Source organism: Spermophilus citellus (assembly GCF_964194105.1).
Source record: "Spermophilus citellus genome assembly, chromosome: 7".
NCBI lineage: Eukaryota > Metazoa > Chordata > Mammalia > Rodentia > Sciuridae > Spermophilus > Spermophilus citellus.
Window position 1 is genome coordinate 106319599 of NC_138188.1, and position 144179 is coordinate 106463777.

At 40.0% G+C, this 144179-nt stretch overlaps 1 protein-coding gene across 4 annotated transcripts; it reads left to right on the forward strand.

The window, feature by feature from the left end:
- Positions 1-19684: 19684 nt before the first annotated feature.
- On the forward strand, positions 19685-89117 carry CD86 (CD86 molecule). Of its 4 annotated transcripts, none has more exons than XM_081302058.1 (7): positions 19685-19814; positions 57956-58005; positions 71734-72069; positions 74322-74624; positions 77273-77431; positions 85622-85658; positions 87121-89117. In XM_081302058.1, exons 1-7 carry the CDS (start codon positions 19801-19803, stop codon positions 87218-87220), a joined length of 999 nt encoding a protein of 332 aa, XP_081158184.1. In that variant the 5' UTR covers positions 19685-19800; the 3' UTR covers positions 87221-89117. The 4 variants fall into 4 exon arrangements, with proteins under 4 accessions (XP_081158184.1, XP_081158185.1, XP_081158182.1 ...); XM_081302059.1 differs by having other exon boundaries at positions 19692-19811; XM_081302056.1 differs by lacking the exon at positions 19685-19814 and adding an exon at positions 36982-37367.
- Positions 89118-144179: the final 55062 nt, after the last annotated feature.

Genomic DNA, 144179 nt, shown 5'->3' on the forward strand with positions numbered 1-144179 from the left:
GCTATGAGCGTCCTATTAAGGAATTTGGAGCCCGACCCCACAGTATGTAGATCGTAGCCAACTTTTTCTTCTATCAGACGCAGTGTCTCTGATTTGATATCTAGCTCCTTGATCCATTTTGAGTCAACTTTTGTGCATGGCTAGAGAAAGGGATTCAGTTTCATTTTGTTGTATATGGATTTCCAATTTTCCCAGCACCATTTGTTGAAGATGCTATCCTTCCTCCATTGCATGCTTTTAGCCCCTTTATCAAATATAAGAAAGTTGTAATTTTGTGGATTGGTTTCTGTGTCCTCTATTCTGTACCATTGGTCCACCTGCCTGTTTTGGTACCAGTACCATGCTGTTTTTGTTACTATTGCTTTGTAGTACAGTTTGAACTCTGGTATCACTATACCTCCAGATTCACACTTCCTGCTTAGAATTGCTTTTGCTATTCTGGGTCTTTTGTTTTTCCATATGAATTTCATGATTGCTTTATCTATTTCTACAAGAAATGCCGTTGGGATTTTAATTGGCATCGCATTAAACCTGTAGAGAACTTTGGGTAATATCACCATTTTGATAATGTTAGTTCTGCCTATCCATGAACAGGGTACATTTTTCCATCTTCTAAGATCTTCTTCTATCTCTCTCTTTAGGGTTCTGTAGTTTTCATTGTATAAATCTTTCACCTCTTTTGTTAGGTTGATTCCCAAGTATTTTATTTTCTTTGAGGATACTGTGAATGGAATGGTTTTTCTCATTTCCATTTCAGAAGTTTTGTTGCTGATATACAGGAATGCCTTTGATTTATGCATGTTGATTTTATATCCTGCCACTTTGCTGAATTCATTTATTAACTCTAGCAGTTTCTTTGTAGAGCCTTTTGGGTCTGTTAAATATATTATCATATCATCCGCAAATAGCGATAATTTAAGTTCTTCTTTTCCTATTTTTATGCCTTTAATTTCTTTTGTCTGTCTAATTGCTCTGGCTAGTATTTCAAGAACTAAATTGAATAGAAGTGGTGATAGAGGGCATCCCTGCCTTGTTCCAGATTTTAGAGGGAATGCCTTCAGTTTTTCTCCAGTTAGGATGATGCTAGCCTGAGGTTTAGCATATATAGCTTTTACAATGTTGAGGTAAGTTCCTGTTATCCCTAGTTTTTCTAGTGTCTTGAACATAAAGGGATGCTGTACTTTGTCAAATGCTTTTTCTGCATCTATCGAGATGATCATATGGTTCTTGTCTTTAAGTCTATTGATGTGGTGAATAGTATTTATTGATTTCTGTATATTGAACCAGCCTTGCATCCCAGGGATGAATCCTACTTGATCATGGTGCACAATTTTTTTGATATGCTTTTGTATTCGATTCGCCAGGATTTTATTGAGAATTTTTGCATCCAAATTCATTAGAGATATTGGTCTGTAGTTTTCTTTCTTTGAAGTGTCTTTGTCTGGTTTCAGGATCAGGGTGATGTTGGCCTCATAGAATGAATTTGGAAGAGCTCCTTCTTTTTCTATTTCTTGAAATAGCTTGAAAAGTATTGGTATTAATTCTTCTTTGAAGGTTTTGTAAAACTCCGCTGTATACCCATCCAGTCCAGGGCTTTTTTTAGTTGGTAGTCTTTTGATGGCTTCTTCAATTTCTTCCTTTGTTATTGGTCTGTTTAAATTGTGTGTGTCTTCCTGACTCAATCTGGGCAGATTGTATGACTTAAGAAATTTATCGATATCTTCACTATCTTCTATTTTATTGGAATATAGGGTTTCAAAATACTTTCTAATTATCTTCTGTATTTCTATAGTGTCTGTTGTGATATTGCCTTTTTCATCCCGTATGTTAGTAATTTGAGTTCTCTCTCTTCTCTTCATTAGCATGGCTAAGGGCCTGTCGATCTTATTTATTTTTTCAAAGAACCAACTTTTAGTTTTATCAATTTTTTCAATTTTTTTTTGTTTCAATTTCATTGATTTCTGCTCTAATTTTAATTATTTCTTGTCTTCTACTACTTTTGCTGTTGCTCTGATCTTCCTTTTCTAGGTTTTTGAGGTGTAGTGTGAGTTCATTTATTTGTTGTTTTTTTTCTTTTTTTGAGGAAAGAACTCCAAGAAATGAATTTCCCTCTTAAAACTGCTTTCATTGTGTCCCATAGATTCCGATATGTTGTGTCTGTATTTTCATTTGTCTCTAAGAATTTTTTTTATCTCCTCTTTTATGTCTTCTGTAACCCATTTATCATTCAGTAACATATTGTTCATTTTCCATGTGATGTAGGATTTTTCCTTCCTTCTTTTATCATTGATTTCCAGTTTCATTCCATTATGATCAGATATGGTGCATGGTATTATCTCCATGCCTTTATATTTACTAAGAGTTGCCCTATGGCATAATATATGGTCTATCTTTGAGTAGGATCCATGTGCTGCTGAGAAGAACGTGTATCCACTTGATGATGGTTGATATATTCTATATATGTCAGTTAAGTCTAGGTTATTGATTGTGCTATTGAGTTGTATAGTTTCTTTATTCAGCTTTTGTCTAGAGGATCTGTCTAATGGTGAGAGCGGTATGTTGAAGTCACCCATAATTATTGTGTTGTAGTCTATTTGACTCTTGAACTTGAGGAGCGTTTGTTTCATGAACGTTGCAGCTCCATTGTTTGGTGCATACAAATTGATAATTGTTATGTCTTGTTGGTGGATGGTTCCTTTTAAAGTGTCCTTCTTTATCCCTTTTGATTAACTTAGGTTTGAAGTTGATTTTATTTGATATGAGTATGGCCACTCCTGCTTGCTTCCGAGGGCCACGTGAGTGGTATGATTTTTCCCAACCTTTTACCTTCAGCCTGTGTATGTCTTTTCCTATCATATGAGTCTCCTGAAGGCAGCATATTGTTGGATTTGTTTTTTTGATCCAGGTTACTAGCCTATGTCTCTTGATTGGTGAGTTTAGGCCATTAACATTTAAGGTTACAATTGAAATATGATTTGTACTTCCAGTCATGTTTATTTATTTATTTATTTTAGTTTGGCTAGTTTTTACTTTTTGGTTATTTTCCTCCCCCTTTACTGAGATACCTCCTGCTGTTAGTTTTGGGCACTATTTTTCAATTCCTCTTCTTGTAGTATTTTGCTCAAAATGCTTTGCAGTGCTGGTTTTCTGGCTGCGAATTCTTTTAGTTTTTATTTATCGTGAAAGATTTTAATTGCATTGTCAAATCTGAAGCTTAATTTTGCTGGATACAGTATTCTTGGTTGGAATCCATTATTTTTCAGCATTTGAAATACATTGTTCCAGGATCTTCTCGCTTTCAAAGTCTATGATGAAAAATCAGTCGTTAACCTAATTGGTTTACCCCTGAATGTAATCTGCCTCCTTTCTCTCGTAGCTTTTAATATTCTCTCCTTGTTCTGTATGTTGGCTATCTTTATAATTATATGTCTCGGAGTTGGTCTATTACGGTTTTGAATGTTTGGAGTCCTGTAGGCTTCCAGGATTTGGCAATCCATTCCATCTTTCATCTCTGGGAAGTTTTCTAGAATTATTTCATTTAATATGTTCTCCATTCCTTTGGTTTGAATCTCTATGCCTTCTTCTATCCCTATGACTCTCAAATTTGGTTTTTTTATGACATCCCATATCTCTTGAATAGATTGCTCGTGGGATTTAAGCATCTTTTCTGTGTTGACTATATTCTTTTCAAGTTGATAAACTTTGTCTTCATTATCTGATGTTCTGACTTCTACTTGATCTAGTCTATTTGTAATATTCTCGTTTGAATTTTTAATTTGGTTTATAGTTTCCTGCATTTCTAGGATTACTGTTTGATTTTTTTAAAGATCTCTATCTCCTGGTAAAGCTCATTCTTTGCCATTTGAATTTGTTTGTTTAATTCATTTTCAAAATATACTTTTATTGCTTGGACTTGCTGTCTCATGTCTTCTCTAATATTCCTTTCCATCTGAGTTAGGTATGCCTTGAGTTCTCTCCCTATCCATGTTTCTGATGCTTCTAGGTCCTCCTCTAGATTTAAGTTGTCCTGCATTGTTTGTACTCCTTTTTTCCCTTGTTTTTTCATGATGTTCACGCTGCTTTCCAGCTCTATTTGATTCTGTGTTTCTGCTCTCTTCTATAAATTTGTTTTGGTTTTGTATATCTCTGTTGTCTCTCCTTTGTGTTGGTAGACTATGCCTGCTAAAGTGGATTCTGCTGGGAAGGAATTCCGACGGCCAAGCTCCAGTGACGTCACCTCTCTGCTATGGCGGGCCCCAGGCTCCTTGCCGGGGTGTCCAAATGGGGGGGTGGGACTGGACTGTCTCTAGTTGGTTTCAGCTCCTGGACGCTGGCGGCCGGGCGGTCTCCAGCTGCCCAGTCGTGCAGACAGCGGGTGGGCTGTCGCCGGTGGGCGATCTCTAGCCATCCAGTTGCGTGGTCGGTCACCGGAAGGCGTGCGGTATCCAGCCGCCCAGTCGCAGGGGCAGTGGGCCAGCTTTCGCTGGTGGGCAGGCAATCTCTAGCCACCCAGTCGCACAGGCAGCGGGTGGAGTTTCGCTGGTGGGCGTGCGGTCTCCAGCCGCCCAGTCGCGACGGCCTGGCCTCTAGCCCCCTGGTTTCTCCTGCTAGTCCTGGTTTCTCCTGCTAGACCAGATTTCCCCTGAGTGATGCCTCTCCGCAGTTCAAACTGTACTCTGGGCCTGCCGTTTGTTGGGCGTGGAGGGTAGCTATTGAGAACCCCCGGCACTCTATTGTTTTGATTTTTTCCGCTTGCCCCTCCCCCCGCTCTGGCAATACAGGTTTCGTTTTCCCCCCGCTGATGAGAGGGGGAGTTGAAGGTCGGGTGTCTCTAGTTTTCCCCGTGTCTTTATGCAGGCTTGCTCTGATAATCCGTCCTCCGAGAACCTAGGAGAGATTTTATGCTAATTCCCCGCTGTATGGGAGATGAGCTGAGTAACACACACCTGTTTTATTGTTGCAATCTATCGGAGAGTGGTGGTGGTTACTTCAGCTTTCCAAGGTGGTGGCCACTGGTTTCCTTGGTGGAGTTTCCGTTGTGGAGGATAGAACTGTACCGCTTCCTTCCCCGTCTGAGATCCCGAACTCAGCCCGGGGCCCCGTGAGGGCTCAGGCAGCAGGATTCCACAGAATACGCAGCCACGTTTCTCCCTGCTTGCTGGTCACTTCTCAGCGGCTCCCGGCCGTCTGTAGCCGCGGGGCAGGCCGCGCGGATCAGTCAGCCCGGATCTCCGGTCGCACAGTTGGCTCGTGTTTGAGACTCAATTACTGGACCTCGGTGCTGGAAATCCTTCCTCTAGGTTTCGGTGCACCCCCATTTTGCTGTAAGTTCCTAACAAGATAGTTTTTTGTCGTTCTAACTCATTATTCACCCGCGCAGTGGTGCGGTACATGGGGTGTGATGCACTCTATTCACGGCCATCTTCCTCCAAGAACAATTTTAAAAAGGAAAAGTTTATTTAGGAGCTCATGGTTTCAGAGGACTTAATCCATAGATGGCCAACTGCATTCCTTGGGACTCAAGGTGAGGCAGAACACCATGGCAGAAGGATGTGGCAGAAGAAAGAAGCTGGGAAGGTGGCAATAGGAAGCAGAGAGAGATTCCACTAGCCAGATACAGAATATATGCCTCAAAGGCCTGCTCCCAAAGACCCAGCTCCTCCCACCACTCCCCACCACCAAGTCAATCCCCATCAGGGGATTAATGAACTGATTAGGTTAAACCTTTTATACCCTAATCATTTCACCTTCAAACTTTCCTGCATTGTCTCACTCATGAGCTTTTAGGGAAGACCTACTATCTAAACCATATCAGCCAGTAACAATAATCAGCTAGAAAAATCTTAATATATTGCTGAAGATTGAGTGTGGGCTAGTGCTATATAATAAACTCTTTGGAGTTCACACCTCCTTGCAGAGTTTTTCTGGAAGAATCCTACCAAGAACTCACAAGGGAAGTTGGAAGAAATCCTGATAAAGTCTTTCTCACCACCCAGAAAATTTTCTTGGTTTGATGAGAGGCATAGCAATAAACCACCAAACCCGCCCACACTTACCTACCCTATTCCCCCATAGAATGGAATGCTTATTCCACAAGGACAATGGAAACAAAAATCATATCCTTAGGGCATTTGTCCAAACCCAGTCACTAGGGGAGGAAAAGAGGGGACTATGCTTACCCCTGGGAGAAAGGCAGGAATAAGTTCCAGGCTTAGCACTAAACATGGAAGAGGAACAGGAACACTAATGAAGGCTTCCAAGAAGTGGGTTCATGGTGTCTGATTAAAATGGAAACCTAACCAGAACATCAGTGAACCTCCCCACCCTATCAGAAACACTCCAATACGCTGTGACTATAGCATGATAGATGACTAGAGGTGTCTGGTGCACTTCCCTCTACAAAAAAAAATGAACCCCAACAAAGAAAAAAACAACTCTTATTCTAACAGTATTTGAGGTAGAGCACCAAGTACAGTAGAGATGTGGAGAGACTCTGTGTGCTTAGTTCCGTCTTTGTAAGGCACATCTCCATGCTCTGCAGCATCTCTGAAATTCAGTAGGGAGAATTGCGAGAGATTCCTTCAGGGGAGCAGTACAAAGGGAAGATTTTAAAACAAAGCAGGGATATACATAATCAAGTGGGAAGCAGACACTCAGAGGAACACTCTGGCAAACACCTCATCCTCCAACACAGGTATCACTGGGGAAATCTGAAGCCTGTGGTGCACTGAGGTTGACCGTGGCGATGACGAATTTCAAATCCAACTCAACTTCCAACCAAATTAATGGAAATTCCTGTATCTACTAAGGACCTCTCAGGAAAGATATACTCCTCTCGAAGCATAAAATATTTTTGCCTCAGCACTTAGTACCTGATTCAACCCTTCTGACTTGTAACAACAACAACAACAAAATGAGGTCTATAACATGGCAAAAAAAAAAAAAAAAACAACCCACAAAATTCTGACAAAACCAAACATTTATCAGAAGCAGACACATGTATGACAAAGATTTTGGAATTATCTGACAGGGAACTTAAATTATAATTAATATGTTAAAGGATGTAATGGAAAGGATAGACAGCAGGCAACTCTAAGAGGTAATTTCAGCAGAAAAATGTGAACTCTTACAATGACTCAAATGGAAATAGCTGTAGCTTGGATTTTGAATGTCCTGCAAAGGTCCATGTGTTGAAGGCTTGAACTGGAATCTCAGAAACTAGATAAAGATAAAAAAAAAGAAAAGTTATATTTCTAATAAGACTGTCAGAGTTTAAGAGGGGTTGGGAAAAATTACATGAAAAATGTCCACAATTTTACAACAAAATATATAAAAATATCCAATTTTCAAAAAATTGTCTCAAATGATAACCTACTCAGAACAGAAAACATAAAAGTTCACATCTTACAACACAGAAGGAGGATGGCAAAGTTGGAGGCTAGCACTACCCAACTTCAAGATTTACCATAAAACTACGGTAATCCAGATAATGTGGTGTTGGTAAAAGAATAGGCAAATAGATCATGAAACAGAATAGAAAGCCCATAAACAGACCCACAGAAATATAGTTGACTGGTTTTTGACACAGGAGAAAGTGAAATACCAGAGAGAAAAGATTGTCTTTTCAAAAACAATACTGTAACAACTGAAAATACACATTCACAAAATTAATTTAGATACAGACTTCATGCCTTTCATAAGAATTGCCTCATACTCAAAATGGATCATAGACCTCAATGTAAAATGCAAGACTTCTAGAAGATACAAGAGAAAATCTGCATGGTCTTGGGCTTGTTGAGAAATGTTTAGGTACAACACCCCAGGAAAAATCCACCAAAGAAAGAATCAATGAGCTGTACTTTATTAAAATAAAAATTTAAAAACCCTCTGCTCTATGAAAGACATTGTAAAGATAATGAAAAGAGAAGCTACAGACTAGGAGAGTATATATGTGCAAAAGGTGAATTTCACAAAGTACTGTTGTGCAGAATATGTGAACAACTCCTAGAATACAAGAAGAAAACGAAATGGGCCAAAGATCTGTCAATGTTTGCTTTACATATTTAGGTGCTCTAATGTTGGATGCATACAAATTTATAATTGTTTTAATCTTTATAATAATAAAACTGACCCTTTTATCATTATAAAATGTTTTCTTTGTTTCCTTTGACAGTTTTTGTCTTAACGTCTGCTAGGCCTGAATGTCCCTTCAAATATATGTGTTCAAAAGTAATCTTCACTGTGGTAGGTGAGTGTCTTATAAAAGGGATGGAAGGAAACACCTTGGGCCCTTTTTATTGTTTTACTCTTCAGCCACATGAGGACACAGTGTTTCCTCCCCCTTTTGTCCCTTTTCCACCCTTTGTCTGCATTCCATCAAGCTATGGCAAGAAGACCTTCAGATGATACCAAATGCTTACACCTTGATCCTGGGCTTTCTGATCTCCAGCAATCTCCAGAATCAATTTCTGTTCCTTATAAATTACTCAGACTCAGGAAGTTTATTATCACAGCACAAATGGCCAAACACAGAGTCTATTTTATCTGTTATACCTACGGCCATTTGTTATACCTATGGTTTCTCCTTTGGTTATCATTTACATGGAATATATTTTCCATACTTTCAGCCTGTTTATCCTTAAATCTAAAATTATTACAGACAGCATATAGCTGGATTACGTTTTTGTAATCCCTCACTCTATGTCCTTTATTTAAGCAGTTTAATCACAATCCTCCTGCCTCAGCCTCTCCAGCTGCTGGGATCATATGCGTGCACCACCATGCTTGGCTCTTTATTTTCTTTGGTGTGTCTTCAGGTATATATATATATATATATATTTTCTAACTTTTGCTGAAATTCTCATTTGGTTTATGCACATTTTTCCTGAAATCACTGCATACCATTATGATAGTTATTTTGAAATCATTGTTAGCTAATCTATATACCTCTGTTTTTTAGGGTCAGTTTCTGGAAATTTATTTTGTTCCATTGATTTGACCATTTTCCTTATTTATACATATTTCTTATAGCTCTGTTTTTATCTGTACATTTGAAAAAACAACCACATCTCTAATCTTTACTGACTGGCCTCGTATAGGTAAAGACTTTTACCTATCAGCCTGGCAAAAGATTGGTGGTGAGAGCAGGGACTTGGGGCAGGGGAGGTCTTTAAACCCTTCCTGTGGACATGTCTTCCCTCGACTCATGCAGATGACTTCATAATTAAAAGGATTTGCTGTTTTTCTTTCTCAGTAACTCACTGTTTGCTATGCTGTGTGTCCTCTGATACAGTAACACGCGGTCCATCTTTTCTGTTCTTATAAGCTCTCAGTTATCTAGAGTATGGTACACCCATCTTGGATTACAGAGAAACCAGTTCCTTGATCAGCCCCTTGAAAAACCAGAATGTTGGAGACATACCCGACTCTTGCCTTCTGAGAGAGAGGCCACCAAGCTATATTGTACCACAGGTCCTTTAAAGAAGCATAACACTCAGCCCTTCCCTTCAGGGGCCCCCAGGTATCTAGAGTATGCTAGGTCCTGCCAGTGCACCAAGACACCCAAAGAAACCAAACCTTTGAGCATCCCTTTATCCCCCCGAAAATCTGGAATACTGGATGCACACTCCAATCTTCCCTTCCCCTTGAGGGAAAGGCCACTGGGCTCTACCTGCCTGTGTGTGTATACCAAGGGCCCTCTAGGTCAGTGGCACGTCACCCGGCTCTCCGCTCCAGTGGCCCCTACGCCAAGTCCCAGCACAATCTGAGACAGACAAGACAGAAGCAAGTACCTCAGGCCGCTCTCCCAACGAGTCAGGACTTTGGCTGTGAGGTCCTGTCTTCTTTCTTCCCTCAGGGAGAAGCCAGGAACTAGGAGTTTTCTCCTAACTGTGTGGTGCTGTGCTGAGGGGAAGGACCATGTGCTCTCAAGTTCCCTGCTGGCTTTGATGAGTTGGTTTTGTGCTCACATGGCGTGAAGGAGCCTCTGAACTGCCTTCTGGATTTCTCACAGAGAGTTTATCTTGTGTATTATCGAGTCGGTGTCTCCGTGGGAGGGTGGAAGGACTGGGGTTTCCTATTCTACCATCTTGCTGACGTTTACTGTGGTTATGATTTGCATTTCCCTGATGACTAGTGGTTACAAAGGTATTTTGTGTGCTTATTGGCCATTTATATATCTCCCTTGGAGAAATCGCTATTCAAGTCCTTTGCCCCTTTTTATGCTGGGTTTTTGTTTTTATTGTTGTTGTTGATTTGTAGGAGTTTTTTATATATTTTGGATATCAATCCCTAAACAGGTGTAGTTTTAAGCAAAGACGTTTTGGGATACTTTGTTATGGATGACAAATGAATATTAAAAAAAATTATTAATAACAATTGTTCGCAATATAAAAATACTAAAAACTATACATTGTGTGACATTGAGGAGATAATTTTACTGCAGTGTATCTGCTTGGTGGATTATTAGTATATTATTACATGGCTACCCAAAATTTTATAATATGAGAAAAATGCTTATGCTATCTTAAGTAAAAAGTAGACTATACATTGATACTAAGAAACTGAAGAAAAATTCCATAGTTTTAATATTTATGACAAATTGAATTTATATGGATTCATGTTTGTTTTGTTTTTGTTATAGTATCTATTGCTTTAAATATTTCTATATTTGTATTTACTTATTACTATGTTTATATTTATTAGTTATAAATATTTTAAATATTAATATATTTATATTCCTGCTTTGCAATAGTTTGAAAGGTATACAATCCATTTTTAACTGTGTTTTTAATCTTAAAATATTTAAAAAATATGCTTGAATGTAAATGAAATTATCAAAGTTAATTGCTTCTTCTCTTGGGATGGCCCACTCCCCATCCCCCATTCCCAGAGCATATTTTCATTTCATTAAATAAATCTTATATTCTTTTTCTAAAAAGAAGGAAGAAGTCAAAGTTAACACAATAATTGCTCCATCTTTTAATTCGAAGATTAACAATCCATTAACTTTACTTCTTTGCTCCAGTTAGCCATGATATCATATTATTATTAAAAATAGTATAGATCATTTACTTCTTTTTTTTATTGGTTGTTCAAAACATTACATAGTTCTTGATATATCATATTTCATACTTTGATTCAAGTGGGTTATGAACTCCCATTTTTACCCCGTGTACAGATTGCAGAGTCACATCAGTTACACTTCCACTGATTTACATATTGACATACTCATGTCTGTTGTATTCTGCTGCCTTTCCTATCCTCTACTATCCCCCCTCCCCTCCCCTCCCCTCCCCTCTTCTCTCTCTACCCCCTCTACTGTAATTCATTTCTCCCCCTTGTATTATTTTTCCCTTTCCCCTCACTTCCTCTTGTATGTAATTTTGTATAACCCTAAGGGTCTCCTTCCATTTCCAAGCAATTTCCCTTCTCTCTCCCTGTCCCTCCCACCTCTCATTCCTGTTTAATGTTAGTCATCTTCTCATGCTCTTCTTCCCTACTCTGTTCTTAGTTACTCTCCTTATATCAAAGAAGACATTTGGTATTTGTTTTTTAGGGATTGGCTAGCTTCACTTAGCATAATCTGCTCTAATGCCATCCATTTCCCTCCAAATTCTATAATTTTGTCATTTTTTAATGCAGAGTAATACTCCATTGTGTATAAATGCCACTTTTTTTTTATCCATTCGTCTATTGAAGGGCATCTAGGTTGCTTCCACAGTCTTGCTATTGTGAATTGTACTGCTATGAACATCGATGTAGCAGTGCCCCTGTAGCATGCTCTTTTTAGGTCTTTAGGGAATAGACCCAGAAGGGGAATAGCTGGATCAAATGGAGGTTCCATTCCAGCTTTCCAAGAAATCTCCATACTGCTTTCAAAATTGGTTGCACCAATTTGCAGTCCCACCAACAATGTACAAGTGTACCCTTTTCCCCACATCCTCGCCAGCACTTGTTGTTGTTTGACTTCATAATGGCTGCCAATCTTACTGGAGTGAGATGATATCTTAGGGTGGTTTTGATTTGCATTTCTCTGACTGCTAGCGATGGTGAGCATTTTTTCATGTACTTGTTGATTGATTGTATGTCCTCCTCTGAGAAATGTCTGTTTAGGTCCTTGGCCCATTTGTTGATTGGGTTATTTGTTATCTTATTGTCTAATTTTTTGAGTTCTTTATATACTCTGGATATTAGGGCTCTATCTGAAGTGTGAGGAGTAAAGATTTGTTCCCATGATGTAGGCTCCCTATTTACCTCTCTTATTGTTTCTTTTGCTGAGAAAAAACTTTTTAGTTTGAGCAAGTCCCATTTGTTGATTCTAGATATTAATTCTTGTGCTATGGGTGTCCTATTAAGGAATTTGGAGCCCGACCCCACAGTATGTAGGTCGTAGCCAACTTTTTCTTCTATCAGATGCCTTGTCTCTGGTTTGATATCAAGCTCCTTGATCCATTTTGAGTTAACTTTTGTGCATGGCGAGAGAAAGGGATTCAGTTTCATTTTGTTGCATATGGATTTCCAGTTTTCCCAGCACCATTTGTTGAAGATGCTATCCTTCCTCCATTGCATGCTTTTAGCCCCTTTATCAAATATAAGAAAGTTGTAGTTTTGTGGGTTGGTTTCTGTGTTGTCTATTCTGTACCATTGGTCCACCCGCCTGTTTTGGTACCAATACCATGCTGTTTTTGTTACTATTGCTCTGTAGTACAGTTTGAACTCTGGTATCGCTATACCTCCAGATTCACACTTCCTGCTTAGCATTGTTTTTGCTATTCTGGGTCTTTTATTTTTCCATATGAATTTCATGATTGCTTTCTCTATTTCTACAAGAAATGCCATTGGGATTTTGATTGGCATTGCATTAAACCTATAGAGAACTTTTGGTAATATCACCATTTTGATGATGTTAGTTCTGCCTATCCATGAACAGGGTATATTCTTCCATCTTCTAAGATCTTCTTCAATTTCTCTCTTTAGGGTTCTGTAGTTTTCATTGTATAAGTGTTTTACCTCTTTTGTTAGGTTGATTCCCAAGTATTCTATTATTTTTGAGGATATTGTGAATGGAGTGGTTGTCCTCATTTCCATTTCAGAGGGTTTGTCGCTGATATACAGGAATGCCTTTGATTTATGCGTGTTGATTTTATATCCTGCCACTTTGCTGAATTCATTTATTAGCTCTAATAGTTTCTTTGTAGACCCTTTTGGGTCTGCTAGGTATAGAATCATGTCATCTGCAACTAGTGATAATTTAAGTTCTTCTTTTCCTATTTTTATGCCTTTAATTTCTTTCGTCTGTCTAATTGCTCTGGCCAGTGTTTCGAGAACTATGTTGAACAGAAGTGGTGAGAGAGGGCATCCCTGTCTTGTTCCAGATTTTAGAGGGAATGCCTTCAATTTTTCTCCATTCAGAATGATGCTAGCCTGGGGCTTAGCGTAGATTGCTTTTACAATGTTGAGGTATGTTCCTGTTATCCCTATTTTTTCAAGAGTTTTGAACAAAAAGGGATGCTGTACTTTGTCGAATGCTTTTTCCGCATCTATCGAGATGATCATATGGTTCTTATTTTTAAGTCTATTGATGTGGTGAATAACATTTATTGATTTCCGTATATTGAACCAGCCTTGCATCCCAGGGATGAATCCTACTTGATCATGGTGTATAATTTTTTTGATATGATTTTGTATCCGATTCACCAGAATTTTATTGAGGATTTTTGCGTCTAGGTTCATTAGAGATATAGGTCTGTAGTTTTCTTTCTTTGAAGTGTCTTTGTCTGGTTTAGGAATCAGGGTGATGTTGGCCTCGTAGAATGAATTTGGAAGTTCTCCCTCTTTTTCTATTTCCTGAAATAGCTTGAAAAGTATTGGTATTAGTTCCTCTTTAAAGATTTTGTAAAACTCTGCTGTATACCCATCCGGTCCTGGGCTTTTCTTAGTTGGTAATCTTTTGATGGTTTCTTCTATTTCCTCAATTGATATTGGTCTGTTTAGGTTGTCTATATCCTCCTGTCTCAATCTGGGCAGATCATATGACTTAAGAAATTTATCGATGCCTTCACTATCTTCTATTTTATTGGAGTATAAGGATTCAAAATAATTTCTGATTATCTTCTGTATTTCTGAAGTGTCTGTTGTGATATTGCCTTTTTCATCCTGTATGCTAGTAATTTGAGTTCTCTCTCTTCTTCTCTTCGTTAGCATGGCTAAGGGTCTGTCGATCTTATTTATTTTTTCAAAGAACCAACTTTTAGTTTTATCAATTTTTTCAATTGTTTCTTTTGTTTCGATTTCATTAATTTCAGCTCTGATTTTAATTATTTCTTGCCTTCTACTTCTTTTGCTGTTATTTTGCTCTTCTTTTTCTAGGATTTTGAGATGAAGTATGAGATTATTTATTTGTTGTTTTTTTCTTTTTTTAAGGAATGAACTCCATGCAATGAATTTTCCTCTTAGAACTGCTTTTAATGTGTCCCATAGATTCCGATATGTTGTGTCTGTGTTTTCATTTATCTCTAAGAATTTTTTAATTTCCTCCTTAATGTCTTCTATAACCCATTGATCATTCAGTAACCTATTGTTCATTCTCCAAGTGATGCATGATTTTTCCTTCCTTCTTTTATCGTTGATTTTCAGTTTCATTCCATTATGGTCAGATAAGATGCATGGTATTATCTCTACTCCTTTATATTGTCTAAGAGTTGCCCTGTGACATAATATATGATCTATTTTTGAGACGGATCCATGTGCTGCTGAGAAAAAAAGTGTAACTGCTTGATGTTGGGTGGTATATTCTATATATGTCAATTAAGTCTAGGTTGTTAATTGTGTTATTGAGTTCTATAGTTTCCTTATTCAACTTTTGTTTGGAAGATCTGTCCAGTGGTGAGAGAGGTGTGTTGAAGTCTCCCATGATTATTGTATGGTGGTCTATTAGACTCTTGAACTTGAGAAGAGTTTGTTTGATGAACATAGCTGCACCATTGTTTGGGGCATATATATTTATGATTGTTATGTCTTGTTGGTGTATGGTTCCCTTGAGCAGTATGCAGTGTCCCTCTTTATCCCTTTTGATTAACTTTGGCTTGAAATCTATTTTATTTGATATGAGTATGGACACTCCTGCTTGTTTCCGAAGTCCATATGCATGATATGGTTTTTCCCAACCTTTCACCTTCAGTCTATGTATGTCTTTTCCTATCAAATGCGTCTCCTGTAGGCAGCATATTGTTGGGTCATGTTTTGTGATCCATTCTACTAGCCTGTGTCTCTTAATTGGTGAGAGCCAATTAAGAGCCATTAACATTTAGGGTTATTATTGAGATATGGGTTATCCTTCCAGCCATATTTGTTTATTTATGTTACTAAACCTGATTTGTTTTCCTCTTTGATTATTTTCCCCCCTTTACTGTCCTACCTCCCACTGTTGGTTTTCATTGTTATTTTCCATTTCCTCTTCCTGTAATGTTTTGCAGAGGATTTTTTGGAGAGATGGTTTTCTAGCTGCAAATTCTTTTAACTTTTGTTTATCATGGAAGGTTTTAATTTCATCTTCCATCCTGAAGCTTAATTTCGCTGGATACACGATTCTTGGTTGGAACCCATTTTCTTTCAGTGTTTGAAATATGTTATTCCAGGATCTTCTAGCTTTCAAAGTCTGTGTTGAGAGATCAGCTGTTATCCTGATTGGTTTACCCCTAAATGTAATCTGCTTCCTTTCTCTTGTAGCTTTTAAAATTCTCTCCTTATTCTGTATGTTGGGCATCTTCATTATAATGTGTCTAGGTGTGGATCTCTTATGATTATGCACATTCGGCATCCTGTAGGCTTCTAGGATTTGGGATTCTGTCTCGTTCTTCAAGTCTGGGAAGTTTTCTCGAATTATTTCATTGAATAGATTGCTCATTCCTTTGGTTTGGAGCTCTGTGCCTTTCTGTATCCCAATGACTCTTAAGTTTGGTCTTTTAATGTTATCCCATATTTCTTGGATGTTCTGCTCATGGTTTCTTAACAGTCTTGCTGAGCTGTCTATGTTCTTTTCAAGTTGAAATACTTTGTCTTCATTGTCTGATGTTCTATCTTCTAAGTGTTCTACTCTGCTGGTAGTATTCTCAATTGAGTTTTTAAGTTGGTTTATTGCTTCCTGCCTTTCTAGGATTTCTGTTTGTTTGTTTTTTATAACCTCTATCTCCCTGTATAGTTGATCTTTTGCTTCCTGGATTTGTTTATGTATTTCATTGTTGAAGAGATCTTTCATTGTCTGATTTTGCTGTCTAATGTCTTCCTTGAGACTCCAGATCATCTGAAGCATGTATCTCCTGAATTCTTTATCTGACATTCCATCTGCTGCAGATATTACCTCTTCTAACTTTGAGTTGACCTGCATTGCTTGTGGTCCTTTCTTTCCTTGTCTCTTCATACTGTTCGCGTTTCTTTCTGCTTACTGAGACTGTTGTGTTGTTGAATTTTCCCCCTATATATTTGTATTACTCTTGTATAGTTGCAAAGTCTCCCACGCAGGTGCGGGCAGGGGCTCTGCTCCTCCTCCAATTGGGGCACTGTGCCTACCACATCGGCAGGCCACTGGGCCTGTTCTGCTAGTTGGTAGCAGGTGCGCCTACCTTGGAGGCGCGTGGGGCGGCTCTGCCACTCCAGGTTGCTGGGCCTGACCTGCTGGTGGGTTGCAGGTCCGGCTACCTTGCAGGCGCGGGGGGAGGGTGCACACCTATTTGTATTTAGACAGTTACGCGAAATGGAGGACGTAATGCTTGGGATGAATGTTGGGGGTAAGGGGAAGGTAGGTGTTCTTGAAAAGAAAAAGGAGAGGGAGATAGATAGCATAGAGGAGAATGGAAAGAGCAGTAAAACTTGGAAGGGGAGAGAAAAAATTAAAATGAAATAGGAAATAAAATTAGGTCTTAGAGATCCATTTTCTTCTCTTCCCGTAGGCAAAGCTGTGCCCTCCGGGCTGAGTTTTGCCCTCAATGTGTCAACAGCAATCCCTGTAAGGCGGTTCCTGGGAGTCTCTCAATCCTGTTGGTCCAGAGCTGTTGCACTTCTACGGCCCCTCCTCCCCTTCCTCCTGCCAGCCAGCCAGGTCCTGCTCACCGGAGGCAGTTCCCCAAGGATTTGGTTACACTTTCAGCCCCATCGAGTGCTCTATTTCCCTAACTACTGAGCACTCTCGCTGTCATTCATCTAAGCCCCAGTGCTGTGGAGTTGTGGTCTGGGGGTCAATTGTTTAATTTTTCCAGACCCCTTTGGTGGGCACACCTTCGGAATCTGGCAGCTAAGACCATTGGTGTCGCTGCTGGTGGTAATAGGAATTGGGGGTCGAGGATCCCCTCTACTTCCCTCAGCCCCTACAGTCACAACCACACTGCTGGCGGTAGGAGGAGTTGGGGGTCTGGAGTGTCCTCTGTTTCCCTCCACCCCTACCGTCACATCCTCTCAGTTCGCAGTTGGGGGATTTGGGGGTGGGGAGTCTTCTCTGCTTCCCTCTGCCCCTACAGTCACGCCCTCATCACTGGCAGTAGGGGGAGTTGGGGGTCGAGAGTCCTTTGGCCCTTACGGTCACCCCACGGAGAGATTTTGAAGTTTCCCGGTTGTTTGTATCTGGTGTGGGTGGGAGTCACACACCTGCTAAAGTAGATTCCGCTGGGAAGGAATCTCTTTGGCCGAACTTTGGTGACTTCCCCTCTCTGCTGTGGCGGGCCCCTGGCTCCTTGCCGGAGTGTCCGAAGGGAGGGGTGGAACTGGCTTGTCTCTGGTCTGACACAATCTCTGGTTTTAGTTCCCAGTTCGCTATTTCGTAAAGGGTTGGTTAGATTCCCTTCACGCTGCCTGGGGGGGGGGAGCCGTTCGCCGGGTGGGCAGGGCTGTTAGTAGAGCCGGGAGGGCACGGGCTGTCTGCTGGGCCAGGCGGGGACACTTCTCGCTGCGCCGGGCCGCTGGGGGCTGCCTGTAGAGCCGGGCAGCTGCGGCCGCGTGGCTAAGATCCAGGCGGGCGGGGTGGCCGTTCGCTGAGCGAGAGCGGGGCCTCCCGGGACGGCGGAATGGCGGGTGCCGTCTGCGGGTTCGGGCGGGCCGCGCTGCTCGGGGCCGCCGGCCGCTTTCTGTAGCGGCTGGTGGCCGAGGGATTGTACCTCTGCACCCGCCGGGGGGCCGCCTGTAGAGCCGGGCAGCTGCTGCCGCGTGGCTACAAGCCTGGCGGCCGTTTGCAGAGCGAGAGCAGGGCCTCCCCGGGACGGCGGGATGGCGGGTGCCGTCTGCGGGTTCGGGCGGGTCGCCGGCCGCTTGCAGAAGCGGCAGGTGGCTCCGGGACTGGACCTCCGCGCCCGCGTGGCCAGCCAAGATCCACTTGTCTGGGACAAACTGACACTTCTAATAAACCTACCAATTCCCGGCAGGTTCCCTCTTAACGGAATTTTGCTAGAAGTTCCTCAGTAGGTAGACTGCCGCTGTTCCAATGGGTCTTTCTGATCCCGTTAATGTGGAGACATTGGAATTGCTGCTTCCTCGCGGCGGCCATGTTGGATCCCCCGATCATTTACTTCTAATAATTTTTCTTACTTGCATTTTGAATCAAATTTATAACAATTATCTAATCTTATCTCTTTATATTTAACTGCCTTTAAAGCTCAGCATTGGTTTTTATCAGCCATGCCTTCTCTAAAACCCTTAGGCTTTTAGTTTTGATTCATTTCTTACTATTCTGCAAAACATCTTTAAGTAATTGATTTCGGAAGAGTATCTTGGCTGTGGAATTTTTGTTGTTTTCTTATCTACTTGGTAGTATATTTCTGTTGATTTCACAAATAACTGGCATCTTATTTAGGATGGAAATATTAACCTAAAAATCTCTAAGGTATTGTTCTACCATTTTCTGAGATTGAGAAAAAGGCCACATCAGGTTTTTGGGGGGGGGTTTTAGCTTTCTTTCTCTCTCTTTGGAATTTAAAGTGTTCTCACTGATTTGTCTGGATAAGAATCCATTTCACAAACTTTGCTTTTATGTACTAAAATTTCAGTTTCTAAATGATGTCCCATTTAGTTCATATGAGGAAATTTCTTCTACTATAGTTTCTGCTTGACGAATTCTGTGTTGCTACATCTAATTAATTTTCTAACGCTGCTTTTTATCAGGCTTCTAATCCAGAATATTCTTCCTCATCAAGGTAATCTTTGGCCAGGGTAGGTCTGAGCTAAGAGAAGTAGTCATTTGTGTTTGCCCTCCTTGGTTGTACAACCCTTGCAGGAGGACATCTCTCCTCATCCCAGGCTCAGTATGTCCTCCCTCATCTTAAGGATGGAAATAGACAAGGGGAGGCTACTTACACCCATCCACACTCAGTTCATCACAGTTTTAATCATTTTACCAAAACTTGTCTTTTTACTTTACCTAGCAGGTGCAAAGACTTCCCCCCCCCCTTTTTCAATTTAATTTCTCAGTTTTTTAAGGGATTTTCAAGAGTGGGGATTTGGGGTCAGCCTCATCTTAACATCATGTCTGGAACCCCAAAATTGCTGAATTATTTTATAAAAATATATTTAGACCTAGGTCAATGAAATTTTTTTAAAAAGTAAGGAAAGGGTTAAATATCTTCCTCAAGTGTGGGCAAAGACTGAAAAGAGGAACAGTTCCTCTTAAAGAAAGTTAACAGGCTATATGATCATTGCCGAGGAAGCCTCGCACAGTCGTGGAAGGGCTGCTATTCTTATGCTAGAACTCAGAGCAGCACAGCCAGACAAACAAGTGGGCTCCTTTCCAGAACTTGGGACACAGCAGAAGCAGTCAAGATGGATCCCAGGTGGTAAGTGTGATCGAGCTTACCCTTTGCAGGGCCTTTGAGGGTTATGACCTCAGTAAAAGGCTGAGGTTGAGAACGGGACTCTGACAACCACGCTTCCTGCCTGAGAATGCTAATATGTATTCAGGGCATGTCTAGTTAAAGGCCCAAAGTGAAAATTCCTGGGTGGGAGAGCAGCATATAATGTGAAAAGTTAGCTAAAGCCCACAGAAATCATTCTCTCTCCTTCTTGGAGCCTCTGCTCTAGGTTGATTCTTTTTTTCCCTTTTTTTCTTCAAGAGATCTTTGCCACATGAAGGTGAAAATTATTGAGATGCCAAAAACAGTTTATTGGCAGTTTTTTTTTAAATGATGAATTTTGGTCTTGTAAATTGTTTTACAAATATTGATTGTTTACAGACCTTGTTTTTAAGTCCAGAATGAGGAAAATTTTAAATGTCTACACAAATATGACAAATGAGAAGGAAATGTTTTTGGTACATAATAGTCAGTTTGGCCTAAGAGTGGAGGGCTCACATGGAGAAGGTAAAAGGAGAGAAGCCAAAGAAAAGGAAGGAGAAGAAGAGGTATCCTGGGTCCTAAGTATCTGTGGGCTCCCCGTTCATGGAGTCAACCACCGAAGATGGGTATTGTAGTTAGACCCATGATGGTCGTGTCTGTACTAAACATGTATAGACTTTTTCTTTCTTGTCATTATTCCCTAAATAATGCAGTATAACAATTATTTACATAGTATTTGTGGTATAGTAGGTATTTTAAGTAATACTGGGGTGATTTAAAGTATATGAGAGGATGTTCATGAGTTATATGAAAATACTATGCCATTTCACATAAGAAACTTGAGTATTCAAGATTTTGGCATTCATAGAAGTCCTGGAACCAACCTCCACGGATACCAAGGGACGACTGTATAAGGAGAAAATACAAAATTCAGTTAATGAGTCACAATCAGGCCATGGGAGATCGGGAGATTCTGGGGAAGGTGGGGTAGTGGAAGGAAGCTGAGTAGTTCAATTAGTTGTCATGTATGGAATATGAAAGATGTGCTGTATACTTTACTAGTGCTGTTTCACTCAATTTTAATCTCCACGATGGCTTTTGGACAGATACTATTATTGTGCTGTTTTATAGATGAACTAAGAGTGGCTTAAAGAGGCTAAATAATTCACCCAGGGTCACACTGCTCCTAAGGGGTAGAGAGGAGGTCTTTCTTGCCAGCCTTGCTGAGCACCACAGGGCTTCTCCACGTTGCTACAGGTTCCTTTCCCATGGCAGGGACTCCCTGGTAGAAGTCATACCTCCCCTTCCTTTGTATGGTGGCGGCTCCAATCAGTCATTATTTGTTACTATTCTTCTTTGAAAGTCTGTCATTTACCCAACACTTACTGGTTTAGGAAATAGCCTTGCTGTATTTTTGTTGTTTTTTTTTTTTAATCAGAAGACTAGAATTTCATTTTCAAGCAAAGATTGCTTTTCTCTCTAGTGAAATCTTGAAATTTTATAGGCGCCCATAAAAAATTCAGAACTTAGAATCTTTGTGGAGCGACAGGAATGATGTTGCTTAATCCTAGCACTGCCCACAGAGGCTTATAGGAAAACAGGCCATTGTTTATCTGGTTATTGTTAAGATTCTCTTTGTTTCAGTACCTGAAAATTGGTTACAAACCAACAAGTAGCCAATAAACAACCGTTAAGCCTTATCAGAAATAAAAGGAATACAAATTAAAACAGCAAAAGATCTTTTTTTTTCTTCTTTATCAAAGTGGTAAATATTAAAAAAAAAAAAAAAAAAGCAAGAATCCATGCTGGGGCTGGGGCTGGGGCCGGGGCTCAGTGGTAAAGCTCTTGCCTAGCATTTGTAAGGCACTGGGTTCAATCCTTAGCACCACATAAAACTAAATAGACAAACTAAAGGTATTGTGTCCATCTACAACTAAAAATACTTTAAAAAAAAAGAATCCTCCATGTTGCTGAGGAGAGAGGAATATTTATACTCTTATTACCAACTGAAGTTTATATAATCTTACTGAGCAATAATCTAGTGAAATATATCAAAATCCTTTAAAAAATGTATATATTCTTTAACCAAACACTTCCCCTTTGGAGAACTTATGCTAAGGATTTAATAATATGTGTCTGTAGAATTTTAGTGACATATTTTTTTTTTGGCCATTGTTTCTAATAGGGAAAATCTTTGAAACAACTTACATATCTAAACATAGGTAGTTAGAACATCCATATGGAACATCATGGAATCATTAAAACCCTGTACAGAACACTTTATAAAGTGTTAGCTTAAGGGGAAAATAAGCAGAATGTATAGTGATACACACAATGTTACTCAGAAATACAGATGGATTTATTTTCTACTGTGTGCTTTTGAACTTGAAGGTTTTTAGGCAGAAAAATAAAATTAGATTTTCTTTTTAAAAAGAAACCAAGCTAATATGATTTTTATTTACAACTATTTAGCAGTATATGATCACTCATAATCTGTGGGATTCCACTGTAAGGCTTTAGACCTTTGTGTTTAACTTTTTTCATGTCTTGACTCCTCTTCAAAAATATGCTCACTCCAACCTTAACTCCTTCAGTTCTTTTAGGCCTATTTTGATAGCACATTATACTTGGAAGAGGATAGAGCACTCATTTCCTTATTTTACAGATGTGATTGTCTGGTGGTTAAGTGACCATGCTTTGGAAAGACTGCTGGGGCTTGCAAACCAGCTCCCTTGCTTTCTAGTTGTGTGGCCTTGTAGAAATTGCTCAACCATTGTAATGCTCAGTTTCTTGTCTCTAAAATGAAGATATAATTAATATGTCAGGTGGTGGTTGTGAGATTTTAATGTGATAATCCATATACTGATCTTAGAACTAGGTTCTGATAAACACTCAGTAACTATTGTTATTAATTATTTTTATTATTGTTGTTGTAAGGATTAAGAAACAGAAAGGAAGTGATTTGTCCAAGATTGCACAAATACTTAATGGCATTTCTAGGACTAGGATGCAGAAAGTTTCTTTACCAGCAAAAGTGTTCAGTATTGTCTGAGCCTGTCAGGGCAATCCCAAGCTGGGTTCTCAGGGGACGACCTGAAACAGGTAGTGCTCAAGAATAAGGACAGCCTCCAGGGAGTAACTTTGATCACTACGGGAAGCTACATATTGGGAAGAAGGATGAAGTGAAAGAAGTCAAAGCCAAGTTGGGTGCAGGGACAAACGTGGAGCAAAGAGTATAAGAGAGGACATGACTCAGAGACCAGTTATGGTGGCATCAGAGAGGAGAGGACTCATTTAAAAGATATTCAAACACTAGACTTGACAGGATTTGTTTTTAACACATTTGGAGACTTGTGGGAGCAAGAAGTGCCCAGAAGTATTCTTCATAAAATGGAAGACATAGGAAGTGGAGTGGGTTTGGGGCAAAGGAAGAGAGAGGACAGAGGGTGTGTCCATTTTCTAACATGTGGAATTTAAGATGTCTGTAGAGCAACTGAATGGAGGTATCCAAGTAGAAAGGAGATATTCAGGTGCCGAGTTCAAGAAAAAAAATACAGACTAGGGTAGACATGAAGAGTCTTCAGTGTAAGTCCAGTTTATAGTTTAGATTATTGTGAGGATGACTTCCCCAGGGAGAGGGATGGTGAAATAAGAAGCCAAGATGGAAACTGGAAAATCTTGACAATTAAGGAGAGAGATGAGGCAGAAGAGCCTAGAGTGGAACTCAAGGAGGGGCTAGGGAGACTGGAGAAAACCAGGGGAAAAGTGGTATTATGGAAACCAAGGGAGGATAAGGATGCAGGAAAGAAGAGGACGTATCCATGGGAAGACAAAGCAGATTTACCAAAATTCTGCATTGAGCACATGAGATACGACATGAAAGGTGACTCTAGTAGCTCTGTGCTAATGGTTGAATTGTGACCCACCTCCAAAAGTTATCTGTTGAAATCCTAACCTCTAGTACCTCAGAATGTGATCATTTTTGGGTGGGGTGTTTACAGAGATAATCAAGTCAAAATGAGGTTGTCAGGGTGGGTCTTACTCCTGGATGACTGGTATGCTTAAAAGAAGGGGAAATTTGGACAAAGAAATATACATAGAGGGAAGATAAGATGGCCGCCTACAAACCAAGGAGAGAGGCCGGGAACAGATTATTCCCTCACAGCCTTCAGAAAAAAACAACAGAGCGGGTCCCCCCATTTGGTACTTCTGGCTTCCAGGGGAGGAAAAAAAAATCTACTGTTTAAGCCATTCCGTTTGTGGTACTTTGTTACCATAGCCAGAGCAAATTAATGCACTTGGTGAGAAAAATACAGCCAGAGAAACTGGATAAACACATCAGAGAGGTGGGAGGGGAACAAAGAAATGAAAAGAATCAGTTTATTTACCTAAATTAACAGGACAAACATGTTTCACCAAGTGGAGGGTAGTCACAGTGTCAAATTCTGCAGAAAGGTGAAGTAGGGAGAAGGACTGAAAATGTCAGTCCAGGGTCCCTCAGTGACCTTTGTGGCACTTCCAGTTGAGTGAGGGAGTGAACTTTAAAGAGCTGAGAACACGGAGACAGCTCAGAGGGACCACGCCCGCCCGCAAGCAAAAATCTTGGTGGATAAATGGGGCCTGTTCCCTGGCGCCAACTCCTCTCTGCTGTTCACTACGAGCTGTGGGGAAATAACCTAGAGTCAGAGCAGACTCTAGAATCTTCTGTCCTGGAATCTTCTTAGTTTAAAAGCTCAGCAAAGGAGAGAAAACTCATCACTTCTTTCTACCCAAAACAGCTTGGAAAGGATTTCAAGAACAAAAGGATTTTTGCAGCTGTCATTTGACATGTTGTGTTTTGGTCCTGACCGAGATTCCTTTCCATATCTTTAGGTCATAGCAAAGCTGTTATTTGAGGTCTCTCAGAGATGAAGATTTTGGTATAAAGAAGAAAACAAGCCCAAGTAGAATTTTATAATCACTTATAATTTATGTCAACCATCAAGAAAACACATAGAGTACAATTGGAGTAAAGAAGTGTTAAAACGTTTTCTTAGAAAGCTTTGAGTCAGAATAAATCTAAAATTTGCTTTCTGAAATATCAGGGAAATGATAAGACAAACAGCCCAAATTTTTCATCTCTATAATATTGGGGACCAAATTAATAAGACTTATTGTACTAAACAATCTGATAAAAATAAAAATGGATGAACATTTAGTTAAACTAATTGATCAATGCCAGTCAGAAACTGGGAAAACTGGATAAAACTGAAATATTCAACTACACAAACTAATTCATCATCACCCCTATCTTACAAGTATTTTCAACCAACTAAACAAAAATATCTGATGAACTTGCTGATCTTTAAAGCACTGTGGTGAATATAGATGAAATAGCTGATGTTATTTTTATAGTCTTATTGGGAATAGAAACCAACAATTATGAAATGACAAAAGAAATTCAGTTTTAGTAATAGTTCAGTGATTTTTAACAAAGAATTATAAATTACAAAAAAGTTCATTTTCCCTAAATATTAAAGAAATGCTAATGTGAACACCAATGAGATACTTTCATTTATCAAATTAAACAGTAAAACAATCCAAATTAAAATGTGGGCAAAAGATATGTTTCCAAAGGCATTTCTTCAAAGAGGATATGCAAATGGAAAATTACCACATTCACAGATGGTCAACGTCATTTACTATTATGGAAATAAAAATTAAAAGCATGCAAGATGTCAACATAGTTAAAATAATAAAAAGATAGCAATAACACTAATGCTGGCAGAATGCAGAAGAAATAGATTATGCATATATCACCGCTGGGAATGTGCAGTGTTATACCCACTCTGGAAAACAACACTGTGTTACAAAAGAAAACATGCACTTACCATATGACCCTGCAATTACGTTTTTAAGCATTTTCCCAGAGAAATGAACATGTATGTTCACACAAAAACTGGTACATGAATATTCATACCATTTTTTATTTATAGTAGTCAAAAACTGAAAAATGAAATGTCTTTCAGTGTGAATATTTAAACTATAGCACATACATACAATGAATACCAAGTAATGAAAAGAAGAGTACTATTTATATACACAAAAACTTGAATGAGTCTCCAAGGGATCATGTTAAACAAAAATGCCAATCCCCCATGGTTACATACTGCTTGATTTCATTTATATGACATTATTGAAATATAAAAACATACTATAGAGACAGAAGATTGGAAGTTGCCTTGGTTAGAGGATAGTAGGGACAGTAGGGGTATATGGCTATAAAAAGACAGTGCAAGAAAATCTTGGGGGTGTGGCACAGCTCTGTACCTCGATAGTGGCAGTCATTACATATGATAGAATTGCATAAAACTACACACACACACACACACACACACACACACACAAGTGCATGTAAAACTGGCAAAACCTGGTTAAGCTCTGTGGATTATATCAATATCAATTTCCTGTTTTTTGACATCCTATAAGCTGCTGCCATTGGAGGAACTGGGAAGGGTACTCAAGACTTCCCTATACATTTTTTTTAACTTCCTTTGAATATATAATTATTAAAAATTTTAAAAATGTAAAAATACTTTAGAAAATCCAAATGCTCATCTTTATTCAATATTAGAGACATGCCAATTGAAACATCAATAGGATATTTCATTTATCAAATTAGCAATCACAGATTTGGGCTGTGGGTGGGTAGAGGTATTGATTCTAATGAGTAAATTATAAAAGGTAATTTGATATACTATGGGTTGTGGGGATATGAATGGGTATAACCTCTGTGGTGTGCAATTTGTTGACTTATTTCTGAAGTCTTAAGATGCTTACACCAGAGACACTCATTCTGGGAATTGCTTATTTCTCTCTGTTTTAGGGAATTTTCTTTTCAGTTCATTTAGCACCTTTGTTCCAGGCACCACGCTGCACAATAGAAAGACTTCAGAGATGAGTAAACAAATCTGTCCTCCTGAAGCTCTCTTTAGTGGTAAACATATCAATGCAATACTTCTTTATTACAGTGAACTGTGCGTGCTTTCATGGGCACGTAAATGTAGCTGTTTCTGCTTGTTTGCAGGTCATATCGTGTCTTAGATAAATGCACAGGATTAAAGGCTATTGATGTCACATAATCAGCAGTTAATACACAGTTCTCTACTTATATACTAAGGTTGCCATTTTGGCAGAAGCATCAAACTCCCTGAACTTCAATGTCGTTCTCTGTAAAATGAGGGTACTAGTACTTAACCAATGCCATGAGGGGTGTAAGAATTTATATGGATGTAAAGTCTTGTGCAAATAAAACATTTTAGGACTCACGCTTTTTTTCTTTAAAATCTATCATTTCTTATGTTTTAAATTGAGTCTTAAATTTCTTTAGCTCTGCCTTTTCTGATCAATTCTAACTAATAAAACCTTACCTATAATCTACAGAATGCTATAATTGACCTCCTACTTATTGATAAGAGAAGGGCAGGCTAAATGCAGATGAATAAGGTGAAAGCCAAACAACAAAGCCACCTGAACTGTATTTTATGTAAGATGGGGTACCAAAAACATTAAAACAAAATCCTGCACTGTAATTGGGTATATGGGGTTTGGAAAACTATAAAAATTCATAAAAATTGTCTATTTTAACTTTTTGAACTTCAAATATTTATGCCTGCTTGCCGCAGTCTTGGCTGGGCACAGAATCACGAGCCACCACAGCTTTGTAGATTCAAACAGCAATTCTTTATTCCTGAACTCACACCGGCCTCCACACACGCTCTGGGGCAATCCCAGTTCTGCTGCCACCCAATTCACCTACTCCACGAGCTTTCTTCTCCAAAATACTCTCTGAATCTCACGAGAACTCAAAGGGAGCTCAGGTAGCAGGAACGCCCTATTTCCAGCAGCAATAATCCTCAACATCCAACTTCCCTAAAACCCAAGGTCTTAAACTGGGAACGCCCTAAACCCAAGGACCGGGATACTATACTTCCTCAAACTGCAGGATACACCCTAATCCTGGATCCACCCTGGTCATTGAGCAGGGTCACCTTTCTCAAACACACATGCAAGGTCACAGCAAATTTCCAAGGCAAGTCCATTTAACATAGGGTACGCTGGCAAGGAAATATCGATGCGTCATTCCTACTTGGCAATGGCCCTCAGCACCTGCTTCTAATGGGTAAAGACTTTTTTGTATCTTTACTCAGCTTGGCTGACTGTTCAAATATGTACTTCTAATTTTAGTAGATATAAAATTGCCATTTTTCTTTATTCTACAAAATGTTTATATATCTTTCCTTAATAATTTCACTACTATGGATCTAGCTCATCAAATAATAAAAGGTATTGAAACAAAGGTATGCACAAAAATGCTTACTACAGGGTCTGGGATTGTAGCTCAGTGGTAGAACACTTGCCTTGTATATGTGAGGCACTGGGTTTAATCCTCTGCACCACATAAAAATAAAGTAAAGGTATTGTGACCACCCATTATATATATATATATATATATATATATATATATATATATATATATATATATATAAATGCTTGCTACAGCATTATTTAGTATAAGGAAAATAAGCATCAACCTAAATTTTTAATCATAGGTAGATGGTTAAGTAAATTAAAAATGAAGTTTTAAGTGGCTTTGTAAAAACAAAAGACAACATAAGATTATGGAATTATAAAGAAAATATACAAAAACAAGATAGCAAGCAAATATGTCAGAACAGGTTGGTGGGATTATAAAAATGGGGTTCTTTGATAGGTGAGCATACATTGCCCTGCTAACATGGATGAAATCAAGGCAGAGAGCAATCTCGTGGTAGCCTCTAAGCCAGGAGCGGCCAACATAGACTCTCAGAGAACGGAAGTGAGTGACATCGGTCTGTGGTTTCTGCCTGGTCCCATGACGTATAGACAGTGGAAGTGTTCCACACTGCCAGTGAGGCCCCTCCCCAGGCTGCTGGTCATCACACTGTTGCCCTCTATGTAAGGATGTGAGTCTGGACAGCTTAGCTTTATTTTCCAAGAGAAGTCAGAAAGGTAAACTTCTTTAAACATATATTTTTTTAAAAATCCCTAATTTTTATATAATGGCTTGATGTCCTAGAAGGGGCTGGTTTGCTCTAGTCCTTCTGTCAGTGCAACAGAGGGTCAAAAGAGAGTGAGGTAACTGTGGATGGACTAACTTAGAAATATATTATATTGGGGCCCAGGCGATAGTGAGTCAGAACTAGAAAGGAAGAGGCTATGACTATATGCTCATTAATTTATTCAGTTTAATGTTGGGAAAATGAAGATGAATCAGATAGAAATTCTATATAGAAGCTACAGCAGGGAAGAAGTAGCTGACATTTCTTACCATCTGGCAGGAATTATGGTCCGTGATATTGCATCATTTAGTCTTCACAACTGCGGGAGGTAGGTACTATTATTGTCTCTGAGTTTCCTCAAGTGAAAACTGAGTCACATAGCTGATAACAGAGCCAGGATTCCAAACTCCAATCTAATTCCAAACCGAGGCTCTGAATAACCATGCTATCTATATACTATGGGAGATCAGGGGAGCGAGCAATTGTATCTAGCAGCAGGAAAGATTTGTGGGTGAAGAGATTAGAAGTTTGAGAGAGATGTGTTGGGTCAGGGTCCAAAATAAGCTCTGGTAACCGAAGGACAAAGGCCAGTTCCAGGGAGGGAGCCAGTAGTCTTGAGCAGGAACAAAACCTGGAGCAGAGGTTGAACGTTTTTAGTAAACTAAAAGTGTCCACGGAGAGTAGTCAAATAAAACAAAAGCCTTGACATATTTAGTTGCCAATATTTCAAAAATCTAGAGAATTCACACAATCTTGGATATCTAGAGATATCCTCTGGAGAACCAGAACACTGGGTAACAGGGCCCTCATTCTCATATGATAATAATTAGTGAACCTGGCAGAAGCTGCCTAACTTCTAGTAGGGAATAAACTCTCCTCTTCCCCTATGGCTGGCTTCGCTCCTTTAGATGACCTGCTTGGATTCCACAGGACCTGAGTCTCGAAAGTGAGGCAGCAACAGGTGAGAAGGAATCACCAGTGAACTAGGCAGGGGAGTGCTGGAGTCCAGAGTGGAGGTGATGAGAAAGTCTGGACCTGGCCAGCTGCCTCCCTGAAGAAGTCAGTAGGTGAAGGATGGAAGGTGAAGGACATGGAGAGGCGAGACAGCAGGGAGTTGGAAGGTTCTGGAGGGCCTTGAGGAAAATATTTTCTTAGATGAAAGGAACTCTGGACAGGTTATTCATTTCTCTGAGCCTTGGTTTCTTTGGCTATTAACAAGTTGAATGGTTCCAAACTTTCAGAGGGTAAGGATTAAGTGACAAATGGAGGGATATCAAGCACATGCCCAGAGTAGAATGGAGCACATGATGATGTGATGGTCAGGACATGTCATCCCTGCATCCTTAAAGTAACCACATGGGGGAAATATTATTTTCCCCATTGAAAAAGAAATAAGGAAATTGATGTTCAGAGAGGTTTAGCAATATGAGGTCGAACAATTAGTAAAAGGCAGGGCGAAGACACTTACTCAGTATACCAAACCATTCATCAGTCAGGTGAAAAAAAAGTACGGTGACATCTATCTGACATTCTCACGTAGAAGTTAAAACAGATTCAGCTCTATATCTTCTTAAGCTTGACCTCACTAACTGTATGATTTTGAGCAAGTGGCCTAACCTAACCTTCCTGAAACTCAGTTTCCTCATCTGTAAAACTTTTTACATTGATCACTAAGATTAAATGAAGTAATGCATTTGTAATAGCCACAGTGCAGTAGTAGAGGGCCCACCTTGTAGCAATCTGTTTAGAGATATTGGTTTCAAAAGGTGCAGAGCCCCACTCTGGATCTGTTACTATGTCAGGTCCTAGGAAAGCAAAGGGGAATGAAATGTGCTTCCCGTCCTTGTGGACATCTGAACAGGACAGCCATCTGAGCAGTGAAATCTTAACAGAACAAGGAAACTGTTTTTAAATGGAAGAATAAACAGGGTAGTTTGGGAGTGAGGAAGAGGTAGACAGGGTGAAAAAGAGGAGGGAAGAGTGGCAGGGAAGGCTTTACTGTGGCAGAGTCTGAATCTCGAAGAGTACAGATTTGCAGTTGAGAAGGCAAGGAAGGAGATTCAGGCAGAAGGAACACGTGTGCCAAGGTGAAAGAGTCAAAAAGTTTTCAAAGATCCCTGGGAGGCAGGGTGGAGGTCAGGAATAGTGACCAGCCAGAGGGTGATCAGCGTAAGGTATGTGGGCTGGGTGATAAAAACAGAAGAGAAGGGGCTGGGGTTGTGGCTCAGTGGTAGAGCGCTTGCCTAACACGTACAAGGTGCTGGGTTTGATCTTCAGCACCACCTAAAAATAAATAAGATAAAGATATTGTGTCCAATTACAACTAAAAAATAAATATAAAAAAAAACAGAAGATAAAAGTTAGATTCAAGTTGTGAAGGGCCTGGTGACCACTAAATTGTGGGGAGCAAGGAGTGGGTCTTTAGAGCAAGGAAGTTTCATAACCACACTCTTTTCAGAGAAAGATAATGAACTTCGATTCCCCCACCTCTCCCCTTAGTGCGTGTTATCATCCACCTATCAGAGAGAACATTCGGACTGGTGAATCTCCACATCACGTACAACCACAAGAATGGGATCCTAATTAGAATAAGTTATACTCCATGTATGTGTAATATATCAAAATACACACTACTGTCGTGTATATCCAAAAAGAACAAGTAATTAATTTAAAAAAGGAAAGATAATTAAGGAACCAGAGGGAGGCTGTTGAATAGTGAAGGTGAGAGGTGATTAAGACACCAAAAGTGGCTGCCAAGGACTTGGAAGTGTGTATTGAGGGAGAAAGGCAAAGCAAGGGTGTCATGAACACCATTCAGAGTGTGAAAATGGCCTGAGCCCTTCTTCCAGAGACCACAGTCATCCCACGGGACCAAAACAAAAACACAGAAAACCTCTTTTAAAAATAATCTCTTTTGTTTGCATGCAAATGGCCCATGCACAGTGAAAGCGCAACTGAAATGCAATATTTCATCTCCAATTTATGAAACACGAAGATCAAATTGGTTTATGAGTGCTGCCCTTCTTAAAAATTCCAACAGCTCCCAAGAAAACTAGTCAAACAATGCAGGGCTTATATAAGAATGTTTCAGCCTTAAATAAGATTTTAGTAAAGCTCAAATTGAAGCACTTTTCCAAAGTCAGGAACAGGAAGAGCACCATCTCGTTTTACTGGAAAAATTTCTTTCAAGGAGCAGCACCTCTCTGTGGTAGATCCTTAGAATCTTCCTTAAAGGAACGGGAAGGAGAGGAAGGGAATAGCAAAAATTATACCTTAATGATTTTGCACCACCAACTTGAGAACTGCAGATCCAGGTGGATGAATGCACATTTCAGGGGTCCACAATTCTTAGGTATGTTGCTTCTGAGTCAAAGATGCCACAGGAAAGTGAGTCTCTGAGTGTGCGAGCCCCAACACCTGTTGTGAAATAGAAGCTGTAAAAAAAATCATCTTTTTTTTCTTTTTTAAAAATAAGCTTAGTCATATTGGTGTGTTCTGTATAACCTTGATCTGTTTTATTTTACTTTGCTGTGCACATTATATTGATACTCTTACATAAATATTTTGCATAAGGTGCTTTCACAGATCTCATGCTTCCCTAAATTTGAAATATGCTGCTATTTGTTAAAATGTGTTAGTTTTGTTATGTCTGAGATTGCCTCCTCTGCACACAGAGGGAAAAAAGGTATGGACTTAACTCTTCTAGCAACTTTTACATTTAAGATATTACCTCATTTTATTTCTTCTAAATGAGAGTATAAAGGAAATGACAGTTTCTCGGAATATGTAAGTGCATATCCCTTAAACCAACAGGCCACTTTAGAGTCAGGGCTCTAGCCTTTTGAATTTGGCTTTCAGGTTCCCAAGTCTCCCTGCAGATTAAAAGGAGAGCAAACTTGGAATCAGATTTTATTTTGAGTTCTGAAAAGTGACATTGTAGATGTTGGTAGTCAGTTGATGGGTATCATTTTTAAACCTGCTGCACGTATATTTCATTTGTCTTGGGAAGATTTTACATATTTTATTTGTAAAATAATAGGCCATATTTCATGTAAACTATCAGAGGAAATACTGAGATTGTAAGATTGTAAACTCCTACTGAAGAGCTAGCACAGTAATTTCCCCTGCTGGTACCAGGTATTGAGCCCAAGGCCTCACACATGCTGGGCTAGTGCTCCACCACAAATTACACCCCAGTCCTAACAGCTAGAATATAGAATTGTTAATTGCAGGGGAAGTGAAGGATGACTTAGTCCATCCTCGGCCCAATCAGTTCTCTCTACTGTGCTATCTGTGACCATTTCAAATATGAAATGAAGAAGAAACTGATACTTCCTGGAGAAGCCTGTTCCTGAGCCAGAGGTCCTCCAGAAACTTTTCTTAGTTGTGAACTACATGACATAGTTAGAATCTACCTCATACTCTTAAGATGACTGGTTACTCAAACATAAGAACATCATACCTAACTGAAGTGGCATATATTGAAAATCCCTTGGTGGCCAGTACCCTGACCTAATGAGATGGATCTCCTGTCCTCGACTACAGGAGGGCAGAGATCCCTCTTCTTTAGCTAATCCTGGATCCCTCTCTGGGGCCTATATTCAGTCAGGGCTTACTAAGCATTTGTTACATGAATGAAGACAGATTAAAAAGTAGAAATTTTAAATGGTGCAATGATCCATGGATTTTAAGTATATTTTTGGAAGATGGGAAATATTACTGAGATACAGACATGGGTAATAACAAAGAGGGACCATAAAATATGTGTCTTTATGTGTCACTAGAGTTTAGAGTTATTACCAGTTCCCACGCAGCCCTGGCACCTGACCCCTCTCCTCTCATGAGGTGTTGGGATACACGGCAGGCAGACAAGGTGGGAAGAGTGTTCTGCGTGTGGTCTTGTGGCTGTATCCTGTTCCCCTGTGTCCATGGGGTGAGTCACGGGTCCCTGGGTTCCCTATACTGCAATCCTTCTCTGGCCTAGCCTTGCTTCCATGAACTGTGGTCCAGTTCTCCACTGGCTTCTTCAGTTCCCCCATGATGGCCCTTGTTCCATACACTGCACAGAGACTTCTGATTCTGGTTGTGGCCCAGCATGCCCCATGCCACTCTGCTATGCCTACACCAGACCACAGATCTCACTCCGATGCTGCTCATAGGACAGTGGGCTCCTCACCTGCTGCAGTGGTTGTTACTAGTTGTAGGTCCCCCAGTCCATCTTTTCCCTCCTTTCCATTGCCTGTACCATGAAAGCAACTGCATGTCCAGAGTCCCTGGCTCAGAGTCCCCGGCACAGCAATACTTTTTCTAAAAATGCATGCATCTTGATGACCATTTTTTATCCTTTTGACAATTTTCCCCTTAACCTACCTGCTAATATAAGATACTGCAATCTTCAGTCCAGATCAATGCATTTTGCTGCTGAAGTTCAGGTATGTTTTATTAAAGCCACCATGTGATTTTGTTGTTGTTGTTACTGGGTATTAAACCCAGGGGCACGCAACCAACGAGGCACATCCCCTGCTCAATTATTAGTTGCTTAGGACCTCCCTAAATTGCTGAGGTTGGCCTTGAACTTGAGATCTTCCTGCCTCAGTCTCCCAAGTTGCTGGGATTACTGCACCCAGCACTACTGTGTGATTTTTGAGAGAACGTGTAGACAAAGTGTTTCCATTCACTTGATAGAATCCTGCAAATACCTGTTGGTGTCCCTTGCCTTTCAGACTTCTCCTTTGAGGATCTCTAGGCAAAACTGTGTCACTGAAGCCCAGGTTCCGCATTCATAAACTGATAGAATACGAGTTAAGAAACAATACACCTTGCTTCTTTCCTAGCACCCATGAATGATGGGTATAAATTTGCATCATGAGAAAGTGAATACAAAAAGATCCCCCAGGGCACCTAGGGAGACAGAAAAAGCCAATCTAGGATGAGCATGGCATCTGTGTGAGAGTGTGAGAGTGAGAGTCCCTCTCTGCTTCAGTGACATAAATACCAAGGCTGCAAGTGTGGGGCAAAGAAAAAGAATCAACCTTTAATTCTTAACTATATAAATTTTGCTTTCAGTGTAGGATACCATAGCATCCCCCCTCAAAGGTAAAAGAAACCCACTATATTTCTAAGAATGTTCCTCCAGAAAATGGAACTGAAAGCTTTTTTTTTTTTTTTTAAATTGATCTGACCCTAAGAAAACAGTGGGGCTTTTTCTTTAATTTACCTAAGGAATTGACATAAAAAATCTATGGCTCTGCACCAAAAAATATGCATAAAGTGTGAAAGCAGAGGGCAGTCATTTTAAAAAGACTGGAGATTTTTCTAAACATTGTATGTGTGGCATTTAATTACAAGTGTGCACCATGGGGAAGTGAATCTTTGGACTGTGAAATTGATGCTAATTTTCTTTCCCAGCAGTTTAGGAACCCTCTAAAATGTCACATCATTAATTTAGTCGCTTTGCCAGGAATCAGTGCATGTGGTCAGAGTGTGTGTGTTTTTAAATTAATAGCCTTTATTTTTAGAACAGTTTTAGACTTACCAAAGGGGGAAAAATTGAGCTGATAGTACAGAGAATTCCCATCTACCCTCTACCAGGGCACAGTTTCCCCCATTTTTTGCAAACTTGCATTAGTGTGGCATATTTGTTCTGATTAATGAGCCAATATTGATGTATAATTAAAGTCCATGCTTTATATTAAGGTTTCCTCTTTGGGTCATATAGTTCTATGGGCTCTGACAAATGTATACCATGTACCCACCATCATACCATCATAATAAATAGTTTCACCACCCTAAAAATCCTCTGTGTTCCACCTGCTTATCCCTCCACATCTCCCTCCAAGCCCCTGGCAACCCCTGATCTTTTATTGTCTCCATTATGTTGCCTTTTCCAGAATATCATGTCATTGGAATCATACAGTATGTGGCCTGTTCAGATTGGCTTCTTTCCTTAAACAATAAACACTTAAATTTTCTCCACCCTTTTTCATGTCCTGATAGCTCACTTCCTTTCATCATTGAATAAGAGTCCATGTATGCATGTACATAGTTTGTCCATTCACCTATTGAAGGACATCTTAGTTGCTTCCAATTTTTTTGGCAATTATGGACAAGGCTGTTATAAACTTGTGTGTAGATGTTTGCAGTTATTTTATTTTTAACTCAATTGAGTCAATGTACCTAGAAGTGTTTTTGCTGGCTTACGAAGTAGATGTTTGCTTAATTTTGTAGGAAACTGACTGCCAATGTAATTTTATCGTTTTGCACTTTTACTTTTACCAGCAATGAGTGAGAGCTCCTGTTGCTCCACATTCTCGGCAGCATTTGGTGCGGTCAGGTTTTGGGGTTTTAGCCATTCCAATAAGATATGCAACTGTCCTCACCCTCACTCTCTTGAGTCCACTGTGGTCTGTGAAGTCTGGCAGCTCCCTGACCTCATGCCACAGTGGGAAATGAGAATGTTTACAGAGACTGCCTAAGCTGAAGGCACTGCCTCTCTGGGCATGAGCCATCGCACTGAGGTTGTCACCCTCTGGGAGCACCAAGCAAGGGGTTCTGGGGTTCCCACTGCTTATAGGATCATACACTTCTCCCCTTCCTTCTTCTTGCATAAAACACAGGATACCCACATCACCTCCTCCATGGGCTTTCACAAAAGCCCAGACAAGAGCCTTTGACTTTGGATCTCCTCTGCTCACCCCCACCTGCACAAATCTGTTTCAAAGAAAGTTCAGAAAACAAACACTACCCAGAGTGGAAACTGTTTATCCTACACTGGAACCGCCACTTCCACCACTATCTAGAATACTTTTAGACGGCTCCCTAGCCACAGGCCACAGGCAGTCATTTAAACAGAGCAACGGACATATGGCTGAGAAGGGAAATTAGAGCTAAGTGCTGGATGCTTCTAAATGCTGATGGGTGTCTGGCTCTGTCACACTGAGCAGACCCTGAAGGTGTGGGCGTGGCGTCAGGAGGGTGTGTGCCTTTTCCGCCCACAGCTCGGTCTACTGCCCTGGGTGGCCTCTCCCTCTCCCGCTGCTTTTCCTTGCAGCCTTGGCCTTAGGCATGAGAACATCCGGGGATGAGGCAGTGGAGGAAGAAGGCCAACACAGAAAGCAGCTTTCTGAGGTTACCAGCAACTTCCTCCTCACCAAGCACAAGGAACTGATCTTCATTCTGCGCCGCCTCCTGGCAGCCTTTGATGCTGGTGACTACCAGAGCTGCTGCATCCTGTCCGCCCCGGGCTCTCGTGGCGCACAGGGCAGCCATGGTGCTTCTGATTGGCTGATCGCTGGCCCCAAACACTGACACACAAACAAGAGTGGGTAAGGGGGCGGCCATCGGCTTAACGTGTGAAAACAATCATGGTCAGCCAACCTCCTACAATTGTTTTAAGCTAAATGTGACCTCTGACTCATTGATGAATGTCATCTTGTCACTGCCTGCTCCAAGCTGCCGGAGCCCTCTCTGCTAGGAGGTATGTGGACTCACTCAGGGAGGAGGGTGCTAGTGGGAGGGTCCCTGAGCAGGGTCCTCGAGATCACATCCCACCGAACGGTGGAGGAGACTGCTGGTATTTAGCAGAGAGTGGATTTATAATATCTGCATTCTGCATATCGGGAAACTTTGACCTAAGAGGGTTCATGAATATATTCTGGTAATTCTAAAAAACAGGACAGGGACAACTGGATGTTACTTACGGAGCTGGGGAGTTAGAAGTGGTAGATAAGGGATCATTATAAAAAGGATCATGTTCCTATAACTATCAGGTAGTGAGTCTCCGAGTCTGGCCAATGAGAAAGCAAAGCTCAGACATGCCTCCATCAGAGATGACACAGAGGGGTCCCTGCTTGAAAGGCGAGAAGGATAGTTTCCCAGGTCCTTTACATTCTTGCAGTGCTAAATCAGTGAATTTCATGACACCACATGGTCCCTTATTTCTGGTGCTGGCCTTGCCACTCATCTCCCTCCTTTAGGGTACTTCTATGTTACAGCCTTGGAAGAGGCCACGCACTGTAAACAGGAACTGAAGTAGGGATGTAGAAAAGGAAAAACTATAAAACGGCCTTTTAAAATAAAGAAAAAAATAGCCTCTGGTGTGCCAGAATCTCAGGCACCATATAACTTCCCTAAGAACACACAGGTATCCGTAGCCACAGTATGAACACTGGTCTCTGTGATTCTCAAACCCAGTTTGATATGCTATTTGACTCATCTTTTTTTTTTTTTTTTTTTTTTTGCAAATGATACTACTTTCTGTGATTCTTAGTATTAACATAAAACTTTCTTTTAAAATAAATTTAGTTAAAGTAAGTTAAGAGAAAAATACTATAAAAGCAATAGTCCAGATTTTACATGGATGTGAAGTGGTACTAGTAACTAGAATGACTAAAGTTTGGGAAATATAGCTTCAGATATTTTGATAGCAGCACTTTCAGTTTAGCATATCTTGCATCTTGACTGTGTACAAGGAAAAGGAAGACCCTTAAAAATAAGGGAAACATGAATGAATTCTCCTGTCCTCTGATAGGTGAGTGATTTCATATTTTACAATAAGAAAACCACACGGACCCTTTCAACTAAAAGAAAATTGTGATTGTAAAACCCAGAGGAAACCCCCAGGTGGAGCCTATCCATATAAAGGGTGAAGTTTCCAAGATCTTCATGTAGAGTGGCTGAGGGGAAGTAAGGCCCAAGTGAGTCAGGACAAGGACCTGGGCAGCAGCCTGTGGGTTGGAGAGGCCCAGGATGGAACGTGAAGGGGCTTACAGACCCTGCTTGGGAAGAACTATCATCACCTCTTTAATGCTAAGGGGAAGATCTTTGTGGAAAGGTCAAAGAAAGAACTGGGAAAGACTCAAAAGAAAAAAGGAGACTAATAACGGAAAGCTAAACAGCTCATACTTGCTACCAGGTGATTTGCATAGAATACCATATTTGTCTCTCATAACAATGCAGAAAGGAAAGCTATAACTAGTCCCATTTCACAGGACAGAAGATTGAGACTCTAAGGTGTCCAATAACTTGCCCTGTATCCAGTGGTCAAGCTAGAATCTGACCTGGGACCACCAGTTCCAAGCCCAGGGTCCTTCCCCGGTACCACATGTTTTGGCTGGGTGAGCTTCCTCAACCCGGCCACCAATAACCAACTTTCACTTTGTCACTTTTCATTTCTCTAGCTTTGCAGGCCACAGCTAGCCTCTAAAAAAAGCAGGGGAGGCTTTCTCAGCAGGACTGCCTTGCTTCTTCTGAGCTCAAACGCTGCAGACCTCAGAGGCCCACAAATGCCTACCATTGCCTCCAGTATCACTGAGCATAGGGCTCTGCAGTCCCCGATGCTCCTGGGCAGATCATAATGATCCCTGTCTATAATTGAAGCCTATCCCTGCTGAAGCACTAGGTTCAGAGATCTTTACCGGGCATAAACCCACCTTTCTCACTTCTGTTTGTTACTAGTCCCAGAACTCAACAGTTCCACCCACTTCCAGGAATAGTGGACCAAAATAATAGAAGCATTCCAGATTCATACAATTCGGATTACATTAGGGTAATCGGACAATGATGGCTGCATATGAGACTTGGCTTCTAGCAGGATCCATGGAGAGGAATGAATGATTCAATCTCTGCTCTAATGGAAGACCATCTCCTGCATCTCTGGGGGCCAGATCCAGTGTCTGGCACGTGGCTGAGCTGAGCTGAGTCTTTTCCCGTGGGCTTTGAAGATTGCCCTCCTCTTCTCTACCACTCTGTCAGGGAAGGTGTCTGTCATGATTGTGGATGGGGCTGTCTTTGGGGGTTTCCTCAGGGCTTTACACTGCCTCTCTGTCCAAGCCTGTATTTGTAGTCATTCTCATCAGTGGAAATGCCCACCTGCCAGCAGAAGTTATCTGGAACCACGCAAGAACACTGGCCCGTCTGCGGTGTTGTTTCTCTCTAGTCAGTTCCCCTTTCTGTATTTGAGTTCTAGCCTCAGTCCTGAGATTATTCTTTCTCTACAAGAGGAGTCTTAGCAGGCCTGGGGAGCTGGCACTGACTCCTCCGAGTGTATTTTCAAAGCTTCACTCCTGTGCTCTTCGGGAATGCTGCTGTGCTCATGTGTCTGGTCTCTGGGAACTACGGTGGATGGGCATAAGTGACAGGTATGTTCTTTTGAAGCCCATGTGCCCGGGGAGCACAGCGTGAGAGAAGGCTGCATTGGGGCAGGGATGGGCTGGTGGCTGGCAAGGGGATGCATCAGAGGGAGGGCAGAAGACATGCTTAAAACCTTTGGCCATCGGGCTTAATTTGGAGACTAGCTACATTGGAGATGAGATATCAGAAAAATGAGTCTCTTCCAGCCAGATCCCTGTATAGGCTTTAGTGGGCCAAGAGACCGGATAGGCAGAAGAATGGAAGGTGCCACTTACCAAACAGCTGGCAGCTGCCCTTGACCTTGGAGTGCTGGGGGCTCCAAGCAGCTTTGCTCTGGAAGAAACTGTCCAAGGATGTTGGCCCTGCCTGAGCCCCATGTACAATGGGAAATGTAGAGGAGGGAGGCAGTGTCACAACTTCTCTGTAATAGCCTCGGCTTTCCTGTCTGACCTTTCCTCCTCTGGTCCAGAAATGCTTATCCTCCCACCCCAACTTCTTCCCTTCTAGCTGCCCCATCCCAATATTGAGACCAATAGGTCATTTGGAAAGAAATACTGTGGTCAAAAAAGAGCCCGGTCAGTGGTTTAACACAGTTGCACATACTGTGAACACATTTGCATTTATTTGCAAATAGGCTTAAAATATCGCCTCCATTAATAGTGATTTAAGGTTCTGGAGAGACAGGTGAAAATAATTTTTGGCCAAGGGAACTTCCCACTCCTCTCAAATTGTAAAAACTAAGGAGATGGCCTGCTCTTCTTATGTGTAAATTCAATCTTGGGACTAAGGCTCTGGACTGTGTATTTATGTGGTCAAATTCACCATTCTGTATTATGTTTGCTAAAGAGACCATGAGTGTTATCTTGTGAGCCGTCCAAAGTGTAATGGGTTTTCTGAATCTGTTATTATTCTTATATTCAGAATATGTATGTTGTGTGCTTACTATGTCCTAGGACCTGGGTTTTTTTTTTAATATTTTTTTAGTTGCCAATGAACTTTATTTTATTTATTTATCTGCGGTGCTGAGAATCAAACCCAGTGCCTCACACATGGTAGGCAAGTGCTGTACCACTGAGCCACAACCCTAGTCCCAGGAACCGGGTTTTCAACAAGGAGCATAAATGATATAAGGGGACGCTGTGCTCTTGAAGCTGCTGTGCTCTTGAAGTGGAAAATAATAACAGCATACTGTAATCACATTAACACCACTGGGAGCAACAGTGCTTTGAAGAAAAGGAAAGGCTTTGAGTCATGGTGCTGATTAATTACTCTCTTTATGTTTGATATTTTCACAACTCTTATTATCCCTGGATATTGGATGTCCCATCCTGGGTAGAAATGAGGATCAGGAGAAAATTATAAAAGAGAAAAAGGTGAGCCATGCCAGATTCTTTAGGAGAAAAATCAAGATGTGAACAATATGTTTCAAAAATCAGATACAAGTAGGAATTGAGGTTAGGGATCTCTGGGCCAGGGGATTGACACTCTGAGGATACAGGAGAGAAAAGACAGAATTAAAACAACCTGGCTTAGTGGGGAGGCACCTGGGAAGTTTTCCAGAATTTACGCCGTTCACTTTTCATGACCAGGCAGATAAGAACATGTGAGGGGCGCAGGAAAGACAGGACCAGAGTCTGTGTGCACAACCCCTCATTGAACGCTACTCCATAGATTTGTTTCTGAACTGTTTGCACATTGGAGGGTAATCAGGCTGCAGCTTGGGATATAGACAACATCTCAAATGTGTGAACTGTTTGCACATTGGAGGGTAATCAGGCTGCAGCTTGGGATATAGACAACATCTCAAATGTGTGTAGGGGAAGAAAATGTGTTTTCAGCACTATGCCTCTCTCCACCAAGGGCCTGGGACTTCATCCTCTTCCATCCAGGGATGTGATTCCTTTCTGAGTTCCTGAGTTCCATGTCTTATTTAGGTGAATTACCTTGAACTTAACTCCTTAGGGTTAATAACAAACAACAACGAAAAACCCAACCCGTTTCTCCCTTCTAACTCTAATTTGCATTTTAACAGGGGCTTTCAAAAAATGCCTGACCCCAAGGAATGAGTAATGTGGGAATTCCAAGTGTTAGATTAGGACTGGTACACAGATGGGGAGAAGGGGCTGTCCCTCAAACTGTGCCCTTGAAACAGTTAGCTTTTCTCTCTTTGACCTGGTTCTGGTTCTGAAATCAGAAAGGGGCTCCCTTAGAGGGCAGGATGGGCATAGCTACCTGTTAGTAAGTTCTCTGGGCCTTGTTCCTGGCAGGCACAGCCCTTTCCCAGGATGTGTACAGACCTGGATAGGCAACTATAAAATTTTGCATGATGTTTTTACTTTGGGCACTTATTGGCAAAAAAGGAAAAACTGATTTTGAAAACCATCAATATTTTTAAAAGGTGGTAAATTTTAACTCCAAAAAGTCATGATTCTAGATATACCTAAGAGAACTAGGTGTCTGTCTCAAACACAAACTTCTTGTTGGGGGACAGGAAAATCTAAAAGCTATTCCTGTATGGTGCCCCGTCTTCTGAGCTGATGAGGGTAATATACTCGTTTCCCCCCACTTGGGTACTAGGGATTGAACTCAGGGGCATTTGACCACTGAGCCGTATCCCTAGATCTATTTTGTATTTTATTTAGAGACAGGGTCTCACTGAGTTGCTTAGCACCTCACTTTTGCTGAGGGTGGCTTTGAACTTTCAATCCTACTGCTTCAGCCTCCGGAGCCGCTGGGATTACAGGTGTGTGCTACTGCACCCAGTGGGTAATGTACTCTTAATTTTAATACTTTAGTTACCACAGTATCAGAGGGTGAGTAAAAGCCTCCTTTGGCTCCTTGTGGATCTGCTCAGATGTTTGCTTTTTGAATCAGTGCACATCCTTGTAATATGTACCATATTTGATGCTGCCCTCCTCATATCTGTGTGGAAATACTGTGCTTCCAAATGAACAAGGGCAAGAGCAGCTTCTGAAAGGAATCCAAGAGTTAGGTAAAAAAATTCTCCATAGGGCTGGGGATATGGCTCAAGCAGTAGCATGCTCACCTGGCATGCGTGCGGCCCGGGTTCGATCCTCAGCACCACATACAAACAAAGATGTTGTGTCCGCCAAAAACTGAAAAATAAATATTAAAAATTAAAAAAAAATTCTCCATAGATGGAGGCTACAGAGGGATTTGCTCCAAGGAGAGATTGGAAACTGATCAGGCCTGGATTAGAGGGAGATAAAGCTGGTGAGGGAAGTGAAGCTCAGCAGGAATGATGTGTCTGTCCATAGCCAGCTATCCTTGGTGTCCACCAGGCCAGAAGTGTTCATGTTCTCAGTGAGACACCGCTCACTCACCTCCTCCTCATGCCCACTGCCTCTATGCTGGTCCTGTCTCTTCATCTCAGGACCACAAGCTTTACTGTTGGCTTTCTTGACCACTCTGATACCAGCCTTAACCTCTTTCCTTGGGCCACTAGCTTATTTTCTTCAAACTTTCATTGCATTATTTTTATTTATTTATTTTTAGTTGTAGATGGGCCTATATTTATATTTTTATTTATTTATCTATTTATTTATTTATTTATGGTGCTGAGAATCAAACCCAGTGCCTCACACATGCCAGGCAAGCACTCTCCCACAGAGCCACAACCCCAGCTCATTGTTACATTATTATTATACTTTTAATATTTATTTTTTAGTTGTAGTTGGACGCAATGCCTTTATTTCATTTATTTATTTTTTTTTAATGTGGTGCTGAGGATCGAACCCAGGGCCTCACACATGCTAGGCAAGTGCTCTACTACAGAGCCACAACTCCAGCTCATGGTTACATTATTTTTTATACTTCCAAACTATTGATCCCCAATTCCCAATTTTCTCTCAAATCAGATATAAACTCTTTATCTGACTTTCCAGGCCCTGTTAAGCTCTTCTGATCTACTTTCAAAAAATTAATTCCTTGTTATTTGTGCAAATTCAACCTCTTCTCCAGTCTAGTCGACTCTTCTTAATTTCCCATGAAAAGGCTATAATCATTGCTGCATTTCCATACGTCCCTAAATGTGATTCTACTTGACCATATTCTAGAACCTTGCCAGAGTAGCAGAGAGGATTTTGAATGTTCCCAATGCAAAGACATGATAAAAGTTTAAGGAGATGTTTATGAAAATTATCCTGATTGATCATTGCACATTGTATAAAGTGTTAAAATATCACACTGTAGCCCATAGACATGTAAAATTATTATGTGTTGCTTAAATTTAAAATATATATATATAAAAGGGAAAAATGCGAAAGAATATTATACTAAGAAAGAACATGGAAACCACGGTTATGCCTGACGTTCTCTGCTTAGGTGCATGTATATCAAGAATGTGACTGAAAGGCTTAACCAGTTCTACTCAATCAACATTTAAAAGAGTTGTTGGAAGCTTGCAGAGCTTTTCAAGGGCAGAGGCAGATGGCCATCACACCAAGCTCTAGGAAATGCATCATTGCTGATGTCACAGGAGAGCAACCCTTAGAGGAACCTGTTCAATGATGCAGTGGCCCAGGCTGAAACCCTCATGAGTACAAATATCAGAAGAAGTAGACTTAGTTAGAGCCGATACTGGGTACAACTTCATCCACTCTAACAGAAACTGACTACTGCAATCCCTCGCAGCCTGGCTCACTTTGTTCACGCCATCAGGGTACAGTTCTGAGACCAAGTCTGAGTCACCTGTCAAGGCCCAATTCAAATACCACCATCTTGTACCTTTCTGGGCCATAGGAGTGCTTGCTCTTCTCCATGTCATCTGAAGCCCTGGGTCACTTATAGTCAGCTCAACAGACTGTCCAGACAGGAAGGTCCTCTAAACATACCATACTGTCTCCAATGCTAAAAAGAAAGAAAGAAAAAAATTCAGGATGGGGACAGAGAGAGATGGAATGGAGTGCTTCCGTGTCTTCCTTTATTTTTCCTTTTTCCTGGAAATGATACTTTTGAATTTAAATGTTATGGAGTTCGATTACATAACAATAAATCCCTCCCCACAAAAGTATCTCTTCTGCATTGTACCCCACTTTTCCTTGAGCAGTGTTGATAATGGGGAGTTCATTTCCTCCCAAGAAAATTGTGGCTCTCCATTAAAACCTTCATCATCTGGAGCTGGACTCTGGCTCCTTATGACTTCCAGTGATTGGAACTGCTTGCCCTTCAGCAACAATGTGTGTGCTCTCCCCCAGGAGATCCCTTAAATGTTTTCAGAAGGCCACAGGGTGTTCACAGTCTTCTCTTCTTCGGGTTCATTACCCCCAGTCTTTTTAATTGTTCCTCATTTGACATAATTTCAGTATCCCCTAGTGAACTGTGCTGCCTTTTCACTTGATAAACCCTAATTTTGTCAGTGTGATACCACAAGCGATGTGGTCTGATTAGCACAGAGTACAGAGAGCGAATTCTATGTTAAGACTGAATTAATTGGGCTGGGGTTTAGCTCAGTTGTAGAGCACTTGCCTAGCACGTGCAAGGCCCTGAGTTGGATCCCAGGCACTCCCTTCCAAAACAGGACTGAATTAATTTTGGTTAGCCACATCATACTAATATTTATGTGATTTTTATATTTATTCTAGATAAGCTATTTCTCTAGCATCCACCTTTTCCATTTACATAGTTGTTACTTTAAAACTTAAGTACAGGTCTGTATACTTACTCTTATGATGTTAGTCTCTCTTTTTAGACTTTGTGAATACTAATTAGGCTGACCCAGTTTGGGCTCATTTTTGTGTCATCTGTATATTTGAAAATAGAAGTATAATTTCTGTTGCTTTCGTTTATAATTTTACTAAGTATATGAAAGTGAATATTAAAAATCAGAGAGTCCTGTGGTACCCACTGAGGTATCAGTGAGTCAAGATTGATTCTTGGCACTCAACTGTTGAATGAATAAAGGAATCAGTCAATGAATCAACACTTTGTTCTCATCCCTTATATTTAATCCATGCCATATTATGTTAATTATAAACCTAATTATTTCTTCAAATACCAACTTCCCTCCATGTCTGCTATTACCATTCTAGACCAAACAGCTATGTTCATTAAGCAACTTCAGTGGCCAGCCCATTGGTCTTTCTACATCTGGCTTCCCTACTATACATTTGCTATGTAGTAAGTAGAGTCATTTTTTCCAAAAGCAAAGCTGATTATGTCCATCTCTACTATAATTTCTTCTTCTCTCTTTTTTTCTCTTTTTTTGGCACTGAGGATTAAACCCAGGGTTGCTTTACCACTGAGTTACATTCCTCAAACCTTTTTATTTTCATTTTGAGTCAGCATCCTGTTACATTGCTTAGGGGCTCGCTTAGTTGCTGAGGCTGGCTTTAAACATTTTTTAAAAAATATTTTTTTGTTGTTGGACCTTTATTTTATTTATTTGTATGTGGTGCTGAGAATCAAACCCAGTGCCTCACACATTTTATTAAAAAAGCTCCTGGGCTGGGGTGTGGCTCAAGTGGTAGCGCAGTCGCCTGGCATGCGTGCAGCCTGGGTTCGATCCTCAGCACCACATACCAACAAAGATGTTGTGTCCGCTGAAAACTAACCCACCCCCCCCCTATCTCTTAAAAAAAAAAAAGCTCCTAATTGAGTTCTTTCTTTAAAATGCTCTACCACTGAGCCACAACCCCAGCCCCAAGACTTTTAACTTTTTTTTTAAGTGTATGAGTTCTTTTTTTTTTTTTAAAGAGAGAGTGAGAGAGAGAGAATTTTTATATTTATTTTTTAGTTATCGGCGGACACAACATCTTTGGGGGTTTTTTGTATGTGGTGCTGAGGATCGAACCTGGGCCGTACGCATGCCAGGCGAGCATGCTACCGCTTGAGCCACATCCCCAGCCCAACTTTTAACTTTTGATCCTCCTGCCTCAGCCTCCTGAACCACTGAGATTACAGGTGTGTGTCACCACGCCAATCTCTACTATAATTTCTTTAGTGGTTCACATTGCTCTCAGAATAAAGACCAAAATCCTTAACAGACCTATAAGACAAGTATGGCCTGGCCCCTGCCTAGGTCTTCCACCTTGTCTTCCACCTGCCTTCATCTTAGCCACAACCTTCTTATACCTTCTTTCATGTGCTCTCCTGCCTCACTACCTTTGTATATGCTATTTCCATTGCATAGAATCCCTTCTAGCCACACTCCCTAAAAACCCTTCATTTATTTAACACCTATTCAATCTGTTTTACTTACCTATTTGGTGTATTAGGAATTCTCCCAAATACAGCAGCTTTAACAATGGATATTTACCCTCTCACAATGCTGTGGGTCAGAAATCTGAGCAGGCCTCAGAGGGATTCTTCTACTCTTCATGGCATCAAATGAGGTCACTTTATGGTAGCAAGCTAGTGGGTAGGTTGGCCTAGAGACACACTGATTCAGTGGCCACCAGCCACAAGTAACTACTGATCTCTTGAAATGATCAAGAGATCCTGGGGCTGGGACTGTAGCTCAGTGGTAGAATGCTTGCCTGGCATGTATGAGGGCCTGTGTGCTATCCTCAGCACCACATATAAATAAATGTAATAAAAAGATCCATAAGATCCATTGACAACTAAAAAATATTTTTAAAAAGACTTAAGCTGAATTCCAAAGAAGCAATAACTTAACAACCTTCAAGGGAGTTAAGGAAGAGAGAAAACCCCAACTGAAAAAAAAAAAGAAAGAGAGAGAGAGAGAGAGCTCCTAATTGAGTTCTTACTTTAAAACTTTAAAATTTTGTAAGTATAAATTACCCACAAGATTTTTGAATATTCAGTATAAAAATTTTAAAGTATTCATAAGTAATTTTTACATTGATTACTTGTTGAGATTATATTTTAGATATAATTGATTAAATCAAATATAGTCTTAAATGTCACCTATTTCTTTTTCATTTGTTCATCTGGTCTTATAGTTTAGAACATAAGGTGTCACACAAAGGTTCCTATGTTAATTCAGGAATGTTTGGAGATGAAATGATTGGACGGTGAGAGCTATAACCTAACCTGGTTTGAGTGGAGTAACTGAGTGGTAACTATAGGCAGTTGGGTCCCCTAGGGGCATGCCCTGGAAGGAATCATCTTCCCTGTGACTCCTTCCCCCCTCTCTGTTTCTTGGCCATCATGAATGGAGCAGCACTCCTCTTCCACACCTTTCTGCCATGGTGTTCTGCCCCACCTTGGGCCCAGAGAAATGGAGTGAGCCCACTATAGAATAAACCTTTGAAAGTGTGAGCCAAAATAACCTTTTTCTCCTCTAAGTTGCTCTTGCTGGTATTTTGATCACAGTGATGAAAAGCTGATAAACATAGGTGCCTACAAGAAATTTTCAAATTTCAATATGGCTCACGTGTGTGGCTTGCACTGTATCTCTATTGAACTGTGCTATAAAAGGCCAGATAGAAAATGTTTTCAGCTTTGCAGGCTGCATAGTTTTTTTCACAGCTGCTCAACTCTGCCATTCTGAAAGCAGCAATAGATAATATTTAAATAAATGAGTCTGGCTCAACAAAACTTTCTTGTGTTTCACCATAACTTTATTTATAAAAATAGATGGAGACAGGCTGGGACTGTAACTCAGTGGCAGAATGCTTGCCTAGCATGGGTGAGGCACTGGGTTTGATCCTCGGCACTACATAAAATAAATAAATAAATAAATAAAGTTATAAAAATATTCATATATTAAAAAAAAATAGATAGAGCCAGGCGTGGTGGTACACGCCTGTAATCCCAGCGGCTCTGGAGACTGAGATAGGGGGATCTCGAATTCAAAGCCAGCCTCAGCAATGGCGAGGTGCTTAGCAACTCAGTGAGACCCTGTCTCGACATAAAATACAAAATAAGGCTGGGGATGTGACTCAGTGGTTGAGTACCCCTGAGTTCAATCCCTGGTACCAAAAAAAAAAAAAAAAAAGATGGGAGCCACATTTAGTCTGAGTATGCTGAGCCCTGATCTGGAGGATCCAAGGTTTTCTTCCAATCTGGTGGCTTGACAGAGATATCTGGAAGGCTGGGCTCGGCTAGGACTCTGGACCCAAACTACACGTGGCCTCTTTGGCTCTGTGGTATCAGGGTAAAAGAACATTTTATATGGTGGGCTCAGATTCTAGGAAATAAGTCCCAAGAGAGGCAAGTACAAGTTTCAAAGCTTCTCATGACCTAGTTTCAGAAGTTCCAGGACATTCTTTTTATTTCATTCCTTTAGTCAAACAAGTCATGAGAGCCAGCCTGGGTTCAAGGAGACTTAGACTCCACCTCTTCATGGGAGGAATAGCAAAGAATATGTGTCCATCTTCAATCTATCAGTCATTCTCTGAATGTCAGTTAAAAGTAGTCCTATAACAGGTTCTCAGAGTACCAGGAACCTCTCTTTTTTAGCACTTACCATGGTAATAATTTTACATTCATTCATATGATCATTTGATCATTATCTTGCTCCTCTACTAAACTCTAAACAACCACATGAAGACAAGTTCTTTCTGGTTTTGTGCATCATTGTATTCCCAGCTCTAAGCACAATGACTGGCTCAAGAAATGTTTGTGGAATGAACCCATAAATGAATGAATGAATGAACAAATGAGCGGTTAGTAACCGTTCTAGCATTGATTCCATTGATCCCACTTTTCTCCACATTGCTTTTTCAAGCCTATCGTGAGACACTTGGTCAGAAGCCTTGTGAAAACTCAGATGGCTTTGCCTTCCCAGCAACCTTCTCATTTTGCAGTTCAGAAACTTTATTAAAAAAAGGAAATAAGCCTGCTCTTTTCTGCCCAGTGCCTCAAAGATATTAATAGCTACTCTAAACATGTATCTTTGGGTTCTGGAGCTTGCAGAAGTACTTCAGTGAAGCACACTGCACCCAGAGGCAAGTCAAGGCCTCGGGCAGCTGGAGTTCCTCCTGGTGTCCACTCTCCTTGCCCAGTTAATGTACAAGCCAAGCAAGCCTGACTGGTCCAGCCACAACTAGGCTCTGCAAGAAGCAATAGTCCTGGCCCTGAGTGCTGCTGGGTTGAGGGCAGACCTGGTCCTTCCTCCACTGAGGTGTAGCATCTCCCATTTTGCTTGGAACAAGGAGGACTGTATAGGCCCCGGGAGGGGCTAAGTGTCCCACTTCCACACTAGTCCTGGAGCTTGACTTGGAGTTCCCTTGAGACATTCCACTTTCTTTTTAGTACTGGATGAGGGGCCAAGGCCCACACACCTTGACATCATCACCAGAAACCTCTAGAACAAAACCACTCCTGAGTAAACTCAGTAAACATGTGCCTGAAAGACTATCTGAATGAATACGCTTCCTGCGATACCAGCTCAACATTTCCCCTGGAACCCCGATTACCACTAATATTCTAGACAAAGTTGTGAAATAGGAAATGTCTTTCTCTGCTGCCCTCCAGCTTCTACCTGGAAACTCTTCTCTCATTTCTTGTTTCACCACACCTGCACAGCCCTGTCCCACCCCATAGGTGGCCGCCGTCATATGTGTCCTCTCATCTGCTTTTGGCCTATATTAGATGCCCCCTGCTCCTTCAGACCCAAGACATAAACCAGCCCCCTTCATTTTCCACTCCTTTTCTCTCGGGTACTCCTGTTTCCCCAGGACTCTTCTAGTTGTGCCTGAAGCCAAACCCACCTGGAAACATAATTAGCTGACGGAGTTAGAGCAGAGAAAAGCTCTCTCCACTGGGCAGATGGTGGGTGTTGTGTGATATTTGTAGAATGAATGGCAGCTCAGGCCGGAAACCCCCATAATAAAAGGGGTAGTTTTTGCCTCCGGCTCCCCCTAGCCCAGCCTATTTCCCTGAGTGTCCCACTGTCATTCCAAGAGTCGCCATCACACTTGGCCCTGGGATGTGCTGCCCTCCTCTTATTCCAAGAGTGGATAGAATCTGAATCCATTCTGTTTGCTCCCACTACATAGCTAAAGCCGACTGACATTTTTAAAGGAGCTGCACCAATGTCAAATAGAAGTCAGTGAGGTTGGGTCTGTTTAAGTCTCAACTCTCCACTGTTTGGTAGCTGCATGGCCTACGGCAATTTCTTCTCACCTTGGCAAGAAGAACAGTGGTGTATGTAATTAATCATTCACCTGACTCTTACTCATGTTCTGGGACGGACTGGGCATACAAAATAAGAGGAAACAGTGTGTGGCAGGTGCTCTTTGGTTTATGGAATGAAACTTGACTCACTTGGGCTAGTCTGTTAAGGTTTTGAATAGTTCACCTGAAAAAGTCTCCTTTCAGAGAATCCCCCTGTAAATTCTTAGATTTTTTTTAAGCTTCATGTAGTTTTACAAAGTAAACATATTTGTATAACAAAGGAATAGAATCAGCCTTGCTCAGAATACACCAATAATCAGTTTCTCCTATCATGATCCACAGAGGCAACCGAGATCTTTTTGTTGTTGTTTTTCTTTTTAGATATACTTGACAGTAATGTGTATTTGACATATTGTACATACATGGGGTATAACTTATTCTAATAAGGATCCCATTCTTGTGGTTGTACATGATGTGGAGTTAGACTGGTCGCATATTCATATATGAACATAGGAAAGTTATGTCCAATTCATTCCACTGTCTTTCCTATTTCTATTTCCCTCCTTTCCCTCATTCCCCTTTGTCTAATCCAATGAACTTCTGTTCTTCCCTCTCCGCTTTGTTGTGTGTAGCATCCACATATCAGAGAGAATACTCAACCTTTGGATTTGGGGGTTGGCTTATTTCCACTTAGCTTGATAGTCTCCAGTTCCATCCATTTACTAGCAAATACCATAATTTCATTTTTTTTATAGCTGAGTAATATTCTTTGTGTGTACATACCACATTTTCTTTATCCATTCATCTATTGAAGGGCACCTAGTTTGATTCCATAGCTTCACTATTGTGAATTGAACTGCTATAAACATTGATATGGCTGTGTCACTACAATATGCTGATTTTAAGTTCTTTGGGTATATGCTGAGGAGTGAGATAATTGGGTAAAATAGTGTTCCATTCCAAGTTTTCTGAGGAATCTCCATACTGCTTTCCATACTGCACCAATATGAAGTCCCACCAGCAGTGTATGAGCATACCTTTTCCCCCACATCCTTGCCAATATTTACCATTATTTGTATTCTTGATAATTGCCATTCTGACTGGAATGAGAATGAAATCTTAGTGTAGTTGTAATTTACATTTCTCTAATTGCTAGAAAAATTAAACATTTTTTCATATATTTGTTGACCATTCATATTTCTTCTTCTGTGAAGTGTCTGTTCAGTTCCTTTGACCATTTATTGATTTGGTTATTTGATTTTTTTTTTTTTGGTGTTTAAGTTTTTTTAGTTCTTTACATATCCTGGAGATTAATGCTCTATCTGAGGTGCAGGTGGCAAAGATTTTCTCCCATTCTGGAGGCTCTCTCTTCAAGTTCTTGATTGTTTCTTTTGCTGTGAAGAAACTTTTTACTTTGATACCATCCCATTTATTGATTTTTGATTTTACTTCTTGCACTTCAGGAGTCTTGTTGAGGAAGTGGTTTCCTAAGCCAACAAGGTGGAGAGTTGGGCCTACATTTTCTTCTAGTAAGTGCAGAGTCTCTAGTCTCATGCCTAGATTCTTGATCCCCTGTGAGTTGGGTTTTGTGCAGGGTGAGACATAGGGGTTCAATTTCATTCTGCTATATATGGATTTCCAGTTTTCTCAGCACCATTTGTTGAAGAGACTGTCTTTTCTTCTTAGGTTGTTTCCTCTCCCATTCCCCTTTTTACAGCCCCCTCCCCCTTCAAGGGTATGAGTTTCCACTTCTTGGGACATCTGGAGAAAGCCATGACTTGTTGCTGTGGCTGGGGTTCGTTCCTGAGGGAGCAGTGGCATTTCTGCCTTCCCATGGTGCCAATAACACTGAAGGAAACAGCTTCCCAACCCAGACCCTGGTGCGCTCTCTCTCTCTCTCTCTCTCTCTCTCTCTCTCTCTCACACACACACACACACACACACACAATGGCTAGAGTTGAAAAATACTCTTCACACAGGACATTTATACTTATTTTTAAAGTATTTATTTTTTAGTTATAGGTGGACACAATATCTTTATTTTACATTTATGTGGTGCTGAGGATCAAACCCAGCATCCCTAGCCTCGTGCGTGCTAGGCGAGCACTCTACCACGGAGCCACAACCCCAGCCCCATACTTAAATTTTTTTTTAAAAAAGGGATCATGTCAACCTCAAGTATTTGAGTATCATATTTTAATAACATCACTGACAAACTCAGTATCCAAAGTGTCTTCCAGAATCATGTGCCATTTACACAATCACCAGAGTGAAGTTTCCAGTAAGGACTGTCCCTGCTGGGCCAGGCCAGGACGTTGAAGGGGGTTATGATGGCTGTCCCCAAATCCTTTGAAAAGCTTTGACTAAAGAATGTTAGACTTACTCTGGGTAGTTTCAGAGGACAAAACCAGTATCAATGAAAGGAAGTAAAGGAAAGGCAGTCTCTACCCAGGGGAAGAGAGAGTTCCCAAATAGGGAAGTCCAAAATGATACTGACTTCCTTGTTAGGGCCAGTGCTTCTCCCTACTGACTTACATTTTGTCTAAGACATAAAGATTTCCCACGGCCATATTGATTTCATGTGATTATTTGAATTAAAGATGATTTATTAAATTTATGACAAAATATAATTTGAGTCTATGTCCCTGTTTAACATGTCATCCCAGAAGATTGTCTTAGGTTAAGCAGGCTGATTTTTAGTTTACAAACATGAGGGATTCCTATATTTAGGTGGGGACTTAGATTCAAAGGAGGCCCAGTCCTCAAATCCTATGTCAAATAGGATGCTGTTAGTGATTGAGCATGAGGAGATGCCCAGGAATCAATCTCACTGGCTCTGCCCTTGAGTGGTGTCAGTGTTAGTTTAACAGAGAGTGGCCTAAGGTTCAAAGCCCATTAAAATAACTGGAAGGGTGGGGGATTGGGAACTAGCTACTCAGTTCATATGTTGAACTCCTGCTGTGTATTTCAGCAACAAAACATATTTGCAACATTGTCATAGAGTACTGATTTTCTAAATGTAGAAGAGCTCCTACAAATCAATAAGAAAAAAATCAAAGACTCAAATTTGAAAGTGGACAAAATAAATGTATAGACAGCACATGATGACTTCTTGGCCTTTTGGCTAAGATCAAGGGTAGACAGCACATGAAACAGGACATGCTACCTCTTATACATTTGAAAAAAATGCCCAGATTCACATAAGAAACTCATTTTAAATGACAGTAAAAACTACTCCATGCCCATTGGTATTGCTGCTATTGAAAAAAATTTAAAAAGTGTATTGGCAAAGATGTGGACAAAATATAACTCTGTGCACTATTGATGGGAATGTGAAATGGTGTGACTGCTGTGGAAAACTGTTTATTCGGTCCTCAGAAACTTAAAAATAATATTTCCATATGGTCAGTAATTCTACTTGTGGGTTTTTACCTAAAAGAAGTGAAAGAAGGGTCTGGAAGAGATATCTGTACACCCACATTCAGAGCAGCTATTATTCACAACAGCTGAAAGGTGGAAGCAACTCAAGTGACCATCAGCAGATGAATGTAGTATAGCATACATGGACTAGAATTCAGTCTTAAAAAATAAGGAAATTCTGACATGTGCTACAACAGGATGGACCTTGAAGACAATATACCAAGTGAACGAAGCCAGTCGCAAAAAGACAGAGACTGTATGATCCCATTAACACCTAATATAGTCAAATTCATTGAGATAGAAGATGGAAGGGTGGTTTCCAGGGCCCTGGAGAAGGGGAGAATAGAGAGTCATTGAACAGAGTTACAGAGTTGTAACTATACATTTTACATTGGTACAGAGTTAAAGTTCTGCAAAATTAAAAGACTTCTAGAGATGGATGTGATGGTTGCACAGTAATATGAATCTATTTAATGCCAATGTATATTTGAAAATTTTTAAGACAGTAAATTTTGTGTTATGTGTATTTTACCACAATAACAATAATTTTAAAGATCGTAACGAGATGCCATTTTAACCTTTCCTAATGGCAAAGATCACAAATTATAAAACACAATATTGACCCAAAGAGTGTGAAAATAAGCACTCTTGTGTTTTGTTGATTGAAACATTAACATGCAATCTTAAGATAGGACAAATTTTCAATATGTGTAAAAACTAAAATTGCATTACTCTTTAACAAGTCAAGCAAGTCTACTGCAAAGAATATAGCACTCTCCTGCAAGTGCAATGTGGCGTATAATTGCAACAAAGGATTGGAAACGATCTAAATGTTCCTTTAGTAGGGGCTGGCAAAAAAAGTATTGCCCTCTAATAGCATATGGTAGAATAATATGCAACATTAATGTGAGAATACTCATTACATACTGACACAGAACAATCTCCAGATGGTAAGTGTGCAAAATTATGTATAGAATGCTACCCTTGAGTTTAAAAATAAAAGGAGAACAGTTTATGGGGCTATTATTTTATTTTGCCTAAAATAACTCCAAATACAGCAAGAAACTGGTATCAGGTAACAATGGTCACTCCAGTTACACCTACAGAGAAAATCTAGATAATGATGCAACAATTGGGAGACTTTCTTTCTACTGTTTCTCATCTTTTTTTAAGTATTTATTTTCTAGTTATAGTTGGACACAATGCCTTTATTTTATTTATTTTTATGTGGTGCTGGGGATTGAACCCAGGACCTCGCACATGCTAGGCAAGTGCGCTACCACTGAGCTACAATTCCAGCCTGTCATCTTTACCTTTTAAATTTAGTACAATTTACAGATATAATCTATTTTAAAACTTTAATTAAAAATGAACATTATAGTCTAGAAAGAAAGAAATATAACAGACACATTTAACCCAATGCCCTGCTCTAGGTGCTGTGGAGGCAGAGGGAAGGGTGCCTAGCACCTTGAGATCAAGAGTGGCTTTAGACAAACCACACCATGGAAGAAATTTCCTCTATTGGGTAAAGAATAGTTGTGTATCTTCTAAGTTACAGTTTGTTTTGTATGAACAAATCTGTGAATTAATGGAAAGTCCTGTGGATTAATTCACCAGTTAGGTTTTCCTTTTCACCTTGACTGTTAAAAAGTTACAATCCAGCTAGGTGTGGTGACACATGCCTATAATCCAGCAACCCAGGAGGATGAGATAGAGGATCACAAGTTCCAGGCCACCATGGTATCTTAGTGAGACCCTGTCTCAAAATTTAAAAAGTGAAAGAGGTCTGGGGATGTCTCTCAGTGGTAGAGCACCTCTGGGTTTGCTATACTGGGTTTCCCAGTATAGCAAAAAAAAAAAAAAAAACCCAACCAAACAAAAACAAACAAACAAACAAAAAAAACCAAAAAACAAAAACTTAACTTTGAAAAAAGCTAAAAGCAAACTTATGCCCCACCAAATGCATGTTGGCAGATTCCTATGGTAAGCATTTAGCATTGGCTTTGTCCCAAGTTCCATTTTATATTCCCATATTTGGCTTTGTATTAGCCAGCCTTGTGTCATGGTAACCAAAATACCTGACAAAAAACAACTTAGAGAAAGAAGAGTTTATTTGGGCTCATGATTTCAAAGATCTCAGTCCATAACTGGTCGACTCCATTGCTCTGGGCCTAAGATGATGATGGAACTTGATGGCAGAGGGTGTGGCACAGAAAAGTTTCTCATGGTACCCAGGAGGCAGAGAGAGAATGCAAAGAGCCAGGGACAAAATATATCATCCCCAAAGCATATCCCCAGTGACCTGCTTCCTCCAGTCATGCCCCACTTGCCTACAATTACCCCCTCCCCAGCAATCCAGCCAAACTATTAACCCACTGCTTAGATTACAGATCTCATAATCTAATTGTTTTACCTCAAACGTTCCTGGATTAACACATGAGCTTTGCAGGAGGACACCTCATATCCAAACCATAACAGGCTTGCTTTTCAACTTATTTCCAATGTTGGTTCTTTCTTTTTTCTTTGCTTTCTGTGTAATCCACTTTCCGTCCATTTTGGTATAAATGGGGTAAGTGGGTCTGTGGTGAAGGAAGGAGAAAGGGAAAGAGATTGTGAATCCATGCATGTCGTTTTCTTTGGCTCCATCATGTAGACTGAGTAAATGTTCTATTTCTGTGTTTCTCAGAGCGTGGTCCTTGGACAACAGCATCCATCACCTGTGAGATTGTTAGACATAAGCATTCACGGGGTTCACCTCTACCTACTAAATCAAACTCTTTATGATAAAGCCTTGGAAACTGTTTTACATGCTCTCTGGCTGATTTTGATGCACATTAAAAGTGAAAAACACAAGGAACAAAAGAAAGATTGATTTTTAAATGTAACTACCCTCCCTGTGACCCATTAGACCTGCTGTGTTGTTCAAAAGAAGTAATGCTAGCTACTGTTATAAATAATCCCCACAATTTTATTACCCAACATAGTAAGTTTCCTTATTTTATTTTATTTTTTCCAATGTCACAGTCCAGTTTGGATCAGTTCTGGGGGAAGTGTGGAGAGAACAGTTTTATTAATTTGTTCAGCTAAACAGTTCTCCTCCATAGTAGAATTTGCCATTTTCTAGGACCTTGAATGTTTCCTCTGAATTCCCTGCATCTAAGAAGCAGGAGAGAGAGAGAGCAGGAAGGAGGCTTTGATAGCCATGTCTGGAAGTAACGTTCATTTTTTTCTGTTCACAATTTCATTGGTTGGAACCCAGTCATGTGGCTAACATCAGGAGAGGCCGGGAAATATGGCCTATCTGTGGAACTAAGAGGAAAAGGAAATAGCTTTGGTGAGCACATAATCTTGTCTCTGCCACACCCAGGAACCCAAGTGAATCCCATACTCCACTTCTAGGTCTTGTTTTGGTGAACATTGGTTTCAGTTTCATTTTCTAACCAAGTTTTATCTTTTCTTTTTTAACCCTAGCACCATGGGACTGAGAATCACTCTGTTTGTGACGGCCTTCCTGCTTTCTGGTAAGAACCTTTTTACTGTGTGAAGTCCTAGAATCTTTCCACTATCTCCCAATGCATCTGACCACTGCAAGTCCAGGCCTGACACTTGGTGGGTCTTGTACCATGTACCAGGAGACTTTCCTGGAGGAGAAGGAAGTGTCATGACTGAGCCCGTAGCTCAGATAACAGCAGGCAGGCCTGGCCTGGGATGGAACCCTCCTCAAGCATGCATCTTCTTCCATTTCACCCTCAGGGGCCTGGATGCACAGAATAAGATGGACTGGGCTATACAGTGGCACCTGGCATTGCACTGAGGCCCGGTCACTTGACTTCTGCTCACACCTAATCCTTCTGGTCTTCTCTGTCTCCATTTATGGTACTCTTGGGTTCCTAGGAAATACCTGATGGACTTCCAAAAAGCCTCCTTCTGTTACACAGCATTGTGTTCCATGTCCCCTGCCTTCCCTCCTCCTCCTGTTCCTTTCCCCACCAGCCCGTGCCCATAGACAAGTAGTCTCACCTTACTATAGACCTTCAGTTATGTCAGCAGATTTACCACAAAGCTAACGAAGCTGATGCTTCAGGGCTCCCCACTCACACAAGTCCTTTTCACGCTCCCCTTAAGACTCTCTGAAGGTCCCTAGCAACCCTCACATGCCTGATGATTTGGTAAGACTTAACCACTGTCTCTTCCTACTGCATCTTTTCCCTTTATCGCATTCTCCTCCTTTCTGGTGGCATTACAGTGGCCATGGGCATTTTGCCTTTGAATTATGCAAACTTTTTTTTTAGCAATCTCTCAACCCCCCAGTTTTAGAAGCCTCAGACAATCCAGACCTTCCCTGTTTGCTGCTCTTTCTCAGTTTCAGTTTCTTCATCCTTGAACTGGGGTTAACAGAGGGTGCTTGCTGCACATCCTGTGACTCAGTGCCTTTTAGTTTCTCCCAGCCTGCCCCTTCCTGCTGTTCATTTTCTCCACCTGCAGCACTGAGGGGGAGGCCGTCCCAGTCATGGTGCGAGACAGAGGGGGCCAGTTTAGCCTGCCATTTGACACACAGGCCACCCCTTGGCTAACTGGCCCTGACTAACCAGCCCAGCCATAAAGTCATCTTCCCCATATTGCCACAAAACATGCCCTGGGCCACTGTCCCCAAAGGATTGGGATACCATGAAGAGATGTTCCCTCAAATTATTTGCCTGCTGGCTGGGATTGGCCTTTTGTGATTTTTGTTTTCGCTTAGCACCTTGAGGCTTGCTGAGCTCATGTGTGTGAGGTTTATAAGGGTGCTAATTGATCACTCCACAGACACAGGTAATGACAACAGCTTCCACCAGGCTGTTGAACCCTGATGCAAACAAAAGATCACTGACTCCAATTTTAAATCAAATTAAAGGAAGCTTGTATTGTGTACACAAAACAGAGAGCTGATCAGCAGCTGTCTCTCCCAATCCGGGCTAGAGATAAGCACCCCAGCTCCCCAGGAACAAGGTTTTATAGCACAAAAAGTTGCAAAGGGGGATATCTTGAGAACTTACAGATAACAGGATTTTGACAAGCATAACACAAAGGCAGATAGCAGGTTAATGATTTACATGGCATGGTATTTTAAGGTAGGGAGTAAATTCAGATCCCAACATCAGAATTTATGAGGCACTGCTGAGGTTTCAGAGAGGATTGTCATCTGGTCAGGGAAAGCCAGGCATGGATGAGTTCAAGGCTCAGGCAGGCATTCCAAACAAGTTTAGAAATTGCAGTAATTTATAGTAAAACTGAAATTAACTTTTCATGACTTTGTGATGAGATGGCTCCCAATCTTAAAATGGAATTAGGCTGGGTTCATCACAGGACAGTGACCTGCTACCTTAATTTTGGGGGTGGTGAAATAAATGTGTATGTGTGTATGTGTGTATGTGTGTGTGTGGAGGGGGGAGTCTTTGTGACAAGTGCCGTTCCAAGCATTTTTGTAAATATTATCTCATAACTTGTTTTTGTTATTATTCAATATTTTATTTACTGAAGCACAGAGAGGTTGTGTAATTTACCTAAGATCAACACAGGCACCAAATGGCATAGCTTAGATTCACAGCCAGCAGTGTAGATGCTGCACCTGTTCCCTGAATGGTGACATTAGGCTACTTCTCATACCCCTTGCTAGAGAATCATCCATAATTGAGAAAATCTCCTCCTTGGGGACCTGAACAGTATTGGTGGACCAATGTCACTACTGCCTTATTCATATTCTCAAGTTCCCTGACAGCACATCCCCTGCCTTACCTGCAGCTAGCACCTGAAGTGCCCCTAAAGCTTGGGTCCTAGTCCTTCTCATCACAGTGACCAGCCCAGCTCTTATGACCTGGGAGACAAGGAAGAAAAATACCCTGGAAACAAATTCTCAGAAAAGGCTCAGATGAGATGTCAGTTTTCCCATGAGCTTTCTGACTCTGCACATTGTAAGTAAGCAAGCAAAGCCAAGAAACCTTATCAAAACCACTCCCAGGTATAATTTTTGCCCTTGCCTTGCTTTGAAATTGCTTAGAAACTTTGTTAACTCCTAAAAAGAATTTTAACAGTATTGAAACCTTAAAAATAACTTCTCCAAATGATACCTGTTTAGGTTTTATGGTGGGTGAAAAGATGAGAGATGATCTTGGGGGCAACACAAATTTTAAGTGGAATAGGAAAACAGTGGCACTGATTAGAAAATAACATTGCCAGTGCTCCACAATGTTATCTCCTTCCTCCCAGGGTGCACTCTGCATACTGGTCTAGTGGGTAGTGACCAAGCCCAGGGCAGGCATCCAATGAGAGGCAGGAAATGCAAATGGCCCAGATAATCCACAGCAAAAATGCAGGGCTGAATAATTCATTTGATGACAAAGATTAAACACTACAGTGAAACTATTTTGTCCCCAATTGCATATTCTCTCGTGTCATAGAAATTGACACTTTATTTGCCAACCCTGCTCTTGAAGTTAAAATTAGATGAGAGTGTAAGACTGAAACGAGTAGGACGGGGCAGCCATGGCCTTGTAGAATCGGGTTATGATTTGTGATTTGTATTTATAAAGCTAAAGGGATTGCTAGGTGCCACTGCTAACCTCTGCTTCTATTCTGGTATCTGCATAACACATTTAACCTGGAACCAGTGTAGTTTTGGAAAATAAGCAGATTGAACGTCTTGGGGAAGTATCTTTGCAGTTTAACTTTTCTTTATTTTTAAGATATGGGGTCTCTCTATGTTGCCCAAGCTGGCTACAAACTCCTGGGCTCAAGCAATCCTTCTGCCTCAATCCCATAGCTGGAACTAGAGGAGAACTCTACACCACTTCTGGCCCAGTTTGGCTTTTGACAGTTACTCTCCTTTTGTTTGGGGTTTCTCTTGGTCCTAGAGCTTCTCATTTCTCTTGAGTTACACCTCTGGTTCAATTAGTGTACCTGGAGTGGTAGTTGGAATCTTTTTTATGTTTTATTTATTTTCATAAAGTTGGTTCAAACTTTCATTCACAACCTATGGAAAGGTCTACTGTTTACTGCCCCCTGGATTTTCGCAGGTCCTTGTGTGGATGGTTGTGTGAAGATAACATTTCTATGGTTAGGTTGGATTCCCATGTCCTGCTGTTGTAGATGGTGGTCACTAAAACCAGGCCCTGGAAGCAAATTACCTGTTCAGACTTACTGTTCCTACAGAATTGGCCCAGAGCCTAATGGCTGTACTGAAACCACTCCCTTGTGTCAAACCACTATTTCAGGATCATTTGAAATATATGTATATTACACCGTAAGGAGTATCTTACCTCCAAATTAGTTGATCAATTTAATAGACTGTTTTTAGTAGTTTCCAGAGAGGATGAATGAACTTCCAGGCAAGTTAATCCACATTAAGAAGGATTAATACACATTAAAGGAAGATGGTTGCCAAATAGGATGCAGGTTGCATTGTTTGAGAGGAAGAATAAAACTGGCAGAGAAGAGAAAGGCACCAATGCTGGCAGACTCCTTGAGAAAGAGCCAGAGTTTGAGACTCTGGTTCATTTTTCCTTTGTGAGAGAAAGAATCTTAATACCACTTGCTTAGCATATAAGCTGGGATTTGGGCTCCCTCAATATTATTGAGATTTATGGTCAACTTTACAACAATTTAAAGATATTAATTCGTTTTATTTTGTAACTCTAGAATCCAATAACACATGATTCCATAAAATAGAGTAGGTTCTCTGAGGAGCTGAGCAAAAGAGGTTTTTGGAGAAGGGCCAAAGCAAGCAGAAACAAAGAGCAGATTGGTCAAAGTTACTTTCCTTGAAAGGTGGGGGCAAGGAGTCAGAACAATAAAAAATAAACAATTGGTTAACATCCGATTATTTTTTGTAATGATTAAATGATGTATGAATTAAGGAGAGGGAACTTCACTGTCATGCTGATTGGCCTATATGAGACATTTGGATGCCTCTCATTCTCCTGATTTCTTGGAAAGTCAGACAACAAGTTAGTTCTGGTTTGGTGGTGTGGAATTTTGGCATGGATGACTTCATTTTAATTTTTTAACAATGAAAATGAAAACACTTGTAGCCCTTCCTTTATGGCCAAGATCTTACCTTTGTAGTTGATCTATCCTACAGGGGTACACCTTTTTACATTTCCAAGCTATAAGACCAGATTCTGGGACCTCAAAATTAGTCAAACATTTTCCATATATTCTAAGAGCCCTTGCACATTCTTATGTCCATTCTTACTCTTTCTTTCATTCCCTCTTCCTAGATGGCTCTATTTAAAACTATTCAAATACCCCCCCATTATTTAATAGTCACTTTTATGGTCTTTATTAGGGAAAAAATCAGAGTAAAAATAATTATGTATAATTGCAATCACCATATATGTGTAAATCCATGAATATGTTTCGTTCAGTATTGTTTCATACATACTTTCTCAAGTTTCTACGTACTCATCATTTTTATAATGTTTGAAATTGCAATAGTCTTTTTAAATTTTTTTTTTAGTTGTAGATGGACACAATCTTTGTTTACTAATTTATTTTTATGTAGTGCCAAGGGTCAAACGCAGTGCCTCACACGTGTGAAGCAAGTGATTTACCACTGAGCTCCAGCTCCAGTCCACTGCAATAGTTTTTTGAATTAAAATGTTAACTTTGCTTTATTTTTTTGTGTGTGGGTGTGGGTTTTATTCATTTGGGTGTATTATCCCATTATCTTTTTTCATGGTTACTTAAAGAGATTTTAGGATCATGATCATTGTTTTATAAATATTCTTCCTTCATTCTTAAAAGAATCACTTTTACTCTATTTGATTTATAAGTTTGGTAAAATAAATAAATATAAATATAAATATATATATATATATATATATACATACATACATACATACTTTGTGTTTATCAGGCTCACTACAATGTTTCTAAGTATAGATTTATTTTCACTCTATTGCCACTATTTCAGGGTCTTTTGAAATATATGTACATTACACAGTAAGGAGGGTCTTACCTCCTTACTTGTTTGGTACTTAAAAAATGCACTTTTGATCTGAGGACTCATACCATTCTGCAGTTTTATAGATTCACAACTTCTATCTCTTCCAATATCACTTATTTACTATTTCTTCAATTTTCTTCTTCTAAAAACTATTAGAGCTCAGATTAATTCTTCATGCTTCAATCTATTCTTTCTTTCTTCTTTTTTTTTTAATCTTTCTATTTCTCTTTGGGTGAATTTCTCAATACAATCTTCCAATTCATAATTTTCTTTTTTAATTATATTTAATCTAGAGTTTATTCTGTTTGGTTTTGTTCTTAATCTGTATTTTTAACTTCCAAAATTGCTAACACATTCATAAACATATTTTTATATTCTCTTTCAATGTTTTATAAATTTTTATATTTTATAATACACTACTTCATATTTCTTACAGAATTCTAAGCATACACATTTTAAATCTTTCAGAGTAAATTTAACTAAAAATTATGAATTTGGTGTCCATGGACATTGTTTCCTATCTATAATAATAATGTTAAAAATAAAGTTAAAAACTAAAATTAAATAACTAAAAAGTTTTAACTGACATACAAAAATTAAACATAATTATAGAATGCCATATGCTGCTTCAATACATTATACATATGTAATGTTCACACATCAGGGTAAAAATATCAATCTTCTAAAAAATTCATCATTTAAACTTTATAGTGAAAACATTTACCATATTTTCTCCTACCTGTTTAAAAATGTACAGTATATTTACATTATTTATAGTCACCCTACTGTGCAACAGAATACCAGAGCTTATCTCCCTATCAAACTATGACCTGGTACTCCTTGACCAACCTTTCCTTATCCTTCCTTCCCTCTATTTTGCCTAGCCTCTAGCAAGCACTTTTTCACTCTCAAAATTTATGAGATCAACTTAAAAATAAGTAACTCTTAAAGAATGATTATCAAAGGTTACTACTAACTCAAATACTAACTCATTTAATCCTTAAAACAACCTTTGGATGCAGGGACCCATGATTGTTTCTGTTTTTTGGAAGAGCAAACTGAGAAATAGAGGAGTGAAGTAATTTGCCCAAGGTAACAGAGGTAGTAAGTAGTTGAACAGAGACTGAACTCATGCTGCCCAGAATCCACACTCTTAACTATGATGGCATAGTGACTTTGTCATCCTGTTTCAGAGTCATGTGGAATTCTATTGTATGGATGTATCATTATTTATTAAGCCATTTAAGTTACTGCAAGTGTGTTCTTATAAACACATATCTGTATACATCCAGGTATGTGCATATGTATCTTTTTGTAAAATGAATTCCTAGAAATTGAATTGCTAAGTCAAGCCTTTAGTCTATCATTGATTTTTTTAACTTGTATCCATTTATTTATTTATTTTTATTTTTTATGGTGCTGGGGATTGAACCCAGGGCCTTGTGCATGCGAGTCAACCACTCTACCAACTGAGCTATATCCCCAGCTCCAATCTATCATTAATCTTCTTACATATTACCATTTGACCTCCAACACACTTTATCAGTTTTACCAACAATGCATAAGAGAACCCATTTCTCCACACTCTTTTGAACAGTGGGTCTTACCAATGTTTTTAAATATGACCTATCGATTAGGCAAAAGCAATGTTATCTCATTGAGGTGTAAATTGCATCTCCCTGATTGTTATTGAGATATTTTCATTAATGTCTTCAATAAGTATTTACTAAGTGCTTAATATTTGTAAGGAAGAGTTGTAGACACTTGAAATGCCACAGAGAGGAAAAAGGACAAATTCCCTGCTTTCATGGGGCTTATTCTAATGACAATGTCAAGTGTGGGCTGAGCTGGGAGAGAAAGGAGCTGTTAGGTGTCAGAGCAGCTGATTATATCAGCCAGAGGAGAATGAAAGAGTTGAGTTTTGAATCTCTTACTGTGATGGTGAAGCAAGAGGCTACATTAAAGAAAGGGCTGATTTCCCCTCTTTCATTTCCCCCATAGAAGGATACACCAGTCAGGGATCAGGGGGACGGACATGGGTGTCATCTCACTGTTGAGAGAGCCCCAAACCAAAGGATCTGACAGTTTTACAGATGGGAGGCAAGGGACTCAAGGGTGGGGAAAACCAAAAGAGGAAGATGGAAGATGATGGGGGAAGCCAGGAGTGGAAAATTCCTGGGTATTGAGTCAGAGTGGGGAAAATATCTTGGAGGTTCCCCCTCCTCCCTACTGTGAGAGGCACCTAAAGACGGCCTCTGTCCAAGGCCTTAGATAAAGAAACCCAGGAATAAATGCCTGGGCTAGGAGTGCCACTATGTGAAAGAGCAAGACTGTCTAACTGAGACACTGGCTGCAGCTCCCTTCAGAGGACGCGGCGGCTAGGCACCGAGCCTGGTGTGGGAGGGGCAGCTTTCCCCTGAGGACCATCAGATCAGCCTTTCTAATGGCCTATGGTTAGGCCTGGAAAACCACACGGAGGTTTGTTTGCTTTTATATATGGTAATTTTATTTATGATATGTAATTGTGAGCAGTAGGATTTTAAAAGAATCTTTTGTTGCTGTCGGCCATTGGCTGGGACACACATAGGTTCTTTGAACTCCTCGGGAGAAACAGACGAAAGCCAAACAGACCCCATCATGATAAGTACCCTGATAAAAAGAATGAATTATCCCAAGGAACAGTGACAGGGATACTGTCTTCAAAAGATGTTCAGAGAAATCATCCCATATGGTGACATTTGATAAGAGGCCTACAGAAAAGGAAGGAACAACCTTGAGACACAGGAAACAATCCTAGAAGACCTGAGACAGAGTGTGTCTGACCTTTGGAGGATTGTCAACGAAGCCTGTGTGGCCAGGCCAGAGTTAGTGAGGGAACAGGTCTGCAAAGCACCAGAGGCCAGACTGTATGAGGCCCTGTAGGCTATGGGAAGGACTTGGGAGATTGTCCTCAGTGCGATGGGAAGGGATTTGGATTTAATTTTCAGAGGGATGGAAAGTCACCAGAGGCTTATGAACAATTATGCTTATATGTATGTATGTATATGTGTCCATATACATAGGCACAGAGATCGATATAGGTATAGATATATTGTGTTTTTTTTGTTTGTTTGTTTTGTTTTTTTTGTACTGGAGATTGAGACCATGGGCACTCTAACACTGAGTTACACTGCTAGCTGTTTTTATTTATTTTCATTTCGAGACAGGGCCTCACTAAGAGGATGTCCTTGAACTTGTAATTCTCTTTCCTCAGCTACCTTAGTATCTGGGATTTATAGGCATATGCCACCACACCCAGCCAGAAATAAGTTTTTAAAGGGTTATCTTGGCTTGAGAAGCTAGACTTAGGGCAAAAATGGAAGCAGGGAGATCAGTTAGGAGGCAATTGGCAAGAACAAGTCAGGTCCTTCAATAAATTAAGGGGCACATGAAAGAAAGATGAGTAACAATAGAAATAAGAGACAGTGGGTGGTACGGTCTGATGGCATGTGCTTCCAAGGAACTGGGTTTTTCATCATACAGTGATGTGTTTTACATGTTATATTGAACTTCATATACTTAGTAAATAATATTTCATGTAACATGGCATATGTATGTATTTTATAAAATAAATATAAATGTTCTATATGATGATATATAACTCTACATAATTATGCATTTAATGTGTTTGTCTATGTTATTGAACGTGGGTGAGCATGAAATCAAAGCAAGACTCTTTTTACCAGAAATACTATCTGGGTCATGAAAATGCCTGGAAAACCATTCGTGGCCTATAATAGAGAATGTCTTAGAGAGATAATGTCCCCAAGGTCCCCAGATGAACACATAATCCTGTTCTTCCGATGGTTCCTTCTCTTTGCTTCATACAGAGCCGCCACCCTTCCCATAGCATATTAAAGTTCAGCTCAGGCTGTAGTACTTCTAGATCTTCTCAGCCATACCTGTGCAGACCTCCTCTTGGGTATTTTCTACACATTCTTCAGATAATTATGGACATCATTGGGTGAGGAAACCATGCATTGAGGTGGAGGAGAGGAAGATTTGAAGGGAGGAAGAGTATCTGTTGTAATCTAAAAGAAGGTATCCAGCAGGCAGTCCGAGATGGGCAACTGGAACTCTAGCAACAGTCATGGGCTGGAGATAAACATCTATGAATTATTAACTTGAATCCACGGGAAGAGAGGAGAAAAAGTGAGAACTCCAACAGGCATTTGAACCAGGAAGTTGGAGATTGGGGTAGAAGAGAGAGTTTCAAGGAGAAATGCCCCCAACAGTGTTAAACATTCAGCAGTGTCATCAAATGGACTGAGGTCAGAAAAGAGTACTGGGCTTGGCACTGATGGGAAGTCACTGGCACCTTTGTTGGGAAAGCTTCAGTAGAGATGTGGGGAGTAAAGGCAAATATTTCTGTTCACTTTTTCACGGAGTTTGACTATAAGGCAAAAAGAAACTATAAACAGGAGCAGAGAGGAAGTGTTCGAAGTAACTGCTGTAAGAAAGAACAGGCCAGTAGGCAGGGTGGTGAGCCTGGGGGTCATTTTAATGAGTCTGGACTCCACAGATTTGCAATGTCAGCAGTCGGTACAATGAAATCATTTCCTTCAGGAGGGCTCAACCACTTGATTGTGAGAACAGCTAGGTAGACTGAAAATAGAGTATCCTCAGTATGAATTTTAATAAAGGGACACATTTATTAATTGCTGGCAAGGAATCATTGAAAAAAACATTGTTGTGCTGTCCAACATGATAGCCACTAGCCATATGTGCTTATTTAAATGCCCATTAGTTAAAATTAAGTCAGGTTAAAAATTCAGTTTCTCTCTCCAGTGCTGCAAAATAAATAAATAAATAAATAAATAAATCCAGTTTCTCAGTCACATTAGCAACATAGCAAGTGCTTAAAAGTTGCAGTGGCTGGTAGTTACTGCATTGTTCAGCCAGGGAAAGAACATTTCCATCACCTTGGAAGGTTCTTTTGGGAAGTGCTACAGGAGCGGATCTAGACTGGATAAACTTAGGTCTGGATGAAGAGGGAGAAAGCAATAGTAATGCCCAGAGGAAGAGGAGGTTGTGGACAGGTCCTCCCTGTTCTCCTGTATATGAAGGGGAGGACTCTAGGGGTGGATCTGCTGCAGATGATGAGGTTCAGGGTTATATCATGGGAGTAGGGGCTGCTGAAAGAGTCTGTGGATGAAAACCTATGGGGTTGGCAAGGTGAAAGAACTTTGTTGGTGGACACATCCATGATGAAAGCACCAAGTTTATGGCAAGAATTGGTGAGAAAGACCTTGTGTGTGATGCCCAAATCCTCACTGAGCAAGGGTCTAGTGAGAATGATTAGTGGCTAACGATAATAAGAGAAGAACAACTCCAAATGGGGAGGTTGTTGCTCAGAGTCCCTGTGAAGTGAAAAAAACAAGCTGTGGTTAGGAGACAAATGGCTTCCGTTGGGTAGGACCAGATCCCAATAACAGAACGTAGGAGAAAATGTTTACTAAAGAAGTTAAGGATATAGAAGAATATATTACAGTGGTATGCAGTTTCCAGAGGTCCTAATAAAGCTTTGGAAGAAGTTTAGGAAATAAAGAGAAATTCATGAGTATAGAAAAACATAGAGAGGACCCTTGAATGTGTCACCTACATTTGGTCTGATGGCTAGGAAGACTGAAGTCCCCATGGGGGAACTGACATTAGCAGACTATGGGCTTTGTGTGTCATTCAAACAGTATATTGCTGAGAAGGTCCTTAAGTGTCCTAGGGAACAAACTGCTGATCAGGGAGATGTCCCGCTGAGTTCTTGATCCCCTAGCTCCTGACATCCTCACAGCAATCAGTTATGGCTAGACCATCTCTCTCACCCAAGTGCTGAAGAAGGGTGAGATTCTCAATGCTTTCCACCAGTGGAGTCCCAGTGGGTCCAGCTGCTAGAGGACCTATGCTCTGGGGTCCTAATAGTGGACGCCTGAAGCTACTTAGGGAAAACAGACCTTGACGTCATATCTTCTCCATATGATCAGGAGGGGGTTAGCAAGATGCCTTATGCCTAGCTCTGAGTGATATCATGAAATCCAGTGGTGGGTGAGGAGCTGCAGAGTGGAACCTATGAAATATTTTCAGTTCCACTCAGAATGGACTAGAGTGATTTCCACCCCCATGGTGTGGAGAGGGGATTTGAGGAGGAATAGATAGAAGTAAATCTGCCCTGTCTTCTTCTCTGATCCACTCTGGAGATGGAAAGAGAGAACATCTACAGCAGCTTCTCAAATGGGAGTTTTTGTTACGATGCAGATTCTGACCCAGAGCTCTCTGGTGGGGACAGAGGTTCTGTACTTCTGACCAGGCCCAACACGATGCCAATGACCTGGTCCATAGATCACTCTTTGGGTTGATAGGCGAAGAGGGGAGCAATTTGATGGGGAGAAGAGAAAGCCCTGTATAATCTTTTGGAGAAAGGATTGCAGCAGAAAAGTTGGACTAGTCTGTGAGTGGACAGAGTAAGTGAGAAAGAGAAAAAAGTACTGTGTATGGGGATCTGTTGGAGAAAACTCTGTAAATCAAGATACAAGAAACTATGGATGAGGTCCTTCCCAAGTCTGAAGGCACAATCAATAGCTGAGGCACAACATAAAATTGACCAATGTTAGAAGTTGCAACTGGGTCATCTGCCCTTTGTCATATAGCAAATTATACCAAAATCAGAATGTATTCCCCAGAGACAGTGCTGGAAGCTTTTACAGTAGGTGGCACTGTTGCATTATTAGTAAGAGCTCAGCAAAGGTGCCACACAAGATCCAGGTTTGCTTTGCATGTAATCACCAAATACAGTCACTCTTGCTTAGATCATGTTTTCACTGTTCTGAGTACCCATGTAGGTATCCCCTCCTTCACAAAGTTCTAGTGAGAGTAATGTAATAGGCCATAATGCAAAATTTCTGCCTTAATGTCTCCGTCCCTTTGCTGAAATCCTGAACGATGACTCTTCATTCAGAACCCAATCTGACTTCCTCCCCAAGGCAGCACCTAACCTGGTATCATCTAAGCAGGTCTCCTGCCCTGCACTTCCCTTCTCCCACTACTTCTTTGCCAAGTCTCAAGTAATTCTGTGACCCAGAAAGACCCTACAAAACCTGTGATCAATCACATTTAAGGAGTTGGGTGATACAAATCCCTCCCCACATACCAATATGTCTATGTCCTGGGGGGACCAAAGCCTTTACCTGCTCTCTCAGCACATCCCCTGTGGATTGTGAGTTTCCAGGAGAAGTGTAACCTGGGAACAACAGGTCTGTGTCACCTGGGATTTCCCTAGTACTCCTAAAACACATTCTCACCTTCCCACCTATCATTCACTCCCAGCATTTCATTCATGTGCCTTAAATGGTCTCTGACCATCACAAACCCCAAACTACCCCCATTTCACCCAGTTCTCTTTCTGGTCCCTGAAAGAACTTGGAGAGGTCACTGAGCATAGATACCTTGGCTAACTATATGAGTCAAACTGTTTCTGTCCTGGGGAGAGCTGGTCATGGTGGGAGGTCTATAAAAGGAACTGTTTGAATTTTCAAAGATATTACTCAATGTGACCCCCAACTAATGAAGCTTAATAAAAGGAGAAATAGCAAGCTGACTAGCAATATCAGCAATCCTTTCACCATAGTAGACCAAGAAATAAGGAGATAGGGTGGGGCAAGGAGGGCTTTGGGGGTGATATAGCAGTTATGGAGCCTGTTCCAGCTATAGTGATGAGAATCAATGTTCAGGCTGTGGGAAATTAACAGGTAACTGAACCAACTGTCTAACTCTCAGGAATTCACATTCACAGAACCATACAACTAGACTCTTCTAACACTTAATCCCCCCACCCCCAGTTCTTTAAAGAGATGAGGAAACTGAGACTCATGAAGACTGCAGTTTGCACAAGGCCATACATTCAGTTAACAGTGAAGCAAGAACAGAAGTCCTAATTGCCAGGTGTCCAGCATGGATGCAGAGTTTCAGATCTTAATAAAGAGCTCCTCAATCATTGCTGATGAGATAGCACCTGATATCATATAAAAAGAAACGGAGGACTGGGGTTGTGGCTTAGTGGTAGAGTGATTGCCTGGCACATGTGAGGCACTGGATTTGATCCTCAGCACCACATAAATATAAATAAATAAAGGTATTGTGTCCATCTACAACTAAAAAAAATTTTTAAAAAGATATGGAGTTGGTTGTTCTTCCCTCTTGCTTCTTCCTTTCCTAATCTCCACCTCTTCTTTTCCAGATGCTGTCTCCCTCAAGAGTCAGGCTTCTTTCAACGAGACTGCCGACTTGCCTTGCCAATTTATAAACTCTCAAAATATAAGTCTGGGGGAGCTTATAATATTTTGGCAGGACCAGCAAAAGTTGGTTTTGTATGAGCTATATTTAGGCAACGAAAAACCTGACAATGTGGCTGCCAAGTATCTGGGCCGCACAAGCTTTGACCAGGACAATTGGACCATGCAACTTCACAATGTTCGGATCAAGGACAAGGGCTCCTATCAATGTATTGTCCATCACAAAGGACCCCAAGGAATTGTTCACCTATACCAGATGACTTCTGAGCTGTCAGTGTTTGGTATGTAGACCATGGGTGTTCAGATCCTCATCCTTGTCAGATAAGATTGCAAATGAGGAGAGAAACATTGGAGTTGGGAGCTCCTTCGGCCCCAGGAAGGGATATCATGGAGAGAAGGCAGAAAACAGTCATTTCTGGGAAGTCCATTTAAAGGGAGCACAGGTTCTAGGAGTAGGGAACTGAAAGTCCCTATGTACTTTTATAGTTTGCTTCAGAAGAAGGATCAGAAGAAATATTCTTTGGGGACAAAATAGAGCCTGCTGAACAAAAGTCATGTGGCCAAATGAAAATCATGGGTCATTGTGTCTAGCCAGAGCAGCCTGGAATCATTACATTCATTTGCTCCTTTGATCCAGGTTTTCCTATTCAGTAAATCTTGGCCTATAACTTCTAGTAACAGCTGACTGATTTGGGTTTTCGCCTCAACCTTTTATAGGTTGCTATGGATGATCTGCTGCACCAACCATAAGCCCAGTAGACGGAAGGGAAATAACTCAATTAAACATAACACACAAAGAGACAAACCTGCTGCTTTCACAAGACCTTGAAAAAACCTAAATGTCACTACGGATTTTTAACAAATTGTCATACCATAAAATTAATGGTTTCTGTTCCATTACTTTCTGTTACATTACTGTACTTCTATTAATTTATAGATTCTATATAGATTTGCAATCACCACTATATACAAGGTACAGAACATTTCCATCACCCTAAACAACTTCCCTTATGACATTCCTTTGTACATAAATCTAGTTTTGCATCCAGTAGTTTCATCATTTTGAAAGTGTCACATAAATGAAGCCATACATTACATAACCTTTTAAGACTGGCTTCTCTTGTTGAGCATAATATCTTTGAGTTTTATCCAAGTTGTTGATGGTATCAAAAATTTGTTCCTTTTTACTGCTGAGTCCCATTCTATTGTTCATCCATTCAACCTATTGAAAGACATTGGGTTGTTTCCAGTTTGGGGCTGTCATGAATAGAGTTGTTATAAACATGTATTTATGGGGTTTTGTGTGAACATAAGTTCGCATTTCTCTAATGTAGATACTGAATCCAGATTAATTCTTGATGAAACAGGTAAAGGAAGATCAGCACCTATTTTGAAACCACAGAATAAAAATAGAGGCAAAAATTGACCATGCAACCCTGTGTGATTCAAACTAGGCATCAGGGATCTCAGGACATTTAAATAAGTTCTAAATCAATGTCTTCAGAGTATTACCAGGTACCACTGGAGAAGCATGTGATTTAGGTGTGACTCAGTTGTAAAACTTGTAAAACAGTTTTGTTTTTTATTTCAACATGTATTAGAAGAACTATCACTTATTTAACCTATGATTTCATTTGCTATTTAGACTAAATAAGGTCTGGCAATTCATCTCTACAGACCACATAAACTACAAGCAGAATACTCAAGTAGTATGTTGATATAGCAAAAACTGGAAAAATGATATGTAAATGACTGCTATTTTAGAAAAATACAATAAATTATAAATTAGTATGTATAACTTGAAAACTAGTTAGGAACTGTAGAAGAAGAGCAAGAGATTTGGAAGGCAGAGGCCTACATGTCAGGTCTGGGGACCACGTGCCTGTGGTCCTCATGAGCCATAAGAACAAGAGTGGCAATCAAAGGCAAGAGAAACCCTGTATTTAGATCATGTGTTTTCCCTATAAGTGGATGGAGTTGGCCTTCATCCTATAGTATATAATGAAGACATTGGACAGTTGAGCCAAAAAATCAGTATTCTGAATTTCTAAATCCAAAGCCCCCACCCACTCACCACTGTACTACTAGGGTTTCTAAATGAGCCCCAGAGCCTGTCTACACCATGAAGTCAGTTCGTTTCTGGTGGGACTTTAGCTCAATCCCTTTCTGCTCTCCTATTCTGGTGACCTGGAATATACCCTTTGGGAAACTTGGGTCCTACAAGCAGACCAGGTGTCCTGACAAAGACTCTACTCCCTAGAGTAATAGCTTAATTTTAAACCTTTGGTGAGTTCATTTCAGTCCCATCTCTCAGAGAGTATGCCTTTGATTTGTATATGCAGGAAGTAAGCATTCTTCCATAATAAACGGTTATTATATGGTCCTCCCCAAGGGCTAAGACCTATATTTTAGATACTTTGGGGTTTCCAGGTATGCCTTAATGAGCTCCCAGATCAGGCACTTAATTATTGACTGTTTTCTTATTTATGTATCTAAATTTAGACTATTTTTCGTATCTCTATTCTGCTTCCAGCTAACTTCAGTGAACCTGAAATAAGGCCACTTTCCAATATAACAGGAGATTCTGGCATAAATTTGACCTGTTCATCTAGTCAAGGTCATCCACCACCTTTAAGGATATATTTTGTTCTAGAAACCCAAAACTCAACTGTTGAGCATGATGGTGTCATGGTGATATCTCAGGATAATGAAACAGAACTGTACAACGTTTCTGCCAGTTTGTCCGTTCCGTTCCCCGATGACACGAGCAATGTCACTATCACCTGTTTCGTATGCACAGCCTCAGGGACGCTTAAGTCTCCACCTTTCAATACAGGTAAAGCTGCTTTCCTAGGCTATTTCTTTCACCAGGTATTATACACAAATGCTTGAGGCAAATCAGCCAATGTTCCCAGCTTTCTAGGAAACCTCCTACCAGGCCATTTTATGATAGTACTAGGGAAGATCAAAGTGGAGGGCTCCTGATGCATCTGAGTGATGCAGAGTCCAGGAGCCCGTGAACATGTGGTGCACTTGAAGGAACAGGTGCTTAGCCCTGAAACTGACCATCTTTTGGGCTGTCCTTGAATGGAGGATTTTGAAGGTTTGGGCAGGAAATGCAGAAATTTCTCTAATTCTAACCTTAGAATTCTTCTTTTGATTAAAACACACACACACACACACACACACACAGAATGTACATACATATAGTACTCATTGGGAATATAGAACTCTTCTAGACATTGTTTATTATGGGATAGAAACTAAAAGGTATGAGATGTCCTCCCTGTTCTTGAGGTCTTCCAATAGAACCTGAACTCCACAGTGGGTACATATGGAAAACAGAATTCTAAAAAGATTGAATCAGAATCTAAATTATATTACATGGAAATATATGACTAAATTTAAAACAACCAATAATCAGTTTTAAGGGCACTCACAGACAGACAAGATATTTGGGGGTTAGGGAAGCCTTCCCAAAGAGATGAGACCTTATAATACCATAAAAGATCAGTGGGCTTAATAAGTGTGGTGAGGAGAAGGGAGGGAATTCCAGATGACAGACTCTCAAATTAGTTGTGACTTCTTGCTTAGAAAAATTTGGAGATATTTCCTAGGCTGAGCAGGTGAGAGGACCACAAGAATTAGCTAATCTGACATAAGGGCAAGAGATACACCAAAGAAAGACAGAAATGCTTGTGGCATGTTCATGATGTACTATAGGAACTGATCCAGCTGGAGGAAGGGCTTAAACTAAGCAGTGCCCACTAAAGGGAGCCTGATGTCTCAAAGTCCCAGCTTTGCCTCAGAGGATACACATCTATATTTGAGACCCCATTTTGAGGAACAGTAACTGCAAACTTCCCTCCCAGAATAAAGGCAATCTGCACCCACACTGTTCCCATCACTGTTTGATCTTAGCCTGACCTCTTCTCCCATCCATCTGCCTTCTGTTTGCCTTGGCCCTTTCTCTGGCTCTGGCTCTTTACTTTGGCCCCTCTGATGACTCCCACCTGACCCTTTGTTCCAATCCCTGGATTTGCTGCCTCCTTGCTCCTAGTATCTCGTTCAAACATAATTGGCCTCCAGGCTTACTCTCAGGAACATTCCCCTAGAGCTAGTCCCCACAAGCCACTTTTACAACAGTGTCGGTCCCTCTCCTGGTACTAATTTCTTCCACTCAGAGAGTTCAGCTTCTGAGAGTGCAGTAAAAGGTGGGTCACCCAGCCCATCCTGGTGGCTTTAACTGCAGCCTCTCTTAGCCTGATAGAAGCCTCTCAAAGTTCTGGGTGAAGTTCAATACCTTCCTATAGCTACCAGCTTCTCCATTCAAGACTTACCTTGGACCCTCCATGTGGCTCCAGTTTACAAAGAGCAGGGTCTTGCCATGATGGCCTTATTGTGGCTTAAAATTCTGCAGCTTCTCAACAGCTGCCCAAACTTTTCCAGGTACTGCCATCTTCAGAAATGTTTTAGTCCAGCTCTAACTGCCTTGGAAACATAGGGTTTGTCTCTCTGGGTCCCTGTTCTATGGGTTGATCAGAGATAGGTTAGACCTTGAGCCAAGGAACTTTTTCAATGCCAACAGGTAGCAGTATCCATATTGAAAGTAGAACCCCCTCTACTGGGATGCCAACCAGGTTCAAGTGTAATAAACTGGGACATACTCAACAGATATTAAATGTGGCCCTCAATGCTAACAACTTCTCTCCTTACTGTACCAGGCACAGGGCAAGTGCCAAAAATTGTATTAAGCTAACGGGATTCTATTTTTTTTCTTGCAATTTGGGATTAACTACAAGAACTGTTCCCCCAAGATGCCTAAAAAGTGAGCCACTCAATTTTCTAGCACAAAATCTATTTTTCAACTTCCCAGAAATGTAGGAGTTCCTATGCAAGGAAGTTAAGTCCTGACCTCCAGGGAACTGATTTTGACCCTGACTTGTCAGGCATGAAAAAAATATCAGTGGTTTTCTTGTACATAAAATTCATGTTGAGGAAGCCTGCTGTGACCTCAATGGGAAAAATGACCACACAAATGTAAACTGGAGGTGGGGGGCCTGTGAGGAATGTTCCGTTTTTTCCAGGTGAGAGGAGTCTAGAACCTGATGTAGAGATGCCAGTGGACAGGGGGATCATGACAAGGGACTGGGGGAGCAGGGCACTATCTGAATGAATGCAATCAGGGCCTCAGCACAAATATTTTACCCAGATCCCTGTATCATGCCCCGGGTGTCATCCCCACCTTGGGGAGGGGAAGGCTGCTCAGACCAAGCTCAGAGATGCTGGCTTGATTCTTAGGTAGCTACCAAGGCCCTGAGCCTGAGGCTTTCTATGGCCTCATATTGTAGATTCCTGGCTCCTCTGGCTCCCTGGGCACTCGAGTCCTGGGGAAATGCTGGCAAGCACATAAAGAAAACAGCAGCAAATATAATCCTTTTATAAAAGAGTTGCTGGCTGATTGAAATGTGTGGTCATTTCTAGTTCTTCCGACGGACTCCTTGGCTCGTAAAGACCAAACATACTTGGCTGCCTTTGGACTCTTGATCATCTCGAGCATCATATTTGTGGTGGTGTTGTGTCTAAAAAAGCAGAAGCGGCGGCGGAGGCAGCAGCACCAGCAGACTGCCGGCTCTTCTGAAGGTGATTAGTGAGTATTTGTCATCTCTGCAGATGCCACCTTGCAGCTACTTCCCCATCAGCTGCCTCTGGAGCTCATTGGCTGAGCCCAGACTGGCCAAAAAGTCAGAGAATTGTTGGAGGAAAAGGTTTTCCCTTGGGGTGTGGAGGACCCATAGGACTCTGCAGGCTGATGATGTTGCCCTGAACTTTTAGAAAAGGCAGCATTTTGAACTGAAGTCTAAACATGCACTTTGGGTTTCTAGCCAAAGCTGACTATTACTTGCTTTACCTCCCTCACTACCACTCACCTTATTGTGACAATAATTTTGATAAAGTGATATGGTGAAAACAATTGTAAACAGTGGAGGTTATGGACTTGGTCATGTTCCAGCAAGAGTGTTTGCTAGATGACAAGACTTTGTTTTCTCATCTCTAAAGGTCTAGGCTTCCTATGAAATAAGTTAGATGCGTTGTTCACCATTGACTTGCAAACAATATATTAATTTTTTACTGAATACAAAGTGCTACATATCTATTATCAAGTCTACCCCAAACAAAAAACCACCTCAATCCCACTCCTGAGAAAAACATGGTTATGCAGACACCATTTTAGGTGTTTTCTAGATTTTCCTATTTATAAATCTATGTTATTATTCATAATTGGGATAATATAATAAGGATGATTTTCACATGTTATATAATACCATCTGACCTGTTTTCTAACTTTGTTATGCCAAATGTAATAAGACAATTTTCAATGTCATAAATATCATTCTACAGCATCATTTTAAAGAGTAGCAAGATATTCCATTATGTAGCTATACCCTAATTTATTTACTGACCAACCCCATTTGTTGGATGCTTGGCTTCTTCTAATATCTTTGCTACTACAAAACGCATAGCGTGGAATAGCCTCCTCACTGACTTCTGTTGTCGTGTCTAATGAGGGCAAAATAGTCCCTGACTCTATAATAATTCCATGCCTATTTGTGGTTTGGGCTGGTCTGAGTAAGATAAGATTGGACTTTATATCCATAATTGCCTCAGTAGTAGTTTGGTTGGTGTTGATAATGAAGGTAACGTAATTTGTGATAGAAAGCACAAGAGGAGTAATGCTTTTGGCCAGCATTGTATTTGAGATTTCAGTGTACATATTTTAAGATCTATTTGGAAAATAGATGGATGACATTTAGGAAATAGATGGATGGCAGTAATTCATTTCATTCTACTGTATTTTGAAAGGAGGAAATTAGGGGAGAAAGGCATGCCTTGAAGTAGAAGGGTGACCATTAAAGAAGAGGGAGGGAATGAGAGAGAGAGAGAGAGAGAGAGAGAGAGAGAGAGAGAGAGAGGAGGGGAGAGTGCATGGGGCAGGGGAAAAGGTGTTGGGGAGTGAAATTGATCAAATTGTATTTTTATGTATGTAAAAATGTGACACAAGGAAACTCCCTATTCTATATAATTGAGATGCACTAATTTAAAAACAAAAAAGAAATAAGAAGACACCTTAATAATGATAGCTTTGGGGTCTTTTGGCTAAGATCAGGTACAGAGTTGCTTTCATAAAAAAACAAAATTTTAAAAAGAAGGGGGAAATTGAGGAATAATTTTCAAATATCAATAAACTACTACAAAGCTTTATAGCAGAGTCACTCAAACTATCAAAGTATGGAGTGAACTGAGCCATTTCTATGAAAAAAAAATATGTGAAAGTATAATATTCAGAGCACAGACATTTCATGCATCTCCAGGTTTTGACTTTTCAAGATGAGAGTTTTGAGCTTCTCTTTCTTTCAATCTCTTTCAATTTCATTCCATTTAGAATGACCCAAATATGCAGAAGCAATCTTCATCTTGGGAGTAAGCTATTTCCTAAATTTGCTTTCACGTTGAAATGATCAGTTTACAATTGAAACAAAAAAGAAAGGATTGAGAAAAAGAGACTAAGAATATTTCCCTGTGAGATACATAGAAAATTTTAGAACATTAGATAAGTGAGTTAAAAGAGGATGCATGTGTATGCAAGATAGAAATTGAAGGAGGGTTAAAGAAGCTATGTGTGTGCACATAAAATGGTCACTTTGTAAAAGGCAGAAGACATAATTGGGCATGCTTGTAATGGCCTAGGCCTGTAATCCCAGCAACTTGGGAAGCTGAGGCAGGAGGATTCCAAGTTCAAGGCCAGCCTTGGCAACTTAGTGAGACCCTGACTCAAAAATCTCAAAATAAAGATGATTGGGGATATGGCTCAGTTGGTAGAGTGCTTTGGGTTCATTCCCTAGTGACACACACTCACACACACACACACACACACACACAGAGGCAGAAAACAAGAGGCGATTGTGCATATGTTACCCTCAAGAAAGTGATAAAGATATTGGTAGGAAAAAGTTGTACAGTCAATTACCTGTGCCAGCAAGTTTGGCCAAAAAAAAAAAAAAAAAAAAAAAAGAATTCTTGATACCTGTGGAGGGAGGCATGCCACATACAAACATCATGTAAGTACAAGATGTTTGTAAATTTGAGTTCTGTAGCCTTGGCAATATCTACCTTCACTTTGTGGCTACTTCTGGCATTGGCTTTGTGATAAGTAGAATATTGACCCTAACATAAACATCCACCTCCACCTCCTAAACCTTTGAACCTATAATATGTTATCTTACATGACAAAGGGGATTGTGCATTGACAATTAAGGTACTGAGCCTGAGATGAGGAGATTAGCCTGAATTATCCAGGCAAATCCAATCTAATCACATGAGTCAGAGACCCCAGGTTTTGAACCTGGAGAAAGAAACCCATAAGCCAAGGAGGGTGGACCACCTGTAAAGGCTGAAAATGGCCTTCAGTGGTCAGTCAGCCAATAAGGAAATAGGGATATTAGCTGTACAGTCACAGGGTTTTGAATTCTGCCAACAGACATGGAAGCAGTCATGATCCAACCATAGAGATGAAAGCCTATTGATAACTAGTAGGAATTTCTTCAAAAACGGAACTTCCCACTAATCTAACATTAACCCTTTTCTCAGAGGACATAGTCCTCAAACTAAGCATTAAAAGTCACATCCAGGGCTAGGGTTGTGGCTCAGTGGTAGAGCGCTTGCCTAGCGTGAGGCACTGGAGTTTAATCCCCAGTACCACATAAAACTAAATAAACGAAATAAAGGTATTGAGTTCATTGACAACTAAAAATTTTTTTTTAAATGGTCACATCCAGATTTTGTTTGTTAGTTTTCTATGCCTCAACTATACATATTTACCTTATTAGGCCATATCAATAAATAAAAAAGAAATGCCAAGGTTACCCTAGCTGGTTTCTAATCCCTCCTTTTCCCTCCCCCTCCCCTCCCCGTCCTTCCCCCTCCCCCTCCCCCTCCCCCTCCTCCTTTTTCTCCTTCTCTCTCTCTCTCTCTCTCTCTCTCTCTCTCTCTCTCTCTCTCTCTCTCTGTCATATAGGTCACATAAGGCACAAGAAACTGTAACTATGAGTTACTGTCTTTGTCCATCAGAGTTGCCCCCATTGGTTTACCCACTTGGGACTTGTGTGGCTGAAGCCTGTGTATAATAGGACTAAGCAAAACTAGCAGGGGTTACAACCAGCTCCCTCGAACAAACAGAAGAGTCTTATCTCTCTTAGCAATGATTTCTTAAAGGCCAAGTGTCTTTTACAAAATACATCACCTTTAGTCAACATTTAAACAGAAACCTTCACAGAGTTTAAAAACCGAAAGTTGATGATATCATCTCATTTGCCCTTCAAGATGCTAAATTGATAATCAAATCCAAAAGTATAGAAACAGATTTTTTTTATTGTCTGCTTTCATTTTTAAATAGGGGCTTTTTAAAAAAAAATGATTTTGTAATAGGATGAAAGAATGGTTTAATAATTCTGTGTTGGTCTACAGACATCTGAAACATTATATTCAGCTCTAAGCACCACTCTTATTTTTTCTTAGAAGTGTCAATGTTTTCAAGAGGAACTTTGAAAATAATAGAACCTAACCCAGATCTATAAAGTGTCTGGGAGCTCGGTAAAACAAGACAGAGCTCACATGTCTTAGCTCCTTCTGTGTTGCTATAACAAAATACCCAAGACCAGATGCTTTATAAGAAGTTTATTTTGGCTCATGGTTTTGGAGGCTGAAAAGTTCAAGCTTTGGCAGCCACATCTGGTGAAGCAGATAGCATCACATAAGGCAGGTAGTGCATATGGAAGAGCACGTGCATAAGAGGAGACCAAGGGAAGGTGGCAGGCTTTGTAGCAACCTGCTCTTGCAGCAACCAACCCAGTTCTGTGAGACCTAATCCACTCCCATGAGATGGGCATTAATCTCTTCCAAAGGTAGTGCATAACTACCTCCCAGTAGGCCTCACATCTTAACGTTACTCCACCTCTCATGACCCGCACCCTGGACACTGGGATTCCAGCCCATGGATCTTTAGAGGACAGACCCCATCCAAACCACAGCATCAAGCAACTGAAAATGTTGAGCTGAGAAAAAGCCCAAAAAGAAAGATGTGCTAATTCAAATATCTGAAGAGCTGACACAGGGTACAAAGATTACACTTACATGGGTGGCCCCAAAGGACATCTCAGTGAATGAAGGTTATAAGAAAGTCCAAGGAAACATGAGACACTTTTCTAACAATTAAAAGTCTTAAAATTGTGTGGAAGAAATGGACTTCTGCATTCTTCCACAAAGATTCACTACTACAAGAACTGTCCTTCTGCCATGAAAAAATAGAAATCAGTATTAAAAAAAAAAAAGTAACAGCTGTTTTCAGACCTTAGACAACAGGCAGCAGAAAAAAAAAAAAATGTAGCCCCGAGAGAAGGAAAAGGTGGGAAGAGCCCTCTGATTGCCCCCAATTTACTGCCTACTGTGCAGGATGCTCTTAAGTAGGGGGAGTCCTGGTACCAAAACTAGAAAAGGACATTGCAAGAAAAGAGGACTCAAACAACCCTGTGAGTACAGATGTCAAAATTCTTAACAAAATTATAACCCCAAATCTAGCAATATATTAAAAACATGCGACACCAGAATCAAGAAGGGCTTATTCTAGGGACACAGAAAAGCTGAATATTCAAAACCAATGAATAAAATTCACCACATTAGCAGACTAAAAGAAAAACCATGTGATCACGTCAAGGAACACAGAACAAAGTTTTTGACAAAATTAATACCCATTCATAATTTTTAGACAGGAAGAAAAACTCTCATAAAAGTAGGAATTCAAGGGGAATCCTTCAATTTGACCAAGGACATCTACCAAAATTCTTCTCTTACCATCATATTTTCTGGTAAAGCCTGATTGCTTTTCCCCTGAGATTGGGACTAAGACAAGGACTGCCTTTGTTCACTGGAGGAACTGGCCAGCACACCAAGATTAAAACAACAAACAATGAAAGGCACAGAGATTGGAAAGGAAGAAGAAAAATTGTCTTTTTTTTTTTTTTGGCAGATAACATGACTGTGTTTGTAAAAACACCTATGATCTATATCTGGGAGGAATATACCATGGATTAAATTCAGGGGCACTCGACCACTAAGCCACATCCCCAGCCCTATTTTATATTTTATTTAGACACAGGGTCTCACTGAGTTGCTTAGCGCCTCGCTTTGAACTTGAGATTCTTCTGCCTCAGCCTCCTGAGCCGCTGGGATTACAGGCATGCACCACCTCACCCAGCACCTATAATCTATTTAAAAGCTATTAGAGCTAATAAGTGAGTGTAGCAAAGTCACAGGATAAAGGTCAAGATACAAAATCAAGATCTATTGTATTTCTGTATAGTAACAGTGAACAATCAAACTCTGAAATAATGTTTAAATATAATTTACAGTAGCACCAGATAATATTAAAGTTTGGGAATAAATTTAACAAAGAAAACACAAAATCCGTATGCTGAAACAAATAAATTTAATGAAACAAGTATAAGACCTGTATACTGAAAGCCACAAAGCAGTATTATTGATGAAAATGAAAGCCAACCTAAATAAATGAAGATAGAAGCCACATTTATGGATCAGCAGACAAAATATTGTTAAGGTATCAAGTGTCCCCAAATTGATTAATGGATTCAAAGCAATCTCAATCAAAATCCCAAAAGAATTTTTAGTAGAAATCAAAAAGCTGGTTCTAAGGTATATGGAAATGAAAAGAAGCTACATGGCCAAAAGAATTCTAAAAAATAAGAACAAAGATGAAAGACTTATGTCACCTAATTTTAAGATCTACTGTAGAGCTATATTAATTGAGACAATGTAATATTGTTTAAAACTAGACACATCAATCAATGGAACAAAACAGAGTAAAAAAATAAATTCACATGGTTAACCAGTTTGATACAGGTGCCAAGGTAACCCCATGAAGTGATGGTATTGGGAGAATTAGAGAGCCACATGGGGAAATGTGAACATATAAAAAAAATGACTGAATTTAGATCATAAATGCAAATGTGAGAGCTAACATTAAAAAACTTCTGAAAGTAAACATAGGAGAAAATCTTTGTGGCCTTTGATTAGGCAAATCTTCTGAGATAGTTCCCAGAAAACACAAATCATATCATAAAAAGATAAAATTGATAAATTGGACTTCATCAAAATTAAAAACATTTGGTCTTTTTTTGTTTTAACAGATACAACTTTTTTAATATCTTTATTTTATATATTCATTCTTTGTTGTGTTGAGGATTGAACCCAGTGCCTTGCACATACTAGGTGAGTGCTCTACCACTGAGCCACAACCCCAGCCCACATTTGGTCTTTGACTGTATTAAGAAATCAGAAAGTGAAGGGGCTGGGATTGTGGCTCAGCGGTAGAGCACTCACCTAACACATTCGAGGTACTGGGTTCAATTCTCAGCACCACATAAAAATAAATAAATAAAACAAAAGTTAAAAAAAAAGAAAAGAAATACCCAATATTTTAAAAAAAGAAATCAGAAAGTCAAGCACAGGCAGGGAGGAAACATAAATATTTGCAAAATACGTATCTGATAAAGAATGTATATCTAAAATATATAATTATATATTACTACTGATTAATAGGAGATAGTCCATCATTTAACAAATGAACATATTCATGCAATGAAAAAATTTTAAGCTATAGAAAGAATGGGCTCCTGGTAATATGCAACAACACAGATGAATTTCTAAAGTGTTCTTCTAAGTAAAGAAGCCAGGCATAATACTATACATTATACAATCTCATTTATATTTATATCCTTTTTCTTGAGATTCAAGAAAAAGCAGAACTAATGTGACATTAAGCAGATCAGTGGTTACTAGGGGAAAAGATATTGATTGAAAGAGGGCAAGAGGAAATTTATAAAAATATTTTTTCATGATTTTGATTGGTTACGTAACTGCATACTTAAAAACTCACCAAACTTTATGCTGAAAATGATTGAATTTTACCGTTCATTAATGTAGCTCCATAAAGATGATCATGTGAAACTGTTAATGAGAGGAAGTGTTCAAATGACTCTATTTGTAGTAAAAATTGAGTCACAAAACAAACAAGGCTATTGTTGAGAGGATTTCCGTGGTCCCTAAATTCCTTCAAGGGTGCCAAAGTGAACAACACTTAAGACTGTGCAATTCTGAGTGGGACAACAGTACGGACACAACAATTAGGGAAACCTAGAGGAAAATTATCCCAAACTGCATCTGCAGCTAAGTCTACACGAATAATAATTATGGCTTGGGAGTTATGACTGGCTGGAGAATTCCATTAGGCCTGTGCATGCAACAGTGGGTACTATCTATTTGGTGGCATCACTGGGCATCAACATCCGTTTAAGCATCAACATCTTCAAAAGTTCCTTTCCTTCACCTTTTTGCTTGCAAAAAAAAAGGATTGGAAACTCTTTTTTTTTTTTAACCACGATATGATTACTAAAACAAAAGGTATTACCCATCCCAGTGGTATTTTTATTTCAGGAAGGATAGAGCTTTAATTGGAAAAAAAAATAATCTATGTCCAGCATTAGCACTTAAGCCACAGTGATCAAGAGAAGGCTTTCACTTTTTGAATGCAAGAAACTCCTTGCCTGAGCCTGTGAAATGGCATCATTTTAGTAACCATCTCTTTCATGTATGAGGCCATCACAATGTCTGAGTCCTGTGACTTTAAAATCCCTTCAAGTTTTTCCTGTTTTCATATGTATGAGGAATACAATTTCTAAGGTTGTTTTTGGTCTCTTTCAGAAACCATCAAAATGGAGAGTGAAGAGACCAAAGAAAGGTGAGTCCTGACCCTGCAGCAATTGCTGAAAGAGGTCTGATCCCCCAAGGGTCTAAGGTTTGAATAGTCTGGAGCCTGCGCCTGCTGAGACCTCTGCAAACAGGAGCTCATGGGGAGGGAGAGGAAAGTGAGACTGGTTAGTCAAGTCATGGTCATGTAAAAATGAATACCCAGGGTTCTGATGAGGTGAGCATGGGCTGCATCTTATTCACCATGGTAACTCAGCTCCTAGCACAGTGCCTGAGCTAGTGAATGCCCTGCATATGTGGGATGAATAAAAGAAGAATTGAGGAATAATAAATAATATGTTCTCTTCAGCCTCGGTGCCTTTGCATCTGCTGTGCCTTCTACTTGGAAGGTTCTTCTGCCACTACTTCACCTCATTCTTCAGATCTTGCTCAAGCAGCACTTTCTTAAAACCCTTCCCCAAACTAGATCATGTCCACCTGTTAGAGTGTCTTGTGGATCCCTGGACTTTTTCTTCAAAATGGCAGATTATACTAACCTATTTGTGAAATTATCTTATTAAACTCTATGAAGAAAACTAAATTTAACTCTACGGAGGGCAGAGACCTATCAGATAAGACCATCATTGCACCACCAGCACCTGGCACAGTGCCTGGCATATGTTAGGTGCCCAATCAGTATTTGTTAAATGAATGAAAGAATGCATGAAAGTTCCTGATTATAAATCCTTTCACAACATAATATAACCAGATTGTCTGGACTCCTATCCCTTTTGAGGAATTGGGCTCTCCAGAATAGCAAGACTCTGACTGCCTGGTCATAGGGTCAAGCAACCCTCGATCAAGAACCTGGCCACAGAGACAGGGTCATGACCCCCAGGGCACTGAAGCCACCAGAGTGCTCTGCACTAATCCAGTGATTCTAGCAGCAAGACTAATTGGGGAGCCAGGGTACAAGGTCCTGCCTGTCTTGTCAGACGCAGTTCAGAGATGGTCTAGAAGAGCCTATAATGAGAAGACAGCAGAGAATCAGCACAAGGCAGGGACAAGGCCAGACAGAAATGCAAGCTCAGCCAGACACAATGGCGCACACCTGTAATCCCAGTGGTTCAGGGGCTGAGGCAGGAGGATCACTAGTTCAAAGCCAGCCTCAGCAAGGGCGAGGTGTTAAGCAATTCAGTGAGACCCTGTCTCTAAATAAAATACAAAATAGGACTGGGGATGTGGCTCAGTGGTTGAGTGCCCCTGAGTTCAATACCTGGTACCCCCCACCCAAAAAAGAAAAAAAATCCAAGGTAATTGTTGAAGGAGGCAATGATGACAGTGTAGACCAGGGTTCTTTTCTCCCACCGTCTCCATCTCTCTCTTCAATAATTTGTTTCTATTCATTGTTATTACGATGGTCCCCTTTGTCTGTCTTATCACTGAAATCTAGAAAAATAAAGTGGTATTACATGAAATCTCACCCAACCCTTTTTTTTTTTCTATTTTTCCAGAGTGGAAATCCATGAACCTGAACAAAATGATGAAGAAGTTCAGTGTATTGTTCACTATTCAAAGACACCTTCAGGCAACCATAATGCTACACACTTTTAATTAAAGCACAAATTCCATATAAGTATTCATGTCCCTTTCCTCTGTAAGTTTTGGGGCAGCCTTCTTTGATTTCTTGCTGGAGATGAGAGAACATTACCCTCAGTACTGATGGGGGCTCCAAGACTCCTTCTGAGTGAAATAACCTCCCTAAAATATCAGCTCTGTTCCCGGTGCCAGTAAGCAGATTTAAATTTTCTATCTGCTTCTTTTAATTTCAGAGCGCACTCATGGGCTGAGCCCACCTGAATGACTCCTTGCCTGGGAATAATGTTTAGGACCAAGGCCTCCGACTTCAGATCACATTCCTTTCTTAGTTTTACCAAATTTGTTTTTATAGGGAACTCTTAGTTCTGAGAACAGTTACTTTTCTCTGCCTCCAAACTCTAAGGTGGTGCCTCATTTCATTCTCTGAACTTAGAACTGAACAACTACCTCTTCCACCGGAGTAGGAGTTATGTATTTTACAACTTTCTCGTGTTCATGTTAATATTTTAAAATACAAAGAAACATATACTGTGATTATGTAACTAGTATGTTCAGAAGAAAAGCCCACCACTTGTAAGGAATGCTTTCCCCCTTCAGGATGGTAGAGAATACAAGGACCTCGTTAGAGTACAGGCCACAGTGAGGGGAGCACCTCCATCTTGCGAAATCAGGAAAGACAGAGAGAAACTAGTTCTGGATCCCGGAACCGTGTCTGTCTGGGTTGCTGCTGTTATTGGGAGGATTCACCTGCCCAATAAGCAATTAAACAAGTGTTGGCAGAGAGCATTGAGAAAGCAGGGAAATGCTGTGTCTTGTGAGCCCTATTTTCTGTGGAATAAAAAAAAAACGACTCAGATGCAAGAGAGACCACCATGCTCCTGAGAAAACAACAAAAGATTTCAACCAACAAGATACACATGAAATAAATGGTCTATCGGGTCCTTTGAGAAGTCTCAAAGAAGCCACAGATGGACAGTCTGTCCAAATGGACTTGGACAAACAGAAGTTTCCCTGGTGATCAGCGAGGGATTTTGATGATAGCCGAGTTATTGTGAAGTTTCATCTGATTGGAAGCAGAGCTGGGGAGGAGAGTGCTTACCTGGATGACATGAGTGGACAAGGCCAGGACTCTTCCAACCCATGGTCAAGAGAGAGGAGCTGGAGTGGAAGTAGGAAGGCCAGGCTGCAATCCTTAGCCGGTGGACGTCCTGCGGGATATGAACGGCCCACAGCAGGGCTAGCCAACTGAGGACCATTGTGTTGGAAGCAATGACTGAAAAACTGGATACAAGCAAGAGAGAACCCAGTAGAAATGAGTTGGAAAGCCTGGCTGTACAGTGGCACAGCAAAGGAGGGACCAGCCTCAGTCCAAACCCAAAGAGATCTTTAGGAGGCCCAAGTCTTACAAAATTGTTCTTTATATTTTCCATAAAAGGCTGTGGAGGGTTGTGGACTGCTACCAGAGTCAGGCTGATCCTTGGGATATTACCATCCGTGCGTCCTGCCCCTGCCTGCCCCTAGCTGGTTGGTTTCTAGTAATGTTTTGTATAAAGTAGTTATCAATAAAGAGTTTTGGTGCAATTATTTAAGCCTGCATCTTCTATAATACCCAAGACTTGTAGCCCGATGTCCCCCTGGGTCTTCTTATGCACTTCCTTTCCCCAGCATCTTTGTAGCTGGATGTCTTCGGCTCCTTCTCTCTTCCCCCTAACCATTGCAGAAGGGGAGCTTACGGACTCCTGCATATTTATCTCAGTGGTGGAACATTAAAAAACAAGTGAGAGAGGTTGTTTCTGAGGACAACTAGGAAATTCCGAATAAGAAGGACACCTGCTTTTACGTTTGTAACCTTTCACACTCAGTAATTTTTAAATGATGTGCTCACATGTACGTTAAACAACTGTTCGATATAAAACTATTTCCTGAAAATACTCTTGACTATAAAATCATAGTTATAAAAGCATACACGGACATAGACCTGTAGCATGTGAGAAGGGCCAGGAAGTTTCTGAAAAAAAGAAAACTAGACTCTGTGAGGGCAGGGATATGATGGGCTTTATCAATGGATCCCAGGCAACAAAGGCAGTGCTTCAAAACGTATTTGTTTAAAGATTGAGTGAAACATGGACACGCCCTTTGGTGAAGGCATCAGTCCTCTGTATACTAAATTCTGCCTGCTGAGTTACAAGTGTGGGGGAAAGAAAGAAAAAAAAAACCCAAAGAGAAAGTTGAATGGGGTCATGGGTTTAATAGCACTAGTTTGGTGACTGCATGTTTACCGTGTGCCAGCTGCTCTTCTAAACCTTTGAACTCATTATGCCTCTTAACCCTCACAACCACCCTGAGAGGTCGGACATGGGATGGCCGACCCATTTTGCTGAAGAAGAAAGCTAAGCTCAGAGATGTCCAAGTAGTTTACCCCAATGTTGTTCACTTAGTAAGTGGGGAAAGTTAGAAAGTAGAGCTGGCGAAATTGGGAGTCACTCCCCCATCCCCACACCCCACTGTATTTCTCGGCCTCTCTAGCTATGACAGTTGTGTACAGGTTGAACGTCTCCACTGCATCTTGCACTATACCACCTCAGCCCCTTCTTTGCTCAGGCCCTTATTTACTCCTTGCAAGAACACGGTCGTCGCTCACTACCCAGTGTCCTACCCTGCCAAACAAACAGGAGTCAATAGTGAAAAAAGCTGTCCCTCCCATTCCTTTCCCTGAGCCACACCACCCTGACCTCCAGCTTCTTCTGTGTGTTTCCATAGACACACTCTGCCTATGTGTGTGCCTGTGTCTGTGTATTCTCCTTATTTGAGCAAATTTGTATTTTCCTACACCAGAGTCTAAGAAAATCAGAAGGCTCTTGGTAGGATCATTAAGAGAGACAGCACGTTTCACCATAACACTTCATATTAAAAACATACAGCTATATTTTATCGGTTTTCAGTCTTGCCCATATGATAGCAAGTTGGGGAGGTCTTAAAAGTGAGGTTCTGATGCAGCCACATCTATGTTTATAGAAGCTAAATTCATAATAGCTAAACTATGGAACCAACCTAGGTGCCCTTCAATAGACGAATGGATAAAGAAAATGTGGTAAATGTACATAATGGAATATTATTCAGCCATAAAGAAGAATGGAATTATGGCATTTGCCAGTAAATGGTTGAAACTGGAGACTATCATGCTAAATGAAATAAGCCAATCCCTAAAAAACAAAAGCCAAGTGTTCTCTCTGATATGCAGATGCTAACTCACATTAAGCAGTGGGAAGGGAAGAATAGGATGTGCATTGGATATGACAAAGGGTAATGAATGGAAGGGAGAGGGAATGGGAATAGGAAAGACAGTAGAATGAATTGGACATAATTTTCCTATGCTCATATATGAATACACGACAAGTAAAACTCCACATCATGTACCACCCCCCAAATGGGAAACTGTACTCCATGTATGTATAATATGTCAAAATATATTCTACTGTCAGATGTAACTACAAAGAACAAATAAAATCTTTCTTGTTAAAAGTGAGGTCCCATTGGCTCTTATGGTGTCCATCTGTTCACTCCAGGAAGATACAGACAGACATGGAGTCCTGCACCATCTTTAGACACAAATTTCCAAGCCTGCTCCAATCTGAACAAATAACACCCTCAGTCTGACAAACAACTGCCATTCTGAACTGGATCTTCTATTTCCTATGCTCCATTTAATTGTCTTTCTTGGTTTACTCCCTGCCTTGAGGGAACATATCCTCTAGAAGTCTTCTTAGAAAGAATAGAGGAGAAGTAAATTTAATGAGATTTGGGGTACCTGAACATGTCTTTATCCTACTTTCCCACTTTATTAATAATTTGGCTTGCTTTAGAATTTGGGGTTGGGAATAATTTTCATTATCTATAGCTTCCAGTGTTGCTATTAAGAAATCTACAAATATTCGGACTCCTTTTTATGTGTTTGCTTTTAGGAACTTCTCTCCAGTGTTTTTGAAATTTTGTCAAAAAAATGTCTTCTCATCAATTGTGATTAACACTTAGGTGACCTTTTCTACCTGGAAATTCGGGTCCTTTCCTCTGTGGAATTTTCCTGAATTACTTCCTTGATTATTTTCTCCCCTCTGTTTCTCTAATCTCTCACATTAGAATGTTGGGTTCCTGGGGCTGGGGATGTGGCTCAAGTGGTAGCGCGCTCGCCTGGCATGCGTGCGGCCTGGGTTCGATCCTCAGCACCACATACCAACAAAGATGTTGTGTCTGCCGAGAACTAAAAAATAAATATTAAAAATTCTCTCTCTCCTCTCTCACTCTCTCTAAAAAAAAAAAAAATGTTGGATTCCTGGATGTTAAGTCTCTTCACTTGAGTCTCCTATTTTCTTATCTTTCTTGCCTGTTGTTTGTCTTTTTGTCTTTTGTTCTGTTTCATAAAGATTTGCTCAACTTTGTCTCTCAAACTTTCTTTTGAATTTTTAATTTCTGCTACCATGTTTGATTTCTGCTACCATATTGTGGTTCTATGAATATTTCTTTTTACAAGGAGGCTGTTTTTAATGACTGCAATATCATCCCGTAACTCTCTAAGGATATCAATTTAGGGCATTTGTTTTAAAGTTTTATTTTCCAAGTTGTTCCTTCTTGGAATCTATATTATTCATATTAAAAGATTCCTCAGATATTTGATGATCCTTGATTGGCTGTTCATGCTTAAAAGTGGGGGAATTAATTTTTTTTATTTGTTCTTTTTAGATATACATGACAGTAAAGTGTATTTTGATATATTGTATGTACATGGAGTATAACTTGTTTTAGTTAGGATCCCATTCTTGCAGGTGTACATGATATGGAGTTTCATTGGTCATGCAGGAATTAAAATTTTGTTTGGAGGATCTGAATGGATGGATGGACTTATCAAATTCAGCTTCACTGTAAGGGGATCTGGGGTGGTCCTTTGTTGGGAAATCATCTCTGCATCTTTTCCATTGGGCTGGTGTTTTTTTCACTCTTGTTTGGAAGGTAGAAGTCTGGCTTCCAGAATTTGGGTGCCCAGTGAGGAAAGAGAGGTGCAGGAGTTAGGTGGAGGTGGGGCGCCTGCCATCTTCATTCACTGTACGTGAGTGTATGTAATCCATGTGTCTTCAGCATGGCAGTCCCATCCTCAAATGTGTGAGATGTTGCCCAGTTCAAGATCTCTGCTTTATCTGCTCCAGAAAACAATATTCCATACTTCTGCTAGGGTTAGAGAAGGAAATTGCCCAGTGGTAGTATGAAATAGGAGCTTTGGCTCTAATTGCCACTCAAACAACTGTCACCTATTCTCCTTATTTTAGCCCTTATTCTTCTCCCAACCTTAACTCTAAATTGTCTCCAGTTCTGCCAGTTCCTGAGTCTTCTGGGCATCCTGGGCTGTCGACTGGGTTGTTTTCTAGGAATTCCCACTTAGGATTTCAAACACTTGTCACCATTGCTTTTCCTATTGTACTTGCTAATTTTTTGCCATTTAAATTAAAAAATCATTTTTCTTAGTTTTAGCAGAATTTCAGAGGATAATGAAGTTGGATATGTGTGTTTAATCTTCCATATTATCTGAATTTATTTAAGAACTCTACCATGAGCTGCCTTCAACCTAAAATTCAAAGTCATCAACTTCAACCTTAGTCAGCTCCTTACCAATCTTATTTTACCTTCTGTTTCTATTGGAAAACCATGATCCTGACAGATTTAATTAATAATCTTTCTCCAAATATAGCTTGTATTATCTTCACTGATGATCTTCTGTATCTCCAGAATCCCTCGCTCCCAATTAATTACATTCTTGCTCATTTTTAAGCACAGCTTAAGCACATCCACCTCTATTAGGGCATATACCTCACTACTACCCTGTCTGCATACAGTTGACACCACATCCTTGGGCCATAATACATCGTCTAACAGTAATTAGTTTCTGTCCCAATACTCCTCTATCCCACTTAAAACCATACAGAAAAGTTTCGGGTTTCTCAGAAGCAAGTGTTTTTGTGTTGTACACAGAATTAATCCTAAATCTCTTGGTCTGGGTAGTTTCATGCTACATGTTCCAAATTTTTCCAATTATCCTGGTATCTGACCACCAGTTGCTGCCTGTCCTTGTTGCCTATGGTAGCCACAACACTTAGACCTGATAACCAGCTCCTCCTCTCAAGTTACAACCTTGGCTTCCCACTTGAAGTATGACTTGGATTTAGAAACAGCAATCGGACAAAAAACTGCATTTGGCCATCTAGGATGATTCTCCTCTAGGACCCGTCTCATCCTCCAGGACCCATTATTTCAGAGCATTCGCATAGACTAGTTTTTCCCCAACCAACAGGAAGCGGGATGGTAGAGCAGGTGTGGCTATCTACATAGAAGGCAACGGTGTGCCTGCATCCACCCCTCGTTTTAGTAGACATCTTTATTAACTAAAGCAAAACCTCTCATTTTATGACATCAAGTATTTTTAGAACTTAAAAGGAGTCAAACAGTCCTTGACCCTCCCAAGAGCTGAGGGTGGGGTGCCACAGGGATTGGGAAACAGGGTCTAGAGAGATGGGGAGCAGAAGACAGGCTCACTCAGAGATTGGCATGCACAACGGTGTGTGGAGTTTGGCAAGGTTAGCTCAGAAAAGAAAAGGAAAAACATCAGAGAGGAATGAAAATTTTGGGAGATGCTTTTGGAGAGAGGGACCATAGGAACTTTCTGTACTTGATCTGAATGGGTGGGAAGAAATCTTAAAACATGATGTTGGGAAGGCTGGGTAATCCGGGCACAGTTGGCAAAATGGAAATAGTATTATAAATCACAGTGTTCCGTTGTACAGTAAAAAGATCCTTTTCTCTATCATAGACTCAACACAAGGTTAGGGGAGAGATTAACTTCAGGCATGAGTGACCAGAGGCATAGATACAGACCAGGAAACAGAGGCTAGTAGCTTCATATCACAGGCTTCCAAATAATTAAAACTCTTTCTTAAATTTGTATTTTGTGGGCCATAACATAGGCCTGGAGCTTATTATTAAAACATGTCAGGGTATAGTGACTATGCCGGCTGGTAACACAAACTAGTTACATGCTGTTTCTACCAGTCCACCTTCCACTTTTTAACTGCACACATCAAGTATTTGCCCTCAGGCTTCGGGCCACTTAAGAACAGTTGAGCTATGTCCACTCAATGGCAGAACACTGAGTCCATTTCATTTGAAAAAAATAAAAATAAAAAGCCAAACAAATCAGTTCTTTCACGTTTTTCTATTTTTACCCATTTATTATTTTCTCCTCCAATTTTTTATGCGTTTCTTGAACTCTCAGACTTACAGTCCTAGAGTGATATTTGAGTCTCTTGTTATCAAATCACAAAGAAAGAAAAGAAGGAAGGCTTCCTTTAATGTCAAAAAATAAATTCTGTTCCTGTGTCCAAACCAGCCATGCATATTAACATGTGCAAATGTCCTTACGGTTTAAATAATCTTGACTAGAGAAAAAAAAATATTGGAGCAAGAGTTAAAGAAGCAGATCAATAAGAATTTTAAGAATTTTTGTTCTCTCCGAGGAATTGCTGATTTACAAAAATTACTAGAAGTGGTTTGTTTTCAACAAGAAATATAAGTAAGATATCAGGAAAATACTGATTTTTTTTTGGGGGGGGGTATTAAGTGCCACAAACAATCGATAACTCTTCCCAAACCTGCTTAAAAGAGTGGCCTTGCATCATTGTCCACTCTTGGTATCATTCACATTTACTAAGCACAGTGTGTCCCCAAGCATGTGTGCTCAATAAACAGGTTAAATACATTATCTTAGGGGAAAAAAAAGAAGAGATGTATCATCTTGCAAATCTAAGAAATTGTTTTGAGAAGAAGGAACCAAAAGAAAGTAGGCTAATTCAAATATTGTAAGAATTTAGGGAAAAGCTAGAGTGTGACTCAGTGGTAGAGTGTTTACCTGGCCTGCTCAGGCCCTAGGTTTGATCCCCAGCACTGCAAGAAAATGTCTTGTTTGTTTGTTTGTTTAATCTTCCAGAAGAAGAATAATTATGAGAGCAGCAGAACAGTGAGCCTCTGTCTTGTCATCTTAGGGCAGGATGGGGAAGTACAATTCATGACAAAGGCCTGATACTACAGCTCAGATATAAGCCATCATGTGGAGAGAACGAGGGTCCAGAAGCAGGGGATAGTAGGAATCATTAACCCTAAAGAATGAGAGAATCCAGGCATGTTGGACAGAGGGATCACAGAACTAATGTCCAGGGTGGGTAAGCAGATTTTGAGGAAACCAGAATATCAGTTCAGTGTCTGTGTCTTGTGTCACCTGAACAAGGAGCCAGTCCTAAGAGAGGAGATCCGTGACAGGGATCACAGTGAGGTTGTGAAGAACCTGTTTCCAGCTGCACCTGAAACCCTGTTGCTGGACTTTTTGTACATCAGCCAATACCTTGTTTTTCACTTACTGTCCCTCTTCTCTCCTCCCACCCTGTTTTTACTCAATAAGTTAGTTGTATTCCTCAAGTCGGGCACTGTATTCCACACAACAAAAAAATGTCCGGAGTGATGTATAAGTCTTGGCCTGCCTGTTTCTGAAGGCATAGTGAATACTTTCAGGCCACTCTCTTTTGCTCTCTACAGTTTTGTTCTTGGCTCAGGTTTTCTTTTCATGTTGTCCTCCTTCTCTCCCATTACTGGCAGATTCCTCCATGCAGCTGGGAAAGATGGCCACAGATAGCTTCAGCTGATGCTGTCCAGAGCCTCCTCTCTGTTAGCTCCAACAGAAACACCCTTGAGAGGATGCTAGTTGGGCTTGGTTTGAATCACAAGTTCATCCTGGAAGCAAGCACCCTAGCCAGAGATTTTTGACCTTATTAGACCCACGCATTGCTCTCCCGTGATCCCTCCAAAAAATCCTAGGGAAATAGAGTCAACCTTGAATACATGGAATCGGGGAAAGACTCTCTAATGAATGTTGTTAGTCTCCTCCACCCCAGGTGCCATTTACCTGGCCAATGCACCATCCCCAGATGTTTGAGTGATGACTGATAACCCAAAGCTGCCTTCTCTTTGGGACTTGGTTTTGGTCAAACAGCAACCTCCTCTCTTAATTCTATCTTTATTTAAAATTTGATTTTGTTCATCATAATTTTTGGATTTTTGGTTACGATTATTCATAACTGAGTTTTTTGGGGCTCCCCTTAAAACTTTACCCTTCTCACCTCATCCTGGTCCTAGCTCTGGCTAAAAAGCTATACTCCAGTCCTTCATCACATCTCTGGGGGCAGCCAATGATTAACTAGGGGTACAAAAGGTCACCATCCTTGCCTCAAGGTAGAGCTAACTCTGTGGCAGAATTAGTGTTCAAGAGATCCCTGCGGGATCAGGCTCCAAGTTAGTCTCCAGCTAGGAACACATTCTTGCTGGTTTTATCCATGCCATATGACTGCCTGCCTTCCTTATTCTCCTTTCCTGAGAAAATTCTGCATAATAACTTGCATAAGATTCCCTGCCTCAAGCTCTGCTTCTAAGAGCACCTCCCTGAGCCTTAATACCAGGCAGTTTCCTACAAAACAGGTACTGAGAGTGGAATTTTGTAGTTGGATTACCAGCTGGATGACAATAAGACCAGCTGTTGATACTGGATGCTGTGTGCTGTGGTTGGAATGTATGTGTCCCTTCACGATTCATATGCTGAAAACCTAATACCCAATGAGATAGCATTGGAGATGGAGTCTTTTAGAAAGTGATCCAATCAAGAATGTTCTGCTCTCATGAATGGGATTAGTGTTCTTTTAAAATAGATAGAAGGGAGTGCTCTAGTCCCCTTTGCTCTTCTGCCATATAAGGACAGCAACACGGCAGCATCCTAGAAGAAGACAGTGACCTTTTATCAGACATTGAATCTGATGGTGGCTTTATCTTGGACTTCCTAGCTTCCAGAACTGCTAGAAAAAAAAATCTGTTGTTTATGAATTACCCAGCCTAAGATGTTTTGTTGTAGCAGCAAGAACAGACTAAGACATCATGATTACTAAAACATTTAGTGAGCTATAAGGAGACACAGGTATAAGAGAATGCACTAACGGATACAATATCCTAAGCCAGTAGTTTCAGGGTCCTGCATATTAAAGTTGCCTGGGACTCTCTTAAAACAACTAAGACTAATTATATGTTGATCTCTGGGGGCAGCACACAAGCACAGTATTTTTAGGTTTTCTTAGGTAACACCTATGTGATGACAAGTTTAAAAACTACAATGTCCAATTTGAAACCTGCAGTCTCACCAGGCACACCCACAGAGCCCTCCAGTATGTCCACAAACAAATTACTTCCCCTCACTCTGAGAGTGAAGCCCCTGGCAGGCTGATAAGAGAAAAAGGCAAAAAGATCAGGGTGGAGACCACCAGACCAGATGTTTCTGACCAGAGGGGAAACTGAGAAATTCGGTGGTAGCTGATAAGGATTGAAAGGGGGGTCAAAAGCAAATGAACAGAGATTCAGCCAGCTGAAACAAGGATGCAATCAAGCTGGAGAACCTGATGAGGACCTGACATCCCATCAATTCTCATCATTCCTGGATCCTCTGAATGATCCTCACTGCTCTCAGACTCTACTGTCTCATCTGGACCTTGTTGAGAGCCCCAACTTCTCCCTACGACCCTCTCCTCAACTGATCATCCACTCCACGCCAGGAAAAGCCTGCTTTGGTTTCAAACCTGATCACTGCAGTTTGAGTGAGTGTGCATCTGCTGGACATAAAGCCTAAGGCTTAAGACTTTTGATCTGACATTTGAATTTAGCCTGCAGAGGGAATGTCTGTCATTAGCCTGTTATGATTAAGTGTGTTTTGCAGTGCTTAGAATTAATCTAGAATTGTTTGCTGTGAATTAATTAATCTAGAATTATTTGCTGTGAATTGATTATGTCAATTATGGTATTGCCCAGTTTAGGTAGGGTCTCCATTTCAGTGCCTAGCATTAAGGATTGTGTTTTATTGATTAAGAACTTATAGAGTGAAATTGTATTGAAAAAAATGAGTGAATAAAGCATTGAAAGGGGCAAAAGAAATTTATTGAGGATTTTCAGTGCTGAACCTCTAGATTTGCAGAAGTGACTGACTCTTTCTTATTATAGGATGGGGCCCTTCCATTGCCTGAGGACTAGAGAGAGGTGTCCAGTGAGGCAGTGCCCTGCAAATATGTTACAGATAACATGCAGAATGCCAAGTTAAATACCGATTTTAGATAAACAATGAATAATTTTTTTAGCACCTTAGTCTCCTGTATTTTTTATTTGCTAAATCTGGTGACTTTATAGATAAGACCAGTGCTTACCCTCTTCATCATCTTCCCCCACCTCCCATATGGCCACCAAAGCTTTGTAAAAATCAAGTGGCGGGGCTGGGGATGTGGCTCAAGCCGTAGCGCGCTCGCCTGGCATGTGTGCGGCCAGGATTCGATCCTCAGCACCACATACAAACAAAGATGTTTTGTCCACCGATAATTAAAAAAAAAATTTTTTAAAAAAATCAAGTGGCAGTGAAATCTGATTGGGGAAGTATGAAGCTTGCTAGAGAGAGAGGGGGAGACAATGCCAAAGAAGCTCTAGGCTGGCTCACACATAGTGGCAGGAACTGGGGAAACGTGGCTTGGAGTGAATCCTGGGGATGCTGGACCAAGAGACGAACAATAAAAATCTGAATAACACCTAGGTCACATTCAGATACACTGCTGTGGTGGCTCTCGGAAGACAGAAAACATCATGGCCCGTGGTAAATGAAATAGAGATGCCAGAACTGCTATGGCAACTGGAGGTAAGGTTGGAAAGGTTTCCAGAAATTGCAAAGTGAGAAGAAGCCTACCACATGAAATGGAAAACCCATCACTATGTTTTTCAGGAGGACCTGAAAGATCCTCCATTAACCAAGGAGGTGAAATGGAAAAGAACCAAAGTAACACCATTTTGTTCTGACCTGACTCCATTTTATGCTTGCTTAAAATGTGTCCTTTTCATTCCACTGACACTTGTATCTATGTCGGCAATACAGTAGGACCTTCCCATGTTCCTGACTATGGCCCTGATGTGTAGGAAAAATGACTCTGAAATGTATCATCAAAACAATTCTCTCATGTAATCAAAATGTATGTCTCAACAAGGTCTTTTCTGACCTACATCGGACTCAATTTTCCTTGTGGTTTTTGTGGTTTTTACCTTTACAAACTGTATTAGTCAGGGTTCTCTAGAGGAACAGAATCAACAGGAAGTATAATTATAAAAAGGGGATTTATTAGGTTGGCTTATGAGACCAGAAGCTGGATAGTCCACAATGGTCGTCTGCAAGCTGGAGAACAGGAAGAAACAGTAGCTGCACAAAGAGGCTGAAGCCTCAGAACAAAAGGGATCAATGGTGCTACCCTAGTCTGAGACCAAAGACTTCTGGAAACTTACAGGAGAATCATTCGCAGAGTCCACTTTGGAAGCGTGAAGAAGTAAGAGATTGATATCCTCAGACAATCACAGCAGCAATCAAGAAACATTCAAGAAGAATCTGGCTTGAATCTGCTGCTGCTTCCCCCTGTTCTTCCAAGTTCTATTCCATCCAAGTCATCATCCTATTGGATGGTATTGCCCAGCTTAGGTAGGGTCTCCATTTCAGTTGGCTATCTCACTTCCAATTCCTAGACACACCCTCATTGACATACCCAGAAGCCTCCTAACCATTGGCATCTCTTAGTTCAATCAAGTTGACAATTCAAATTAACCATTACATAAACAATTACATAAACATTACAGTCCCAAAATTCAAGTGCTGGAAGTTCTTTGAGACACTAGCCTGCTCCCAACCACTAGCCTGGCATGCTCATTAAAGGACTTTTTCCCCTTTCAATTTGGCTCAGTGTGTGTGGTGGTCTGTAATTCTCACTCACTCTGTAACAGTGGTAAGAAATGTGCTGGTGAGCCAGCACGGTGGCAAATGCCTGTAATCCTAGCGGCCCAGCAGGCTGAGGCAGGAGGATCAAAGCCAGCCTCAGCAACTTCGAGAGACCCTAAGCAACTCATAAAACATAAAGTGGCTAGGAATGTGGCTCAGTGGTTGAATGTCCCTGAGTTCAATCCAGGGTACACTCACCCCCAAAAAAAATTTTAAAAAGAAAGAAATGTGCTAGTAGAGGGAAACAAGCATTGCTGGAAGTTTAGTAAATATGCGCTCTCTCTAAGCAGAATAAAGGCAGAAGGTGCTGTTATGGAAGTGCACTTTAAAATATTAATAGGGATGGCAAGACCCTGGAACATCAGGGACCAGGGGAAGCACCTAAGCATCAAATATGTTGCTTATAATTAGTGTGATGGGCAGCAAGTTGGAACAGCAGCCAGGAGCCCCAACCTGCAGAAATTCATAGAGAAGTCTTGTAGAATATGGTATTTCTAGGGGCAACATGGACAGCCATCAGAGCCCTATTTAATATATATATAATCATAAAGGATCAAGATTGGAAAAGAAAGGTAACAAATCCATCATTCCCCTGAGAGCTAACCTTACCCCTGTCTGTGATAATCCTTTTCTTGTTTGATTTGTTTAACAGCCTATGTGTGCACCCTGAACAATATAATTCGTCCCAGTTTCTAAATTTTATATAAACAAAAGAATACTATGTTTTCTTCTGTAACTACTTTTCTTCACTCAAGATCATGTCTGTGAGATTCACAAGACTGTTGTATGTGCCTACAGGATCTTCCTTTTTCACTACTACATGTCATTTCCATTCTACGAATATCCCATATGAAGCCAGCTTCATGGGGCATTCCATCAGGACAGTCACATAGGGCCCCACACTCAGAAGGGCCTGTTCTTGGTTTCATAATTTTATCTTTGACTTTGTGTTTTATAGAGGAAGTCTTCTGGAACAATGCAATATATGCTAGGGGCCTGGAGTCTCTAGAATCCCACCTCCTGGGATTGGTTTTCAGCCAACCACTCCCCAGCCCTGTCATCCAGGGCCTCCTTCTCCATGCCCCACCCAGAAACTGCTGCCACCATCCACCATTCTGGGTGAAAGTTTAGAAAGGGACAGGATGGTGAGCCGCATTATCTCGGGAGGGGAGGGTGGTGCCATCTCTTCTCCAGACTGGCAGTACCATGATACATTCAGAGGTGACATGGGTGGGGGCAAGACTCTCACCCACCCCTGTGCAGGAACCTAGCTTGTCCATGCATGAAAATTGCAATACTATTAGAAGTTGCCTGTCCACTGAGGGTTGGGATGACACATAATGAGAAGAGGAGATGACTGGCTCAAATTTGGGGGGCTCAAATTTGGCATCGGTAGGAGGTACAACCCAGCAGTTGGTGGGCTTCATGCCTGAGATCAGTGGAATCCTGGAGTGAGGGACCCCAGGAACACCTGAGAATCTATACCAGCAGCGTCCTTGTTCCAAGAACATGACATTAAGTAGCAACTCAAAAGCACCATGACAGGTTGAATGAGAGACCACGGAATAAAAGGAAAAAGTATTTCTGCCTGCATTTTAAACAAGGTGGCCCAGACTTTCTTTTGGCACTGGGTCTGGAAAAATTATGTGGCCAGCCCTGATCCTGTAAATGGCTTACCCATTTATTAGTTATTTCAATAATCAGCAACCTGTGTTCCTGTGAAAATGTATAATTTTAACATATACATAGACACCCATGAGCTGCTGCCAAACCAAGATTCAGAACATTTTTTACCCCCAAAACTTGTTTTTTCTTTTCTTTTTTACGGTACTTGGGTCAAACTCAGGACCAGGCTCATACTAGGCAGCAAGTGCTCTACTACTGAGCTACACTCCCAGCCCTCCAAAGTATTCTCTCTCCATGCCTGGCCACAGATGGATAGTGATTTGCTTTTTGTCACCATAGTTTCTAGACAGATTAAATTTCAAGAAATTATAGTTTGTACACAGCCACATCAATGTTTATAGCAGCACAATTCACAATAGCTAAGTTGTAGAACCAACCCAGATGCCCTTCAGTAGATGAATGGGTAGGGAAACTTTGGTATATATACACAATGGAATATTACTCAGCATTAAATGAGAATAAAATCATGATATTTGCAGATAATTGGATGAAGCTGGAGAATATAATTACTAAGTGAAGTAAGTGAAGTAAGCCAATCCCAAAAATTCAAAGGCCTTTGATATGAGGATGCTGACTCAAAATGGCAATGGAAAGGGAGCACGGGAGGAATGGAGAAATTTTAGATAGGGCAAAGGGGAGGGAATGGAATGGAGTAGGAATGACGGTGAGTTAGACATCATTACCCTAAGTACATGTATGAAGACACGAATGGTGTGAAAATAATTTGTGTACAACCAGTAACTTGAAAAATTGTGCTCTGTATGCATAATATGAAATGAATTGCATTCTGCCATCGTGTATAACAAATTAGAATATATAAATAAATAATTTAATAATAAAAAAGAAACTGTAGTTTGTGATCTTTTATGACTAGTCTCTTTCACTCAGTGTAATTGAAAATTCACTTATTCTTGATGGATAATTGAATTTTTCCCCAGTTTTACACACAAGCCCTGGTGAACATGTACACCAATGGGCCTAAAATTTCTGGGTCACAGGATATACTTAGTTTCCGTCCTATTAGATAAAGCCAAAGTATTTTCCAAAGTGTTGATGACAATTTAAATTTCCACCACCACATATGACAATTTCCATATCCTTATATGGAAATGAACTTAATGAACTCTGGGCATTGTCAGAGTAATTTTTGCCAAGCTGATGGTTGCATGATAGTGTTTCATTTGTAGTTTTAATTTTAATTTCCCTAATTCCGTCCTTTCATAGGCCTATTGGCTGAATAGATTTTTCTCAATTATAAAACACCTGTCAAGTCTTTGCTCCGTTTTTCATTTTTGCTTTGTGTTTTAGTTTGGTTTGGGTTTTTCATTTATTTGTTTTTTGATTGTCTCTTTTTCTTTTGGGTTCATAGGTTTTTATACATTCTGATTACTAAGTTTTTTGTCAATTGTATGTTACACATATCCTCTCCCACTCTACAGCTTGTCTTCTTATATTTTTTATTCATTGTGTCATCAGGTTAACAGAAATTCTTCTTTTAATGTATTCAAAAGTATCAATCTTTTCATTGACAATCAGTGCTTCTAATGTTTTGTTGAAGAAACCAGTTGCTACACCCGGAACTCAAAGATAATCTCCTGTATTATCCTGTAAAATATTTTTGTTTTTTCCTTTCATATGTAACTGCCACCTATTGTGTATGGTATGATGTAAAAGTCCCAAGGAGTTTTATTTTTCGATACATATACCCAATTTCCCAAGCACTGTTTATAAACTCCTATCATCCTTCCTATACTGCACCGACATGCTTTTTCTTTCTTTTTTTTAATATTTATTTTTTTGTTGTAGTTGGACACAATCTTTATTTTATTTTTATGTGGTGCTGAGGATTGAACGCAGGGCCTCGCCCATGCTAGGCAAGCGCTCTACTGCTGAGTCACAATCCCAGCCCCCTGCCACATGCTTTTTCTATCATACATCACATGTCCATATATACATCATGTTAATCAGATTTCCATTACCTGAGAAAATCAACCTAAAGGAGAAGAGATTTATTTTCACTTACAATGTCAGTTCATGGTCACTTGGTCATGTCGCCTTTTAGTAGTATATTATGGCAGTGAGTGTGTGGTGGAGGGAAATGCTCACCTCTTATAGCAGGGAAGCAAGAAAGGAAGAGGTGGGACCAGAGTCCCAATATCCCCTTCAAGGGCACACTCCCAATGACCTTAAATTCCTTCTACTAGGTCCCACTTCTTAAAGGCAAATGAACCTTTGGGGACATTTACAATTCAAACCATAACATGCAGAGATCTATTCAGGGGCTGTTCATTTTGTCCATTTGTCTACTTTCTATTCTTTTTTTTAATTTTTTTTTTTTTTTTAGTCGTAGTTAGACACAATACCTTTATATTATTTATTTATTTTATGTGATGCTGAGGATTGAACTCAGGGCCTTGCACATGCTAGGCGAGTGCTCTACCACTGAGCCACAACCCCAGCCCCTACTTTCTATTCTTATGCCCAAACTACACCATCTAGGACTTATTAAAACGTCTTAAATTCTAGTTGAGCAACTCTTCTCACTTTGTACCTCAGCTGTTCTTAGCCATCAGTACTTTCACATATATTTATAATCAGCATAACAAATTCCACAAATAGATCTTTTTTGAAATTTGGCTGCTGTTGTGTTAAATCTATTATTGATTTTACCGAATTGGCATCTTTTTACACTGTCATGTCTTCCATCCTATGAGTGTGGTAGAACTCTCCAATCAGGTAAGTCTTCTTTAATGTCTTTCAATAAAGTGCTAAAATTTTCACTGTGGTGATCATGCTCCTCTGCTGATAGATTTGGTTCTTGGCACCTGATGTGATATTTTGAGATATTTCATGTCACTTCTTGGGTAATACAAGACCCACAGAACATTTCAACACCATTTAAACCTCTAACAATTTACACATATTTTTGTCACCATGACACATTGCTATTGTTTTATATAGTCAATTTTCCTTTAGATTTACACACATACTTAAAACTTTGACTATTTTTTCTTTTCACATTGCAGTCTTTACCTCTGAGATCATTTATATCTGAAACACATTCATTAGAATTTCTCTTGGCAAAGGTCTGCTATTGGAAAACCTCTCTCTATTTTTGTTTGTTTATCCATATTCTTCATCAATATAAAATTTCATGTTGACAATTATTTTCTCAGTGTATTAAAGATTATTCTATTGCCTTTTATCATTCTGTGTTATGTTTAGAAGTAAACTGATAAGTTGTTACTTCTTTGAAGCAAACTGTCTTTTTTATCTCTGACTTCTTTTAAAATCCTTTCTTTGTCCTTAGAATTCTGAAGTTTCATTTTGCTGTTTCTAGGTATGTATTTGTTTTTATATACATTACTCTATATTCATTTACATTCATTAAGACTCTTGAGTCAGTATTTGGATGTCTTTTTCCATTTTCAGTGAACAACCAGCTAACATCTCTTTCTATATTATTTTCTTTCCTACTGCAACTCTGATTAAATTATTTAGAATTTCCAAGTGCTATCCTCCTTTTCTCTTAATTTTTTATCTATACTCCCCAGAATTTTTCTTTCAACTTTTTTCTGTCCCATCTTTTAATTCATTATATTTGTCTACATCTAATTTTCTATTAAACATTTCCACTGAGGTTTCTATTTTAATCATTAGTTTTTCATTAGTATAAGTTCTATTGGTTCTTTTCAAATATTTTTAGTTTTCTGTAAATGTTTCTTAAGTCTGTTTAATCTACTGTAACAAAGTACCATAAACTAGGTGATTTTTAAACAAAAAAAAATATTTCTCACAGTTCTGGAAGCTGGGAAATCCAAGATTGAGATGCTAGCAGATTCAATATATGAAGAGGACCTGCTTCCTCGCTCACAGGTGGTCATCTTCTCAATATGTCCTCACGTGGTGCAAGGGACGAAGGGATTCTCTGATAGCCCCCCTTTTTAGTTTATTTTGACACGTTCATAAATACGTATAACATAGTTTTCTCCATTTCAGTGCCCAGTACTGTCTCCTTCCTTCTACCTCTCCCTCCCCCATCCCCTTCCTCTGCTCTATTGATCTCCCCTTTAGTTGTTAGTTAGTTTAATTGGCACAATACAGCTATATGTAAAATTGAAATGAATTGTGATATAGTCCTACATGCACTTAACATCTCTGATCAACTTCATTCCCCAGGTCTTCCCCTATGCCTCCCCTCTTCCCTCACCTGGGGTCCCCTGTTTCTACTCTACTGCTCTCCCTTCTATTTTTGTGAGACCCTTTTTTATTCCTTTTTTCATTCTAGCTTCCACATGAGAGAGAAAACATTTGACTCTGGGCTGAGTCTGCTTATTTTGCTTAGCATGATGTTGTCCAGTTCCATTCATAAACCAGTAAGACATAATTTCACTCTTTTTTCTTTTAATTTGTTCTAATCGTTATGCATGACAGCAGAACTTTAGGGCTGAGTCAAACTCCATTCTGTGTGTATACCATGCTTTCTTTATCCATTCATCTATTGATGAGCCTCAATCCCATTCATGCGTCTGCTTCCCTCAGGACTAATCATCTCCTAAAGACTCCCACAAAATGTGATCACGTGAACTTGGGAGTGAGGAGAAAGCATTCCGCTGTAGCAAGATGTTTTCAAAAGTAGTTATTTTATCACCAGGAAAGATAATGTCAATATCCAAAATCTCTGTGCATTGGTTTCTATATGCCTTGTTTGTTTTGGGACATGGTTTTGACTTTGTAATGCTTGTTGTTCTTGAATTTGTGGAACTACTTATGACTTAAAATGAAAATCTCTTTCTCTATAAAGGATTTTTTTATTGAAAATAACTTTATTCAAGTTCATGGCCAGAGGTGATCTAAGGGACATGAACTCAAGCTGAAAATTCACTTGAGATAGATCATTTCTGGTCCTCCTTTTCCCAAAGGCAAAATCTTCAAGTACATATTTTGATTATGTTATTGTTTTACCTTCTATTTATGTCTGTTATGATTTCACTAATCTGAATAAGCCATATATTCTTATCTGTCAGCCTGTGTATTTCTCAAAAAGCAAGATTTCTGTGACAATTTTTGATAGGGCACACAACATCTGACTTCATAAAACCCAATATTATCTTTAGCTTGCCGGGAAACTTCCTAAAAGACTCAGTTTATTTCTTTATACACGCAAGGAAAAATCTTCAAGACTCCTGAGGAAAAAGACAAATCAGCCCATATTAAAGTAATATCTTTACTTAAATCTGAAAAGTTTGTTTAACCCTTCAGAATATGTAGAAATGCCACATTTTCTATATCACTTACTGTATTAATTTTCACAGAAGTGGTAGCTTAGTACATGGAAAACGACTCTCTCAGTTCTGAAGGCTGTAAGTCTGAGTCAGCAGGGCCACACTTCCCCTAGGGTTCTGGAGGACAGTCCTTCCTCGTCTCACCTAGATCTTGGTGGACCCAGATATTCCTTTGCTTATGGCTGTGTTGATCCAATTTCTCCCTCCTTCTTCACATGGCCTTGTCCTCTGTGGCTATCTTCCCCCTATCACTCGTCAGGACATTGGCCATGAGAATTAAGGCTCACCGCAGAAAATCCAAAATGATCCCACCTCCTAAAGATTTAATCTCTTCATTGTATTTTGCAAAAGCGCTTTTCCAACTATTATATTCACATGTTCTTGGGGTTAGGACTTGCCCATGTTTTTGGGGGCCACCATTTACCCACTGCACTTACTATCTTACTTCTCCAGGGATTGAACCCTTTTTCCTTGAAGCTGTTTCTGAGGAAGGACATCACTTATTGAATTTAGGTTATTTCCAGTAGACACCAAAACCCATACCCAGTATTTGCAGATGAAAATGAAATGGTGAGATCCGTGAAATAATTTTGTCATATTGGTTTCTATTCACATTGTTCATTTATCTAATGGCTGCATGGCAATTTTTACATGATTCTTGTGGTTCCAATAGAAGAGATAGATTTTATTTTATTCATTTTTATGTTTTAGCTTATTTTTTAAATTACAAAAATATTTGGTGGCTTATAAAAATGTCTTGAAATATTGTACAAAACCTTTTAGTATAGGTAAAGAAATAAAAGGAAAATTGAAGCAGGCAAAATAAAATGGAATCAAAATAAAAATCCACAATGTTCATGCAAATGAAAAAAAAAAAATAGGTGCTAGAGGAAGGCTTCAATTTGAACCTGAGTTTCAAAGCTGGTAAAAAGAAGTAAAAAACATGACCAGGTAAAGGATTGTCTGTGTCTATAAACCATGACACAGAAAAAAGTTTCCTAAGATTTTGAAAAGGGAATATCATGAGGTATTATCAGGTAGTATCATCAATAATATCCCAGTAGTAAATACAATCATGAATTTTATGACCTCAATAGAAAACAATGACACAAACTGATGCAATTTTACATAGGTGAAAATAATGTGATCCAGAAATTAAGGGCTCTGATGGTCAAACTAGAACCAAGGATAAGATACTATCTGGAGAATAGTTGGCATGTCTTCTGTGCAGTGTTCATTATCTCTCAAAATCAAACTTTCAATCATGATTTATGGAGAACTCATGGTTCTATTTTATCATAAATTTGGAATACATTTGGATATTCAACCAAACAAAGGAGCTAAAGTTACCATCCTCTTAAAAAGTTGAGGACTCGGGTCAAAACCCACACTTCCAGATGTGGATATCCCGCCTCCACATGGACCCAGGCCAATAGAATGCTAGTGGCAGAGAGCTATGTATTTTTAAAATCATTTAATGCTATAAATAATGCATGAAAGTTTTCTTGAAAAAAAGATGAAACATTACAGAGAAATCAAAAGTCCTCTTTGACAACCATTACCCTCAATCTGTCTTATTTCCAGTCATAATTTCAGTTGGCAATTTAGTGGGTGTACTAGTTCATTATTTCTTGCATTTACATGTAGGTATATATGCAAAGTATATAGTGTGTGTATAGTGGTTTTTGTACAAATATTCTACATAAAAACACACAGCATTTCTATTTGCTTTTTCCTCCACTCAACAGTGTATTCTGGATTTCTAGCCATGTCAATACCTATAAATCCACTTCATTCTACTTTATTCCCCCATTGATGAATACTAGTTAGTTTACTAATACAAACATTTTTAGTGACAATCCTCATATATGCTTTTTTGGCCCACAAGCAAGCGTTTCTCTACCATTAGGTTTTTTAAATTTTTTTAAAAAATTTGTTCGTTTTTTAGTTATATCCTTAGGTTTTGAGAAGTAGAATTATCAGGTGGAATTTTAACTTTTTTATGGGCACTGCCAAATTTTCCTCTGTGTTAGTCAACTTTCCATTAATATAACAAAATGCCTGAAATAATCAACCTATAAAGAGGAAAGATTGATGTTTTCAGAGGTTTCACTCCATGGTTGATTGGTCCCATTGCTTTGGGCCTGTGGTGAGGCAGCACATCATGGCAGGGAGAGTGTAATGGGGCAGAGTTGCTCATCTCTTGGCCAGAAGCAGAAAACACAGGAATAAGAGGGGCCAGGCTCCCACTGTCTCCTTCAAGGGCATTCTCCTAAAGGTCAGAAGACCACCCACTACATACTTCTTAAAGGTTCCAATAACCCAACATGGGCATTCGGGGGACACTTAAGATACAAACTATAGCACCCTCCAAAGTGGTTGCACCAAGTTACACTTCATGATCCATATCTGTTTTCTCTGGTCCTCAGCAATGCGGGACATTATCCATCTTTTAATATTTTTATAACCCAAGGGTGAAAATACCATCTTCTTGCTTGAATCTGCAGTTCCCTGATGATCAGTGGAGCTTTTAAAATTCATTTTCAGTGAACATTGATGTTACCTCTCCCACCGAGTTCTCTTAATAATCCCTTTTTCTTTCACTTTACTAACATGTAAGAATCATTTTATACATATATGACACAAATAATTTGCCTCTTATACATATTTTAATTATTTTGTTTTGTCATTTAAATTTGTGGCACCATGTCACATACTAAGGTTTTTCCTTTCAGTGTAGTCAAAATTATCAGTCTTTGCCTTTATTTCCTTTTGGTATCTTATTGGAAAAGTATCTGTCTAGAGAATACACATTTTTTTTTTGCACAGAAGTCAGAAGCTGCCTGTAAGTTCCTTATTGATTCTCTCTCCCCTCCTGATCATTACCATCCACCCTATAGTATGCAGGACATGTCTTGTGGGACATAATCCCTGGTTCTTCACAGGAATAAATGGTTTCCGTTCATTCATTTATTCAATTAATTCTTATTGAGTACTTCCCCAGGGCCTGGCACAGTACTCAGCCCTGATATACAGCAGTGGATAAAGGAGGCGAGACCCTTTAGGGATTCTAGTGGAACAAAAATACATTGAACAAGTAAGTAAATGTGAATACCCATTGCACATTAGTAAGTAGGGGAGAAGAGGGGCAGGGAGCTGTGAGAGAGAGTGGGTGCTGCCTAGCTCACCTCTGGGACAGCTTTCCTCACACTGTATTCTGTCTGATCCCTGTGGCTTTCACACCTTGGCCACCAACACATTGGTCTTGACACCTTTCTTCTTGGAGCCATCTTCTCCAACAGGGACAGATCCGGATTTGCCCACATTCCTTGTCCCTGGGGTGGCCTGCTGACTTAGCATGATGTGAGTCACTCTTGCTCTGAGAAATGAAGTTCTGAGAAAACTGAGCCAACCAACGGGTGACAGAAAAATAAAACTCCTAACGTAAGGGATTTGGAGCACGTAGGGGTGGAAAAATCACTCTGGAGTTGTCAGATGAACCTGATTCAGATAAAATATTCTGTGCTTAGATGAACAAACAGATAGTGAAGTAAATAAGAGTACATTTTGAGTACTGTTTGGAACAGTGACATGTAAACACCTCCTATCCCTTGAGAAAGGGCCTCAGGTAATAATACAGATCTTGTCACAAAACCAAACCTAGATATATGAAAAAAAAGAGAATACTGAATCAATGAATCCACATTTCCCCTCTCACCATCATCTGATAAATAAGCCATCATATCCTCAAGGTTCATGATCTTAAAAGAAAGCCTAAAATGGCAAGAGAGGGCTTCCCACTGTCTTTCTCACATGAGGGGCCTGGCATCTACAGTCAAATCTCTGCTCCACCAGCTGAGTGATTGTGGGCAGGTTGTTTAAGGTCACTCATTCTGTCTCAGTTTCCTCCTGTGTACTCTGCAAATAATAATAAGTTTTCTAGAGTATGAATGATTATTATATGATAGGCATTATAATATTATGATTTATTATTTTTGGCACCCAGCTTATTGCTTAGCACAAAAGTTAAGTGGTCCCTAAATGTTTCATTGTTTGGTTAAAGTAGTGAGGGTGCTCTCAACTTTCAGAGAAATGGGTGGCTGGTCACTGTGGCTCACAGATTCTCTCAGAGGGCTGGGATGTGTTTTGCAAACACTAACCCTGGGTTAAAATACATTTAAAAAGCCAAGTCCAACTGAGGCCTCCAAGCATAGAAAAGAAAGGAGTCCCTCCATTAAACTGGCCCTATTTATCTTCCACCTTCCAAGGCAAACAGCCATTTGGATTTTTTTTTTTTACTATATATTTTTTTGTTTTGTAGTTGGATATTTGTTTATTTATTTATTTTTATGTGATGCTGAGGATGGAACCCAGTGCCTCGCACGTGCTCTACCTCTGAGTCACAACCCCAGCCCTTGTAATTTGGATATTTGTTATTTAAAAATACCGAGAATGCTTATGAACTTTTCTTGGTCAAGTTTAACTAAAAGGAAAATTCAAGTCAACCACAGAGCCTTTACCACCTGCCCAACTTATAAGGTTGCATGGCATTAGCTTTATCCAGCAAGGCACTGACCTGGTGCCAGGTCCTACCTCCAAACCCAGAGCTCTCTTTCCCAAGCAGAGCTCGATCCCACAACTCAGAATCTCAAATCTTGACTCTCCCAACAAAACTATCATTTCTATTCCATCCTCTGCTTCTCCTCCCCAAAATGCAAAATGCCAAAGAAGGAGCTGTGTCAGATGATAGCATGGGGCCTGCTCTGAGGGCCACCATGTCTGACTGCCACCCTGAGTGGACAGTGGTCACTTTAGCTCTGCTGGTGAACTCTGCTGGGATAGAAAGGAACTCACAATGAAATGCACTCAGAGTGTGACAGGGAATGAAAAGGGATTCTCTGGGAAGAAGGACATTCTGCAGGTTTCTCTACCTACAAGGGTAAAGTTCATTCTAGAAAACATAAAATTTATGATACACTCAATCCACAGATCATCTAAAATCCAAGGAAACTGGCTTTCTACTAAAAAGAAAAATTAAGTCAATATTTTTTTTTCCTCAAAACTACCTAAGCAACTATTTAGAAAGGAAGTTTGAAACATATAATTTTAGTTTTCTTAGTAATCAGCCATCAACAACTTTACAAACCAAGGAATCAAGGCCAGAAAGAAAGAAATCCACCCAGATATGAGCTTTTTACATCACTGTTAAGGTTAATACTGTGATAATAAAAAAGTTAATCCTGATTTCACAGCTGTGGGGTAAGATGAAAAACAATAATAATAATAGTTTATATCCTGAAAGCTGAAGACAAAGCCCTCTAATCCCAGACTGCATCATCCTGATGAATAAGGAAGTCATGCTTATTAACAGGAGTTAATAAGATTGTTTCTTTAAATATCCTGAAGACACTGTTTGCTTTCCTCACCAGCAGCAAACTGTGGTGGGCAGCTCAGGGTCATTTCCTGCCCTGTCCCTGAGCCTGTGGGCATGGCTGGCCAGGGCACAGAGTCATACGACTCATCTTTTTTCACCACGTGGATATGAGGGCAGCACCATTTGCAGGAAGACATAATTTTGTTTTATTTTGACTAATGTGGTTCTGGGACAGCAGGAGGCTAAGGCTGGAGAATTTGATTTCCTGTCTTGCCTGTGGAAATGGGCTCAGCAGGGAGCCCCATTTAATCACAGAAGGTACCTCTAACCAAGATGGCTGCCTGGAGGCCCACCTGGCCACAGCAGAGAGCCCAAACCTTTCTGGCCCAAGCCAGAGTACAGTGCCCTTGGAAGCCCTGTCAACCACTGTGGGCACGAGTGAATCAAACTACCCATATTTCCTCAGTTTAGAGATGGCCTATAACTTTTTTTTTTCACTGAGAGGGGAAAAAAAACACATCACCATTTTGGCAGTTGCACCAAAATCCCACTGAAGGGAGAGAACAACTAGTCAGCAAGAGTAATGTACATAGATTTTGATCCTCTTTTTCACGGTTATTTTCAAACCTCCATCCACTCCCTGCCCTACTCCTCACATTCCTAAGTGCTCAGTAAGAGTCTAGTAGAGTCATGCATTGTTTAACAACAGGAATACAGACTGAGAAATGCACCTAGGTGATTTTGTCACTGTGCAAACATCATAGAGCATACAGTACTCAACACTGATGGTGTTGCCCACTACACACCCAGGCTATATGGAATAGTCTACTGTTCCTAAGCTATGAACCTATACAGTATATTACTGCACTGAATATTGTAGGCAATCACTATCTACTTACTGTAGATATCTGTGTATATAAACATTTCTGAACATAGAATAGGTATAGTAAAATACTAGGTGATGTGATTTTTCTCAGTTCCATTATAATTTATGGGACCACCAACAGCAATTCTTGACCTAAACTTCCCTAAGTGCTGCATGACTGCATGTACAATCACCTTGTATTCCTGAAACCTTGGGGGAATAGAGGAGGAAGGCTGGTGCCTGTGTGAAGTGAGCACAAGAGAGAAAGCACAACAGCTGAAGGTGATCAAAGAAATAGTGGAAGCCAGGAAACAGTAGAGAGGAAGGCTTCCTGCAGGGTAGGCAAACCCAGAGAGAGCGGTCACCAGAGAAATCCCGCTGAGCAGGCAGATGTGGGCAGACAGCCTTGGTGCAGTCTATGGAAAGTGGCTTTCAAGGTGGTAGATATTTGCATTCAATGAATATTTGCTCAATACATTCGCAGCAATACTTCCTATATAATCTTGTACCCTGGCTTCTTTTGCAAAATACAATCTCAGAAGCACTTTCTATGTTAAATAATTCATTATTTTCATAAATATCCTTTTCAATGGTGTCACAATAGTCCACAGAGACAATTTGCCATGATTAATTTAACATTCTATTAGACTTTTAAATAAATTCAAAATTTTAACTATTAAGGATAATGATGCTATGAACATCTTTAAGCAAGAAGGTTTCATGAGCAACTAATAAAAAAAAAGCAAGAAGGTTTTTTTTTCAATCATAGTTAGGATTATTTCCTCATAATAAGTTACCAGCAATGGTGGTGGGACTGTGAATTGGTGCAATCACTGTGGAAAACAGTATAGCAATTCCTCAGAAAACTTGGAACAGAATCACCATTTGACCCAGCTCCCATTTCTTGGTTTATGCCCAAAGTACATAAAGTCGGCACACTATAGTGATGCTGCCACATGAATGTTTATAGCAGCTCAATTCACAATAATTAAATTATGAAACTAACTGAGATGCCCTTCAACAGATGAATGGATAAAGAAATTGTGATATATATACACAATTGAATATTACTCAACCTTAAAGAAGAATGAAATTATGGCATTTGCTAGTAAATGGGTGGAACTGGAGAATATCATGTGAAGTAAAATAAGGCAATCCCAGAGAACTAAGGGCCAGTGTTTTCTCTGATATGCAGATTCTAATTCATAATAAGGGAAGGAGCAGCTAGGGAAAAATAGAGGTACTTTGGGTTAGGCAGAGGAGGGTAAAGGGAAAGGAGGGGGTTTGGAGGTAGGTAGAATGAATCGGACATTATTACCCTATGTGCATATGAATACATGACCATTGTGATTCTACATCATGTACAACTAGAAGAATGGGAAGTTATACTCCATTTATATATAATGTGCCAATGAGGAAGAAATTAAAAACAACAACCAAAAAAAACAGTGGGAAGTACCTCAGTAAAGTGAGAGTGGGGGGAGGGGAAGCTAATCATGGAGAAACAAACCAAATTAAAAAAAAAAGATAAATAATCAAACATGATTGGAAGTACAAACCATATATCAATAGTAACCCTAAACGTTAATGACTTAAACTCACCAATAAAGTGACATAGGCTGATAACCTGGATTAAAAAAAACAGAACAAACAATATGCTGCCTTCAGGAGTCACATCTGATTGGAAAAGACATACACAGGCTGAAGGTGAAAGGTTGGGAAAAATCATACCATGCACACGGTCCTCGTAAGCAAACAGGGGTGGCCATCCTCATATTAAATAAAATCAACTTCAAGACTAAGTTAATCAAAAGGGATAAGGAAGGACATTATATACTGTTAAAAGGAACCATTCACCATCAAGACATAACAATTATCAATATTTATGCACCAAATAATGGTGCTGCAATGCTCATAAATCAAACTCTCCTCAAGTTCAAGAATCAAATAGACCACAACACAATAATTATGGGTGACTTCAACATACCTCTCTCACCATTGGACAGATCCTCCAAACAAAAGTTGAATAAAGAAACTATAGAACTCAATAACACAATCAATAACCTAGACTTAACCGACATATATAGAATATATCAACCATCATCAAGTGGATATACTTTTTTCTTAGCAGCACATGGATCCTTCTCAAAACTAGACCATATATTATGCCATAGGGCAACCCTTAGTAAATATGAAAGTGTGGAGATAATACCATGCATCTTATCTGATCATTGGAATGAAACTGGAAATCAATGATAAAAGAAGGAAGGAAAAATCCTACATCACTTGGAAAATGAACAATATGTTACTGAATGATCAATGGGATACAGAAGACATAAAGGAGGAAATCAAAAAATTCTTAGAAATAAATGAAAATACAGACACAACATATTGGAATCTGTGGGACACAATGAAAGCAGTTTTAAGAGGGAAATTCATTGCCTGGAGTTCATTCCTCAAAAAAAGAAAAAAACAACAAATAAATGAGCTCACACTTCATCTCAAAACCATAGAAAAGGAAGAGCAAAACAACAGCAAATGTAGCAGAAGGCAAGAAATAATTAAAATCAGAGCAGAAATCAATGAAATTGAAACAAAAGAAACTATTGAAAAATTGACAAAACTAAAAGTTGGTTCTTCGAAAAAATAAATAAGATCGACAGGCCCTTAGCCATGCTAATGAAGAGAAGAAGAGAGAGAACTCAAATTACTAACATACGGGATGAAAAAGGCAATATCACAACAGACACTACAGAAATACAGAAGATAATTAGAAATTGTTTTGAAACCCTATATTCCAATAAAATAGAAGATAGTGAAGACATCGATAAATTTCTTAAGTCATATGATTTGCCCAGACTGAGTCAGGAGGATACACACAATTTAAACAGACCAATATGAATGGAGGAAATAGAAGAAGCCATCAAAAGACTATCAACTAAGAAAAGCCCAGGACCGGATGGGTATACAGCAGAGTTTTACAAAACCTTTAAAGAAGAATTAATACCAATACTTTTCAAGTTATTTCAGAAAATAGAAAAAGAGGGAGCTCTTCCAAATTCATTCTATGAGGCCAACATCACCCTGATTCCGAAACCAGACAAAGACACTTCAAAGAAAGAGAACTACAGACCCATATGTCTAATGAACTTAGATGCAAAAATCCTCAATAAAATCCTGGCAAATCGAATACAAAAGCATATCAAAAAAATTGTGCACCATGATCAAGTAGGATTCATCCCTGGGATGCAAGGCTGGTTCAATATACAGAAATCAATAGACTTAAAGATAAGAACCATATGATCATCTCGAAAGACCCAGAAAAAGCATTCGACAAAGTACAGCATCCCTTTATGTTCAAAACACTAGAAAAACTAGGGATAACAGGAACTTACCTCAACATTGTAAAAGCTATCTATGCTAAGCCTCAGGCTAGCATCATTCTGAACAGAGAAAAATTGAAGGCATTCCCTCTAAAATCTGGAACAAGACAGGGATGCCCTCTCTCACCACTTCTGTTCAACACAGTTCTCGAAACACTGGCCAGAGCAATTAGACAGACGAAAGAAATTAAAGGCATAAAAATAGGAAAAGAAGAACTTAAATTATCACTATTTGTGGATGACATGACTGCAAATGGTGCGGCCAATTTGGAAAGCAGTATGGAGATTCCTGGGAAAGCTGGGAATGGAACCACCATTTGACCCAGCTATTGTCCTTCTTGGACTATTCCCTGAAGACCTTAAAAGAGCGTACTATAGGGATACAGCTACATCGATGTTCATAGCGGCACAATTCACAATAGCTAGACTGTGGAACCAACCTAGATGCCCTTCAATAGATGAATGGATATAAAAAAAGTGGCATTTTAAAATAATGGAGTATTACTCAGCACTAAAAAATGACAAAACCATGGCATTTGCAGGGAAATGGATGGCATTAGAGCAGATTATGCTAAGTGAAGCTAGCCAATCCCTAAAAAAACAAATGCCAAATGTCTTCTTTGATATAAGGAGGGCAACTAAGAACAGAGCAGGGAGGAAGAGCAGGAGAGGAAGATTACCATTAAACAGGGATGAGAGGTGGGAGGAAAAGGGAGAGAGAAGGGAAATTGCATGGAAATGGAAGGAGACCCTCATTGTTATACAAAATTACATATAAGAGGATGTGAGGGAAAAGGGAAAAAAAGAGAGAGAGAAATGAATTACAGTAGATGGGGTAGAGAGAGAAAATGGGAGGGGAGGGGAGGGGAGGGGGGATAGTAGAGGATAGGAAGGGCAGCAGAATACAACAGACACTAGTATGGCAGTATGTAAAAACGTGGATGTGTAACCGATGTGATTCTGCAATCTGTATATGGGGTAAAAACAGGAGTTCATAATCCACTTGAATCAAATGTATGAAATATGATATGTCAAGAGCTTTGTAATGTTTTGAACAACTAATAATAAAAAAAGAAAAAAGAAAAAAAAGACAGACTTAAAAAAATTAAAAATAAATAAATATATATAATGTGTCAAAATGCATTCTACTGTCATGTATGATTAATCAGAGCAAATAAAAATTTAAAAATAACAACAAATTTAAAAAGAAAAAAATTACCAACAATGGAATTTACCAGGTTAGAAAGTATGGAGTTTTTGAACTTTTGATAAATATTGATGAAATGGTTTCTACTTCCAGCAATCCTGATGAGAACCCCAGTTTCTATGCACAAAGAAAGTTCCCTATTAAATACCACTTATTCTCTGGAGGGAGATGTTCTTAGGACTAAAGGGGTTTTCCCCTGTATTTTTCACTGGTGCATTCTAGTTGCACCTAATGATGAGATCTGCTGTTACATATCTGTACATGCACACAATAGAACAATATAGTTTGACCAAGATCATGGGCCAGTATTTCCCCTTACCCTCCCCTCCTCCCCGACCCCTGTCCCCTTCCTCTGCTCTACTCCACTACCACTCCCCTCCCCCGCTGCCAATTCCCTTTTCCTTTTTCCTCTCTAGCTTCCATGTATGAAAGAAAACATACGACCCTTGACTTTCCGAGTTCCGCCTATTTTGCTTAACATAATGTTCTCAAGTGCCATCCATTTTCCTGCAAATGACATAATTTCATTCTTTTCTTTATTTGTTCTTTTTAGATATACATGAAAGTAGAGTACGTTCTGACATATTTATACAAACATGGAGTATATCTTATTCTGATTGGGATCCCAGTCATGTGTTTGTCCATGTTGTGGAGATTCATGGTGGTGTATTCATATAGGTACATGGGAAAGTTGTGTCAGATTCATTCCATGTCTTTCATATTCTAAAACTCCATTGTGTACATAGAGCACATTTTCTTTATTCATTCATCTGTTGATGGACACTTACACTGGTTCCATAGTTTGGCTATTATGAATTGTGCTACTATAAACATGGGTATGCATGTATCATAATGGTATGATGACTTTAAGTCTTTAGGATCAATACTCATGAGTGGCATAGCTGGGTAGTAGAGTGGTTACACTCCTGATCTTTTGAGGAACATCCACACTGATTTCCATAGTGGTTGCACTAATTTATAATCCCACCAACAGTGTAAAAGTGTTCCTTTTTCTCCACATCTTCTCCAGATTTATTATTATTTGTATTCTTGATGACTGCCATTCTAATTGGAGTAAGATAAAATCTTAATGTGGTTTTGGTTTGCATTTTCCTAATTGCTAAAAATATTGAACATTTTTTCATATATTTGTTAACCATTTGTATTCTTTCGAAAAGTGTCTATTTAATTCACTTGCCCATTTGTCAATTGGGTTTCTTTTGCATGTGTGTTAAGATTTTTTTTTTTAGCTTTTATATATTCCAGATATGATTTATCTGTCATAGGAGTAGCTAGGGAAGACCTTCTCCCATTTTTAGGTTCTCTCTTCACATTCTTAATTGTTTCTTTTGCTTTGCAGAAGCTTTTTAATTTGATGCCAGTCCATTTATTAACTTTTGGCATTATTATCTAAGCCTGAGAGGTCTTACTAAGAAAGTTGTTGCCTTACGCCTGTATTTCGGAGCATTGACTCTATGTTTTATTCTAGGAGTTGCATAGTTTCTGATCTAATTCATAGGTCTTTGATCTATTTTGAGTTCACTTTTGTGCAGGATGAGAGATAAGAATCTTATCTCATTCTTCTACATCTCTACGATCAATTTTATCAGCACCGTTTGTTTAAAAAGGCTGTATTTTCTCCGATGAATGCTGGTGGCACCTTTGTCAAGATCTGTGTGGGTTTGTCCTGTGTCTTCTATTCTATACCATTGGTCTACTTGTCTGATTTATGGTAGTACCTTGCAGTATTCATTACTATAACTCTGTAGTATAATTTGAAGTCCAATATTGTGATGCCCCCAGCAATTGCTTTTTTGGCTTAGAATTGTTTTGGTTTTTCTGGATCTGTTATCCTTCCAAATGAATTTTGGTACTATTTTTTCTAGTTCTGTGAGGAATGGCATTGGTATTTTGATGGGGATTGCATTGAATCATTGCTTTTGGCGTTATGGCCATTTTAATATTAATTTTGCCTATCCATGAACATGAGGGGTCTTTCCATTTTCTTGTGTCTTCTTCAATTTCTTTCTTAAATGTTGTATTGAAGTTTTAATTGTAGAGGTCATTCACCTCCTTGATTAGGTTTATTCCTAGGTTTTGCTTTGTTTTGTTGGCTATTGTGAATGGGATGGTTTTCCTGATTTCTTTCTCAATAGATTCATCATTGGTGTATAGGAAAGCTATTGATTTTTGCATGTTGCTTTTGTAACTTATTTTTCTGAATTTGTTTGTCAGCTCTAGCAGTCTTTGATGGAGCTTTTTGGATCTTCTAAATTTGATCAGATAATTTTCAAACAGTGATAATTTGACTTCTATGACTGACGGTTTTTAGAGGTTACACTCTTATGGTGAAATTACTACATCACTAAGTTAAAGTATGTATATTTGAGATTTTAGCAGATACTGTCAAATTGCTTTCTATCTAGCTATATACCATGAAAACTTCATCAAACATGCCTGAAAGTATTTCTCCACACTGTCTCAACTGTATTATCATACGTAAAATTATTTTTTGTCAATCTGATGTCCAAAAGGTCTTATGATTATTTTATTTTACATTTTCCACAATTGCTAGAGAAGCCAAAAGTTTTTTCATATTGTTAGCTATTTGTAGTTTTCATCTATGAATTGCCTGCTTGTATATCTTGCCCATTATTCTTTTTTTATTGGTTGTTCAAAACATTACAAAGCTCATGACATATCATCTTTCATACATTAGATTCAAGTGGGTTATGAACTCCCATTTTTACCCCAAATACAAATTGCAGAATCACATCAGTTACACATTCACAATTTTTACATAATGCCATATTAGTGACTGTTGTATTCTGCTGACTTTCCTATCCCCTTCTATCCCCCCTCCCCTTCCCTCCCATCTTCCCTCTCTACCTCATCTGTTGTTGTTCAGTTCTCTCCCTTATTTTTCCCCCCTTTCCCCTCACAACCTCTTATATGTGATTTCGTATAACGTTGAGGGTTTCCTTCCGTTTCCATGCAATTTCCCTTCTCTCTCCCTTTCCCTCCCACCACTCATCTCTGTTTAATGTTAATCTTTTCCTCATGCTCTTCCTCCCTGCTCAGTTCTTAGTTGCTCTCCTTAAATCAAAGAAGACATTTGGCATTTGTTTTTTAAGGATTGGCTAGCTTCACTTAGCATAATCTGCTCTAATGCCATCCATTTCCCTGCAAATGCCATGATTTTGTCATTTTTAGTGCTGCATAATACTCCATTGTGTATAAATGCCACATTTTTTTATCCATTCATCTATTGAAGGGCATCTAGGTTGGTTCCACAGTCTAGCTATTGTGAACTGTGCTGCTATGATCATTGATGTGGCAGTATCCCTATAGTATGCTCTTTTAAGGTCCTCAGGGAATAGTCCGAGAAGGGCGATAGCTGGGTCAAATGGTGGTTCCATTCCCAGCTTTCCCAGGAATCTCCATACTGATTTCCATATTGGCCGCACCAATTTGCAGTCCCACCAGCAATGTACAAGTGTACCCTTTTCCCCACATCCTCACCAGCACTTATTGTTGTTTGACTTCATAATGGCTGCCAATCTTACTGGAGTGAGATGGTATCTTAGGGTGGTTTTGATTTGCATTTCTCTGACTGCTAGAGATGGTGAGCATTTTTTTCATGTACTTATTGATTGATTGTATGTCCTCCTCTGAGAAGTGTCTGTTCAGGTCCTTGGCCCATTTGTTGATTGGGTTATTTGTTATCTTATTGTTTAATTTGCCCATTTACTTTTAAGAGTGTTCTTATTTTATTTATTGATTTGTGTTGGAGCACAAATTCAACTTCAGGCAGTATAACCCGAATGTGGAAAATCAGAACTAACTGAGATTTATCTGAACTGAATGAGATTACATCTCTACCACCATGCAGCATGAGGCCCTGAAACAGAAATTAAATTCACTTATAGAAAAATTTCTGAAGTTGCATTTTCATTTTTACACACATGAGTTTGTAAAACTTCCCCCAAGGCCTACTTCACAGTTAACGTGTTATACACAGAGTTGGTGGCTGTCACGTGTTCTTGATGTATTGTGCCTTCTCTTCAGGTAAAATATTTTTTTTTCCATATGATACTTTTAGACTTGAATTCAGCTTTGTCTATTATTAACATATATTTCTTTTTCTAAGTATTTATCAAGTATATATTTTATTCCCCTGATATTAAATCTCCTATGTCACTTTATTTTTGGTGGGTCTTTAAAAAATATAGAGAGAAAAAGAGAGAGAGAGAGAGAGAGAGAGAGAGAGAGAGAGAGAGAGAGAGATTTCTTCACATTTGAGATTTCCTCCCTTTTAATTATTTATTATGATTGGTGACATGTTGGCTCTATCCCAGTCATATTCTTTTATGTTCTCCATTTACTATATTTGATTGTTTGGTCTTGTTTTTCTATTTCCTGGGTTCTGTTGCTTGATCAGGTTTTCTTTGTTCACTCTTTTAAGAGTGACTTTTGTCTGTACTAAGATTTTACCAGTTCAGCTAAATACAGGACTCCATCGTGTATTTTCTCTCATATTTTCATGCATATAGTCGTCCCTCTCCCACCCCAGTGAGATTCTTTTTCCTATGGAAAAGGAACGGAATAATTCCTTCAAAACTGATTTCTAACAGGCTATCGATGCTGAGTCAGGAGAGACTAGGGGAAGGAATGGAAAGAGGACAATAGAGCTCAAAGTGAAAGAGTTTAGCTACCCAACAACCCTAGCTAGTAAGTGTGAGGGCGGAATCTCTGTTGGGTTGAGGCAAAGAGAGGAAAACCGAATTTCTTGTACTCAAATGCCTAGGCAGTTGTTTACCGGTGACAGCAAAGGCAAAACTATTTTAGATCTATCTTAACCTCTATCTTCTCACTTAAGTAAAATGTGCTTTTCAATAGAAAATGGTAGTGTTGACATCAAAAAGAAAGTCTGAAGGCGTATGGAGAAATAATAAAGAATCTCAGGGAATTTCATTCTAAAGAAGAATGTGATCTAATATTCCCTGTAAGTAACACTAAGAAACAGTGAAGAATGGATAAAGAAGACAAATACCTACTCTCAAATGAGGGCCAATGAATGGATTCAGAACAAACATACACACACACACACACACACACACACACACACACACACACACACACCCCAAATAAGATTAGTATTGATTTCAATTAAAAAATTTCTAAAATTGAGGGGGGGATTAAATTTAAGGGCACTAGACCACTGAATCACATCCCCAAGCCCTTTTTTGTATTTTATTTAGAGACAGGGTCTCACTGAGTTGCTTAGCACCTCACTTTTGCTGAGGCTGGCCTTGAACTCACAATCCTCCTACCTCAGCCTCCCGAGCCTCTGGGATAACAGGAGTGCACCACCACACCTGGCTAAATTGAACAATTTTCAAAAAGTATTTAGGATGAAAAACTATACTGAGGTTGAACCAAACGATTGTCCTTTCTTTTCTTTTCTTTCTTTCCTCCCAGAATTACTGGGTATGTAATGAAGGGTGTTGTATATATTAAGTTCCTTGGGTAAGCAAGTCTCTTATGATAGGAATGTTACTTGGATGATTAAATGAGAATCAGTGAATACTATGGTTAGTGATTTTTGCAGCTGGTTGACTAGGTATATCTAAAGAGAATTGGTGAGGAGATTGGTGTTTACCTAGAAGGATTCTTGAGTAAAAGGATACAGGGCCTGGTCTTTAGTTTATAGATTTTAGGTTAGTTGAATAACATATAAAAAGGATCTGCTCATCACATTTTCTTAGACACACAGGAGTTAATTTATGCCGTGATTGAGAATTAAAATGAACTCAGTGAACTGGAATGCTAGGCTAAAATTCAACAGGAGCAGAGCCAAGCTTTGTGGGGGCCTGAAACTTATAGAATTTTAAGGGTCTTCTTTAAACAAAAAGAATACAATATTATGAATGTCAAAAAAAACCATCAAAAGTACAAAGGTGAATTTTAGCATGAGAAAGAATTTACCAGGGTCTTGAATTTAGGTCCTTTATTCAAAGAAGCTTACTTTAAAATATTTCATGATTATAATCTGGCTTCTCCTCCCCACCTAAAGCACCTACACCTCTCAGCATCTCCCAATGTTGAAAGGCACCTACAACTGAGGCACCCTGAAGCTTAAGCTTTATTAGCATCAGAGGATAATCACCTCTGGAAAAAGTTTGGCACTTATGCTAAATGTTTAAATTTTATTTTTGAAATAAAAGAGGGGTAAAAAAAGCATGACTTTGAGAGATTTGCATTAAAAAATGTTTGGGGATTTTGTCTGGTCACAATCTTACTGTGCACTGATGTTGTAACATAGCAAATAAAAGCAAGCCAGTTCAGGAGGGTAATATTCTGATTTTGATATATGTATTGTTCCAATTGGTTCTTGGAACCTGGATTGAAAGAGAACATTGGCAATCCACAACCCTACACAGAGAAAGCAGGCAACAAGAGACTCTAAACAAGAGTCTTCTTGAGGAGACCAAGATGATGGCATAGGAGGTGGTTACAGATCCCACCTCCTCCATAGCAGGAGAAAAGTTATTCAGGTGGGTGACAGAGGGTAGGCATGGAAAGACAATATTAGGCTATCAGAGACTTAGAGAAACTCAGAAATTCTGGTTCTTAGAACAGAAAGCAAACAATAATTTATTAATCCAGAACCAGCCAAGTCTGAGAGGAGGGGTGATAAATAGAGAAAGAAGGGGGGGGGGGCAGGGAGGGTGGAGAGGGAGAGAAAACAGACAAGTTGCCTCAGAAACAGCAACAGAAAAGAAAAACAGACTGAATTAAGCTGGGACAGAAGCTGCAAAGTGAGCTGAGGAATAAGAAGTGCTTGTGAGTGGAGAACCCTGGGCAGCCACTTTGTGAATCCTGCCTCAAGAGAAACTGGAGCTCTTGGCTTTGGGGAGGGAGGAAACTCAAGAGCCACCTCAGGCACCAAGAAGGAGACTGATGCTATATTGTTTACAAGGGAGGAAGTGGGATTTGCAAGAAGTAGATTTCAGCTCAATATAAGTCCATTCAAATCCATAAATATTTATGGTGCTTATTATGTTCCAGGAACTGTTTGGGGCATTGGAGATAAAGAAGTGACCAAGGGGACAAAAACTTCTCAGAGTTTACATTCTTGCAAGACAGACAAACAACAACACACAAATATATCAAGTAAGTTCTTGATATATAAAAAAATAATTCTCTAACTTTATTCTTCTTTAGGATTATCTGGGCTCCCCTAGGCCCTTTGAATCTTCATATGTTTCTTTAGAATCAGCTGATATGCACACACGCACGCCGAACACACACATACACACACACACACACACACCCACACACACCACTAACTTTGGGGAGAATTACATTGAATCTATAAATGGATTTTGGAGAATATGGCCATCTTTAATCTTTAGAATCAACTACGTCAGCTCTTTCTTATCCATCAAACAGTAAGGTGATAATAAATCCCAAGAAGAAAAATACACCAAGGCACAAGCAATGATCAATTAACAATAGGATGCCAAATATAATTGCATTTAAAAGCACGAAATGCCTAAGAATAAATCTATCAAAATATGAATGAGACATGTAAAGAGAAAAATAGAAAGTCACTAGTTAGAGAAATTAGAGAATAAAGTTATGTTATGTTTACAGAAATGAAGATCTAATGATTACAAGACTGTCTGTTTCTCCTAAATTTATCTACAGATCTCCTAAAATTTAGAAAGTGGTGTATGTATGTGTGTGTGTGTGTATGTGCACACACTGTTGACAAGCTGATTCTAAAGATGTATGTAAAAATTAAAAATAGGGACTTCTACTTATGAAAAGTCACTATTAAGATAGCGAATGGTAAACAAAGAATCAGAAAAGATATTTGCAATACCTATAGTTGACAAGGATCCCTCACCTAGAAAGAACATTTACCTATTGAAAAGAAAAGAAGAAATCACCTAATTGTTTACAGAGGCGGGAAGGAGGATGTGGACAGGCACTTCATTAAAGAGACTATTGGGGCTGGGGCTGCGGTTCAGAGGTAGAGTACTCGTCTAGCACGTGCGAGGTGCTGGGTTTGATCCTCAGCACCACAAAAAAATAAATAAATAAAGATATTGTGTCCAACTACAACTAAAAAAAAATTTAGAAAAAGAGATTATCCAAGTAGACAATAAACATAAAAATACTCAATTTCACTGGTCAATTGGGAAATGAAAATTAAAACTGTAGTAAGATACCACTTCATACCCATCAGAATAATAAAAAATCTTAAGAAGATTATACCAAGTCTTGGTGAAGAGATGGATAAATAAAAACTCTAATTTTCTGGTGGTATAAATATAAATTGGTATGAACACTTTGAAAAATTCTTTGGCCATATCCCAGTAATTCTACTCCTATAACTTACCAAACAGAAACTTAAGGACATATAGACCAAGGAACATAACAAGATTATTATACAGAAAATCATTCACAATGACTCAAAACCAAAAGCAACATGAATGTCTATCAGTAGTAAAATGAATCAATTGTGAAATTGTCATGTAATAGAATATTACACAACATAGAAAAGGGAAATCTACTGTATGATGTAATTGGATCTCATAAACATTTTTGAGTCAAAGAAGCTAGACACCAAAATAGTATTTAATAAATAATTTCTTTAACATAAATAATTTGTGATGTTGTAAATCAGAATAATGGTTACTCTCTGGGGGGTCTTACAAAATGAAAATGAATATAAAGAGGATTTCTATAGTATTGTTCAAGATTTCTAAATATATGTTGATTTCAATAAAATTGATTAATTAAAACAAAACAAAAAAAATAGGCACCTATGTGAGTTACTTAGCATAATCTGAGAGTAGTTAGGGGGTACCTGTGAGAGGGCAGGAAAACCCTGAAGTAATGACAGGAGATTAGGAACCCAGAGGAAAGGCAGCCAACGATAAGCTCACAATAGCTGAGTTCCCTGTGTGTTTTAAGAAAGAGAATGTCTAATATTCATTTCTAAGTTGTTTGCTGTGCTGTGATTTTCCCTAACCTCTCTGTGACCCCATACACAATCCAAATTTATTGGTCTCAAACCATCAGTAAAATTTACAACACCCTTAAACAAAAACAAAACCAGCAAACTAGGGTAAGGAAATTGTGGTAGAATTGGATGAAAGAGAAGCTACGTCATTCGAGGACAGGAATCCCAGAGGAATGCCTCTCTGAAGAAGTGACACTTGATAGAGAGTGAAGAAGTGAGGGGGAAGAGGGTTTCAGACTGTGAGATGAGGCAAGGCAAGGACTCCAGGGCAAGATGCACTGGACACGCTCAGAAATCAGCAGGAAACCACTATGTGCAGCCAGGAAGATTTGGGAGAGGAGATGGGAGAACAGTGGGGGCCACCTGCTGCTGGCCTTAATGGGACATGGATCTTATGGGATCTTACTCTGAGTGAGATGGAAGCCATAAGGACATAATAGGGTTTAAAGATCTAATGCAAGCTAGGTTTGAAATGTATTATTCCAGTTGCTTTGGGAAGAATAGCCTCTAGGGCGGCAAAGGGAGAGCAGCTGGGAGGTTTGCTAAGACAGAGACAGCGCTGGCTTGGATGGGCCTGCCATGGTGGAAATGGGAGAGACACTGGCTCTGGATGTGTTTTGAAAATGAGGCCAGAAGACTGCAGATGGGTCCGATGTGATGGGGCTGGGGAGTGGCCAAGGGATGCCTGAGGAAAGAACTTTCTAACCCAAAGAGCTGTCTGCACTGAATAAGCTTCCCTCCATGCAGTTAACTCCAGTGCCAGCCACAGGGCTGTCTGAAGAGCCTTCTTTCTCTATTTTATCTGCCAACTAAGCTCCCAGGAGACTTTCTGTTCTCAGCAGGTCTGTGTTTCTAGGGAAAAAAAAAAAAAAAAAAAACAGAAAAACAGTGACTATTTTTTTTCTCTGTCCTCACACTCAACACAGAAAATTTCTCTGACTGCCCCGCCCCCCAAAGGGTCTTCTCCCCACCAGCAAGCAAGCAATTCTGCAGCAGGCAGCAGCTGGGTGTCCTCTAACTCAATTAAATTCTGACACTACCTACTTTGAGATAGCAGCAGGCCCCACAGATGGAGGGGCCAGCCCCCAAGAATGCTCATCCAACTTCCCTTCCTTCCCTCCCTCTCTTTCTGATGGGGTCTTGCTAAGTTCCTGAGACTGGCCTCAAACCTGTGATCCTCCTGCCTCAGCCTCCCAGTAGCCAGGATTATCAGTACGCTCCAACATGCCCAGAGCCTCCCCACCCGACTTTACATGCCAACTGCACACCCCTGGTTGTTTTACTTGTGCTTCTGACTGACTGACTATAAATCAGGGTACCCACAACCCCCTCCTCGGGTTCACAGAACTCAGGAAACAATTACACTTACCAGTTTACTATAAAGGAAATGGCAAAGACTTCTGATAAAGAGAGGCATAGGGTGAGGTATGGGGAAAGGGCTGCAGAGCTTCCATGCCTCCCTGGACATGCCAGCCTCTAGGAACTTCCACATCTTCATCTCTCTGGAAGCCTTCTAAACCCCACACGTTGGAGGTACTTATGGACTTCCTTGCACAGGAGTGACTGCTAATAGAATGGGCAGGGAAACCCAGCAAGGCCTGTCTACTTAGATTTTTCAGTGGTGCTTCCTAGAGGGGATGGGGCAGGACCCTATGAAATGGGGGAAGTTAGAGAATTTTTTTGTGTTTAGCCAAAGGCAGGGGAAGATTAGGATTTTATAACCCATCTTGGGGAAGGAGTTATGAGCCAGGAACTGAGGGGTGAAGTCAATACATAGGTATGTTTGTGTATGGGTATATCTTGATCTTCTTGTACTCTGTTGAATTGTACAGTTGTCATATAGATGCTGTTGTCGTTCAAAGACTGCTTGGAACTCACCTTCAAGAATTGTCCTCAAAGTGATAAATGTAATTTACTCCAAAATCTGTCTTTCCAGAAGTCAGGCTATTGGGAAGCTCTGCTGTCAAGAATTAGATTCTCCTGGTTGGCAGGAACTTTAAAACTTCTAGCCTATCACACTGGAGTTCCCATGGCATTATTTCTGAGCAGCAAGCATTCTAACCTCTGCTTCAAGCCCTTGAGTGAAGGGAATATGATTAACCCCCACTACACACACACACACACACACACACACACACACACACACACACACTGTGGACCTACGCCATCTTCCACACAGCTCTGATTGTTAGAAGTTTGACCTTCATTTTGGACTGACACTTCCTCACCATACCACCTGGTCATATGGGAATGTAAGACAGAATTTTCCAAATTTCAAATATCACTGGTCCTATTAGTTCCTTAATATCTTCCTTTTAAACTACCCATTTCCCCCTACTAAGTACATATACATTAAATGAAAGCTCCATTGCCTTTTAAATGGAAAACCTATATCTAGAAATTAACAGCATAGGGAATAGGAGATGGAAGAGAAAATGATGACATTAAATTCTACTTAAGAATTGTTGCCTAGCAAAGGCCCCGAAAGAGAAGCAAGCTCTGTTGAAATAAGAGATTAAAGACTGGGGTGTAGCTCAAGGGTAGAGTGCTTGTCCAGCTTGTGTGAGGCCCTGGGCTCTATCCCCAGCACCACAAAAAAGCAAACAAGAAAGGAAATTAGCAAAAGTTATAGAGATGTAAAAATAAATACCACAAAAATTATACTTCTTCCTTAGTACAAGCCAAAAGAACAAGAGAATTGGAAAGGACATAACTTTTTTTCATCTTGCAATCCATTGTTACTAAATGTAATTGTCTGTGTGCCACTCAAAACCATCTCTTGTGGAAGATGTACAACATGCTGGCAAAGTGACCAGGCCCCTGGACGTGTGCTGGCTGTAATTGCACCCTTGGCTCTGTGACTCCTAGCTGCATGGTGCTTGACACTGTCAACTCTGTGTGCTTTCATTTCTTCATTTTAAAATGGAAGTAACAAATCTCTTCAGAGTGACACTCTTTTAAAAGACAGTGCCCAGATTTGAATATTATACCTAGGTGTAAACTGACTGTTGAAAAGAGTATTATTTTTCAGCCTAGATGTGGGATCTTTAGGGTTTGGGGTTGAATTAATTCAGCCCTTGGGCACTGACAAGGTTATGCTTGTAACCAACTAAAATCTCCAAGCTTTTTGATACTTGCTGCCACTAAACCAAATACCCCATTGCAAACATGTGTTGTGTCGGGGGAGCCCAGAGAGGACTTGCATTTACTCTTATTAGCTAGATTCCTCCCTTCACATTACTCCAGGGTTTGAACATTTTCTCAGCTCCTTCTCCTACCCAGCATTTGAGGGAAAATAAGCCAAATGGGCAGAACTGGGCAACAATGAAGATGTTTCTGAAAGGAAATGGGAATTTCTTGATGAGTATCCACCATATATCAGGTACTTTTAAAAAATATCTCGTTCAATATACCAAGAACCTCTTAAGATAGGTGTTTATCTTCATTTTACAGAGAAGAAATGAGTATTTTAACTTAAAGCATGGTAATGATTCAATTTTCTACTTTTTTCTTACTATTATTTTGTAAACACTTTTATAATGTTATTTCTTGTTCCCCTCCCCGCTTTTTTGCTGAAGAAATAAATAAATGCTACCTCCTTATTCTAAAAAGGATCTGAGGCACTTCTGCCTTGATGTTTACTGTTTTAATGATTGTATAATATCCTATTAAGTCACGCTGCCATTTATTTAACCAATTTCTTACTGGTGACAGTTTGTTCTCTTTGCTTTTTGTGGCCTTTAATATTATTTTCAGTCATAAATGATCCTGCCACAGGCATTTGCACCTGTTACTTTGCTCTCCAACGGTGGAATTACTGCATTAAAGGGGATGGAGATTAGCTTCGAGGGGAAATAACAAAGACTGGTTTTCTACCAAAGAAATTAATTTTCTACTTATTTAGAAAATATTTCAGTTTTGTGATGGGTGGCAGGCCCGGTGCCAGGTGATGGAGACAGGGATGAGCTAGGCCAGTGCGGGTTTTCCAGGAGCACACTGTTGGGTAGAGTAGGGGGGAGGGGAACCGCTCAAGGGGCGCAGCGGCCAGGCCAGGCATCCAGGGGTGCGCATCCATTTGCACAGAAGCTGTTTGTGAGCAGCTGTCCCAGGCAACCCTGGACCTGTGTCTTGCAGAATAAGTATGAGTTCGGGCACGGGATTTAAATGTATTATATTGTGACTGTCTGACCTTTTATCAGGAAAAAAAAATGTATCCCACCCTTGGCATGTAGGACCTTGGTGGCGTTGCAAGCCCCAAAAATCTTAAGCTTTCTCCCTCACAGGGGCGGTATCTGTTATCTGAGGGCCAGGAACCCCCCGCGAGGCACTGAAGACACAGAAGAGGACTTGAGTACCAGGCCCGCGGTCCCTTGGGGACCAGACCCGACAGGTGGCCTAGAGGGAGGGAAGCGTCCCCACAGCTCCTGGCTCAGGAGAAGTCGGCTCAGTTCCATTTGGCCTAGGAGCCGGCAAGGGAGTCCGGGCTGTCGGTGGCAGGTGATACAGAGCAGCCGGCGAGTGGGCTCGGAGCGAGCAGGGATCGCAGTCCCGGACCCCGAGGGGGCAGGCGGGCGGGAGCGGGAGAGGGGCGGAGCTCTGAGGCCCCGGCGCCGCGGCCGCCCAGAGGGTCTGCGGGGGCTCCTGTAGCCCGGCCCGAGAGAGCGCGCCAAGAGTTCCAGGTAGTGGCGCGCCCCTCCAAGACTGCGACCTTGGCTTGGGGATCAGGACCTTCGCGTCACCCTGAGCTGATCCTCGTGGAGACCCGCAGCCGAGAGACCAGAGCTGCCCCTGTGCGAAGGAGCCCCAGCAGCGGCGCCAGGTAGGACCGGGGGACGCAAGGAGGGCTGACTGACGGAAAGCACCCCCAGTAAGGGAGGGACTCTGACGGAGTCTGGGGGCTACGAGGCTGAGAGACTAAACAAGGGGCGCCCATCCAAGCATCTTGGACCTGGGGGCATTGGGTGCTGGGTGTGGGGGGAAACCAGGGTCAGGTTACAGGAGCAAGGTTTCCTGTGCGGGACTCTTTAGTGACCCCCCCAGAAGGGCTGTGGGGTTGTCTGCGCAAATGAATGGGAGTGTGCACTAAGGCGCAGCTATTAGTTTTGTGTCGTGCCTCTGCCTTAAAACTTTCCGTGTGTTAACGCGGGGATAAGTTGCTTTCTAGAGTTCATATGTGTGTAGGGAAGGGAGGGCCACAGCATCCGCACCCATCTGCCTGGGCCATGAGTTCTTTCGCAGGAATCCTGGTCCAAGCCGCCAGATGCCTTGGAGACCTTGCCTCAGTGGCACCAAGTTAAGGTGTCAGTCTATATTCATTGAGGAGGAGGAAAAAAAGAAAATACCAGATTGATGCAGTCTTTTATTATTACTCTGAGATTGTAGTTTTCAGTTGCAATATATGTACGTATTTAAAATCAAATAATTCAGGATTCACCATCTAGGGACAATACCTGTACTAGCATGGATTGGCTTGTATGTATGCCTCCCTTCTTTACCCATATGCTATCCTGCTCTGTTCCTTCTGTCCCTTCCTTCTGATTCTTTATTCACCTCCTGCCTAATGAAGAAAATATGTCACTGCCACTGCCCACATTCTTCAATCCCCAGTATTCCTCCTTAGAACACCTCTGCACTCTCCAGTGTCTTTCAGAGAGGTGGTCTTCAGGGTAGGGAGTCTACTAATGACAAGACAGCTCATTTAGTTGCCTTCATTCTTCCAGCAATTTGAAGAAAGGCACGTTGAGGAGAACTCCATGACAAGTTCGGTACCCACCTGTTCTTTCCCTTACACTGGACTTTCCAAGTGCAGTTGAAGCAGATTTCAGTACTGAGGGGAATTAATGAGGAATCATTCCTGAAATGCTCCAGAATTTAACCCCACACGGGTTCCTATTCCTCAAAGCAGCACTTTGCCACTAATATACCTTCCCATTGCCTTTCCCCTCTCCACCCCAGAGTGGTTGCGCCTTGAATTTTCCCTTTGTAGGACCCTGGGAGGATGAAGGTTTTATAGTAGGCTCTGAAGGCTACCCAGGGAGGGAGCTCAGGGACATAGCTTTGTGGTAGAGAAGGGGGAGGGGAAGATGCAGGAGTTGGAGGGGAACTGAGAAGTAGTTAAGGAGGAGCAGACCAAGACCCCTCAGTGGAGAAGAATACTGGAGGAGGACCCTGTTATTTAGGAACAGCCCCCGCATAACTTTGCTAAAAGACCACACATGTAGTTTACTTCTTGCCACAATAAACTCTTTGCCACAATAAACTCTTTTCTAAGACTTTTTCTATGCTGGGCCAAAACATCTTAAAGTGTAAAAAAAAAAAAAAAAAAAAAATCAACAAATCTACTCCTTTTGTCTATATGATAAAACAGAGCGGTTGAAATTGTTTTTACTAAATTGACAGGTTCTTTCAGAGCTGTGTAGACTGTTTAAAATAGCCTCAATGCTGCACTGTCATATTTCCCTTAATTTTGTTCCCTTTTTTCCATTGGCACCACCTTGAACTGGAGGTCATGAACGTCAGAAAGTTCAGGCTGGTTAGAAGCTCTCCTTTTCAAGAAGACTTTGTAAATGGGGAGGAAAGGATTAGAAAGTCAAGACTCATCCTTGTGATGGGATAATAATGAAGAGGAATGGGATGAGTGCAGGTTCAAGACTGACAAGGAGTTGGGTATAATTCTTAAGTGAACAGGACAGTGGTTGGACAAGAAGTGAAACATCATCATTCCTCCAAAATGCGTATAGAGTACCTTGCCATGTGCCAGTTACCAGGAACAAAAGTGAGTAAAACCAGGTCAGATGCCTGCCCTCCTAGATGCTTTAGAGAGGCAGCTATTAGTTCAATCACTTAAGTATTAACTAATCATTACAACTAAGATAAAATCTACAAAGGAAAGAAACAAAGTTCTTTGAGGATATATATAAATCCAACTTGAGATTGGGGAAGGATTTCTCAAGTAGGTCTTCTGTGGGCTGAGGTTCAAGGGTGGTTGGGAATGACCGAGATATATTTGGTTTTGAGGTTAGGCAAGATCAGGTAGGCATTGCGTTTAGCTGCTAGTCATCAAGAAGACTGGCTGCCATGTAGCATTTACCACACTACATGTGCGTGTGTGCAGAGTTGGCATTTCTGGCACATTTGGAAAGAAGACTTTGATATCACAGCCCACGAGTGTTGTCAGACAGTTGTCGTGGCTCTTCATTGTTGTATTCTTGCTTTTGAATTAAATGTTTAGGTTAACTTAATTCTTATAATTTTGTTTTATTATGTACAATAAAATATGCACATTGAAGGTTGAGAGCTAATCATCCAGACCGCCACTGACAATATGAATATGTAGATACTCCTGATGCCAAACTTGACTTAGTCAGTGACAGATCAGTGTTATCATTGAATAGCTTCCCAGGTGATAAACAGTTGTGGCAAGTGGACTGTAACATCTTCCCTCTATCTCTATCCCCATTCTAATTGAGAGGATGTCAATTTTTTTCCCCCAGTGCTGGGGATTGAACCCAGGACATTATACATGCAAAGCACTCATTCTACCACTGAGCTACATTCTCAGCCCTTGAATATCTTTGGCAGGGGAATGTGAAGGGTGTCAAATTTTTTTAAAAATATATTTTTAATTTCAGATGGACATAATACTTTATTTATTTTTATGTAGTGTTGAGGATCAAATCCAGTGGCTCGTATGTGCAAAGTAAGCACTCCACCACTAAGCCACAATCCCAGCCCTGTCAAAATTTTTAGTTACCCTGAATCTACAGGACCTCTTCAAAGCCTCATAGACAGTTCTTTAATAAGGACAAAGATACATATTATCAATTGTGTTAATGCTGTAAGTGAAGATATAAATCTGGTGCATGGGATGCTCTAACCAAGCAATGTGTTTCATGTTCAAACAAATACTTTCATTCATTCAACAATATTTGTGGTAAAACTCTGTGCCCAGAACTGTGTTAGATACTGTGGATAAAATGGATTAGGGAGACACAGCCCCAGCATTTAAGGAGTTCTTCAAAGTCTAAGAGAGAGTTGTACCATCCATGTAAGGCTAGTAAGTACTGCGAGTGCTTTAATGGAAGCATCATAGGGAGAAGAATGGTCAATTCTACCAACCAAAGAAGGAGGTCAGGAAATGGTTCAAAGTGGTGGTAACACTTGAACTGAATATTGGAGGATGAGACATTCCAGCAGGTAGATAAAGAGAAGAGGGCATTAGGGGAAAGAGGTTTGTGTACAAAAACAAACCAACCCCAGAGGCATGAAACAGCACATCGAGTTCTAAGACTTGCAAGTGGTTCAAGAAGTAAAGAGAGATTCATGGAGCCATGAGACTAGAAAGGTGGACAGGCTAGCAAGATGGTTACAGTGTACACTGTAGTGTCATAGAGACCCAGGTTTTAAGTTCTGCCACTTTCTAGCTAAGAGACCTCAGTCAAGCAATGTAGCTTCTGTTAGTAATTGTCACAAAGGTATAAATTCCCCTCATAGGATCACTGCAAAGATTGACTCAGGACGCACAGTACCCAACACAGACTGCACCCAGTGATTGTTGGCTGTTATTTTCATTATTGATCCAAGGGCAAAGGAGCTGCTGGTGGGGTTTCCATATAGGAATGACAGAGGGCAATCATCTGCCTGCAGGAGGAAGCAGGTACATCTAAAGCAGAGTAACCTCATAAATGTACAACCAGCCAGACTGAGGTGATGATGGCCTGAACCAGGATGGTATTAGCAGTGGCCATGGAGAAAAAATGCTCAATGTTTCTTCAGCATAGACTGGACCATGGAACTCAGCTGCTCATTGCATGTAGTCTGTGAGGAGGAGGAGGAGGCCTGGGATTCTGGTCTGTCCTCCTTGAACTCTGTCATTCAAATAATCTTGGGATTTAAAAAGAAAAAAATGAAGCTAGATATTAACCTGGATTTCTTTATTAGTACCCAAAAAACTGTCTTTCTGATTCAGAAGATCCTTTGACAACTTCTGTGTCAGAATATAACATAGGATCCAGATCCGAGTGAATGAATATTAGACTTCACCCCTTTGTCACTTCGGTGAAGGGTCATGTATAACCCTCACTCACGCCCAGTGCAACTCTCTCCTCACATTAGCCTCACCTACTTTTTTCTTTTCTTTCTCAAGTGTCCTTGCACAGTCCAGTAAGCACCAGCTAAGATGTTTCCGTGAACTTATTGAAATCATTGGGAATTAGAAGGCTTAGGTGGTCCCTATATCATAATGTAGTGCGCACTTGATAACCACACTATCTACTCAGAAGGCAGAAATCAATCCAGATCTGTGATGGCATTTTTGAAAAGTTGCTGGGAGATTTATACCTGCTTCCACCAAAGGTAGACACTGGAAAGTGCTGATGATGTGTGTTTTGGGATTCAATTCCTTGAACAATTTGAAATTACAGAAATGAGCAGACATTTTAAGCAGGCAAAACCAAATGAGTGCAGTGGATAAAAGCAAAATGAGAAAAATGAAGGTCAGCCTCTGCCATGGACAGTCTGGTTTGGTTAAAAGTGTGCTTTATGTCTCTGTGACCTTGAGTAAGACATTAACCTATCCGAGCCTTAACTTGTACCGGTAGACAGCTCTTTGATACTGTAAAACTATTGTCATGTCTCCTTCAAAGGATGGTTGTGGGAATTAAATGAGCAATATGTGGAAAAATGCTTAACACAAGGCCTGGAGCATGGCTAAGTGCTTAACTGGTCCCCAAGGTCTTTCCGTACACTGAAAAAGCATGAAGAGTAAAGATTTCTTAGGTTAAGTAACCTGAATTAATTTGCTTTTATGTATTTCTCAACTGTAATTGATTTTTTCCCCTGGAAACCTGTTTTCCTCCACCCTCAGTGAATGCTTATCAGAGATGATGGAGCAAAGGTAAAACGATGCCTGCAGAGAGGAAACTGTCACTCTTCTGTCAACAAGTTTTTCATGCACTCAAGCAAAATTACTACAAAGAATGGAGTCATTTCATTTCTTTCTCCCATATTTTATGGTGGCAGAGTCCCTAATGATCTTTTTTTTTCATTCTGAAAGAAATAGGCAGACTCAAAGAGAGGGTAATTATTCACCCCAATCACTGTGAACTGTTTGTCCTTAGGAAAAACGTTCTGTTTTCCTCCTCTTAATAGAAGTTGATGGTTGAAAGAATTATCTTAGTCTTCATATAGTCTTTATAAATATTGCATGACTTGACATAAGCCTTTGGTCTTTAGTTCATCAGTTGAGCTCTTCCTGCACGTCTGACATCAGGTTGGCACCGTGCACTATGGGAGAGGGAGGGGAGAAAGTGGAGGAGGCTGGGGTCCAGCTGTTCAGAGACAAGCTGGGGTGGGACAAGAAGGACCCTCATACCTAGGTTCTGCATCATAGCATCAGACACCACCACCTCCATCCATAAGAGCCTTAGTTCTTTCAGGTGGGCATCTGGGTCTGTTTATGCAAATACCCAGAGGCCCTACCCACAGGAGCCCTTCTGTGCAGTTTTTTGTTGGTTGAAGGATTTGGAGAAAAAGGGAATGAGGAGGCCAAGTGGTCTCTTTCTACACTCTTAAAAATGAAAATATTTTAAGTAAAAGCTTATGCCCTTTGCAATCATCAGCAAAAATTTTTCCATCTTTTGAGAGACACCGCAGTATAGTGGTTAAAAAAAAAAAAAAAAAAAAAAAAAACCTGGGCTCTGGAATTAGATAACCTGGGCTTGTATCTCAGCTTCACAGCTTGCTAGCTATGTGACCTTGGGCAAGTTGTTTAACCTTTCTATGCCCCATATTCCTTATTGACAAACTAAGCTTATTAATATTAACTATACTGTTGATTATTAAAAGATTGATATGAGCACTGTCTACCCTTACACTCTTGATATACAAATATCAATGTATAATGCTGACCACCAAAGTTATCATGACAGATACATGTAGGAGAAGCTATCTCAGAATTTATGCTATATATTCTGATCTCTTTGCACTTTTTAATTGAAATAGTTAATAATCTGATATGATGTGGTAGTAGGAAGTTCTCAAATTAAATTTACTTTCCTGAAAAAATATTTTTCAAAAACATAGAATTGTGAGGCTGGAGTTGTGGCTCAGTGGTAGAGCACTTGCCTGGCATGTGAGAGGCCCTGGGTTTGATCCTCACCACATATAAATAAATAAATAAAATGAAAGATCCATTTACAACTAAAAAATATTTTTAAAAACACAGAATATATACAAAATCTTTGGCAATTATAACTTTTCAGTGTTTTGCCTTTTTTAAATTTTTTTTTAGTTGTTGATAGTCCTTTATTTATTTTATATGGTGCTGAGAATCGAACCCACTGCCTCACACATGCTAGGCAAGTGCACTACTGCTGAGCCACAGCCCCAGCCCTTGTTTTTTGTTTTTTTTTTTTTAAGAATGACTTATTTTTAACTGTAATCACGTTTGTAGGAAATATATTTATTTAGGAAATATATTTGTAAGTAATATTTAAATATGTTTATAGAAAATATATTTAGGAAATATATTATAGAAAATATATTTCAAAGATTTTTTTTTAAAAAAGACCTACATAAGCTAATGCACAGAAAGCATGTCTTATTCAATGTTGAAGCCCCAGAATCCAGCAAATCTCAAATGTGGACTGTCGGTGAGTGATAAAGCACCCTCTTACTCCTTTTATCCTCAGAACCAAGCAGGAATTAAATAAGGGAGATGATCAGGACGGGCATTACCATCTTCATTTTACAAGTTAGGCCATGGGGCACTGGAGGTGGGGTGGCTTGCTCAAGACAGCCTGGCTGTAAAAGACCAGCCTGTTCAATGAGGCTGACTCGGTTAGCTCTTAGCCTTCTGCTCTTCCTGCATCTGGCGGCATGGAACTCCAAGGATATCCACCTTCAATGAGGCTTATTCAGCTCTCTGAAGAAGTGAACTTCCTACTGTAAATATACCCAGTCAGGTTGTAACTTATTTGGAAAGTTTCTATCTTTTGGAAGGAAGAGCAGTAGATAGGAGAATGAGGAAGTTCTAAGTGTTAAAGCAGCAGAGAATTATGGAGGAAAATATCAATCAATTTTATTACATAAACATTTTAAATAGTTATATATATTGAGTCAAATTAAATTTAAAAGAAAATAAACTAAAAAACTTAATGTGCACCAAACATGCCAAAAGGTTATAATTTTCAATATGAAAGAGCTTGTAGGATTTAGTAAGAAGAACATTAAGACCTTGGTTTTTAAAAAGTGAATAAAGGACATAGCAGTTTTCAAAAAACACAAGTGGGAAAAACACAAGTGGGGAATCGCAAAAAATGTGCTAACTTTATTTGAATGAAAGAAGCATAAGCAACTTTATAAGCTCATATCAGTTTACTTACCAAGAATACTAAGATTGTAAATACAGAGCTAGTGGAGTAAGACAAAACACTTACCCTTATAGCAAATTATCTAGAAAACAATTGCCCTAAAACTATTCACAACTTTTGACGAAGGAATTCCATTTCTGGGAACATATAATAAAGAAATCACATAAATTTGGTTTAAGACTCATGTCCAAAGGTTCTCTTCATGGTGTGTATTTGAAAATGAAACACTAGAAATAACCTATGTGTCCAATAATAAGGGAATGGGTAAACATATTATGGTGGATATGAGGCAGCATAGACCAACAGCTAAAATCATGTAATCTGAGTCTCGCCGCCTGGGTTCAAATCCTTCCTCCAGTATGGAAATCTCTCCATGCCCCACTTTCCTCATATATTGCAGATGATAATAGTTTCTATCACACAGGGTTTTAATGTGAGTTAAATGAATTAATATAGGTCTACAGTTCCAAAATATTCATAGCTCTAAAACTTAGAGGGATTTTTTGTGTGACTTAATTAGCCCCAAAACATGATAGAACCAACACAAATCTATTTATCCACTTAGAGTGGCTAGATTCAGTGCCTAGCATCAATCTTAATTGTTTTCTGTAGTTTTGCTTTCCTTAAGAACCTCCAAGTTTCTCTCTATAAATTCTAAATAATCTTCTTGCACATGAGAAAAGATTAATCTTTGAGGTCACAGTAACTAGAGAGCAGTGTGTATTTTCAGTTAATCTCTTGGCCAAGAAATGTTTTCAAATCCTCTTCCTTTGGAAGCCTAGGGCTTCCAAACATTAAGGGGGATTATTATAATAGCTAGGTTGCTGAGCTCCATCCCCAGAAACTCTGATTAAGAAGGACTGGTATGGGGCCAAATGTCTGTGGTTGCTACAACTCCTAGGTGATGCTGGCAGTGCTGGTCCATGCACCCCTCTTGAGCAGCCCTGCTCTATATACCCCTTCTTTAATTTTTAATCACTCTTAATATGGTCCCTTGTTAATTTCAACCCTTTTATTCCTGGAAGTTTTCAGGTTGTGTTTTATGTTACCATTCTCCTATCTTCTCATTTCTAGGAATAGTGTTATAATAAAATTATCCATCAATTTCTGAGCACTTATCATGTGCCAGTACTGTTACTATATTCCTATTTTTTTTTCCTCCAAAGAGCCCTGAAGGGAGGGTGTAGAGATGAGCCTGAGATCCTGGACCTCCCAGTTTGCAAGTGGTGGAAATGAGTCTTCTTGGCCCCAAGGCCAGGCTCTATCCATTTCAGTGTCCTGTTTCACGTGGCAGTACCTGTCACAGTTCTGCCAAGTTCACACAGTCAGGAACCTCCCCTCTCTGAGGCCAATCCAGACCTTCTGGACCAGGAAGCTTTTCCAGCTCCCACCTGCTCACAGGCCACACCCAGCGGTGCCTACTGCTCCTACTTGGCCATTTATGGTGTGCCTGCTTTAACAAGGGATTCTCTCTTTCTAACTGGATTTGGAGTTCCTGGGAGGCAGGATTCATCTCATGCATCTCTGAGTCTTCCTTGGAAGGGCTGTGGGATGGGGTGATTGCCTCCTTCACCCCCACTTCCAACTGTTTTTCCCTCCTATTCCGCCACCCCGATCACTTTGTCCCATCCCATCTTGGTATAGTCAGGTCACACCAACAAGAAAGCAGAGCATAAGCCGTCTCTAACTCTTCTCAACCCCTTCCTTCCCTGCATTCCAACCATGGGTGGTTTGTTAGTGTTTGCTTTCTTGGTCCACAAAATCAAGAAAAGAAACTTTTCCATGAGCCCCTGCTCTTGGCCCAGAGGTCCCAGCCATGTCTTGTGAACCTTTGTTCTTCTTGAGGGTTTTCTAGAACCCTCTTCCCTCCTTCTGTGTATACTCAAATTGTTTTTTTTTTATTTTGTATTTGTTCTTTTGTTATACATGTTAGTAGAATGTATTTTGACATATTATACATACACAGAGTATGATTTTCCATTCTTGCACATGATGTGGAGTCACACTGGCTGTGTATTCATGTATGACCACAGGAAAGTTATGTCGAGTTCATTCTTCTGTCTTTCCTATCTCATCCCGCCTGCCTTCCTTTCATTCCCTTTGTCTAATCCAAAGTACTTCTATTCCTCCCTCCCTCCCCCTTATTGTGTATTAGCCTGCATATCAAAGAGAACATTCAGCCTTCAATTCTTTGGGAATTGGCTTATTTCATTTAGCATGATAAAGTCTCCAGTTCCATCCATTTACTGCCAAATGACATAATTTCATTCTTCTTTATGGCTAAGTAATATTCCATTGTGTATATCTGCCACATTTTCCTTATCCATTCTTCTATGGAAGGGCACCTGGGTTGGTTCCATAGCTTAGCTATTGTGCATTGAGCTGCTGTAAACATGGAAGTGGCTACATCATTGTAGTATGCTGATTTTAAATCATTATTATGCTTCCCAGTTTCACCCTTTACATCCTTGTCATCATCCACACATAGGCCTAGAGTTCCTGCCTGTCTGTGGCCCAGCTTGCACATCTGTGAAGCTACTTCCTCCTCTGGAGGTACATTTGGGCCAGCGCGGTAGACTCCCTCATTTGGTCTGTGCACTTGGGTGGTTTCTTCCTTCTTCTCATCCTTCTCTTCCTTCATCTTCCTCTTTGCCCTCCCCGTCTTCCTTCCCTCCCTTTCTCCCTTCCTCCTTCTTGAGATCATTATGCCTATTATTGCTTGGGTGGTGTTTTCAACTCTCGATGACAGCACCCAACTTACATATCACAGGGCTCATGACATTCCTTTTTGTAATTTTCCCCAAACTTGTCATAGTTTCCCTGTAACAGTCTACAGAGCAGCTGGGCCTCGGAGCAAGGGCAAGCTTTCCTTTCCTGCCCGTCCACATAGTGCTGGTTGTGTTGGTTAGAGCACCTTGTGGAACCCTGCTACACTGACCCCCGCTGTGACAGTATTAGAGTCATGAGTTCTCTTGTTCAGAAGGCCTTTTTTCTGATCCAAATTTATGAAGCAGCAGTGTGGTGGTCTTGATGCTTTCCTTCAGTGTCTCCTGTGGTCTGAATTCCTTCTCTTTGGTGCCTAATTTCATGTGCTGTTCTTGATAGATTTCATAGTAGACTCCTAGGGAGGATAATAATTGTGAAGAATTTACTCTATATTTAGTGCTTGCAATATGCCAGACATGGTGCTAAGTATTTTTATACATTGCTTTGTTTAATCCTACCAAAAGCTTTAGGTAGATATCATCCCAATGAACTTGGGGAAACTGAGGTTTACTGATGTTAAGTAACTTACTGGTCTCTTGACCAGTAAGTAGAATAGTCTTTGTTCAAATTCAGTTCATGTAATTCCAAAGCCCACAATCAAAATTTAATTTCTGGGATTTTTTTCCCCTTCTTTAAAAAACATGATAAGTTTTCCATAAGTTCATTTACAATCTGCTCTGAAAGTATAAATTAATAAACTTTTTTTGTTGGGAAAATTTAACAATACCCATGAAAAGCTTTTAAAATGTTCCTATCCTTTAGTCTAACAATTCCCATGTCTGAGTATGAAGAAAATTATCATTAATATGTACAAAGATTTTCCTCTAAGTAACTTCAGAATAGCAATATTCATAATAAGAAAAATTTGAAGTGGGTTTCATGTCCAACAAAAGGGAATTGGCTCAATAAATTATGATACATGGAGCCAGTGAAATGCCAAGCAATCAGTCATTATAAATTGTGTAGAAAACAATATTCAGTGGTATAGGAATGTGTTTAAGGCATAGTAAGTAACATAGGGTTTCAGACTAAATCCACTTTTTTTGTAAAAACAGATACTTATAAAACACATCCAAAGAGAAATGTTATAGGTCTGGAAATACAAATATATATTATACATTTAAAATATGAAGAGTTGTGAGATGCAAGGTTTGAAATAAGACGAATTTTTTTTCTTTTCTTTTCCTTGCTATGTAATCATTACTTTTTAATTGAAATTTAGATCTTTATATTTTTTGTTTTCTCTTATTATTTTAAATAGAAAAAAAAACTGTCTTCATGTTATGCCCCCTGCTTTATTGAGGTATAATTGACATCCCATCATTGTGATGATCTGATAAACATGTATATTGTGATCAGTCAACTAATTACGGTCAAGTTAGTGCACAAATCCATCACGCCGCCTAGTTACCATTTTGGATGTGTGGGAAGAACATTTAAAATCTATTCTCACAGCAAGCTTCAAATATACAGTACCACCTTGTTAACTGTAGTAGTCCCCATGCCATACGCCAGAACCCTAGAACTTCATCACATAACAGAAGGCTTGCAACCTTGGACAACATCCCCCCATTTAGAGGTGGGGTCTTCAGAACTCCCGGTTGGCATGTCCTCTGGTGGTGTTTTATGCTAACAACTCCAGTAGTTCTTTTTGTCCACCTGCCTGCTACACTGAGCTTGGGAGCTAATCATTCCTGCTGGAAGTATTTGCACAAAACAGAGTTCATTTCTGGCATCGTAGGTCCTCGTGTGGGTCAGGTAGGAAATTCATAGCTTGTTGGATCCAAATTCTTTTCCTGATCTAAACTAAGTATCCTCTCCACCTCCCCCCACTACCTGGTTTGGTGAACCCCAGCGGCCCTTAATTTTTCCTCCAGAGTGGCAGCTGTCTTGCTTTACCCTCACTCATCCTGTAAGGACATCCCACAGTTTTGAAATTATAGCTCTGTGACCACTGTTCTTATTTACCAGTGCTCCCATTTTATATTTATAACGCACCCCCCCCCCCCGTTTCTTCAAATGCTGAATTCTATCTCCTCAATCTCTTCAATATATTTTGGGTTTTGTTTTTTTGTTTT

Coding starts and splice junctions, on each gene's coding strand:
- CD86 (XM_081302056.1), top strand. CDS start 37,315: ATGTCATCTTGTCACTGCCTGCTCCAAGCTGCCGGAGCCCTCTCTGCT. Junction 72,070..74,321: donor TTCTGAGCTGTCAGTGTTTG/GTATGTAGACCA, acceptor TTCTGCTTCCAG/CTAACTTCAGTGAACCTGAA. Junction 85,659..87,120: donor AGTGAAGAGACCAAAGAAAG/GTGAGTCCTGAC, acceptor CTATTTTTCCAG/AGTGGAAATCCATGAACCTG.